Source organism: Lissotriton helveticus, chromosome 7 (genome assembly GCF_964261635.1).
Source record: "Lissotriton helveticus chromosome 7, aLisHel1.1, whole genome shotgun sequence".
Classification (NCBI taxonomy): Eukaryota; Metazoa; Chordata; class Amphibia; order Caudata; family Salamandridae; genus Lissotriton; species Lissotriton helveticus.
In genome coordinates, this window is record NC_136068.1 from 1,132,827,217 (window position 1) to 1,132,971,395 (window position 144,179).

Sequence of the window (144,179 nt, forward strand, 5' to 3'; positions counted from 1 at the left end):
AAACGCGGTAGTCCACACACGCTCTCAAGTCACCATTGGCCTTAGCGATAAAGAAGAGAGGAGAAGCGGCCGGAGAGCGGGATGGCCTGATGAACCCCAGACGTGAATAATGCTCTATGTACTCCTTTAAATGGGCTGTCTCAGGCACTGACAAAGCATACACTCGGCAAGACGGTATCGTTGCCCCCTCTACTAGGTCTATACGGCAGTCATATTCCCTGTGAGGGGGTAGTACTTCTGCCTTTGCTTCACTGAATACGTCACCATAACCGGAGTATTCAACTGGTAGTGCGACGTTTGTTTCCGCGGCGGTTGCGGCCAAAAAGGGGCTGGCTAGCGTAGTGACATTGGCAGATACACACGGCACTAAATGCTCGTAACAGTACGCAGGAAGAAAATGAAAAGTTTTTGTCTGCCAATCCACCACCGGATTGTGTTTCCTTAACCAAGGCATACCCAGGATTATTTCATACTGAGGTGCTGCTATGATGTTCAAGGACAACACCTCTGTGTGCACCATGCCTTGTATCACTACAGACAACCCTACTTCGCTGGTTCTTTCTGTGATCTGACCCGACTTTAAAGGTTGCCCGTCGACCGCCAATACCTCCTCAGGCTTCTCCCTAGAGACTCGAGGTAAGGCCAAACGTCTTACCAGTCCCTCATCCACGAAATTACCCGTGGCTCCAGAATCCACCATGACCATGACTTGGTATCTTTCTAGGTTACACTCCAATGTCATAACTATAACCAGATGAGGTTCTGTTTCATCGTCCCCCTTGGAAGACAAAGAAGTGAGTTTCCAAGGTGGCCCTCTCTCTTCGCTAGTTATGTTGTCACCCTTCAGCTCGCCTTCCGGCACCATATTAGACACAGCGACCTTCTTGAACCGGCTACTATTGCCGGAGGACTTAGGTTTGGAAGGACATTCCCGGACATAGTGTCCCTTTCTTCCGCAGTACATACACAGGCCCTGTACTCTTCTGGTCTCTCTTTCCTCCCTAGACAGAGGGGCTCTAAGGGCTCCTATCTCCATAGGTTCAGGAGGGTTTTCGGTTCCCCCAGCTACCTTACGCTGGTTTCCCCCGCCGCTGTAAACCCCTTTGTCCCATCTCCTTCGATTACTCCCCCTGTCTGACATACGAGCATCCAACCTCAACACCAGGTTCACCATGTCAACAAAGGTTGTAGGTTGAGGATCCACCTGTGCCACCAAATCCTTCAAATCATCATGTAAACCCTGATAAAACAGAGTCGTTCGTTTTTCTTCCGGCCATTCCGTTTCAGCCACTAAACGATTGAATGCTGTTAAATAAGTAAACAATTCTCCTCTGCCTAGTCTCAACGTTAGCAATTCTCTATCCGCACTGAACGTGGTCGCTCTGCGGTCAAAAACCCTCTCGAACTCTTTCCTAAATGCTGACCAGTCCGATAGGATGGCATCATCTCTTTTCACTAAGGGTACCGCCCATTCAGCCGCATCCCCCACCAAATAAGAAATCAAAAATGCCACTCTAGAATGGTTAGTGGGGAATGAAGACGGCTTACACGAAAAATGCAAAAGGATTTGAGTCATGAAAACATGCACCTTACGGGGGTCTCCAGAGAACCTTTCGGGAGTGGCCAAAGGGATGGGGGGTGGCACAGTAACCTGAACAGCAGAGGACGGGGCTGAAGCATTAAATGGGTTGCTACTCAAACGCTCCACTTTGTCTCTTAAGGCTGCAGTCTCGGTCTTGGACGAGGCCAATTCCTGCTGTACTAACACTAAAGCATGCAACACATCCTCCATAGACGCCATTGTTGCTACAAGTTGACCGGGCGGAGCGAAAATTCGTGGGTTTGCGATTCTGTCAGGTTCGCGCTCCGCAGGATCAGCATGCAGCAACAATGCTCCACCTCCAGACCCTCCGACCACCCTGAAGTAATATACACAGGGTGGTCAGACGATACGGTGAGGGAAAAAACCCCATAAAAGGGGAAAAACCCAAAAGAAAAGAGAAGAAGGGACGGGCAGCAGGGAAAAAGAAACTGGAAAACAAAAAGGGAATGATTAGTAACACCTCAATAACTACACTCATGTAATTCTCACTATAGCGCAGCCTAGCATTCACCTGTAAGCTTTGTACACCGGCACAATACCGCAGTTTCTCCAACCATCCTTCAGTCCTATTCAACACAAGAAAACATATTACACATGTGCCTCCTATACACAGTCACCTATTTAGAAAATGCATATATGCAACCTACCCTATAGCCTCCTTCACAACTCTAGAAGTTGTTTCACTAGAATCCAGTAAGGTACACCACCAAAAGGTAATCAGGAAACAGTCACTCAGGAAACATAAAAGAAGCCCAAAAGAATCTTTGTTGAAGGCACAAAAAACTCCTTAGTTTCGCTAGTGTAAATGACTCCTTTACACTGTAAGTAAGTACATGACAAATGTCAATAACCAATCCAAACACGGTATGACGTAGGATTAACCACTGACATCCGCTTTGGTAATTACAATCCCTTCCAAAGATAGAGTGGCCAACCAAAGGTACTTCATGCCGGTAGTGCGGAGGTCCTCATCCCCCCCTGCACTCCGCCACTTGCACATAAATGAGAACGATGAAGTCCTCCGCACAATGCAGTAAAGAAGTCGACAGCCTGGCAAGTATCTGAGGTCACACAATACGACTTGCTTTCAAAAGCAGCTGCGAGGTAAACAAACAACTCGGCAGCCCGCTCCCCGTTAGCAGTCACGGGAAACAGGGGAAATTAACTAGCACACTAGCCAGCGTGAACGCTCACAAGGCAAGCAAAACAGCAGTCTCAAACCTCAATGAACGAGGTTCCCGAAAATCCAGAAACAGCACCAGAGCGCCGGGCTCGAGGAGGAGCAGGCGCGTCCTCATCTCAATCAGAATCGCAAGCCTCGAGCGCCAATCTCCGCCCAAGGATATCGTGCTCAGCGCCAAGGATGCTGGGAAACGTAATTCAACCCCTGGTGTTGCTGGGGACTGTAGTTCTTGGTAGGCGCGCTATCTACAACCTGACAACAAGCAGACTACGGAATTGAAGATTAAAAAGCTGCTTAACAGGGACAAAGGAAAGCCTTTGGAGGCTCATTTGGTGCTTGTTGCAAAGCTGAAAATATGGAAAGGATAAGTGGAGATGTTTAAATTGTTACACAAGTAGCTCCTGCAAAAGAAGGGTCCAAGGAGGAGGAATGCGAGCTGTCTAAGAGGCCCAGAGTGCCAATAACAATTGAAAATTCGACAGCAGCATTTTTTATCTATGCTAGCGTTTACTGAAAAAAGTTACGGGAGTGTTGCTCTGCTAAAATGTATGGATGTGATACAGAATGCCCAGATAACTTACGGAGGTATACATGGGCATAGTATGATGATGAGTTTAGGGTTTGGGAGATTTATTCTAATTTGGGGCAGCACAATATAGGGCCTTTCAAGTATGGAAAAAAACATTTTTACTGCCAGGGGGTTACCCATAGTATATAGTGCCTGCAAAAAATTAAGGGAGCATGTCAGGGGCATTTTGGGATTTCAATAAAGGAATATGCGCCAAAGAGTACTGTAAGATCAGCCATGGGTGCCCATGGTGTGCAGGGAAACATGCGCTCATATTCTGTGGTGGGGCAGCGGGAGGAGCTCATGGAGGACACACTGTGCAGTGGCAACAGAAGTGGTGGGGACACTTGGCTCAGAATCCCTCACAGTCACAGGTCACAGAGGGGGTGGGGGCCCAGGGCTTTACTGGAAAGGGCTCATACATCAGTTAGCTTGGACAGGCTGGAGTACTGGCTGTAGTTTATGATCAAGGGGACAATACCAGGATACTGCAGTAGGGGTTTTGTTTGGGGTTTATGCTGGGATACGATGATCCACAGCTGAGAAAATAGACAGAACATCTGAAATCAGTGCAACCACATCAACAAGTGGTACATGAGAAACTACTGAAGGAAGTACGAGAGGAAAGAATGGCAAGCCCGTTTGACACTTGACCCATAGACAATAAGATTGTATCGCTGATAGACTTGAGCCTTTTTGCAGGGTTATCCTCAAACTTTTTGCTTCCTCCTCCTATTTTTTTCCTGACCTGATGTTGTTGATTTAGGACTCTGGGCACTTCACCACTGCCAATCACTGCTAAAACGCATATGTTCTCTGTGTAAATTGTTATCATGGATTGATGTTTCCCTGATTGGCATATTGGATTTACCAATAAGTCCCTAGTAAAGTGCACTGAAGTGTGCCAGGGCCTGTAAATCAAATGGTACTAGTGGGCCTGCAGCACTGATTGTGCCACCCACATGAGTAGCTCTGAAAAGGTAACTCAGGCCTGCCACTGCAGTGTCTATGTGCAGTTGTTAACTGCCATGTCGACTTGGCAAGGGCACCCACTTGCCAGGCCTTAACCTTCCCTTTTTCTACATGTAAGGCACCCCTATGGTAGGCCCAAGGTACTTCCCTGGGCAGGGTGCAGTGTATGTGAAAGGTAGGACATGGACTGGTGTGTGTGACATATCCTGATAGTGAAATACTGCCAATTTTGTTTTTCACTATTGAAAGCCTGTCTTGCCCCATAGGCTAAAATGGGAGTTTATTGATTACATTTTATAAATATAATTTCCCATTGGGACAAGAGTGAGAAATAAAGTTTAGGTTCTCTGAACTCAGAATTTAAATACATATCTTTTATTACAGATGGTTTTTAAATTGTGTGTTTGAAAATGCCACTTTTAGAAAGTAGGCAATTTCTTGTTTAACCATTCTGTGTGCCTCTGCCTGTTTGTGTATTGACTGTCTGGTTTTGGAGTGGCTGGGGATGTGCATTCACTGTAGACAGCCACGGGGGTGTTGAGGTGTGCCTGGCCCTTCCTGGATGACTCAGAGCTGTGCTGAATGGACCCTGGCTGAATTTAGAGTAGTGGGAGGAGATTTCCTTGTACTTGAATAGGGCCTGTCTTCCTTGCACAATGCTGTCTCCATCCTCTGAGGTCATACTGCACCGGTAAGGAAAGAACTGGTTTGCACTGGGCTCAGAGACCCTTGCACAAAGAGAGCAAAGACATTTTCGGGTATAAGAATCAGACCTAAAATCTGTAAACTTTAGACTACCTCTGGAATCAAGAGGAACCTTTGCAAGGAGAAGAGCTGGAGAAACTGGAGGAGTACTGCCCCTTTGCTGTGTGCTGCCTGGGGCTGGTCTGCAGTAGCTGTTTCTGCAAAGGAAAGGGTAAGGATGTTTTCTGTGTGCTGTGTCCCCCTTGCTTGAGGAAGATCTCCAACGGCTTGAGTAGAGCTTGCCTTCTGATCTGAAGTCTCAGGAACACAAACATTTCACCCCCAGCTCCCCTGAACTTGTTTGCTGGGAGTTCTGACCTGCCAAGAGGTGCCTGTGACTGTGTTGGGCCTCTGGAGGTAGTTCCTGCTGTTGGGAGCTGGAAAAACAACACAACTATAAGAAAATTAAAGCATCTTTTTTCTTGCTGCAGTTTTCCCAATGAAGCACTGCGGTGCATGAAGAATCGGCATGCACCGCTGCAGGACTGCCGTATCCAACGCTGCGCCTGTCGCCTCTGCAAGAACCAATGCATTGAGGGATTGCAGCTGAAGAAACCGATGCAGCGCTGCTTGTTGCCACTGCATCGACCGCCGACGCATCCCTGATTTCCATGCAGCATACCTGTGTGGCAAGTTTTCCCAAAGCATCAGCCGCAGACCAGAAATGTCCCGGAAGCGACGCATCACTTCCCCCTACTGACCAGATTTGACGCATCACTTCTCCTGCATGCCGCAGAACTGTTGCATCACCTCCCCATGGTCTCAGGAACTGATGCATCTCTTTGTTTTCGACACTTCCCTTCTCTGCTGCTGTTTGTCCTTGTGAATTGTGTCGCAACTACAGGTACTTTTAGAGAAATCACACATCCATAGTTTTCTATGTATCCAGTTGCCTAAACATTTTAAAGTCATATTCCTAATACTTGTATATTGGATTTTTGTTATTTTGGTCTTGTTGAATTTAGATAAAGATACTTTATTTTTCTAAACTGGTGTGGTGTCCATTTGTCGTGTTATCACTGTATTACTGTTTGTTTTGAGTACAAATACTTTACACATTGCCTTTGGGATAGGCCTGTCTGCTCATGCGAAGGTCCCCAGGGGGTGAGCAGGGCACATCTAAAGTGTGTATCACCCTTACCCTGACTAGACGCAAGGGTCACTATTTGGACAACGGTACCTACCTCTGCCAACTAGAGACCCCCATTTCTAACATTCGCCCATAGAGGTGGTCCCTAAGAAGAGGAAAGGACAATTTTGATTAATCCAGCATTTCTCCTGGCCTGAAGGGTGTTCAGTGAATGATTTTATATCAAGGGAACTTGTATCAGTATCTTACTCATCAGTAGATGTAGCAATGGCAGTGGTGGAGAGAGTGGGCTGTGGAGTGGAAATGGCTCAGTGTGACATTAAGTCAGATTTTTGCCTGCTGTGGTTTATCTGGAGGATATCCAACGGCTAGGAATTCAGTTTAATGGACAGTAGTATGTGGACAAAGCATTGCCTATGTGGTGCGCGATATTGTAAGTCTTATTTGAGAGTTTTGTTCTTTCTTGCAGTGGTTATTCACCTGGTAAATGGGGATGTGGATATGACACATTACTTGGACATTTTGTTTTTCAGCAGTCAACCTGGCTTGGCAACCTGTCAGAGGCTGCTGGTAAGTTTCCAAGAGCTCAGAGTAGACATTAGGGTCCCGCTGGCTACAGATAAGACAGTGGGACCTAGTACTGTTATGACATTTCTTGGGATTGAAATTGATTCAGTGGCTATGTAGGAATGTCTTTCAATAGCTAAAAAGTTGACAAGTCAGTTGTTGCTGGATACCATTCTGGTGAAGAACAAAGTACGAGTGAAAGAGGTGCAGGTGCTGCTGGTTTATTTGAAATCTGCTTGTAGAGTGGTGAGGCAGGACTTTTGGTAGGTGGCTGGGTCTGTCATTGTCAGATCTGTCCTTACCCATCTCCATTTATGTTTGTCAGCTGGGATGAAGGAGGATCTTTGGATGTGGCATTCACTTGTTCAGTATGAGGGGTCTAGTGTGGAATGCGCAGATTTTCTCGGATGCTGCAGGTGGCAAGGGTTATTTGTTATTGGCAGGAACATTGATGTTGCGGAGGAGTGGCCAGTGGAGTTCAAAAATGGCAGCAGAAGTATTGCCTTTCTAGAGCTTTATCTGCTTGTAGTAGCTATCACTCTGGGGCATTTATGGTGTGTGAATTGTTGAAGGGAAGAGGGTGTGCCGGGGCGATGTGTTAAAATGTGGGGCACAGTGGGAAGTTTGGTTGCCAGGGTCAAAGACAGATTAGGACAGCAGGCCGGAGGGTTACCTTGAGGTCTTACCCAATTGAGAGGTTTTGCCTGATGTCCTAGTGGGATGGGTTATTGGCCCTGGGGGACAGGAGTAGTGGAAGGATATTTAGACACAGCGTTGGCCTGTGTGAGTCGGTGTTCCAGCTGCTCTGGGTTTTGCAGAACGCTTTAGTGCTGATTGGGGAATCGGTGTGGGAATCACACTTTTCAGGTTGGGGTTGCAACAGAGGTGGGTAGGAGGGGCTGGTCCCGGCTGAACGTAATGCAGTTGGAGCAGTGGTCCTCTGACTGTTACAAGAGGTATGTGAGAATGGCCGATGATTGACGCTGAGATCTGGGTTTCAAGATGTTACTTGTTTTACTGTTTTTGTTTTGTGACAGGTTTGGTTATGGTTCCAGAATGTGAGGACCTTGCTACTTGGATTGTTGGCCATTCTTTTGTTTAGTGGGTAGAGAGACAAGCAGCAATGAGAGAACACAGGGTAATTTGGGGTTTCGGTTCCCCATCGTTTCCAATTCATTGACATGGCACCGGGGGTGAGCAGTTAAAATTGTTGTTAACTTGTTTGAACAAGATGCTAAAGGGGAAGTGGTCTCCAGATATGCTGGTCATTCATCTCTGGGACATGATTTGATAGGGTAAAAGGTTTGTTATTGAGAGCCATGAAGACAGATTTGAGAGAGATTGCACAGCAGCAGGTATGTTGTTTTGTAATGTGGACGGAGTTTGTTCATAGGCGAATTTGGCAGGGAGCTCAAAGGCCGGCCACCATTGACAAAACAAGGAGCAAGATTAATAGGGAAATCAGGACTTTTTGTAGGGAGAAAGGTTTTGGCGGTATTAAGCATGTAGATCTCAGGTACAAAAATGTTGCCTTTTTTGGAGGGCGGGGGAGGGAGTGCATATTTTCCAGTACGGGATCGATCTGTGCCTGCTGAAGGTGAGGGAGGTCTTGGCAAAGGGTTTGAACATAATGTTATTTATAAAAAAAGAAGAAACACTTATGGGGGCAGGGTGAATCTGGGGCTAGGCCTTTTCCTGAGTGGCGGTTGACCAAGAAGTTTTCATGGGTTTAGATAAGTTTATTGTTATTGCCATCGGTGAACCGGGCCAAAAGGGATGCTATGGACAAGCTCACATCTGGATGGGGCAGGAAATGAAAGATTACAGTGCAAGAAATCAGTTTAGTTATTGATTAATAGATGCAGGTATGAGCAGTAGGAGAGGTTAAAGGTCACAATTCCAGAGTTTCAGCAGGTATGATAGGGTTATGGATAGTTAGTGGGCTAGGTTATGTGGGGGGGAAGATATTTAGGAGTGAGGCAGGTAAACATATAGGTAAAGTTTTGTATAGTGATGCATTAGTTTTGTAAGGCAGAATGCCTAGCAAAATGTGTGATGTGCAACTCTTTCAATAAAAGTGGACTTTTCTACACAGACCTTGGTAAATGGACTGTATTGTGCCTCTCTTACCCAAGTGAATTGTGCATTTGTGCTGCATCCAATTTTTCTTGCTTACATTACATACACCTGTCTGCATGCCTCATCAGAAAGCTGGTCTCTTCAGCGAGTCATTTTAAATCCTCTTGCACATTTACTAGGTACATTCATTGGCGCTGGCGCTGGAATTTACGTTCCCTGCTATTCCAACATTTGTGATAACACCAGGGCCACAGTGCTTTTTAGGCATTGGCCGAGGCCTTTTGTTTTTTCAATTTATTTTTTAAAGTACATATATATTCATACATAAAGAGATGGCTTCCAGTTGTTCTACTCCATCCATTGGTCTGTTGTACTGTCATTCACGTTTAGCTTCCGCCCACCCCAGCACACAGTATAGGGAAGGGGATCAGCCTACTTCAGCAACTATCGCACTTCAGTGTGAGTGACGCATTTTGCCCCTGCACAATGTGACCATCTGCAAAAAACGTAGTCCCCTTCACCCACACAACAGCCATGTACAGTGTCAACCTAGATGAGTAAATGCATGCTGCCCATTTACTGAATGCATGGACTCCCCAGTGATCACTGAAGAGGCTTTTGTATGGTGAAGGGACACTGCATTGCGACGTTGCAGAAAATAGTAACTTTAGGTAGCATTTAAACTGCTCAGTGCCATGCGACTTCTGAGGCACCCTTCATCCCTGTACACTACACAGGCTCCTCTGACCTCACTGGCAGCCTCTCTCCTTTCATATTTTATTAGAGGTGCTGAGGAATTACAGTTCATCGGCAGCAGTTCACATTGACGCTGTCCCACCTTTACCTTTATCTTTGTTTTATTTCTTTAGTTTATCATTTATCTTTTTTTGCTGAAACAACACAGTGAAATGGTGGCACAAAAGAGGATGGTCACTGTGCCCTTGGCTTCCGGGTCGTTGTGCCCTTGGCTTACACAAGTCGTGGGTAGCTCGGCCTGACAGGCTGCAAATCAGTAATTTCACAGCCTCTCGGTTTCAACACATTATTACTTTCAAATAGCTGAATAGAAGGCAAACAATCAATCTCACATCCAGGTAGTTTTAATAGTGTAGAGCCCTAGGCCCTCATGCATAAATGATGGTCACACATACACCATTAGTTACTGGGTAGATCTGGCCCAGGGCACATGCACCTGGCCCCTTTTATTGTCAGGGTCACATGTCCTGTGACACCTGTGGTTGATGGGTGTGGGTGGGGTATAAGCCAGTCCTTGGGGAGTGGCTGGTGACAGAACACTAGAACAGTGACCAGCAAGTCACTACGTCTCTCCAAAACTTTATTCAAACTGGAATAACAAAGTCCAACCTGTGGGAGAGAATAAAGCAATAGATAGGAACTTCCACTGAGTCTGTTCAGCTGCTTGCAGAAACACGATGATGGTACACCTGCAGCTAGGATCACCAGTTCTGCTTGGCACAGTCCTCCAGGTCCGATCCTCCTTGGACTTAAGATGTGGAAGTTGACACCAGGTCTCTATATGTACAGTTCTCTGTGGCGGTGCAGGTCGAGTGATGGTGAATCTGGTGGATGTCATGTTTTCACCAATCTGTCCTGGTTGTTGTGGCATCTTCACAAATGCAGCATTGCTGCTCTCTACAGAATGGCAGAGTAGTTGCAAACATCCCTCTCTCAACAGGATGCACCTCCCATGGGTGTTCCCCTATCAAGGGATGGCCTGGTGGCCCTCATCACCAGGCTTCCACTGGACTGGGTGTACTTCGCTTGTCACTCCATCACCACCCTCTAGGTACATGGAAGAAGCGTTACTAGTCCCACCTTCAAGTCCTTTGCTCCACCTGAAGGGTAGTTGTTTCCTAATAGGATTACTCCTGCCACCTAGCATGAGATCTTCGTCTTCCTGGCACCTTCGGGGGAGCGGCTGTAGACTCATCTCTCGTGGTGGGACCCGCTCTCACCGGCGTCCCTGAGGCCTTTGCGCCTGGGTCGCCATGTTCTGGTGTAGAGTGGTTGGATCCTCTTCTTCAGGACTTACGAACAGTCACATCGTCCAGTCTGCCACGCAACCTCAAAGGTGGATGTTCCCAATGGTCCAGATTGCTCGCTTCTGCAGTCACCAGGTTTTCTTGGTGTTAAAAAGACTCCTGGACAGCTAGATTCTCCTGGTGTCACTGATGTTACCAAGTTACTGTTCTCTGTTCCTGATGTTCTTGAACTCAGTCATCTTTTCCCTCTAGTGTGTGAGTTGCCTGATCACACACTCCTCTTCTTTTCTCTTCATCTTGAGATTTCTCCTGCATTGGCGTCCTGCCACACAATTTCCTCTTTCTGGTTCTTTCACTTTGTGACGTGGTCTAGTCCCATCAGTTCTTGCACTTATTCTCAGACCAGGCCTCCCCATGTGACGTGCACTTCACACGGGTCTCCTTGGTCCTGTCCTACCCCTAAGACAGTGTATTATCTTCGTCCTGTGACCAGACCTGCCATTGCGACCTTCTTCCTGTCTTAACTCATCCTCGGTCCTCATTGTTTGATTTCAGGTCTTTGTTCTTTGACCTCTCCTCGGTCATCTCCTCTGACCTCTTCTCAGGTCACCGCATCATCCACCTATTCTCAGGTCACCGCTTTGCCGACCTCTTCTCCGTGACTTTCTGGCAGGTCATCTTCTCCGTGACCTTCTGGCAGGTCATCTTCTCCATAACCTTCTGACAGGTCCTTTTCTCTTTGACCTTTCGGCAGGTCATCTTCTCCTTGACCTTCTGGCAGGTCATCTTCTCCTTGGCCTATTGGCAGGTCATCTTCTCTCTGACAGTCTCCAGCCCTTACAGTCATCGTCTCGGGCACCATCTTCTGTGCCCTTCTCTCTTTCCAGTCTACTTCCTTCATCTGACTGTACTCGTGCATTGGGTGGCTTGTGCACTGACTGCTTCCACTTGCAGTGGCATCATTTTACCACTGGGTGTGCAATGGGTGCCCATTCTTCTGTTCTTCAGGGGCTTGCTGCCTACGGTTGTTGCCCTGTACCCTGCATGTCATCCGGGTGCACTAACCACTGGTATCTTTAAAGCTGCAGTGACCACCCATGGCCACTAGGTGTCTCTGCATTCCTGCTCACAGACCCTGACATCCTTTTTTTCGGTGGTTCCCTTCTTGTGTTGCTTGACACCCCTATGTGTCTCCTTCTGTTGCACTTGCTGAGTGGGATTTGCTTCCTTCCTTCACACAATGGCATGACAAAGTCTTGCGGGGGGAAGGGGGTTGCCTGTCACTTCAATCAAATACTGTGCGCATTCCTCACCATCAACTTTGGGCTGCAGCAGCTGTCCCTGAGCTGCATTTATATCATCTTGGTGCACCGTCACCTTCCTTCACATTCATCTCATTTTGCCTTTAATTTCGTCTTTTATTCATTGCACCAGTGTTTATCTATCCTCAGTGTACCTGTGCTTCTCTACTCCTCTTTCCTTGATTTTTTTTCTTGGAGGCACTCACTGAGCGCGATACCGCAGACTGGCAACTAGATGGCACTGTTGCAGTAGTCCTGTGCCCCAGTAGCTTTCTTATTGCTGCTTGCCTCTCTGCTTACTGTCTCGGAGTTTTCTTTAGCCTCCGAGGCAATGTCAACCCCTCGACTGGCTGCCACCAAAAGCACATTCAGGCCCAGTGCAGGCCACTTGTCCTCGCACCCACGTGGCCCAGCAGCAAGTATTCCCCCAGCGACAGCACTGCCTCACAACTAGTGGTGGAAGTGGGGGAAAAAAGTAGGGGAACTCTGGGTGGAGAATCAGGGGGCGGGAATAAACAGAGGCTTGAATTAGTGGGCGGAGTCAGAGGTGTGGCTAGAAATAGCAAAACATACCAATTTTTTTAACGTTTGGCATTTCACTGACCAGTTACAGTGTTGTAGTTCTATCTAGGACCCTAATTCGATATTCCTGATTTATGCCCTTATGTGGTTATAATAGATAATATCCTTATAAAGGCATAAGTATCATATCCATATTTAGTCATAGCCCATGCAGTCCAAATTAAGCAAGGCTACTTCCCCCGGCTCCTAGAGAGTACAACGAGTTCTCTAAACAAACCAAACCTCCAGCAAACTGGGAATTCCCCATGGCTTTTGTTTTGATTTGTCCTAGAACTCCTGTGAGCACTGTAAGAACGGCCAGTTCTTAGTGACATCTTTATTGACGATGCCTTAAGCCAACACACGGTGGTTTGGAGCAGAGCGGCTATCTACTTGCCCAAGAGCCCAGCTGATGCGGAGAGCCCACGGACGCCGCCCCTCCCTTTTGACGCACTGAGAGAGACGCTGTCTTTTCTCCTGCCGAGAAATCCAGCTCCGGTGTTCTCAACTGCCCTTGCGGGTTGCTGGGATATCGAGTCCTGAGAAAGAGATACCAGACCTCCTGCTTTCGATTACCCAGGTACGGAGCTGACTAAACCCTTAAAGAGAATTCTTGACTCAGATTCTTGGCAAACCCAACTTAACTTAAACTGCTACTTACTTACTCCTTCCCACGTATTAGGCTTAGGTCAGGTACACCGGGGTAGGCGTATTTAGAAGCACCAGTTGAGTACGTTAGTCAATGTATATTTGTATGTATATATTTTATCTATTTTAAAGTATCATAGGGCTAAGAACCCATATCAATGCTTTTACAGTATTATTTCATAATACTCCTTTTACTGTACGCACTTTACTTTATGCTAAGTATTGCATGAGAAAGAAGACTGCTCAATAAATAACACCTTTTATTGAAAACGCCCGTCTCTCTATTCTCTGCACTCTGGTGAAACTAAGTATACATGGTTGACTGAGTAAAATAGCTGTCTATTGTTTTCACACGACTCTAGAGATACACTCTTATTCTGAGGGAGCAAAGTTGTCATGTTTTATGGTTGTCAGAAGCTAATCCCTTCTTGTCTATCCAGGGAAGTTAAACTCCTCCTTGTTTATTCGAGAAAGTTTCTAGTGACCTCTGAGCTAGCTGGCAAAACTAATTAAGTCTAATATAGTCAGTAGAGACCTAGTCGACCTCAGTCCTACGTCTACACTGCTGTTTATATTATTCCAATGCGCAGAGCCTATTGGAAATATAGAAACTACACTACAACAGCTTATAACGTTATTTAGTTCGAAAAATCGATAAACATGTTTATTTGAGGTTTATTATATAAGTTGTTTATATTTAATTCATTTACAACGTGGGACATGTTTCCAATCACAGAATTTTCCAAAATACGCTTATAAGTGCAATCATAAGTCATTTGTCTCCGAGCCATGCAGTATCTTTCATTGGCACTTCTCCTCCCTTTTTCTAACCATTTCTGCTCTCCATTGGCAAATAGATAGCATATGTTTTGGAGCTCTTCCTGCAATCATATAATCTGCCATGCTGCCAACGATAGTAACAACACAACTTCGACAAAAAAACTATTTGGACAATTCCAGGCCCCCAAAGCTATAAGAATGGGCTGGGTGGAGGAAATAGTATTTTTTAGTGTATAGTGACTTAATATTCATCTGTTGTTTTAATCATCTTTAAATTAGCCAGACGGCACCATCTTGTGGCAAATTGTCACAAGTGTTGGTGTTGACAATTAAGTGCTGGTTCAGAGCACCGTAAACAACCTGCTCAAATTAAGCACTGAAGCACAGAATACAAGTGTCCCGATTTATAGAAATCCGATATCTGATTATTATCTTTCATTATTTAGTGAGCCTCGCTGGCAAACTACATCCTGACTCACACTGTTGCAGGGAACATTCCCTGGCCCTGCCTTCTAAGTGCATAGGCACCTTGCACACTGGTTGGAAGTTTGTGGTACATCTTTATACTATGAAGTAGTTATGCATTTCAACAGTCAGCCCTGTGAGTAGTACTTGCCAGTTCTGTCCCTTTGGTAATTTCACTCAGACTGATTTAACCAAGATCTTTATCACAAGATATTAGCAGGAAGGTGATAACATGTGGGTAGTGGCCTTTCCAGCAAACAATAAGCCAGGGAAGGGTATGTGGTTAACTCCCTAGTTTGAAGGGTTTCTCTGTCTCCTCTTCCACATCCACAAGTTTGTTCCAGTACAAAGGATTGCTGCTCTGCCCTGGAAGAGCCCTGGAATACACATCTGCTGTCTGGCTTCGCTCCATCCCTTCATCTTAGATACCACTTGTAGCAAATACTAAATGGATTCCAGCATGGCTGGGAGCACCTGTATCATAAACGACCCATACAAAAATATACTCTATACAAGCAGAAAGAAGCATCATACAGCATTCATGTCCCGCATGGATGGTTGAAGGACCCGGTTGCCGGGGACCGGCAGGCCAATTTACAGTGAGGTGCGAGAGGCAATAGGTCACTTTAGTTGGTGATGGATATTAATTCTGTTCTTAATTTTTCATTTTATGATGTTTTTATCTTACTGTAATCTGTGCAATATATATATATACTCATTTTTAATGTAGGTTGTAATTTTTTGGTCGCTTTGATTGACAGACTAAAGATTTTATGATGATTGTAAATTTTGCCAAAACATGGGGTGGGTTAAGTAAGACCTCTTCTACTGTGTGCTACAGCACGGCATGGTACAGTGCGGTCTCTGATGTTTGTGAAGCAGATAATTCTGTGTACAGAGGCCTCGGTTCCTTCTAACGTCCCACTCTGTAAAAACACAAACCCCAAGTACAGGTATTATCTGATTCCCCTGATAAGTGTATGGCCAGTGCATGCCTATGCTTTTTTTAAAAATTTCAAATGATTTTATTCGGAAAAGTTTTTTAGCATAGTAAGTACAGAAAGAAAGAAGGCAATACTGGTCATTTTATAACGCCGTTGGGGTTACAATTGGCGTACATTATATATGGCTAGGCGTTAACACGTTGGGTAGGCAAGACTGGTCAGTGTATAACGCCGTTGGGGTTACAATTGCGTACATTATATATGGCTTGGCATTTACACGTTGGGTTACACTCTGAGAGAAACTGCAAGGCTCAGTATTTTTTGCGATCAATTAAAGTTTTTGTGAAGCTGATATGTCCCAAAGAATGCTACTGGGATATGGCACATAGATGGGTCACTCACTGTGCACAGCCATGAGCTTGGTTTCTATACTGGCAGGGAAAGAGTAGAACTTATTCAATTTGCAGGCTAAGCCAATGAGCATGTGCTGTAGGGCCAAAAGTGATCAAACTCAAATAGTCAAAGGTCAGTCAGACCTCCAAACGTTACCAAATAGAGGTACTGATGAAGAAATCGGATACAGGAAACTGGAAACAGTATGCCATCTGAGCTTGTACCTTCATATCATCAATCTAGAAATATCCTATCTGTATAACATGAAAAACTAGTGCCAAGTAAATTACTGGATTACTAACTGTATTTATTTGCATGGAGAAGACAAGTAGTCAGCACTGAACAGCACAGTAACAAACAATACCAAACAAGCATTAATAATAAAAATGCAATAGGTCTTGCCTTTCATTAAGTTAAAGCCCTTTGCTTTGCTATACAATATCATTAGCAAAGCAAATGGCTTAAACTTAATCAAAGACGAGATCTATTGCATTTTCAATGCTTGTTCAGTTCTGGCTGGCTGGAAAGCAGATTTACAGCAATCCACAAAGTCCTCAGTGAAGCTATTTTCTTCTTTCCAGGTGGCGTCAAGGGCTGTGCCACCAAAGTATTCTGATGCTCACAGTGGGGGCAGGCAGGCATTCTCCTCACTAAATGAGGTGTGAATCACGGGCTCAAGGCAGGGCCATCAGAGGCAGCCATTTTTATGCCAATGCTAAGACTGGTGGCCCGTTCAGTGTCACTTTGCAGGCCCCTAGACACAGAGGGGAAGGGGAGGAGGCCAGGCGCACTGCAGAGGCCTTCTTCGATATGCACGGTGCACCAAACAGGCTGACAAATAAAGCTGTACTTTTAAAGTAGGGCTAATCCTGCAGTCCCGGTACGCTTTTTAGAACAAAGAAGTAGGGGAACGGACTAACATAATTTTTTGAAAGCAGGGGCACGCCGTGCCCTTCCGATCCCGCCCGCTTCTAAAACTGCTCTCAACTCCCTGTGCTGCCTGTAACACCCCTCAGCGCTCCTCCTTGTGGGTGGGGCACATTCTCTGACAGCCACCCCTCGAATACACTCTGCAGGACTCATGCTATGTAGCAGGACTTCCTCTCCTTTGCGGTAAGTCCTTTCTACCTTTTTTCCAATTGTGAGCGGGCCCTCGCTGCATCATACTCCACGGCAGCCCTTCAGCTCACTTCAGCTTCCTACGGCCATGCACGCAGCACTCCAGTGTAGCGCCACCGCAGGCACCCTCGCACCATAGTGCAAGGGTGTCTGCGTTCAGGGGAAAGATTCATTATGTACAGGAAGGTCCCTCTTTCTGTACATAAACAATCTTTAAATGCCATTTTGTTACTTCTATGTGTGCTGCTTAATGCAGCACAGATGGAAAAAGCAAAAACGAGGAGAAATAACGCATTTCTCCTCATTTCGCTAACTTAAGACCAGGAATTCCCTGGTGCTAATTTTGGTGCTGCCCCTATTTATGCTACCCTTGTAAATAGGGGGCAGCGTCAAAATCAATGGGTGTTGCGGTGGAACACCCACCACAACACCGACTGCCTATCCCTTTCACGCTAAGCATAGCGTGACAGGGTGCCTTATTTACAGGACAGCGTTAAGCCATGTTAAGTGGCTTAACACGACCTTGTAAATAAGTTGAAGCCCCTATCACCACGGGAATGTGGCAAAAAGTGACGTTCCCATGGAGGTAGAGGCTTGTACATATGCCCCTGAGTGTCTATCAATGGTATTGCCAAACTATCCCTGTTGTAAAGGAAAGTCCCCTGGTGGACTTCAAACTACTCCTCAGATGTAACTGTTACTATAAGTGAAGTTCCTAAACAGCTGGTCCACAAACGGACTAAGATCATATGTATGAAGCACTATTTACCCCTCACTACTTGTTACAGATGAGAACACTCGAATCTGCCTTACCTCTCTCCATTTATTGCTTTACCATTCACCCCTTCACTCGGTTGCCTTTTCTCTCCATTTTAATTTCTCATCTTCCTCTTTTCTTTGTCTCCATCCACTCCTTTAGCTTTTTACCAAAGACGTAATGTATTTATTTATTTATTTAAAAGGTTTTATATAGCGCTGCTGGACCCAAGAGTATCAGAGCGCTTTACATAGCATGCTAAAATACAGAATACAATTGTCAATGAGCAGAAAAATTAAAACAAGATAAAAACATTGTGTTAAATGGCTGAGGGGGCAAAGGAACAGAAGGATAGTAGAAGGGACAAGGGGAGTTAAAAATTAGAGAGTGAGCGGGGGGTGAAGTGAGGGAGAGTGAGTGGAAAAGGGGGAGAGGGGTTAGGTAATAATAGCAAATCTGAGCAGAGAGGTAGAGAGCGGGGACAAAAGTCAGTAACATTAAGAACCCCAATATTTGTTGAGGAGGAGAACTTCGAGTCTTGTTTTGAAGAGAGGGTAAGAGGGGTTGCAGCGAAGATCTTTGGGGAGTGAATTCCAGATCGTAGGAGCGTTACCAGAGAATGCACGAGATTGGGTCTTATTGCATTTTAATCTGGGAGGGATAAGGACAAGGGAGTTTGTGCTCCTCAGGGACCTGGAGCACCCTGCCTTTTGTAGTTTGCTTGAAAGGTAGGAAGGGGTGTTTTGGTGAAGAGCTTTGTGCGTGATGCAGGCTATCTTGTAGGTGGATCGACCTTCAATTGGGAGCCAGTTTAGGTTTTTAAGGACAGGAGAGATATGGTCAAATTTTTTACAGTCAGAAATAAGTCTGGCAGCTAGATTGAGAACAGATTTAATCGGTGCTAGTTGGACTTTAGGGGTGCCAGCAAGAGTGGCGTTACCATAGTCAATCCCGGAAAGGACAAGAGATTGGACCACGATTTTGAAATCATCTGCTGGAATGAAGGGATTGATTTTTTTGAGGTGGTGAAGAGAAAAAAAAACACTTTTTGCTGCATTTTTAATGTGGGGGATGTGAGTAAGATTATGATCGATGCTGATACCTAGGGATTTGATAGAGTTAGAGGTGGAGAGGGAGCAATTAAGTGCTTTGATATCATTGATCCATAGTTGAATGGGAAGGGAATTGTTTTTGGGAGTGAAAAGGATGATTTCGTTTTTTTAGGATTAAGTTTGAGATGATTATGATGGAACCATAATTGGACTTTAATCAGCGTGTCATCAATGTGGAGGATGTCATTGTGGGATTTGATCCTATAGTATAGTTGAGTATCGTCGGCATAGAGGTGGTAACTGATTTTGGCTTCTTTGAGAATGAGGGTGAGTGGTTCTATAAAAAGATTGAATAGGGTTGGTGAAAGGATAGACCCTTGCGGGACATCGAGTGAAACAGGTTGAGGTTTGGAGAGGCAATGACTGAGCTTAATTTGTTGTGATCTATTTTGAAGGAACGAGGAGAACCATTTGAGTACAGTGCCTTCAAAGGCAAAGCGATCTTTGAGGGTGTTAAGAAGGGTGAGATGGTGGACAGTATCGAAAGCAGCTGAGAGATCGAGGAGGATTAGTAGTGAGGATTCGCCTTTGTCTAAAGAGCAATGAATGTCATCTGTAATATTGAGCATAGCAGTTTCGGTGCTGCACCCCTTTCTAAAACCAGATTGGAAAACATCAAGGAGATTGAAGAAGATGATATGGTCATCTAATTGGGATAGAACACATTTTTCAAGGGCTTTAGAGAGGAGAGGAACATTTGAGATAGGGCGTAGATTGTTCAGGTCATTAAGGTCAGCAGTGGGGTTTTTAAGAATGGGGGAGATTTGACCTAGCTGAAGGGAGGCAGGAACACAGCCAGTGGACAGTGAGGAGTTGATGATATCGGTCCATAATGGGGCAATGATGTATTTGAGTTCTTGAACTAAATGGGCAGGGAGGGGGTCTTTGGAGTGAGAGGATTGTTTGAGTTTGGAGATGATGTTAATGATGATGGTTTCTGATATTGGGCTAAATTCGTTCCATAAGGCTTTGTTTTTGGAAAGGAGATCAGTCCGAGATGAGTCAGGATGGGGTATAGCAGGGAGGGGTTGAGATGAGTCGAGATGGGGGGAGAGGAGGCCAAAAGTGGATTAAGAATGTTCGGGAGGGGGTTTTGGTTGAGGGGAGGTTGGAGACAGAGAGGGGGGAGAGAAAGATAGTTCGATGTTGTTGACTTTATTCGCAAAGAAGCTGGCAATTTCTTCGCACCTTTCCACAGAGGCTGCTAATTTAGGAGGGCCAGAGGAAGTTTGTTTTTTAACGATGTTAAACAATTCTCGGGGGCGGTTTATGGCCTGGTCAAGTTGTGAGCGGAGAAAGGAGGCCTTTTTGTTGAAGATATGTTTTTTGTAATGGGCTCTGGTGGTTCTCAGGAGAGCCAGTTTGTCAGCGGAGGGATGACTCCTCCAAGCACGTTCTGATTGTCTGAGGACCCGTCTTTCATTATTGAGTTCGGCGCTGAACCAGGACTTGGGAGGGATGTTTTTTAGTTTTTGTTAGTTTAATTGGGGCAATTAGGTCAAGGGCACTAAGAATAGAATTGTTGTAATGGTCAGTAAGGTTGTTAGTGCTATGAGAGGGGGGGGGGGAGTAAGCGAGTTTTAATTGCTGATTCCAATTTGCCAGGTGGGATAAGGTGAAGATTGCGAGTGGGTTTCATAGGTAAAGTACTAATTGGGGCGGGGCGAGTGATGGGGAGACTCAGGGTGAAAAGGATGAGGTGGTGATCAGACCAGTCCACAGGAAGAATATTAGAGAGAGAGGCCAGATCCTTGCTCGTCAAAATAGCATCGAGGGTGGCACCTTTGGTGTGAGTCGGTGCATGGCAGAGTTGGGTCAGGTCAGTGATGTCTAAGGTTTCTTTAAATAGGATGACAGTAGGGTCATCAGTTTTGTTCCAGTGGATGCTGAAATCACCAAGGAAGAGATTCTTGGAGTGGGAGAGCGATGCTTGAATAATAAGATTGGTCCTCTCTTCGGTGAAGGAGAGACCATTTCCAGGGGGGTGGTAAATGGTGTGCAGTCGAGTGGTGGGAAAGCCCGGAAAGGAGAGGTCGGCGCAAAGGTATTCAAAGGACGAGGGGTCTTGGAGTTGGACAAGTGAGATGTCGAGTTCATCCTTAAAGATAAAGGCAAGGCCTCCTCCTGTTTGCTCGATTCTATCTTTCTTAATGATAGAATAGCCTGGTGGGATGAGCAAGTCGAGGATAGGAGTGGAGTGGGTGGTGACCCAAGTTTCAGTTAGGAATGCAATGTCTATGTTTTCACTGAGAATGGTTTCCGCAATCTCAGTTGCGTGGCAGGAGGCGGATCTGCAATTTATCAACATGCAGCAGAGGGGGGAGGGTACAGGTAATGGTATGGGGGCATGAGGGGATAGGTCTGAGTAGTTGGGGAGGTCTAGGAGATGTCGGGAGAGGGGGGAGTCGGTTCGTTCCTAAGAGAACTGGGATAGAAGATTGACAGATAGAGGGGGTAGTGTGCAAGGTAGAAGAGGTAGAGACAGGGTAGTTCCTAGAAAAGTTAGCTCCTGAGATTGTAGGGCAAGTAACTTGTTGAGGGGGGCAGGTTGTGTTAGTATTGCAGGGTGGGACGCTTAGGGAGGGATCTGTGTGTTTGGATCGGGTAGTGTAGTTACCGGGGAGAGGAGGAATTTCAGTGTTGGTAACAACAATAGGTGGTCTGTTTGTGGGTGGATTGAGATGAGTGTCGATGTGTGACGGTAAGCTGCATTGTGGGTCGATTGTTGTGTGGTCAGGATCTGGGGGTGGGTTATTAGAAGGAGTGAGATGTCGCTTCTGAGTGAGGAGAGTTCTAACATGAGGGCTGAAAGGAGAAGTTCAACTTTAAGGAGTGTTTGAGTAGGAAAAGAGGAGTGAAGTGCATCGGTTATTTTAAGGAGATTGGTAGGGTTAGAGTTAACAGGGGGGTATAGCCGGTAGTTGGAGGGGCGGATAAGCATGGGCGGATTTTGCGAATTGGCAATCCACGAAATTGCGTATTTACGGATTCGCAATCCGCAAAATCCGCAAACTCTCGCGAATTTGCGGATTTTTAAATTTTTTTTGTGTTCGCAAGGATTTCTGCCAGTTCGCGAGGATTTTGTACCAGTTCGCAAATGCGAACTTAATTTTCGGGTAGCAACGGTCGCGAACATGTTGTTTCTACATCTGGTTCATCACAGCACCCTCTGTTTCACCACTCCCACCCTCTGTTTCACCACTGCCACCCTCTGGCTCACCCATGCCACCCTCTGGCTTACCCATGCCACCCTCTAGTTCATCACTGTAGATTATGGGTGGAAAAGCACACCTGCCCTGCCTCAACTGACATAAATGAATTAGGGGCTGATTAATGTGTTACTGAATTTGAACTTCCTGGCTGGAACCTGCTTCCTTATCTGTAATTGCTTTCTCTGAGCCTGCTGTGAGGGTCAGAGCAGGGTCATAGAATAGTTGCAAGTCGGCAACTGAACTCTGAAGGGGCCCCTCAGGAAGCACAACAGGGAATGGTTACTAATGATAAGATTGACCTTTTGCACCTGCTCAGTGCTTTCAGTTTTGCAAAAATCCAAATATCCAGCAGCATCCACAAAAAGTCATCCTTCCAGGCACTACAGGGAATGGTTACTAATGATAAGATTGAACTTTTGCACCTGCTGAGTGCTTCCAGGTCAAGATCCAAATCAAAGTGACCAGCACATGAAGAAAGCACTGAGAGGAGCCTGCTGGACAGGAACAGGAAGTTGGAGACTGTGGGGCACTTCCTTAGTCCCACCCCCCCCCCCCAAATGGACTCCTTGCAAAAAAAAGTGCAGGCAAATGTCAACCTGAGGAGTTATTCTGATGAAAATCATAATTTTCAAGGTTTATGCTGCCTGCTGGTGGATTTCTTGTGCGAAATTGCAAATTTTGCAATCTCGCAATTGCGAGATTGTCGCTGCCCGCCGCATCTACGTTTTCGCAAGTGTTTACTCCCGCGAAATTGTATAGTATTCTAGTTGGCAAGTGCGACCAAGCAAAAAAATCCGCTTCGCACAGATTTACGAATTTTCGGTAAGTTCGCGAGAGTTCGCGGATTGCGAATTTACCGAAAATCCGCAAAATCCGCGAGCGGAACGGATTTTACGCTCATGCTTAGGGGCGGAAAGCCTGGAGGAGGGGGGTATATAATGAGGGGGAGGAGCATTTTTCGTAGGGGGTATACAGGAGGTAGACGAAGGAGAGGCATTCCATTTAGGAGGCCAGATAGGTGAATGTGGTGGAAAGCCAGTGAGGGTTGGTGTACCTGGTGTGTTGTGGATTGTTGGAGGGAACAAGGGAGAGTGAAAGGGGGTATCAGTGGAGGGTAAGGGGGAGCTGATGTATTGTGGGTTGTGGGCTGCAGACCTAGTGTATTGTGGAATATTAGAGGGAACAAGGGAGAGTGAGAGGGGGGTATCGGTGGAGGAGCTGATGGGGGTGTGTGAGATGGTAAAGCGAGGGGGGAGAGGAAGTAGAGCATCAGAGGGTGAGGTGGTGTGGGAGTGGCAGTCAGAGGGAGGGAGGAGGATAGGAGAGAGAGAATTATTAGAATGGGGGATATCAGGTGGTAAGTAGGTAAAGCTGGAGGAGTCACTGAGGCTTTGGATAGGGTAGAGGATGATGGGGGATTATTCAAGAAGTGGTCAAAAGGAGGGGAGTGAGTGGCGGAGCATCGGGAAGTCGGGGTTAGAGAGGGAGCCTGAGTAGGTGTGAGGGTATCAGGGGAATTGGGCAGTTTAGGGGAGTCATGAGGGGGTGTGGGAGAGTCATATGTTGAGGGAGATGGAAGGGGGGAAGTACATAGGAGGGTGGGAGACAATAGGGGACTGGGAGATATTAGGAGACAGGGAGACAAGGGTGTCGTAGCAGGTTATAATGTTGAGGGCGAGGGTGTTAAGTAAAGATTGAGAATAATCTGTTACTTTGTATATTTTTACAACGCATACCATTACAACGCATGTACGCATGTGCATGTGCATACAATGCATGTACGCATGTGCATTTCACTGCACTACATAGCAGTCACCACACAGTGCCTGCCACGTAGTGCTGCGAAATGTAGGGGGTACCCCAGTGCACCTTTACCTCCCCCAAACACAAGGGGGGCCCTCAACGGGCCCCGTCACAAATCCCCACCAGCTGTTCCAAGGTGGCATTACCGCCATGGAAATGCCAGCTGTAACCAGCATCATGATTTGGTCATACGGTGCATGCTAGGCACCGCCACAATTTCTGGCTACAGGGACCATCTGCCAGGCAATCTGTAAGATTGCTTTTGGTGGACACATGGCGGACGGTCTTTGCATCTGCCACAGTCCGAGCGCGATTCCTTCCGCCATCGTAATGTGGTGGGGGAAATCGCGGTATGATTGTGGAAGTACCACCACCGCATGGCTGGCGGTGAAGGGCCTTCCGCAATCGTAATCGCCCCTACCTCCTTAACCACCTTACTTGCTTGTTTTGACAAAGAATTCCCCTAATTCAATTGGCACTTATCCATTTTTTTAAAAAATTATAACTAAAAAGTTGTGCTTCTTACCTTTAGGTGTCTTCTTTTTTCAACGCTTGTACTTATGTACAATCCAACATTTCACCAAGAGTCTTGAGAAGTATTTTTAAACCATTAAAAATAATCCATAATCCGTGATATAAGCCATGACCCGAGTTAAACTAACCAAAATGGACACAGTTTGGCAAAGTCATATTTTAATAGCAAGAATTGTGCTGTAAACTGTACTGTGAATACCTACAAAACAACGCACCCACATTTTGTTCCTGAAAACAAAGACTTGTTTGGCAAAAAACACAACAAGATACCATTGATGCAATCCTCTCTCGCTTGCATTCAAGTTAAAAAAAAAACATCAAAAAGTAAAAACATTTCTAAAAAAATCACTTTAAAAAAAATCCATTGTTGCAATCCTCTCTTGACCAAAGATCAGCATAACTCCCAAAAACCATATGGCAATGGTTTAAAAATGTCCCAACAAGTATTTTTTCAATCCACGAAGTCTTTGTCCATATTCCTTTGTCCTATCCAGAAAACGCTGTGACACAATAAAAACATTTCTAAAAACCCGTTGCATCAAAAAAATTACCAAAAAGATTACTTTCATGACACAATTGTTTAACAGAAAAAAATTAGCAATCTTTTAAAGTAATCCTATTAAACGAAAAGTGTTATGAAAGCAATCAACCCAACGTGGGCCTCCAACTGCTACTGTTTTGGTATACAGTTTTCAATTAAAACATACAATAATATCAAAATACAACTTCCCTTGTTCTTATTATCTCCCTCCTCTCTCCTTACATTAAACTATACCACCCTTAATCTATTTATAATAATTTAAATTTGCCTTACCTGGATGCAGCTCTCCCTTGCTTCTGATCCGGACTATGACGAACCTCGCAATGACGAAACTTATGTAGAAGTGGCAACGACATCTCTCTCTGTAAAAAGGAAAAAAGACAATTTCTCCCATTGACTTCAATGGGAAACCATGGAAAAACCTACAAAGAAAATAAAAAATATATGTTACAATACATACAAAAATCTATGTTTATTTTATAAAAATGATACCACTAATAAAATATTTTTTACCACGTTTTATATTGTTTTTTTATTCTGTTTTATATTTCTAGTAAATATAATAAAAATATTTACAATACTTTTGTGTATTTTTTTGGTTAACTTGTTTTTTAAACATTTTTGCTTTTATACATTTTATATGTCTATTTATGCATACTCATGTTATACATTTATGCTCTCTTCAATTTTTTAAATATACTAATTAACTTTCAAAAGATTATTAATTTGATATATTTAAATTAAAATTAATATACATTTACAAATAAAAAACGTATACATTAAGTAATAAATAATACTCATGTATTAAAAGTAATACCTGAGTATTAATACAACTCCCCATGCAAAACCCCTTTTTCCCTTGTAGCCCGCCCCAGAGGAGAGGTGTGAAAGCCTTTTTTAATATTTAATATTATCACACATTTTTAAAAATAAATATCTATCAGCAAAACTATATATCAAATAATTTTCTAGAATTTAATACAAATAACTGAGTACTAATACACTCTCGCACCCAAAACACCTGTTTCCCAAATTATGGAGGCAAAAGCCTTTTTATTACTTTAAATAAACATTATTTTAAAAATTATCTAACTGTAAAACTAAATGTCTATTAATTCTCAAGTATTAAAATTAATACCTGAGTATTAATACAACCCACCACTCAAAGCCCATGTTTCACATGCATTAATTCCCAAATTATAGATGCGTAACCATTTTTCAAATATTTTAAATAAATTAATATACAATATTTCTATCACTATAAATAAAAAATGAATTAATTATTAAGTTTTACAAATATTACCTGAGTGTTAGTACACTCCCGAACCCAAAATCCCATCCCAGAGGGGATGTGCCTAAGACTTTTGTATTAATTAAAAAAAGTTTTTTCATTTACTATGACTAAAACTAAATATTATTTAATTCTCAAGTATTAAAATTAATACCTGAGTATTAATACACTTCCCCACCCAAAACCCCTATTTCCCATACATCCCATCCCTGGGCAAAAGTGCATAGCACATTTATTATATTTTAAATTAATATATTAAATTATAGAAATATATATATTTTTAAAATAAACTAACAATGAATCAAATTTGGTTTTAAACACAAGTATTTTGAAATAACATGTGAGTATTAATATAATACCCAAACAAAATCTATGTATTTTAATTATATTTTATGAAATATATTTGTTTAAACAAATACATTTTTTTAAGGTAATACTATTATTATTAACTGTTACTTTCCTAAAAAACAAAATATAAATAATAATCAAAAAAAACAACTTACCTCACTTACATCCATTACTTACTTTACTATGCATTGTAATGGCATTTGTTGTAATGACATGCATTGCAATGGCACATGCATTGTAAAGGCACGCGATGTAATGTCACCTTTATTGTAAAACTTGTGTTGTAGAGGCATTACCATGTAATGCCTGCGCTGTAATTCTATTTTCCCCATCAGCTGATTTTCCTTAATGTTAATGCCTATGAATTAGGCATACCTTTTCTGTGTTCATAGAGATTGCTAGTTGTACGAGTGCATCAATCGTCTTAGGCACAAGCCCCCTTTCTTTATAAATTATCAGTCATGCATTGCTAGCTAAAAAGGCAATGATAGCTTCTATTTAGAGCAAGCACAGGCTGCAGCATTGGAAATCCCTCAATGATAACCTTGCTAAATCTAATTTCAGTACTGTCTTTTAAGCGCTGAATAAATACTTATCCAGAGCTTTCAGTAAGATATTTACTTTGAAAAGGGCCCCCTTTAGGATGTGTATTTATGTCCTTAACTGTAACAGATAAAAAGCTGATCAATGCCTCAACAAATGACTGTAAAAACCCTAAATGTAGTGATGCAGTGCCTGTTTTCATTTTACATGTGTACTTCAGTCAGCATATTTGCTTTCCCCCCCAGATATTGTGTTTATGAAGTTGTTTTTCATGCAACATATAGCACATTTTGTAGCCTCTATAGTGCACACTGGAAAATTAGTCGTATGTGGATGTTTTGTAAATTCAGGTTCTGGATTAATGTGTATGACGGTGCACACTTGAGAGCACTAGAGCAGAGGCTTGAGGCTGTGCAGATTTCTCCTACTGGCCTGTCAGTGGGTCATGCAGGTGTTCAGACTACATGGGCATCCAATCCTTGGACTCTCTGCAGAGTTCACAGTATGTTTGTCACATAAGACTAACTGTAGTTGTGATTTGATGAGAAAATGTGCAAAGGAGGGCAGTGACTAATAGAGGTAGAGAAAAAAAGTGGTCTGACGGGGAGAATGGAAGCGACTGAGACACTTCAAAGACCACTTTCCTGTCCACATGCCTTATGGGCATTTATTTCACAGTTGTGCACCTTAGGGATAAAAACATTTTCAATCTTAATAATAAAATTAGTGTTGTTACTCATTCGTTGGATACTGCTGGCAAGCATTCTTAAAGCCAATAGGTCCATTGTTGGACCTGGCCCTTCTTTTTGTTGGCTTTAGGACTCTGGGTAATTGTGCTGTCTCCCCTAAATATGGTATGATTGGTTTGCACCTGTTTGGCATATTTGATTTACTTGTAAGATTCTTGTAATGTGGTATCATCTATACCCAGAGACTGTAAATTAAATGCTACTAGTGGGCCTGCAGCACTGCTTGTGCCACCCACAGAAGTAGCCTTTCGAACCTGTCTGAAGCCGGCCACTGCAGGGCCTGTGCACACAGTTTACTGCCAATACATCTTGGCATTTAAAACTACTTGCTAAGCCTTCACCTACCCTGTTACTACACATTAGCCACCCCTAAGGGAGGCCTTAGGCATCCCTATGGGCAGGGTGCTATGTAAGTAAGAGGTAGGACATGTACCTTTATGTTTGACATGCCCTGGTACTGACAAATACCCTATTTAGTTTTTCACTGCTGTGAGGCCTACTCCTCTCATAAACTAACATTGGGAATTCCGGTATACACTTATAAGTGGTAATTCCTGATAAGAAAGAACTGGTGTTGCCATGTATGTTTAGTATAGAAGTGATAAATCCTACTTACTGTTGTTAGTTGGATTTCACATTACTATTTTAGAAATGCCACTTTTAGAAAGTGTTGACGTGTTGGGCCGCCTCTACTTCAAAGTGAAGTTGAATACAGCCTCCTGACCGCGACGTGACGCTTATTCACGTTACGTGGCTGAAAGTGAAAGAAGGATTGTTGGACCCGTCGACCGGAATCGATTAAAACAAAGGAAAACAAGCAGTTAGAAAAACTGATTCCCACCGCTACAGGCAGGAGAGTAAACAGACGCCTGAAGCACGCTGGTAGGAACTAAAGAGGATGGAGATTAAAAGAACTCTACCCAGATTCACAACATAGTGAAAACGCAGATTATTTCTTTTGTAAAATCCGGAGACAGCGCTCCAGAAAATCCAAGCTAATTAACGCCTTACCACATAGGCAGATACATCGAAATGTGGATAAATAAGATGCCCTGATGAGAGCACACTAAAGTTTATGTGTGTCTTGAAACGCGTCGGCACAGCGAGAATACCGCTGAGTTGTACTGAGTTGTACTAGTGTACTGAGTGGCACTAGAAACATTTAAATTTGGTGTTAAATTTTTTTTTGTAGATTGGCAGTCCAATTGATTTAGCCTGACATATATACCTGCAGTGCAATTGATTTTCGTTTGCGGAGTTGAAAGTTGTGTAGACCTGCAGTACAATTTAATTTGTCTGCTGTAAATGATTCTTTATTCCACATTGCATTTTTTCGTAATCGTGAAAGTTATGTTGTGATTTGTAGAATTGAATTAATTAATTGTATGACTAAAGTGTTATTTGTATGTGAAATGTATTTGTAAATATTTGTTGACAAATTCTGTGTGCGTATCTGTGGAGAACAGTTGCCCCTCACATGTTAAATGAATGAATTTATATTCTGGGCAAAATAAATAAACCCAGCCACCAACAGAAAATAGTGTGGTTTTCTCCTTGAAAATAAATAGGAGGTTAAATTGATACAGGAACCAAAGTTCTTTTGTGGTGTATACTTTTAGAAAGTGGGCATTTTTTGGTTCTATGACTCTTTGTGCTTTGCCGCCCACCTCTAATACACATTTAGACTGGGTGACAGGTACATTGTGTGTATTTTCTCCATACAGCCACAACCACAACACAGGAATGGCTGAGTGCATTCATCTGCATACTGATAGTCTTCCTGGGCTGGGAGAGGTAAAGGTGTTCACACTTAACTTTGAATAGGTTGTGCCCTGCCCTCACACAAAGGGCTCATTTACACCCTATTGATAGTCTGGAGCCAGGGCTGTGTGAAAAGGAGCTTTGTGCACTTCTGAGTGCTCTTCTGAAGTCACCCCCTTCATCAAAGGCACTTTTGAGTATAAGTGCTGGGTGTCTGACTGCACTCTACTGGAACCAACGACATTCCACCAGGAAGAAGTAGTGCTGTGCTGCCAAGAGGGACTGTTACATTGCAACTGCATTGCTGTGTTGGCTTACTGCTTGCAGTGCGCTGTGCTATAAGTGGAACTGCCACTTTGCTACTTGCTTATCTGTGTTGGCCTGCGGCTTGCTGCTCCTTGCATGGCGTGAGAGGGGCTAAACCTATTTCTACATCCTGGAACCAAGATTCACCAAGGGCTTTTTGGATTGCCCCCTGTCCCCAAAGTCTCAGGTCTAAAAATTACTTCATGTGCACCAAGCAGGCTATTGTGCCTGTCCTCTCCGTCAGCTCAGCATGTGCTTAGCTGTTTGGGACGCATCAGGTGCCTTTGACTTTGTGCTGCACCAATCGGGCAGTCATGTCTGCCCTTACTAAGGGATTCTTGTGTACTCTGCGGCTTTGTTTACCTCAAGCACACCTGCCTTCATGGTGCACAGCGCCTGTTCCAGGCTGTGTCAAAAGTGTGCGTCAGTACCCCTTCCTACAACACAACCACCTCCGCGGTGCGCTGCTGGAGCGTGTAGTGTCATCTGCTAAGCATCAGACGGCTGTGGGTGCCATAACACTGACTGGAGGAGAAACCAGCCAGCACGAGTCCTAGAAAGGGAAGACATGCCAGCCCTTCCCATTGGGAGTGCTAGACCTCATGGACACTGCACACCTGGGAATGCCGCACCCGAGCTTCACTTTTTGAGTTGAGTGCCTCGCTGACATCCGCACGGCCATTGGAGCTGTTCCCTACAAACGCCTGCAAGCTTTGGATGCATCGGTCAGAGGGCTCCTGACCCGCCATAGGTTTGTAGGCATTCTTTGTTCTGTGTCACAGGTGGAGGACTCAGAGGGGACCGTGTATGCTGTGTACTGAGGTAGTTTTTTGCTTTGGGCATTTCGTGGCAGTACCATGTATGGTCTAATGCAGGGTCCTCTAAAGTCGCTCCTGGAGGGCCAGATTCATGCCAGATGTTTAGCAAATCCCCATTTAGATAAATGTAGTTATCTTAAAGATCTGTCATGGATCCCCCTCCAGGACTGACTTTGGAGTACACCGGTCCAATAGAAGTGTACTGTGTTTGGCAGAACAAAATTACCATATTACATGTAGTAGGTGCAAAGATGCTCCAGCGCCATACGTTTTATACCTGAAGGCAATCATTTCAACAGGGCTCATAGAAAAGTATAACGTGTAATAGTATGCCAGATGCATTGTGCCCTATGTTTTCACTGTGATTAATGTGATTTACCCTAACAAACCTGCATTATTAAATACTTATTGAATACATGTAATTCTGGTCTTTTGTGATTTACAATATAGAAAGCAATTTTTTTCTATAATTCTGTGTGTAGCCTCTTTTGTGGTAAATTCATTGTTACTGTGTGTGTTGAGCAGATGCTTTACATATTGCCTCTGATGATAAGCCTGCTTCTCTGTGCCCAGCACCAGATGGTGAGCACAAGTAATTTTGGTGTGTATCTGACATGCCCTGAGAAGAGTGGGGGGAGGGTCTGCGTGGCTTAGGTGCATCCATCCAGATGCAATAATAGAAACTCAGAATGGCACCCAAATACTGGTCATTTGGCATGCTGTGTGAAGCTCATAAATTTAGTTTACACACACACAAACACATTCCATAAAAAGACAAAAACTACAAATAAGTTATAGTTATACAATCTTTAGTTATTCTTTTCGTACAAATCATAATTAAACCACACAACCATTTGAAATTCACTAGATTAGCATACAGTGGAGTAGGGTACAGTGGTGTGGCATAGAGTGGAGTACAGTGCAGTGTGGTAAACTGATATACTATATAGTGCCTATTCTAATCATGGGTCCCACTCTGCAACTCTGGACAATAGCTTGCTTAATCTCCACAACGGCCCCAACAACGCTAGGATGCCTGGCTTCACCTTGGGGGTGCCCAGGAGTGGGCACTTCACAGGGAAAAGCCAGGAAGGGTTCCACAGCGGTATGCGTACAAGCGCCGAGATGCCTCATGCGTAATTTGTGCGCTATACAAGTACTACACATTTACATTTACAAACATAGGAGTGGCGTCCAATGGAATGGAGTAGAATGGAGTAGAATGAGGTATCATAGAGTGGTTTGATGTAAATTAGAGTGGTGTACAGTGGAGTGGCATATAGTAGAAGAGTGTAAAGTGCCGTGGTGTACAGTGGACTGGCATACAGTGGAATAGCATATGTTGAGAAGCAGGCATTGGAGTAGGGTACAGTAGATTGGAGTTGACTGGATTGCATCCAGTGTAGTGCATACAGTGGAGTTACATACATTAGAGTGGCAAATGCTGCAATGGCGTACCGTGGAATGGGGTGAAGTGGAATAGCACACAGTGGAGGGTCACAGAGTGGAGTGCTGTCCAAGGGAAAAGCGTAGAATGGAATAGGGTAGAATGGAAAAGTGTAGAGTGGAATGGCGTACAGTGGAGTGGCGTACAGTGGACATGCATATATTGGAGTACCATATAGTGAAATAGCATAGAATGGAGTGTCATAGAGTGGAGTGGCATATAGTGGAATAGCATACAGTGGAGTGACATAGGGTGGAACAGCGTACAGCGGAGTTGCCAACAGTGGAGTTGCATACAGCTAAGTGGCATACAGTGGAATAGCCTAAAATGTTGACTGGTGCATAGTGTATAGGACTGTAGATTATGATGTGCAGAGTAATGCAAGGCAGCGACTTCTGCTACATTGCACTTCTGCACATGTACCAAGCAAATCAGTGCGACTCATGGTGGCTTTGCATAGTTTTTTAAATGTTATCAATTGCAACAATCAGCATAATACAAAGGTAACACAATAGAATCCCAAATTTGTCCCTAGTAATATATTGTGCCACTGTATATTGAAGAAAGTTACTGGTATACATTGGTACATAGCAATGACAAGCTAGTGTATGATTGGCTAATGTCTGCCATTAAATTTAAAAGGCAGCCATAATCCTTTTAGTTGACTATTGGATTGTTGTGGCTTTGGGCCTTAAACATAGTTAAGTAGTAGGTTTTATGGTTGATCCCAACCTATTATCATTTTCTTAAAGTTGTAATAGGTATGCAAAACTTTTGTATAATTGTCTATATATTTATTGAACCAGTTTCCACACTACAGTAGTAATACCTTGATAAGCCTGCATAATGTAAATTTTTTTAGTAATTCTTGTAAAGTAATGAGGTAAATTTAAGGTATTACTGAAGTAAAAAAGGCCCTATGCTCGAACACCGGCAAAGTGGCCTAAAACAACATGGCTGCCTTCTATTTTTGTAAAGACAGTCAATATCCAATCAGATAACGGCTTGTCATTGCTATGTACCAAAGTAGTACCTTAAAAATAACTCAAAACTACCACACTAACAGATATCACTAAGTTTAAAATGCTAATAACTCAAAAATACTTACACTTTTAGATGCAACCACAAAAAGAATATTGAATTCTGACGAATTTCACTAAAATCCAATGGCCTGTTTTCACGCTATCTGAAATACAAAAGTCTATGTAAAATGAATTGCATTTCAAGTATTTTTTATGGGCCCCCATTTTTTTTGCACCCCCTTGAGCAATTGACACAAAACTTTCCATCTAATGACAATGTAATTGTTACAACAGGTCTGCAAACTTTTGTGGAGATTCATGAAACAAGAGCACAGTTATTAAGGACCTAAATTCAGAGAAATAGATATTTTTATATATAATAAAAATACCTACCAGTGGTTGCCGCTAAGGGGCCGATTCTGATCTCGGTCGGTCAACCCTCCGAGACGTGTCAGTAGCCTTACCTTACAACTAAACAGTACCAGGAGCGGGACCGTCCGGGCGAGGAAGTACGATGCGGACAAGTGCCAAATTCCTGACCGACACGCATGCTCCGATTCAGTCCACAATATGCATCCGAGCCTGACCCGGAATCACTTAATTCGCACCGCACGGCACCATAAACACAGCTACTTCTGGCCGGTCAAGTACAGTGCGCAGTTCCTACGTTCCGGATGGGTCGCCACGTACAGCACGTCTCAGCACCCGGAAGAGCTGCATATAAACACCGATTCGCGCCATTAACCCCTTCCACGGATTCGAAACGGAGCACCTAGCAACGGATCGAGACGAAGCATGAATCCAATCGCGCAGGTCATACCAATCCTGTACATATATGACAGGAACAGATGCAGACGGCGCAGATGGTAAGTCCGACACCCACCCGACAAACACACCCAGGGGGCCCACACCATGTCCACCAGTACCACGCTTCCTCGGGGAACCCATGGCCACCACTACTGCCACCCAACCCATATGTGTCATGTTGCCTGTCACTGATGCCACCCCACCCATAGGGGCATGTTACCTATCACTGATACCACCCCACCCATAGGGCCATGTTACCTATTACTAATGGCACCCCACCCATATGTGTCATATGCTCTATCACTGACGCCCCCCCAGCCATAGGGCCATGTTACCTATCACTGATGACACCCCACCCATAGGGTTACATTACCTAGCACTTATGCCACCCCACCCATAGGGGCATGTTACCTATCACTGATGCCACCCCACCCATAGGGCCATGTTACCTATCACTGATGGCACCCCACCCATATGTGTTGTGTGCTCTATCACTGATGCCACCCCACCCATATGTATCATGTTACCTATCACTGATGCCACCCCACCCATAGGGGCATGTTACCTATGAATACTGCCTCACCCACCCATAGGGGTCAGTGTGGCAGACAATATTGACACCCCACCCATAGGGAGGATGATGCGACACACATCCATCAAACATCAACCACAGGCATGTCAGCCAAATACATTTTACCACAACATCACGCTAACAGTGTGTAGTGCCTGACAAATACCCTCAACAGTGATTTTGATACATGACACACAAAGTAACTACCATCACATGTTTGAACAACACCAGAGTGTGGGCTACACAAGTCAAGCTTTGGAATAACACTGGGCCAATGTGTGATAACCCCCCATCAGTGTGTACATTCAATGTAAAATGTTTGGACACAAACTGCAGCTAAAGTTGAGCATTGTGACAAAGTGAAGAGGACATTACCACACATGGCACATAATTGTGCTGCATACAGTTGGGAATACATGTAGTCATCACAAAGCTAAAAGAGCTACACAGGTAGTGCACCCATATAAATCTGCATTTGTGCTGTAGGTCTGAGATGGCAACACTGGCTAGGAATTTAAGGCTAGCACTCCTGCACTACTGCAGCAGGGCACCTGTTCATCACATGTACCCACATAAATAGGTAGCTGAAAGTACTCAGCGCATATGCCTCACACTGCTGTGCACACTTCTATTACTTTTAGTCAGACAACTTGCAGAAAATGATAGGCAGTGGACTGCACACTCACCTCCTCCCCTGGTTTCCCATACAGCTTGCTGTACTCTGGGAGGAACCCATCCAGCAGGGCCTGGTTCTCATCCTCAGTGAATGCTGGGGCCCTCTCCAGTGTATGTGCCATTGCAGGATCCAGAGGAAGCATAGACAGCAGCATCAGTGGATTTGGGAAAGTGGTCCTGTAGCATTTAGTGCAGGCAAGTGAGCTCCCTGGGGGCCTGCCAGCCTTAAATCACTGCTGCAGAGGCAGATTCTGTGACATTGCCCCTCACTGATAGGCCAGACACGTTGCATTCTATGAATATGTCCAATCCATGGAAATGTAAGACTCCTACATGTCTTCCGCATCGTTCAAATCACTCACCTTCAGGGTACCCTAGTACTGCAACATTGCTGTACGCATCCAACTGAATTTCCAGCGCACGGCTCGAAAGTTTTTTGAATTTACGTCCGTCTCCATGACAGCTCATTGCCAATGAGTGGGCACGGCTCGGTAAACTGACTATCCGTCGCGTATTCTTTTAACAAGGCGCATCCATCTGGATACAATTCTATGGGCTATGCATGCGCACAGCTCGGTCCAGTCTGTACGACGCGTCTGCTTACAAGTCACCCGCGTCGGGTCACATTGCATACGCATCCAACATGCATGAACTGAGCCATGTGCACGCATTGCCCATTGGTATCAATGTGATCCGATGCGGGTCACTGTAATGTATACGCATCGTGCAGTCAATGGACAAGGTGTGAGCACTACTCGGTCCATGTATGTACGGCGCATCTGCATACAAGACAGCCACGTCGGATCACATTGGTGTGACTTGCTGGCGGTTAACATACAAATGTCAGTACCATGGCCAGACCTTCAACACCACAGCATGTCCCATACTGCATCCCTTTGGCATGTAAGTCTGCATCACCTGTGTGTGTATGGGGGCAACATTTCTAATGTAGAATGGCACTTAGGTAAAGCCACTCCCAGGCTGGGCAGGGGTTCATGGAGTCAGATTGGTTTTGGTGTGGTGCACCTCACAAATGTAATGTCCAAGTGTTGGCTTATGGGCATGAGTCATGGACACAGTACCAGTTTGGAGATGCGTATGACCTGTCACAGGCACCATGAGTACAGGGTTGCATGTCATGTACATCACAGCCAGACCCATGGCCACAATCAAGATGTACACACAAAGTCTGTGTACATGTTGTGTCTCTGATGTTTGTGGTTCCAGCTGCCCAATGTGAAACAGGGTCCACCAAGCGCCTTGTGTAGCCAAACTCTTGCTGTGTGTGTGTGTCTCAGGGTTGTCCATGTATTGCCTGCAGGGACCACAGGGGCCAAAAACTGTGGGACTCATGATTGGTTGTGGGATGTCCATGATACAACATGTCATTCCAGTGCACATGTGGCAATACAGGGACCATGGCTATTGCCCTGACATGAAGTTGTGATGCCTGTGGAACAGCAGTCCTCACTTGTCACTGTGTTGTGTGTTTTTCACATGACAGCAGTCTATGGCTACTGTGCCACAGCCCACTGATTTGCCATTGCACCACAGGAACTCATGCACACATGTGTCAATGATATGTGAGATGATGGGCATGAAGGTGACATATGTGTCCATAACCAATCGCACACACCCTAGTTAATTGTGAATAGCTATGATGTATAATGTGATTTTTTGCTAGGTGAGTGCCACATGGGTAGCTGAATGTATAATGTTACTTTACTCATCTCTGTACTGCAGGGCCCCAGCAGTCCATAGACCGTTCCCTGACCTCGAGACTAAGGAGAAACGCGACAGCATCCGACGGTACCGCTTCACCAGAAGCATGATCGATGAATTGGCGGAGCAGTTGGCACCAAATCTGCTACCTGGCCGCACATACCCGACAGCACTGACACCAAAGCTGAAGGTGATAGCAGACCTGCACTTCTTTAGTACCGGTACCTTCCAACACACTGTGGCTGGTGTTGGTGGTATGTCACAAACTATGTTCAGCCGTGTGCTACGAGATGTCTTGGAGGGGATGTTGATTCACCTGGACTCTTACATCAAGTTTACTATACCGGGTGAACTCGCAGAGATCAAGGATGCATTCTATGGACTGGGGAGGATGCCACAAGTGATAGGCTCAATCGATGGCACACATGTGGCCCTGATACCACACGGGCACAGGAACAGACATACCACAACCGCAAACCTTACCACTCAATCAATGCTCTTGTGGTATGTCTGGCGGACATGGTGATTACACATGTGTGTGTACGTTTCCCTGGTTCGGCTCACGATGCCTACATCTTGAGGAGGAGTCGCATACCGTTGATGATGTCACAGATGCCAAACCAGCATGCCTGGCTTGTTGGTGTGTACTGTTTACCATTGTATGTGTTTTGCAATGTTGTCTCCCACCCCCTTACAATACTCAACTAATGTGTGATTCTTTGTATGTAGGTGACTCTGGATACCCCAACATGCCATAATTGCTGACACCCCTGAGGAAACCCTGTGACAGCATCCAATATGAACTATAATCAGACACATGGCAGAACTAGGCGAGTCATCAAGCGTACTTTTGGTCTCCTGAAAAGCCGCTTCAGCTGCCTGGACAAGACCGGAGAGGCCCTCCCATATGAGCCTGCAAAGGTGTGTAAAATCATCATTGTCTCTTGCATGCTCCACAACATGGCAGTACGGAAGGAGGTGCCTTTCATCGAGGACGACAATGACCAACATCCACCACCTGTGTAGGATCCTGGCCTGGGCCACGAGGCCAGTGATGATGATGAGGGTGACGTCCGCACACAGCTCATCAACAACTTCTTCAGCTGAAGGTGAGTTCACAGGGTTGTCATGTCAATGTCCTGAGTGAGCCTGTGATTTGTTTGTGCAGCTCAGTTGCTGTTTGAGTTTGTCTGTGTGGTACTTGACTGGAAGTGAGCAGTGATGTGTCCTCTCAGATGGTCTGTAGTCCACAATGGTGTTGACATGCTAATTTATTAGGGTGCAGGTTTCTAGTGACATGTTTATTGCATTTCTATCCTGTTCTGGTGGGCTTCTGACTGTGTCTCATTTCTGTCCTTCCCAAGGTACTTTGCCATTTGCTGGTTCAAATCTGACACCGACAACCAGAATCCACCATTAAAGCGCCATTTGACGACACTTGGTGACCATGTGCCCACTGTTATGTGGATTGATTCACCTTGATACTGTTGTGTAATAAACTTGTTTCTGATTTGTAATGAACCTGTGCTTCACTTAGTAATGTGTGTTGTCTGTCTTCACACATCTGACTGACATTTGGTTACCTCACCTGTGGGCTTTTTGGCAGTGACTGTGGAAAGGTGTGGTGTCTGTGCATTTCACTGTATATCTGGCAACCATCATTGTAGGCAATGTGTCACATGTCCGTGGTGAGCATGTTTCGTGTTGCCCTATTGGTGTGTCTCCCTCATAGGTGTCACATCAACATGAGTCACATAATGGTAATGACATTGCTGTAGTAGTCGGCATGCACTGTGTGCATCAGCATTTTATCATCTCCATGACACATACCAAGTTTGAATCACAACATAGGCAAGTATAGTGTAATAGGGATTTTATTTACATACATGTGTTGAGATAGTGCTGTATATGAGGTTTAGAATCCAAATGTCACACATGAGTTTGAAGTATTGGTAGATGAAATGTCCAGAGTGAAGTCCACATTCATCTTCTACATTAGTACAACATGGACCCTCCATGTCATGTTGGGGACTTGTGTCATGTGCAACAAGGTGAACGCTTTGCACACAAAGACTTATATCCAAAACAGCTTCTGGGTTCCTGGGGGATGTGCAGGAACATCTGTGGCTCACTTGTCCTTCTTCGGACGACCCCTCCTCTTCTTCTGGGGAGGATCCTCAGGAGCAGGCGCCTACGTTGCATCGGACTCTCCACCAGATTCATCCTCCCTCCCTGTGGCATTTGCAGATGTTGTTGCTAGAGATGTTGTGCCTGCAAACACAACAATGATGGTCAGAATGTGGATCAATGTCACACATTCACCCCAGTCCAAAGATCTGGGCCCAAATCCATCGTTTTTCCACTCCACACCACCCTGGGTTAGACAATGGCGATATGCAAATCAGCGCTGACCCTGTGCCCCATGGGAACAGTCCAGTCCGAACTACAAAAGCAATGTCCTTCCCAGAACGGAAACAAGCATCCGAGGACCGGCCCGGTTTCGAGGTAACACCTCTCATCAGCCCGACTAGCTTGATTCCAGTGGTGTGGAGTGCCTGGGACTCACGTCTGAGCATCCCCAGTACACTTAGAGCGGTACCTGCAAACACAACAATGATGGACAGAATGTGGATCAATGTCACACATTCACCCCAGTCCAAAGATCTGGGCCCAAATCCATCGTTTTTCCACTCCACACCACCCTGGGTTAGACAATGGCGATATGCAAATCAGCGCTGACCCTGTGCCCCATGGGAACAGTCCAGTCCGAACTACAAAAGCCATGTCCTTCCCAGAACGGAAACAAGCATCCGAGGACCGGCCCGGTTTCGAGGTAACACCTCTCATCAGCCCGGCTAGCTTGATTCCAGTGGTGTGGAGTGCCTGGGACTCACGTCTGAGCATCCCCAGTACACTTAGAGCGGTACCTGCAAACACAACAATGATGGACAGAATGTGGATCAATGTCACACATTCACCCCAGTCCAAAGATCTGGGCCCAAATCCATCATTTTTCCACTCCACACCACCCTGGGTTAGACAATGGCGATATGCAAATCAGCGCTGACCCTGTGCCCAATGGGAACAGTCCAGTCTGAACTACAAAAGCCATGTCCTTCCCAGAATGGAAACAAGCATCCGAGGACCGGCCCGGTTTCGAGGTAACACCTCTCATCAGCCCGGCTAGCTTGATTCCAGTGGTGTGGAGTGCCTGGGACTCACGTCTGAGCATCCCCAGTACACTTAGAGCGGTACCTGCAAACACAACAATGATGGACAGAATGTGGATCAATGTCACACATTCACCCCAGTCCAAAGATCTGGGCCCAAATCCATCGTTTTTCCACTCCACACCACCCTGGGTTAGACAATGGCGATATGCAAATCAGCGCTGACCCTGTGCCCAATGGGAACAGTCCAGTCCGAACTACAAAAGCCATGTCCTTCTCAGAGCGGAAACAAGCATCCGAGGACCGGCCCGGTTTCGAGGTAACACCTCTCATCAGCCCGGCTAGCTTGATTCCAGTGGTGTGGAGTGCCTGGGACTCACGTCTGAGCATCCCCAGTACACTTAGAGCAGTACCTGCAAACACAACAATGATGGACAGAATGTGGATCAATGTCACACATTCACCCCAGTCCAAAGATCTGGCCCCAAATCCATCGTTTTTCCACTCCACACCACCCTGGGTTAGACAATGGCGATATGCAAATCAGCGCTGACCCTGTGCCCCATGGGAACAGTCCAGTCCGAACTACAAAAGCCATGTCCTTCCCAGAACGGAAACAAGCATCCGAGGACCGGCCCGGTTTCGAGGTAACACCTCTCATCAGCCCGGCTAGCTTGATTCCAGTGGTGTGGAGTGCCTGGGACTCACGTCTGAGCATCCCCAGTACACTTAGAGCGGTACCTGCAAACACAACAATGATGGACAGAATGTGGATCAATGTCACACATTCACCCCAGTCCAAAGATCTGGGCCCAAATCCATCGTTTTTCCACTCCACACCACCCTGGGTTAGATAATGGCGATATGCAAATCAGCGCTGACCCTGTGCCCCATGGGAACAGTCCAGTCCGAACTACAAAAGCCATGTCCTTCCCAGAACGGAAACAAGCATCCGAGGACCGGCCCGGTTTTGAGGTAACACCTCTCATCAGCCCGGCTAGCTTGATTCCAGTGGTGTGGAGTGCCTGGGACTCACGTCTGAGCATCCCCAGTACACTTAGAGCGGTACCTGCAAACACAACAATGATGGACAGAATGTGGATCAATGTCACACATTCACCCCAGTCCAAAGATCTGGGCCCAAATCCATTGTTTTTCCACTCCACACCACCCTGGGTTAGACAATGGCGATATGCAAATCAGCGCTGACCCTGTGCCCCATGGGAACAGTCCAGTCCGAACTACAAAAGCCATGTCCTTCCCAGAGCGGAAACAAGCATCCGAGGACCGGCCCGGTTTCGAGGTAACACCTCTCATCAGCCCGGCTAGCTTGATTCCAGTGGTGTGGAGTGCCTGGGACTCACGTCTGAGCATCCCCAGTACACTTAGAGCGGTACCTGCAAACACAACAATGATGGACAGAATGTGGATCAATGTCACACATTCACCCCAGTCCAAAGATCTGGGCCCAAATCCATCGTTTTTCCACTCCACACCACCCTGGGTTAGACAATGGCGATATGCAAATCAGCGCTGACCCTGTGCCCCATGGGAACAGTCCAGTCCGAACTACAAAAGCCATGTCCTTCCCAGAACGGAAACAAGAATCCGAGGACCGGCCCGGTTTCGAGGTAACACCTCTCATCAGCCCGGCTAGCTTGATTCCAGTGGTGTGGAGTGCCTGGGACTCACGTCTGAGCATCCCCAGTACACTTAGAGCGGTACCTGCAAACACAACAATGATGGACAGAATGTGGATCAATGTCACACATTCACCCCAGTCCAAAGATCTGGGCCCAAATCCATCGTTTTTCCACTCCACACCACCCTGGGTTAGACAATGGCGATATGCAAATCAGCGCTGACCCTGTGCCCCATGGGAACAGTCCAGTCCGAACTACAAAAGCAATGTCCTTCCCAGAACGGAAACAAGCATCCGAGGACCGGCCCGGTTTCGAGGTAACACCTCTCATCAGCCCGACTAGCTTGATTCCAGTGGTGTGGAGTGCCTGGGACTCACGTCTGAGCATCCCCAGTACACTTAGAGCGGTACCTGCAAACACAACAATGATGGACAGAATGTGGATCAATGTCACACATTCACCCCAGTCCAAAGATCTGGGCCCAAATCCATCGTTTTTCCACTCCACACCACCCTGGGTTAGACAATGGCGATATGCAAATCAGCGCTGACCCTGTGCCCCATGGGAACAGTCCAGTCCGAACTACAAAAGCCATGTCCTTCCCAGAACGGAAACAAGCATCCGAGGACCGGCCCGGTTTCGAGGTAACACCTCTCATCAGCCCGGCTAGCTTGATTCCAGTGGTGTGGAGTGCCTGGGACTCACGTCTGAGCATCCCCAGTACACTTAGAGCGGTACCTGCAAACACAACAATGATGGACAGAATGTGGATCAATGTCACACATTCACCCCAGTCCAAAGATCTGGGCCCAAATCCATCATTTTTCCACTCCACACCACCCTGGGTTAGACAATGGCGATATGCAAATCAGCGCTGACCCTGTGCCCAATGGGAACAGTCCAGTCTGAACTACAAAAGCCATGTCCTTCCCAGAATGGAAACAAGCATCCGAGGACCGGCCCGGTTTCGAGGTAACACCTCTCATCAGCCCGGCTAGCTTGATTCCAGTGGTGTGGAGTGCCTGGGACTCACGTCTGAGCATCCCCAGTACACTTAGAGCGGTACCTGCAAACACAACAATGATGGACAGAATGTGGATCAATGTCACACATTCACCCCAGTCCAAAGATCTGGGCCCAAATCCATCGTTTTTCCACTCCACACCACCCTGGGTTAGACAATGGCGATATGCAAATCAGCGCTGACCCTGTGCCCAATGGGAACAGTCCAGTCCGAACTACAAAAGCCATGTCCTTCTCAGAGCGGAAACAAGCATCCGAGGACCGGCCCGGTTTCGAGGTAACACCTCTCATCAGCCCGGCTAGCTTGATTCCAGTGGTGTGGAGTGCCTGGGACTCACGTCTGAGCATCCCCAGTACACTTAGAGCAGTACCTGCAAACACAACAATGATGGACAGAATGTGGATCAATGTCACACATTCACCCCAGTCCAAAGATCTGGCCCCAAATCCATCGTTTTTCCACTCCACACCACCCTGGGTTAGACAATGGCGATATGCAAATCAGCGCTGACCCAGTGCCCCATGGGAACAGTCCAGTCCGAACTACAAAAGCCATGTCCTTCCCAGAACGGAAACAAGCATCCGAGGACCGGCCCGGTTTCGAGGTAACACCTCTCATCAGCCCGGCTAGCTTGATTCCAGTGGTGTGGAGTGCCTGGGACTCACGTCTGAGCATCCCCAGTACACTTAGAGCTGTACCTGCAAACACAACAATGATGGACAGAATGTGGATCAATGTCACACATTCACCCCAGTCCAAAGATCTGGGCCCAAATCCATCGTTTTTCCACTCCACACCACCCTGGGTTAGATAATGGCGATATGCAAATCAGCGCTGACCCTGTGCCCCATGGGAACAGTCCAGTCCGAACTACAAAAGCCATGTCCTTCCCAGAACGGAAACAAGCATCCGAGGACCGGCCCGGTTTCGAGGTAACACCTCTCATCAGCCCGGCTAGCTTGATTCCAGTGGTGTGGAGTGCCTGGGACTCACGTCTGAGCATCCCCAGTACACTTAGAGCGGTACCTGCAAACACAACAATGATGGACAGAATGTGGATCAATGTCACACATTCACCCCAGTCCAAAGATCTGGGCCCAAATCCATCGTTTTTCCACTCCACACCACCCTGGGTTAGACAATGGCGATATGCAAATCAGCGCTGACCCTGTGCCCCATGGGAACAGTCCAGTCCGAACTACAAAAGCCATGTCCTTCCCAGAGCGGAAACAAGCATCCGAGGACCGGCCCGGTTTCGAGGTAACACCTCTCATCAGCCCGGCTAGCTTGATTCCAGTGGTGTGGAGTGCCTGGGACTCACGTCTGAGCATCCCCAGTACACTTAGAGCGGTACCTGCAAACACAACAATGATGGACAGAATGTGGATCAATGTCACACATTCACCCCAGTTCGAAGATCTGGGCCCAAATCCATCGTTTTTCCACTCCACACCACCCTGGGTTAGACAATGGCGATATGCAAATCAGCGCTGACCCTGTGCCCCATGGGAACAGTCCAGTCCGAACTACAAAAGCCATGTCCTTCCCAGAACGGAAACAAGCATCCGAGGACCGGCCCGGTTTCGAGGTAACACCTCTCATCAGCCCGGCTAGCTTGATTCCAGTGGTGTGGAGTGCCTGGGACTCACGTCTGAGCATCCCCAGTACACTTAGAGCGGTACCTGCAAACACAACAATGATGGACAGATTGTGGATCAATGTCACACATTCACCCCAGTCCAAAGATCTGGGCCCAAATCCATCGTTTTTCCACTCCACACCACCCTGGGTTAGACAATGGCGATATGCAAATCAGCGCTGACCCTGTGCCCCATGGGAACAGTCCAGTCCGAACTACAAAAGCCATGTCCTTCCCAGAACGGAAACAAGCATCCGAGGACCGGCCCGGTTTCGAGGTAACACCTCTCATCAGCCCGGCTAGCTTGATTCCAGTGGTGTGGAGTGCCTGGGACTCACGTCTGAGCATCCCCAGTACACTTAGAGCGGTACCTGCAAACACAACAATGATGGACAGAATGTGGATCAATGTCACTCATTCACCCCAGTCCAAAGATCTGGGCCCAAATCCATCGTTTTTCCACTCCACACCACCCTGGGTTAGACAATGGCTATATGCAAATCAGCGCTGACCCTGTGCCCCATGGGAACAGTCCAGTCCGAACTACAAAAGCCATGTCTTTCCCAGAACGGAAACAAGCATCCGAGGACCGGACCGGTTTCGAGGTAACACCTCTCATCAGCCCGGCTAGCTTGATTCCAGTGGTGTGGAGTGCCTGGGACTCACGTCTGAGCATCCCCAGTACACTTAGAGCGGTACCTGCAAACACAACAATGATGGACAGAATGTGGATCAATGTCACACATTCACCCCAGTCCAAAGATCTGGGCCCAAATCCATCATTTTTCCACTCCACACCACCCTGGGTTAGACAATGGCGATATGCAAATCAGCGCTGACCCTGTGCCCCATGGGAACAGTCCAGTCCGAACTACAAAAGCCATGTACTTCCCAGAACGGAAACAAGCATCCGAGGACCGGCCCGGTTTCGAGGTAACACCTCTCATCAGCCCGGCTAGCTTGATTCCAGTGGTGTGGAGTGCCTGGGACTCACGTCTGAGCATCCCCAGTACACTTAGAGCGGTACCTGCAAACACAACAATGATGGACAGAATGTGGATCAATGTCACACATTCACCCCAGTCCAAAGATCTGGGCCCAAATCCATCGTTTTTCCACTCCACACCACCCTGGGTTAGACAATGGCGATATGCAAATCAGCGCTGACCCTGTGCCCAATGGGAACAGTCCAGTCCGAACTACAAAAGCCATGTCCTTCCCAGAGCGGAAACAAGCATCCGAGGACCGGCCCGGTTTCGAGGTAACACCTCTCATCAGCCCGGCTAGCTTGATTCCAGTGGTGTGGAGTGCCTGGGACTCACGTCTGAGCATCCCCAGTACACTTAGAGCGGTACCTGCAAACACAACAATGATGGACAGAATGTGGATCAATGTCACACATTCACCCCAGTCCAAAGATCTGGGCCCAAATCCATCGTTTTTCCACTCCACACCACCCTGGGTTAGACAATGGCGATATGCAAATCAGCGCTGACCCTGTGCCCCATGGGAACAGTCCAGTCCGAACTACAAAAGCCATGTCCTTCCCAGAACGGAAACAAGAATCCGAGGACCGGCCCGGTTTCGAGGTAACACCTCTCATCAGCCCGGCTAGCTTGATTCCAGTGGTGTGGAGTGCCTGGGACTCACGTCTGAGCATCCCCAGTACACTTAGAGCGGTACCTGCAAACACAACAATGATGGACAGAATGTGGATCAATGTCACACATTCACCCCAGTCCAAAGATCTGGGCCCAAATCCATCGTTTTTCCACTCCACACCACCCTGGGTTAGACAATGGCGATATGCAAATCAGCGCTGACCCTGTGCCCCATGGGAACAGTCCAGTCCGAACTACAAAAGCCATGTCCTTCCCAGAACGGAAACAAGCATCCGAGGACCGGCCCGGTTTCGAGGTAACACCTCTCATCAGCCCGGCTAGCTTGATTCCAGTGGTGTGGAGTGCCTGGGACTCACGTCTGAGCATCCCCAGTACACTTAGAGCGGTACCTGCAAACACAACAATGATGGACAGAATGTGGATCAATGTCACACATTCACCCCAGTCCAAAGATCTGGGCCCAAATCCATCGTTTTTCCACTCCACACCACCCTGGGTTAGACAATGGCGATATGCAAATCAGGGCTGACCCTGTGCCCCATGGGAACAGTCCAGTCCAAACTACAAAAGCCATGTCCTTCCCAGAATGGAAACAAGCATCCGAGGACCGGCCCGGTTTCAAGGTAACACCTCTCATCAGCCCGGCTAGCTTGATTCCAGTGGTGTGGAGTGCCTGGGACTCACGTCTGAGCATCCCCAGTACACTTAGAGCGGTACCTGCAAACACAACAATGATGGACAGAATGTGGATCAATGTCACACATTCACCCCAGTCCAAAGATCTGGGCCCAAATCCATCGTTTTTCCACTCCACACCACCCTGGGTTAGACAATGGCGATATGCAAATCAGCGCTGACCCTGTGCCCCATGGGAACAGTCCAGTCCGAACTACAAAAGCCATGTCCTTCCCAGAGCGGAAACAAGCATCCGAGGACCGGCCCGGTTTCGAGGTAACACCTCTCATCAGCCCGGCTAGCTTGATTCCAGTGGTGTGGAGTGCCTGGGACTCACGTCTGAGCATCCCCAGTACACTTAGAGCGGTACCTGCAAACACAACAATGATGGACAGAATGTGGATCAATGTCACACATTCACCCCAGTCCAAAGATCTGGGCCCAAATCCATCGTTTTTCCACTCCACACCACCCTGGGTTAGACAATGGCGATATGCAAATCAGCGCTGACCCTGTGCCCCATGGGAACAGTCCAGTCCGAACTACAAAAGCCATGTCCTTCCCAGAACGGAAACAAGCATCCGAGGACCGGCCCGGTTTCGAGGTAACACCTCTCATCAGCCCGGCTAGCTTGATTCCAGTGGTGTGGAGTGCCTGGGACTCACGTCTGAGCATCCCCAGTACACTTAGAGCGGTACCTGCAAACACAACAATGATGGACAGAATGTGGATCAATGTCACACATTCACCCCAGTCCAAAGATCTGGGCCCAAATCCATCGTTTTTCCACTCCACACCACCCTGGGTTAGACAATGGCGATATGCAAATCAGCGCTGACCCTGTGCCCCATGGGAACAGTCCAGTCCGAACTACAAAAGCCATGTCCTTCCCAGAACGGAAACAAGCATCCGAGGACCGGCCCGGTTTCGAGGTAACACCTCTCATCAGCCCGGCTAGCTTGATTCCAGTGGTGTGGAGTGCCTGGGACTCACGTCTGAGCATCCCCAGTACACTTAGAGCGGTACCTGCAAACACAACAATGATGGACAGGGGGGGAGGAGCCAAGCCGGCAACCGCAATGGCTGCTTAGTCCCTCGGCTCCGATCACCATCTCATCCTGAGACCACATCCTGTATGCACTACCGCAGCAAGACGGTGTGCGCGGGGACATGAAAGCGTCCGCTTCCCGAGGGTGAAGCCCCGAGGTCCGTGCCTGCTTCTGGAGGCGAGTTAGGGTCGGCGAAGTTTGCGGCCCGCGACGGCCCTGAGACCGGGGCCTCGGCTGGACTGAAGCGGGTCCCTGAGTGCATAACAGCGGCCGCCGGTGACCTGGAGGGACCGGTCAGCTCCGTGGTGGTGTGTAGCGGCTTTTTTTCTGGCGGGCCCATATTGGCGGACTGTGCGCAAGTGTGAGGACCATGCATATCATTCTGCCTCCATGTGGACGGATGGTGCGACACGGTCTTCGATAGTTCTCCGCCGAGAAGTGTTTTGTCCCGCTCATGGCGGGAGGCTCCCGAATTTCCAACGAGCCGCCGCTCAGCTGAACTAACCCCGGCGGTGCCTTTTAATTGCTCTTGGTTACACCGCTTGCCGCCTTGCTGCCTGTGCCGCGGCCCCGCTCCGGCCCTGCTCGGCCCCGTGCAACTATGGAGAAGGGGTACATGATACACGGGGGGCATGGACCGGATCTACATCTTGGCGATTTGATGGCTTCCATAGCTTCCCTTCGTGACACCTTGGTTCAGGGCGCCCGATTACTGGGGGGCAAGTTGGACGGGGTGGCCCTCGCGGTGGAACGAATGAGATCGGCTGACCCGTCAGCACATGGCGAGACGCCGTCTTCGGCACCCAGAAGCTTCAAGATGGCGCCCCTTACTGCAGCTGGAGGATCAGAACCACCGTGCCTCGTAACATTCCATGATCGTGCCCTTGGATGCACTGGACAGTTCAGAGGCGCTGGACTGCATTTGACTTATGGACCCTTTTCCTGCGACCTGCTGCCGGAGATCCTGGTGCTGCTCCTGTCGTTTTCGGACATTGCCATGTTGTTCTCCTGTGTTACCTCGTTGCATGATGTGTGGGAGGTCTGTTTTCAAGCTGGGTCTTGCCCGTCGCACTTGCTGGAGTTTGGTAATGTTGCTGGATCTGGTGATATACGTAAGACTGGACAGGGATGACTAACTCTCCTTCGGGTCCTCGTCTTTTGGGCTGGGGGCTGTGAGGGTTACGCGACACGTTGCCTTCCTTAATGCTGCGCTGGGTTGATTTTGTCCCTTGCGACTAGTATACTCTGATCTGACTTTTGCTGCTTTGGTTCCCATCCTGTGTGACTATAATGATTATGTGAGAAGAGGCCGAGGGTCTGCTGTAACTTTGCTTTTTATTTTAGTTTTTGGTTTATGCTGCATGGGGTACTGTTTTCATAACGTGGTTGTTATAGTGGATGTTGCTGATATGGGGGGCGGAATGTGCTGTTTTTTAGCCAATCCTGTACCATGCTTATTACTGCTTCCGTTCCGCTCGCAATAGTCCCGACTGTCTACATTTTGCTCAATGATGACCCCTTGTACGTTTAGGTTTTGATTGCCGGCTGGGGGCACTGAATGCCCGGGAGCGAGTATGTCTCTCTCCTCCTCCACTCTTTATATTTTTCCCTACTTGGGGCAGTTCCGGGGCGACAGGCACACTGTTAGTGGGTTTGGCCATAGCCATTACAGGGGTGCGGGATGTAGGGTGCGGGGGGGGGTTGTTATTTTAGTTTGCTTTGTTCTATGGTCTCTATCGCTCTTTTCCGGCTTTGGGAGGGTTCTTTCCTCTTTACTAGGGTTGGCTGTCTCTGGGTCGCACACCTTCTTCTTTTCTGTGTCTTCACAAGCTTTTCTTTCCTGTTTTGGGGGTGGGCTCTCTGGGTTTACACCCAGAAATGTTGATTCTGTAAAACTGCTTGTTGTCCAGTCTTACCGTTGCGGCTGCTCAAATTCTATACTTGCCGAACTGATAGCCTATCTCTGATGGTAAATGGGGTGGTTCCCCCTTGTTTCTACTGTATCTCCTTATGTATGGTGTGTAGTCCTTGTTGTTGCAGCCCCCTCTCTTCTTCTAAATTTAAAATGAAACCCTCATATCCTGTGTAGCGCACCCCGCAATCACGTCTGGTGTATTTTGTATTGTCCTGAGTGTAGATTCATCTACGGTTATCCTGTTTTTATTAACTGTCTTTGTGGCCGGCCACGATGGTTGTAGGCTTACGCATGTATCTCCTACTTTTCACAATAAAGGTTTTAAAAAAAATAAATAAAAAAAAACAATGATGGACAGAATGTGGATCAATGTCACACATTCACCCCAGTCCAAAGATCTGGGCCCAAATCCATCGTTTTTCCACTCCACACCACCCTGGGTTAGACAATGGCGATATGCTAATCAGCGCTGACCCTGTGCCCCATGGGAACAGTCCAGTCCGAACTACAAAAGCCATGTCCTTCCCAGAACGGAAACAAGCATCCGAGGATCGGCCCGGTTTCGAGGTAACACCTCTCATCAGCCCGGCTAGCTTGATTCCAGTGGTGTGGAGTGCCTGGGACTCACGTCTGAGCATCCCCAGTACACTTAGAGCGGTACCTGCAAACACAACAATGATGGACAGAATGTGGATCAATGTCACACATTCACCCCAGTCTAAAGATCTGGGCCCAAATCCATCGTTTTTCCACTCCACACCACCCTGGGTTAGACTATGGCGATATGCAAATCAGCGCTGACCCTGTGCCCCATGGGAACAGTCCAGTCCGAACTACAAAAGCCATGTCCTTCCCAGAACGGAAACAAGCATCCGAGGACCGGCCCGGTTTCGAGGTAACACCTCTCATCAGCCCGGCTAGCTTGATTCCAGTGGTGTGGAGTGCCTGGGACTCACGTCTGAGCATCCCCAGTACACTTAGAGCGGTACCTGCAAACACAACAATGATGGACAGAATGTGGATCAATGTCACACATTCACCCCAGTCCAAAGATCTGGGCCCAAATCCATTGTTTTTCCACTCCACACCACCCTGGGTTAGACAATGGCGATATGCAAATCAGCGCTGACCCTGTGCCCCATGGGAACAGTCCAGTCCGAACTACAAAAGCCATGTCCTGTTCATCATTGTTGTGTTTGCAGGTACCGCTCTAAGTGTACTGGGGATGCTCAGACGTGAGTCCCAGGCACTCCACACCACTGGAATCAAGCTAGCCGGGCTGATGAGAGGTGTTACCTCGAAACCGGGCCGGTCCTCGGATTCTTGTTTCCGTTCTGGGAAGGACATGGCTTTTGTAGTTCGGACTGGACTGTTCCCATGGGGCACAGGGTCAGCGCTGATTTGCATATCGCCATTGTCTAACCCAGGGTGGTGTGGAGTGGAAAAACGATGGATTTGGGCCCAGATCTTTGGACTGGGGTGAATGTGTGACATTGATCCACATTCTGTCCATCATTGTTGTGTTTGCAGGTACCGCTCTAAGTGTACTGGGGATGCTCAGACGTGAGTCCCAGGCACTCCACACCACTGGAATCAAGCTAGCCGGGCTGATGAGAGGTGTTACCTCGAAACCGGGCCGGTCCTCGGATGCTTGTTTCCGTTCTGGGAAGGACATGGCTTTTGTAGTTCGGACTGGACTGTTCCCATGGGGCACAGGGTCAGCGCTGATTTGCATATCGCCATTGTCTAACCCAGGGTGGTGTGGAGTGGAAAAACGATGGATTTGGGCCCAGATCTTTGGACTGGGGTGAATGTGTGACATTGATCCACATTCTGTCCATCATTGTTGTGTTTGCAGAGATGTTGTGGGCACACAGGGAGGTGTGGACATATTTCTGCTGATATGGTGGAGACAGGTCAATATGTATATATGCACCGCAGTAATTTTGTCCCATTTGGCCTCCATGCATGCATGATGGCCAGCTTGCTCCTGTTGCATGTCCTTGAAAACCCCCACTACCTGGCTGAATCCTCCTGTGCTATCCTGGTAAGCATCTATGATGTGTACCAGTTGGGGGTCATCAGGCAGTCCAGGCCCCTCTTCAGACCTTGACCTCTGCCTAACAACACTCCCACCACCCCTAGACACACGGGCTGTACCTGTGGGGGCCCTACTGGTGTCATTGTTCGTAGCATCCTGGGCGGCCGGGGCCCCTGTGCTGTATGAACTTGGTCTCCTAGGTCTGTCCGTGTTGGCAGGGGTGTTAGGTCTGTGGCCAGATGGTGTTGACATGGCTGCAGGGGGTGCAGGTGTTTCTGATGGTGGGGCTGCCTGATGACTCACACCCGAAGTGCCAGGTTGATCGTCGTCATCCGAAGGGGATAGAGCCAGATCCACACCAGAGAGCTCATCCTCCACCAGAGTCTGGGTCAGGGACTCATCTTCACTTGCTGCTGTTTCCCCCGTAGCACCTGTGTTTGGAAGAGACAGACATTGTCAGTTATGTTACTACAGACATCAATGGTTGAACTAAGTATATTGCAACAGGGGGGGAAGAGGTACTGATACATTCATCTTGCAACGGGTAGTAGTAACAATGAAGGAGGGGGCAAGGGATCATTCATCCTGTGCAGCCATAGTATGTACATGATTTCATTCCTTAGTAAATTCCCTCCTATACGTATACAGGAATGGGGCCGTGCTTCTTGGATTGCCTCCTCAGTGTACTGTAGCTGCATTTACTTTGGTTCACCTTTACTGCAAATATGATGTGTCTCCACCTGGAGGTAGACTGGTTCCTTTCCCAGTAGTGCCCAAAGGAGATAGTAGGTCTAGCATCACATGGGGCTGCTACATGTTGACCAACAGTGACCAACCCTGGTGCGGTGGATCAGTGGCTGGATCCACACACACAACACCGTTGTTTGTAACTTCATACATCACAATGTTCAACATTTTTCCTTTGCCGTTGGGTGTTGTGTGTGTTTTTGACTCACAGCACTTGAGCACAAACACACACTCTCAGTTTTCTCCTCTGGGCACTACTGGGGAACCAGCCAGGTTATCTCCAGGTAGAGGCACAACATATTTGCAACAAGGGTGAGCCAATGATGCTGCTGCTACAGTACACTAATGCAGAAAAACATGATATCACGCACTACGCATGTGTACATATGTGAGGCTTTCAATGGAGGCAACACAATCAGTAATGAGCCGGGTTGCACAGGAGGAGTAGACCATTCACCCCTCCTTGATCTTTGTAACAGTGTTTGATATATGACATTTGCAACGTGACGTCAGGATGCATGCCTGAACACTGCATTGTCTTAAGTCATCACAGAGATTGATGTTGTGCTAGCACATTGTCCTGCCAACATGAAGCCTTTCTATGTGCATTTAGATGTGTGTGCACACCCAGCTCATGAATGGATTTTGATGTACATGGTCATTGGTACTCAAGGGCCATCAGGTGGCTGACACAGGAGTGTAATCCCTGTTATCATTTGACTCTGCTTCCCTGTGAGGGGGTGTGCCTGTGCTGTCAAGATGGCAGACAATGTAGTTCTGTTGTTTGGTGGTGGCCAATTCCCAGCAGGGCCTTGCGCTGCCCACAACAGAGCCCAGTCCCAGAGTACTTGCCAGCCCATTTCCAGCCCCTCTGAGGTGAGCATGGTGCAGTGTTGGCTTGCTTGGCCATGTAGGCGGCTAAGGTTTGGTAGCGACTGCAAGTCCCAGCATGCTCTGGGCTACACCCCTCTTCCTAGCATGCCCTCACTTCCCTCCTTCTGACTCTGCTTCCCTGTGAGGGGGTATGCCTGTGCTGACAAGATGGCAGACAGTGGAGTTCTGGTGTTTGATGGTGGCCAATTCCCATCAGGGTCTTGTGCTTCCCACAGCAGAGCCCAGTCCCAGGGTACCTGCCAGCCCATTTCCATCCCCTGTGAGGTGAGCATGGTGCAGTGTGGGCTTGCTTGGCCATGTAGGTGGCTGAGGTTTGGTAGTGACTGCAAGTCCCAGCATGCTCTGGGCTACACCCCCCAGCATGCCCTCACTTCCCTCCTTCTGCTTCCCTGTGAGGGTGTGTGCCTGTGCTGAAAATATGGCTGACACTGGCTTGCTCTATTTGTTGGTAGGTTTCTACGTGTCATGACACAGTTACAAATCACTATGTTGTGGCCATTATTGTGTTTGTCTGACTAGCATATACTTCTTGGGCTGATTGACTTTTGTTTCCTATGCCTTTGCTATCAGTGCATGGTTTCACTGTCCCCTTAACGGTGATGTGTGTGTATTGCGACACAATATTGTGCATATTGGTTGTGTACTCACCAGGCTCTGGTATATCAGGTAGGCCATGGATGCCCTCTGATGGTAGGATGTCCCGCACCTTCTCCTCCCAGGACCTGAAGTAGACTGGTTTGGCAGGAGGGCCATTGCCAGTGATCTGGCTCAGGGCGTGTTCCTTCTGGAGGAGCTTCTTGACTCTCCTGCGTACGTCATACCACCTGTTTTGGATGTTGGTCTTTGTGCGATACGCTGGTGCTTGTGCGTTCACCTTGTCCACGATCCTGTCCCACATCTTGGTTTTCTGTGACATGTGGGTCCTTTGTACCACTGTGCCAAACAAATGTGGCTCCACTCTGAGGATCTCATCTACCAATATTTCTAACTCCGTGTCTGTGAACTGTGGATTCTTCTTAGGGGGCATGGTGATGGGTGGTGGTGAGGAGTGATGTGAGTGGGTGTGTGTGTGGGTGCAAGCGAGGGTGGGTGGGTGTCTGTTTTGGTAGGTGTATGTGTGAGAGCTTTTGGAGGGGTGCTGATGGTGTGTGGGTTGTGGGATGGGTTAGTTGTGTGTCTGTGGTTGGTGTCTCAAGTTGTTCTGTGCTGGCTGCTCTGTTGTATTTGCAAAGGATCATGGTAATGTATTTTTGGCTTTTTATAGGTGGAGTTGTGGGTGTGTCTTCGTGCCAATTTTTAAAATGTTTTTATTTATTGACTTTGTCATAGCTTGACAGGTCCTTTTTTGTGTTTTTGCCATTTTCTTTTCTGGGCATGTAGGAGACGTTCTTCTGACCAAGTCTGATGCTCATGTTGGCTTGTGTGGGCTGCTCCGTGCCTTTCACGCAGATTTGGTTCTGTGTTGCATGGAAAATTCATCGCGGTGGTCTCTGTCGCTTCAGGTACGTTTTCGGGCCGTGTCAGTGGTGCGGCTTTTGCTCCGTGCGAATCGGTGGGTTTTCATGCTTTTTGCACCGTACTGTGCGTGTCGGACGTCGCGGGTATGTATCGATCGGTTTCAGTCCGGGTTCCTGTTGGTCGGTGGGGCTTTTGTCCATTTTTCGGCCGGATAGCTGTATTTTGTACGGCTCGGTCGTACGGCTTGTTTTCCGTACGGCTCGGTCGTAGATCACAGGCTTTGCATCGCACTGCACGGGTCATAGGGTACCGGTAGGTGTCGGACGTACTCCGTTCCCGGTACGAGTCGGTTGGGCCAATTTCTTACCCGAATCGGAATCGGCCCCTAAGTAGTTATAGTTAGGATCATGTTTCCATAGGAACAGTGTTTTTGAACTGCTTATACTTTTTACGCTGTTTGATGAATCTCCACGAAACTTTCCAAAAGTGCCCCAGTGATTCTTGCTGTGCATTCAAAGTTTTGGGTTGATCCGCCAAGCAGGGGCTGGGAAAAAGAGGGGGTCAAGAAAATTGTGCTTTCCAGGTTAATTCCACTAGATTGTATAGACATGCCTGCAGCCCAAACCTCTGGATGGAATTACATCGAATTAGGCAGAAAAGTATATATTTAGTTTGCAGATTACGCTTTTTGTTATTTGGAGTCAATCCATTCAGTAGTTTGTGAGAAATTAAAGGAAATCCAAATTTGTATGTCTACGGTCCTGAAGCATTCACAAATAATAACAAACTTGTGCAGAGAACTGCAGAGATCTAATTGGCTGCCAACACTTTAACCAGGAAGTGTTTGCAGTCATCTTGGGCTTCAGCAGAGTCCCATAAAAAGCAAAAAAAGAAGAGGGGCCATGCCATATACAGTTGCACTACCCCCCAGTGCCGGCTCGTGCACAAGAACAGCAAGCTGCTACATGGCCCTCCTCCTGGAGCCAAATGCGCCCCCTGGGTAATGGCTCCTGCTATGTCCAAGGATACCTACCCCCGGGGCATAGCTGTTTGCTTTTGCTTGACTGGAGCTGTGACAGCTCCCACCAAGCAAAACCAAACGCTCTGCTCCCAGCAAGCGTGATCTGTCAAACAGCTAATTGTGATTAATTTTATTCTTCTTTGCAGTGTTGCCGATTGCTATCGTTTTGGCATGTTAATGGGACATAGCCTATTTTTATTATTTTTTGTGCTTTCAACCTCCTTCCAATTAGTGGTAGAAATTGGTGTGAAACCAATAGTGGATCCTGGGAAACTATACATTTCTGAAAAGGAGACCAAGTTCTGAATTCAGAAGGGGTAATTTGTGTAGGTACTTCAAGGTTTTTCAATAGAAAGTAACAGTTGAAATAAACAAATATTGAAAACAGTCATTTGTGCCTACATTTTCACCTGTAACTTCTTCTAAATATGGCATATGTTTAAAAGCAATATACTGCTATGTCCACTGGACCCTTCTGGTTGTGGGGATATATAGGACTTGTAGGTTCACCAAGAACATGAGGTGCAAAGAGCCAGTAACTGAGCTGCACCGTGCAATGGTTTTTCATTGTGTACCTGGTATACAGCAATTCACTTTCTAAAATATAAAGATTGAAAAATAGGTATCAAGAAATACTATGTGTTTCCGAAATGAGAACAACATGTGGAGTTTAGAAGCAGTGGTTATTTACACAATTCCGAATATGTGGGTACCTATACTTGCAGGTGAATTAGAGGGCATTTTTGAAAAATGATTTATTTTTTTACACACTGTTTTACATTTGGAAAGCAGAAATGCATAGAAAGTCAATAGGTAATAACACTTGTGCTACTGTTCTGTGTTCCCATAAGACTCCCAATAAAAATGGTACCTCACTTGTGTGGGTAGGCCTAGTGGCCGTAACAGGAAATGGCCCAAAACTCAATGCGGATGCATCACATTTTTTTCCAGTGAAAACACCCTTTTTTCAAAAAGCGCCTCAGTGTGGATTTTGGACCCGAGTGCAGCAGCTTCACGTAAGGAAACCTAGCAACCTAAGCATTTTTTAAAACTAGACACCCTGGAAAATTCAGGATGGGGTGCCTTGGGTGGCGTTCACAGGTTTCTGTTACCAGAATCCCTTGCAAACCTCAAACATAGTAAAACAAAACGCACATTTTCTTCAAAGTTTAGTGATGGAAAGTTCTGAAAACTGTGGGCAACCCCAAACTTCTACCTACCCAGCATTCCCCTAAGTCTCCTGATACAAATGGTACCTCACTTGTGTGGGTAGGCCTAGTGCCCGTGACAGGAAACGGCTCAAAACGCAACATGGGCAAATTTTCCAGTGAAAACTGACCCTTTTTTTGCAATGTGCCTAGCTGTGGTTTTTGGAACCTAGTTCAGCTGGCACCTAAGGAAACCTAACAAACCTGTAAATTGTTTATTTAAACTAGACGGTCAGGTGACTTATGTGGCTCTCATCATGCTCTGTTACCCAGAATCCCTCTCACACTTCCAACTTTGTCGAAAAACACACATTTTCCTCCCATTTCTGTGAAGGAAAGGTATAGAACTTAAGGGGAGCCACAAACTTCCACCCACACAACATTACCCTAAGTCTCTCAATAAAAATGGTACCCTATTTGTGTGGGTAGGCCTAGTGCCTGTGACAGAAAATGGCCGAAGACTCAATGTGTATATATATGAAAAAAGTGGTCCTAGATACACAATTTAAACGCAATTAATGATATGAATATTATTTCTTCCCAGTCAAAAAAACACAAAATCAGACTAAATCTGAACATACAAACACAAGGAGATGTATTATTGGCTTAATTCAGCTAAAAAAACAGAAGAACCCAACACAACAATGTATACGGCAATTTCTACTGCAATTTATTTACAAATTCATAAAATTTCAGCAAGGAAAAAAGGAAAGGAAACAAAGTTGGTGCTCAAGTGAAGGAAAAAGAATTTCAAAGTAATTTAGTGCAACAGAGAATTTATATGTACATTGCACATGTAAAGCCTACCCATTTACAATCTATATACAATAATATACAAGGGGACAGGAAGGGGCAGGTGTAGGCTTAAGGGGGTAACTGGGGGGATCGTCGACGTTTCGACCCTGGCGCAATAAGGGAAGGTCACGACCTCTGCTGCGGGTCTTCTTCAGGACGGTTGTAGGGAAGGGGGGGGACAGGGAAGCACCTGTAACGGTAAGTGTAAATATTTTAACCATTTATAATAGATAATCTAATCAGAAGGGATTAATTAAAAGAAGTGTTGGGTACATTACCAAATAAAATTAGAAGGTGTCGCAATTCCAGATCAGTTGGGCGATGCACCTATCAAAGGTAAAGACAGACCGGAAAACTGTTAGCCCATCTCCAAAGGCAGTTGAGATCAATCATGCCTAGTCCCATCCACGGTGAGCATGGTACTGATGTTCAAGGGAATTAATTTAATTTCAAGCGTATCTGTATAGAAAGGATAGGGTATCAAGCCCATGTTATAATTTGCCCATTCAGTCACTAAGCAAATTGATCAGAATTACGTGTTACATATAGATGGATATATATGTTACATCAGAATTACGCAAATTGATCAAATTAACACGTAATTCTGATCAATTTGCTTAGTGACTGAATGGGCAAATTATAACATGGGCTTGATCTCAACTGCCCATCGTGTACCAACTAGTTTTGGAGTGATTCTTCACCCTGAGCAGATAATTCTCTTCTTGAGGTGAGTCATAAAGTGTGGAACACCTCTTTCTTGACAAACTTGAGAGGACTGTGCCTTTGGAGATGGGCTAACAGTTTTCCGGTCTGTCTTTACCTTTGATAGGTGCATCGCCCAACTGATCTGGAATTGCGACACCTTCTAATTTTATTTGGTAATGTACCCAACACTTCTTTTAATTAATCCCTTCTGATTAGATTATCTATTATAAATGGTTAAAATATTTACACTTACCGTTACAGGTGCTTCCCTGTCCCCCCCCTTCCCTACAACCGTCCTGAAGAAGACCCGCAGCAGAGGTCGTGACCTTCCCTTATTGCGCCAGGGTCGAAACGTCGACGATCCCCCCAGTTACCCCCTTAAGCCTACACCTGCCCCTTCCTGTCCCCTTGTATATTATTGTATATAGATTGTAAATGGGTAGGCTTTACATGTGCAATGTACATATAAATTCTCTGTTGCACTAAATTACTTTGAAATTCTTTTTCCTTCACTTGAGCACCAACTTTGTTTCCTTTCCTTTTTTCCTTGCTGAAATTTTATGAATTTGTAAATAAATTGCAGTAGAAATTGCCGTATACATTGTTGTGTTGGGTTCTTCTGTTTTTTGAGCTGAATTAAGCCAATAATACATCTCCTTGTGTTTGTATGTTCAGATTTAGTCTGATTTTGTGTTTTTTTGACTGGGAAGAAATAATATTCATATCATTAATTGCGTTTAAATTGTGTATCTAGGACCACTTTTTTCATATATATATACAGTCACCCAGGTCCTATTGATTTTTTGGGTCTACCCCATTGTTATCAATGACGAAGACTCAATGTGGGCACATCACATTTTCCCGGTGAATAACGAACCCTTTTTTTTCAATGTGCCTAGGTGCGGTTTTTGGAACCTAGCTCTGCTGGCTCCTCAGGAAACCTAGCAAACCTGTAAAAAATTTTAAACTAAACATCCAGGGAAATCCCTGATGGAGTGACTTCTGCGGCTCTCACCAGATTCTGTTTCCCAAAATCCCTTGCAAACCTCAAACTTTGTTAAAAAAAAAACCTTTTCCCTCACATTTCTGTGACGGAAAGTTCTTGAAACTGCAGGGAGCCACAAGCTTCCACCCACCAAGCATCCCCCAAGTCTCCAGATAAAAATTATACCTCACTTGTGTGGGTGACCTTGTGCCCACGACAGGAAACGGGCTAAAACGTACTGTGGAGACTTCAAAACTATTGAATACAAAGACCTTGTTTTGCTAGGGAGTCACCTGCGTTTTTGATCCTGGGATTGACAGCCATCTAGAGAAACCTACCAGTCCCAGACATTTCTGAAAAATAGGCACCTGTGGGAGTCCACAGAGTATGACTTGTGTGTATCCCCTAAAGTTTTCATACGCAGCATCCCCGGCAAACCTCAAATTTAGCTGAAAAAAATCAAATGCTTCTCACATTTCTGTATAAGAAAGTTGGGTATTACCGACCTGACACAAATTTCTTAGCACCCAGCATTTCCCCAGGTCTCCTGATAAAAATGGCACCTCACTTGTGTGCATAGGCCAAGTCTTCACTACAGGCAGGGGTCCAAAACCTATTGTGGAGACATCAAAATTATCACAAAATAATCAAAATTATCACAAAACAACCTGGTTTTGCATGGGATCACCTGTATTTTTGGTCCCGGGCTCCCCCCAATAAGCCTGGGCAAAGCACTGCGCTACGCTCACGTAGTTTGGGAAGTTTGCGCTACTTTGCACTACGCGAATTGCATGTAGCACAGTGCGACTGCGAGCAAGCAAAATGACATCCCGGGGAGACTTTTTCCTCGTTCGCGATCAGCAACATGAAGTTGCCAATTGCGAGCGTGGAAAATAAACCTCCCGTCAAGCTTCTCAATGCTGGGAGGTCAGGTTTCTCATTGCGAGAGGTCATGTATTCTCGCGACTGCTCGCAATGAGAAACTACCAGTCCGCGTTGAGAAAGCTGCCCCTCGAGTAAAAACCTACTCGAGTAAAAGACAGATCGCACTGTGCAAGATGCCGATTTCAATGATTGCACAGTGGGGACAAACATCCAGCACTGTGCAATCATTGCGAACAGTGCACTACGCAGTTCGCAAAGTGGTAGGCATAGCTTACAAAGTGCACTTCTTGTAGCTATGTGTAGCGCTACTTCACGAACTACGCCTAGCGTTACTCCGCGGCCATCAAGGGGAATAAACCAAACCCACATATTTCTGAAAACTATACACCTGAGGAAGTCCAGAGAAGTGTGGCTTGTGTGGGTCCTCCAATGTTTTCCTACCAAGAATCCTCATCAAACTGTAAATTTAGCTGAAAAAATCTAAGTTTTCTCACATTTCTTAGTATGAAAGTTGTGGGATCACTAGTTTGACACAAATTACCTCTCACCCAGTGTTCTCCCAGGTCTCCCAATAAAAATGGTACCTCACTTGTATGGGTGGGCCAACTACCTGCGACAGGCAAGGGACAAAAACGTATTGTAAAGACATAAAAATAATCTCCCACAAAACGACCTGGTTTTTGTAAGGGTGTGCATCTGTGGTTTTGGTCCCGAGCTTGGTGGCCATCTATAGAAACTTATCAAACCCAGACATTTCTGAAAACTAGACACCTGGAGGAGCCCAGGGAGGTGTCCACGTTGCGATTTGGGCTATTTCCTCTCACGGGCGCTAGGCTTACCCACGCAAGTGAGGAACCATTTTTATTGAGAGGAGACTTGGGACAATGCTGGGTGGGTTTAAATTTGTGGCTCCCAGCAGATTCCATAACTTCCGATCAAAGAAACGTGAAGATGATGTGTTTTATTTTTACAAAGTTTTAGGTTTGCAAGGGATTCTGGGTAACAGAACCTCATTGGAGCAATGCAAGTCACCCCATCTTGGATTCCCCTGGGTGTCTATGTTTCAAGTACAGACATGTTTGCTAGGTTGCCCACGGTGCTGGCTGCGCTAGGGTCCAAAATCCACAGCTAGGCACATTGCAAAAGAAAATACAGTGCCAAGCGGGCTTTCTGCCACCCTGGGGGGGGGGGGTCAAATCGAGGGTTATTTCCCAAATATGCCCCCATGTGTTGGGGTGATAAGGGCATTGGCATGCCCATCTGTGGGCAGCCCCCCACCCCAACAGATAAAATAAAAGCATAATCCCTGGTGCTTAGTGGAATTTCTGCCCCATTAGGGGCTATTGCTCCATCTGCCTCCTGGGGGGACAGAAAGACTGTCATATATTTTGTGGGGTGGGGGCATTGTCATGCCCATTTTAGGCAGCATCCACCCCTATAAACATAAATGAAAATAATCCCTGGGGCCGTGTGCTTTCTGCCCCCCCCCCGAAGGCAGATTTGGGATTATTGCCCCATCCCCCTCCCAGGGGGTGGGGGGGCAGAGAGACTGAAATTTTCCAAAATTGGTAGTTGCTGCTCCCCCCCCTAGTGCCTAGTGGGTGGATCCCTGCTTGGGAATCGCCCCCTGCGGTGATCTTCAAGCAGCAGTCCACTAGGGCAGGGAAACATCGGAAAGGGGGGATTCTCCCCTTTCCAATGATACCTCTCCCGTCTGTCTATATGCTCGGGGGCTGAGATAGCCCCCTCAGCATGTAGGCAGTAAAACTGAAATGAGCCGATCAGCTCATTTCAGTTTTGGTTTCAGTGAAATGACGATCAGCGCAACATGTGCGTTGATCGTCATTTCACTGAAAACATCAGAACCGCCTCAGGAGCTGGGAAATCCCAGTTCCGAGGCTGTTTTGATGCAAAGGAAATCCCTCTGGTGCCCGCACCAGAGGGATTTCCAGTGCAGTGTCATTGGATGCATGGGAGCCATCCAATGCACATGAGCACTTTTGCGTCAGAGGGCTCCCGCGCGTCTGACGCATCAAACAGGTTAAGGCGTGTGTTGGTGAGTACGCTGCACACCATCGTGTATATTCTCTTTCCCCAGCGTACTCGCCAACACACCCCTTAAACTCGATATCAGATATTGTCAACACCGCAAAGAAACCACAAATAAACACAGCTACATGAAGAATAGTTGAGTTGATAGACATGCACTAGAATTTTAAACATCACATTATGATAATCCAGAATCAGGAACACAATAACGCTTAACATTGGGACATCACATAAAGATCATGTTCTTCTGATATTCGGGATGGAAATAAAACCAGTTTTAAGGATTGATCCAATGAACAATATCACAGGAAAGACAGCCCTGAGGAAGTTGTGTGGTACACCCTGACCCGACGAAACACGTGTTGCTGGCTAAAGAGAAAATAAAGAAAGCAAGAAATGAACAAAAGCTGTTTCTCTAAAATTGTGTTCATAATATAATTGACAACTGAGTATGTGCTTGGGGGATTGACACAATTATTTCTAGATAAAGATGCACCAGGAACAATCACATTGCCAAAATACACACAAGATTACTGGTGACATTTCCCCGTGCTCCATTAGGCAGCTGTAGTGTAAAATACATATTGGACATTTACCGAATGAGGTAGCACTTAGTAATAAACCAAAAGAAATGACTCCATTTTGGTATATATTTTGTGCAAATCTGTGAACTCTTGTTGGATGAAGTCACTGTGTGGTTCCTTTGTGGCCAAGTACCTTACACAGCTACAGACACACCCACACAGACTTTCAGAGATCCACTCACATTCTTAGGCACTCACACACCCACTGACATATCATCTCAGACACTGATACACCCACTCACAGAACCACTCAGATATTCATGCACCCACTCACATATCCCCTCACTCACCCACACACAGAGCTAATCAAGCACTCTCACACACACACTCATAGAAGTACTCAGATACTAATGCATCAATTTGCAGATGTACTCAGACACTGTCACACCCAATCATGTACCTACTCAGGCACTCATGCACCCACTCACAGACCCACTGAAAGACACATGCACCCACTCACAGACCCACTCAGACACTCATGCACTCACTCACAGACAGACTCATACACTCATCAAGGTACTTGCAAAGCTATTCAATACCCACAGACAGACACACTCAGAAACTCTCATACCTACTCAAAGACCTACTGAGATACTCATGCACTCACTCACACACACTCTCAAACGCTAAACGTTACAGTTAGGAAAACAAATTGAAAAAGCAAAGGTTACAGGGATGTTATTGATAGGAAATATATATATTTTTAAATTAGATATTCCACAGTTTTGCAGAGAGCCACCAGAGAGCGCCAGAGAGCTAACAGAGACGCCGGCCAGCAACGGCTGATCACCATTTCGGTTCGGACGCCGGGAAGGCTGCCGGGGGCTGCCAAGAGCTGCAAAACGCTGAGAACTGCTCCTAACACGGCGAGCACGGCGAAAACGGGTGCTGCGGGGAGGCACAACAGCGGTGGCCGCGCACCTTCCCTGTTCCCTGTTCCCTGTTCCCTGACACCGGACTCTCACCAGAGACAGCAAGGTCCCGCGCCCGTACCGGCAATCAAGCAGGGAGGCTTTACAGAGGTAAACCTGAACCCGTATCTGCCTGCACCTGTACTCGTCTGTTTTTTCAGTGTCTGCGCCCACCCTTACACACCTATACCTTTGATCTGGGTTGAGTCCCACATACAGGATCTGACGCATATTTCTATCTCTCAGCACCGTGATTGTACCTGCTTGCTTGCTTGCACTCTCACACACTCGCCCCAACCCCCTGACCCTGACCCGGACCGACCCGGACTAAACCTGTACCGGAGCCGTGGGGGAGCCGTGGGTGGCATGAGTGTTGTGCACCAAAGCTGCGGCCAAAGCTGAGGCCACTGAGGCTGAGGCTGCGGCGCCCTTCAGCTGCCAAGGAAACTCAGGCACTAACTGGCAGAAAAGAGGCAAGGCAAGGTCAAGGACAGGGATCAAGGCGAGGAAAGGAAGCTGTCCAAGCTGTCCAAGCAACTGACTGCGCGCTGCTCTGATACAGCACCGAAGGATCCTGAAGAGGGGGGAAGCTGTGAGCGCGGCAGCCGATAGAGGCGGTCGCGAAGTAAGAGCCCCAGGGGTTGGCTGATGGGCAGTCTGACCAGGTCTGACTGACTAGGGTGCCCCCCCGGCGCGCTCCGCTCACAGGTGATCTAGGCCCCCAGTGATATAATCGCAACCCTCCACCAGACTCCTCCTACTCCTGAACTGAACTGCTCCAGCTATAATCACCAATCATCACCGATCACTCCATCGATCGATCAGTAATTGCAGAGGGGATCACGGTGAGAGTCTCAGAGAGCAGACTGAGAGAGCAAAATGAGGTCTGGAAATATCAGGGGTTCACCGGAGCTAACCTCAAGTAACAAAGCAAGAAAGCAAAGACAAAAAAGGGGAATAAGAATAAGAAAATTGCCACCGACGGACCAACATCCCTCGGAATGGAGCAGGATCTTCTCTCCCTAATTGAGTCACCACTGGATCTGGACAGCACCGTGGCGAAACAGGCGCACTCAAAGGACCTGCTCCAAGTGTCGCCCCAAGAGTCGCCAGCTACTGAGTCCCTCAATAGGAAAAAGCTCCACCAGCCTAAAATTTACACTAAGTTTGAGTTCCTAAAGGACGCAGGCTCAGCCATCTTTTCAAGCAACAAGCACCTCCAGGGTTTGCAATCCCCATTTTCACCCGTACCGCTGCTGGGCAAAGGTGCACCACTGCACGACACTACCACACGTGCTAAAAGCACCCTGCCCCAGGGTACTTTCACGGTCATGGCTGATTTCCATCAAAACGGTACTCCAAACCACAGGTCAATAAGTGCAAGTGCACTATTTGAGCCTCTAGAGACCTCACCTGTGTTTGGGAAGTCCCCGGACTCTACCTCCAAACAGCAGTCAACACCTGCCCACCTGGCCAGCTGTACTCCAAAACGACCATCGGAGGGGACCATTGCAAACCTGAAATCCACCTTAGAGGCACAAGAAGTAGGAAAACCTAAAATCCCGGACCCTCTATACAGACGCTTGAGTGCGGGCGAAGTAGGGCCTGGACTACAGACTCTAACAGCGGTAAAGACACAAACTCTGGCCACTCCCAAGGATACTCAACTAGACCAGGGCGGACACCTCAGGAGCCCCAACCACAGTATCCTCACCAAAGCCCACCTGGCTGGTACAGGCTCCTCACCACACACAGAACCGGGCAATTATGCCTCAACATCAAGTCTCCCGTGCAGCGCAGCACTCAGCACGGAATACAGCCAACACAAGCCCAACCAGCACAACTCCAGTTGGGATGCCGAACGAAGGGCCAGACCGTCTTACCAGAACGCACAGGGGCGAGAGGACATGCTAACATCCAACAACCTAGACAACTTAGATTACAATAACCTGCTTTCCCTCAACTACTCTTTGGCTGACAAAAATACCAACAACACTGCCCCAATTGCGAATTCTCAACTGGCAAATGAGAGAGAGCAGGAAAAAGATCACAATATCGGAGCAATCGACAGAGACCAGGGAAAAGACCACAATACCGAAGCCTGGACCTCCCTCCTAAATACAATCCAGCTAGCTGTGGAAGCTATGCAATATCAATCGGACAAAATGGATCTGCAACTCAATCTCCTCAACACACTGGCAGTCTTTACTGCGGGGATTGACGAAAAGTTAGGTAACCTGAACACCCTGATACAAAGAGCACAAACAAAAACATATTTAAGCTGTAACTGCAATCAGGCAGTAGACAAACTTGCTACACTGCCTTCAATGTTAACAGATCTAATAGCGGACATAAAATCGCTTCACAAAGGCAAAAACCCCAAAGAAACGGGCTCCACTAACTTCGCAGAAAGTAACACCAGCAGCAATTCACATGACAAAATCTCAACCAACCACAAATCCCCTGCGAACGAGGAATTTGCCCAGAAGAAATCTGAGTCCCCAAAAAAACTTAATGCAAAACAACGACGACAACAAAAAAGAAAAGGTCGTAAACAAAATCTGTCGCCAACCTCAACAAAACTCTTTCCTATATTCTCTGGCCTTACCAGGACTCGAATGGAGCCTTCAAATACGGGCAACCACCCTGCAGGGGAAACCCCAGCAGCTATCAGTCTAACCCAGCAGCAAAACTCAACTAGCAGCCTTTTGCATCAGGAAGGACCGGGTCCCCAAGCCCGAACGGCGGCCAACTTACCTGGACTCCTAGATACACACACAACAACTGCGACAAGCACTAGCCAGCACACACAGTCCATAGTGTCTCGCGCAAAGCAGGAGCCACTCACTGAACGACAATTGGCAGCCTTGACATCGCCTACCAGGGAAGCCTCTTATCGAACGGCCAATCCCTCCGAGTGCTTCAACCAGATCCACCAATCCTCAGCAGCAACAAAACCACCTAACCCACCGACCATCAGGGAGGGGGTTAGGGAAAGACCAACAGGCCATACGTCATGCCAATCGCAAGACGATCAAACCAGGGCTACATTTACGACAACCGTAACTATCCACTCTACCGACAGCCAATCCGAACAGTCAAAGACAATCTGGCCACAAGAGATGCAAACAGCACTGAAGCAACCAACGCCAATCAAAGCACCAATCAAAGCACCAACCCACAGCTCCAAATCGCCAGGTGACGGTAGAAATCCAGTAGCGTATACTACTCCATCTGATCTTGGCGTTGCAGCACTCCCTCATGCTGCAAACGTAAAATTGAAGGAACTTGGTAACAAAATGCCTCTAACTGAGATCCTTGTCTTCCACCCGGAATATACATCGAAAGGGCAGCAGGACATGTTGAACAGAGGCAACATTCTCAAATTGATGAAATGTGTCCCCACCTTGGGGGACATAAACTCCAAAGATTTACTTTTGGTTGAATTCTTGCCCGCTCCGAATACAAGCAGCCAGGAGGTGACTAGGACGACTTGGTCCTCCAGCGATGTCGTTGACCTAATTGCATCAGAAGCAGCCCAATTTAAGAACTGGGGTATTAAGCTCGTTCCTTTACAAAGACCAGCATACCCTTCGCCACTCCGCAGAAGTAACAGTGCTGCACCAGCGATGCAACAGACCAACCCCTGCAGCGTACTAAGGGGTGCGCTGGGAAGATCACCGATAAAAAGGGATAACAGCGCTTGGCAGCAACCACTGGACAGGCTGACAACAAAAACTGGCTCGGAGTCAGTGCTCACAACAGGGTGGCGTAAATCAGCCCCAAGGAACCATCAGCCTCGTATATCCCCCACCGCCAACTCCAAGGGAAACAGCTCGGGGGAATGGGCAGAAGTATGCACAAAGAAAGCAACTGACTCAAACCACGCACTACTAAGAGGAACACTGTCCCAAACGATTTTCACATGTCCCGAAGAGGTATGACGCCCTCATCAACTGGGAGAAGACACCAGAGGAAGGGCACCAGTCTTTGGCATCTGTTCTTGGAACATACATGGCCTAGCCTAAAAAATAGATGACCCGGACTTCATTAAGTACATCTCACAATTTGACATTATAATGCTGCAGGAAACCTGGCTCTCGAGCACAAAACACATCCCGGGTTTCACTTGCTTCTCAACAGCCGCGGCCAAAACCAACAAATATGGACATCGGTCAGGAGGTTTGGCAACATATGTATCCACCATAACAATACCTTCGGCAGTTCATCTGGCCTCATCGACATCTTCAACCTTATCCGTAAAGATCAAGTTACAGTTGGGCTCCAAAGAAGAAGAAGTCTGCTTTGTTAATATATATGTTCAACCTACAAACAGAGCCAAAGACTCAAGAATCATCTGGAACCAACTGGCAGAGCACGCCACCCAGCTGGAGAATCCACTCCTCTTCGTGTCGGGGGACTTTAACCAAAACCTACTTGGCTCGTCACAAGGCGAAGATGCCTTCTCACTCAACAAAATCTACAGCATACCAGCTCAAAGCTCCTTTCCAAACCGGAGAAAGCGCCAAAATAATGCTCTTCTACAGGATTTAGAACATCAAAATCTCCGGGCACTAAATGGCAGATTTCCGACGGACTCCCCCCCAGTAGCTTCTTTCTACTCCCACAGTACCAGCTCCATTCTGGACTACACTTTTGCCAGTCTGGCACTATTCCCATACATCTGGGAATTTAGAATGGGGGATCAGGGGGAAAGTGATCATCGTCCTCAGGAAAGCCATCTGACAGCAAGGACGCAAACGGCAATTAGGCCAGACAACACACTGGGGGAGATGTACACAATCAATCTAAGAAAAATCAAATGTTCGCCAACTAATATAACCACCTTGGCTGAAACTGCACTCCAACTATACAAAACAGATACATCAGACGCAGCTGGGCATATTTCCCACTGGGAGCAATACACAGACTTACTGGTAAACAAACTGGCAAGAAAGGCAGCTCCTAAAGACAACCACAAAACAGAGCATAGCAGAAGCAGCATAAAGAAGGGTCAACGAACACAATTACGCTCACAAAAAAGTGCTGTAAATTTATCCTTACGGAGGCTTAGAGCAGCGCCCCAAAATGAACAACTTTGAGTCACATTGAAAAAACAAAGGGCGGAGCTCAAACATACAAAATGGGAAATAAAGAAAGACGCAGAAAGCGAAGGCTGGGCTAAACTCTTATATGACTCCAAAAGCAACAATAGCGCCCGTTTTTGGCAATCAGTAAATAAGATCTTACGCCCAGATCATAAGGACCTCGGTTCGCACATTGGGGAAGAACAGTGGATTAACTACCTTGGCAGCCACTTCAATGATCCCTTGGGACAGACAGGGGTACAAAGCAGTACCAATGGTGAGCAAGCACTCGCAATGACCATGTCAACACCGTCAAACCGGGGAGATCAACCCCAACCCGGCGACACTCTGGCACCATCAGTAGCCCAGCAAATAGCCCTAATAAAAAAACAGATCAGCAAGGGCAGGAAAGAAGGCACTCCAGGTCCTAATGGCATCCCGCCAGCCCTGTTCAAGGCGAAAGACACAGAATGGGCAACAATACTACAACCTTTGTTCACAGAAGTCAGACTCCTAAACAGAATTCCAGACTCCTGGAGAGGGTCGACGATTGTCCCCATACACAAAAAGGAGACAAAACAACCCCCGACAACTATCGATTAATAGCCCTCATTGACAACGAGGCGAAATTCTTTGCTGGAGCAATTCTGGAGGAGATCATGACATGGGCGGACTCAAAGCGGATTATACCATGGAACCAGACGGGTTTCCGAAAAAAAAACGGAACAACAACTAACATCTTGCCAATCTCGCTGATTATTGACGGAGCTAAAACAAAAAAACTGCCGTTGCATTTGTGCTACATCGATTTCTCCGCAGCCTTTGATAACATCGAGAGAGGCATTCTGTGGCAGAAACTTGCACAATGGGGAATACCTCAACCACTTCTCAACATGCTGAAGTTACTACACCATGACACCTGGGTGCAGGTGAAGCTGGGAAGTGGGACTCATCTGTCTTCCAAAGTTTGTCCGACCAAAGGGCTAAAACAAGGGTGCGTGTTGGCCCCGACCTTGTTCAACCTGTTTATGGCAGATTTATCTGGCCGACTCAACCCCTGCAACTCCCACTCTCCAAGGCTCTGAGGTAAAACCCTAAGCAATCTTTTATGCGCGGACGACGTGGTGCTTCTAAGCCACACATACATCGGCCTCCAGAATCTGCTGATCGAAATGCACAGTTACGCAACGGAAAACAACTTAAAAATCAACTTAAGCAAAACGCGTACGATGTCCATCAATACCAGGAATAAACACCAGAAGCCCTGGACTCTGGGGGGCCAAAAAATAGAGTCTTCACGCGAATATAAATACTTGGGACTTATCTTCGACACAGAAGGCTCATTTGTCCGGCAGATGGAGGAAATCAAAAGAAGAGGGGCCTTGATCGCTATCACACTGAAAAACTTAGCAAACCAACTAGCTGGACCGACTCTAACACCATACTTAAAAGTCATCCAGGCTAAATTGCTCCCTTCAATTTCCTACGGTAGCGAGGCACTACGAGGAAGAGACTCCAAGAACCTAGACAACATCCAGGTAAAAGCATATAGAACTCTGTTCTCACTCCCGTCCTACACCTCGCCTGCCCAAATAAGGCTTGAGTTTGGCTTAAAAAAACAAGCCCTCGCAAGACAAGGAGCTTTCATTATCTGCTGCCACAAACTTCGCTGAGCCTCTAAAGATACCTTAAACGCAACGCTGTGGCAAGACATACAAAGCAGGGACGAATCTCAGGCACGCTCCTACTTGAAGGCAGCCTTGGAGGCTGTCAAGGCATCCGCACTCTGGGACATGCAAATGGGGCATAACCCTTTCAAAAAAGTGGTTTGGAAAAACGTAAAAACTATATCCCTAATAGAGGATAAGGCCGCTTTTGCAAAAAGAAACCATGCGTGGATGACATTAAACACATACAAATCCTTGACACCACAACCTTACTTCAGCCAGGGCTACCCAAAAACAACAAAACTGAAGTTTTTGAAATATAGACTAGGGATCCTGCCCAGCAGAGAGCACCAACCACCATGGCTCAGGAGCAACGGCCATGAAGTTTGTCCGCACTGCAAATCAGCAATCGGAGACATATTACATATGACTTGCCTCTGCGAGGAGTTCCGACAAGCTCGTCGATTGCTATTAAGGGTCCAGTTCAAGCAGATAGGGACCAGCACGCGAAGGCAGGCTGTGCTTGCATGCTTAAACCCTGCAAATACAAAACGGAACTGCAGATATGTCAAATTTCTGACCACGATAGAGCAAAGTCTGCAAAATCTACAACTGGCAGCAACTTCTGGCTCTGGGACCTAAAGGACGAACTCTGGGCCACAAAAGACTAGCCTGCCCTGGCTCAGTAAATACTGTCCGACAGTTCCTACTGCATGCCTTTTTTAAGACGATTACACAGACCATATTGTCATCATATTTTAAGAAATTGTTTTAAATGTAACAAATGTACTGGTTTTAATTACCTATACATAATAAATTTACTTACTTACTTACTTAAATTAGATATTCACTGAAAAACCAAAGGTTACAGGGGCATTATAGTTAGGAAATAAGATTTTTAAAACCTTACAAATTCACACAAAAAAAACTAAAGTTAAAGGGACGTTATAGTTAGGCTCAGATGTTACTCATAAAAAACATTGAAATTTAATAGTTACAGTTTACTTAGCTAACTATAACGTATGCCCCTACAATGCACTGCTTATGACTTCACATATTACATCATGTATGACATCGTCTGTGACACCACTGATGACATCACTGATGAAATTTGAAATGACATCACTGATTACATCATCTACAGAATCCCTAACAAGCCCTCTCATACCCCTATACAACCTCTCATCCACCCACTCAAACACCCACACAACCTGTCATATACCCATTCACAGACCCATACAAGCACTCACACAACCATTCACTACTTCTTAGAGCCACTCACACACCCACTTACTTACTCATACAGCCACTCACACACCCAGTCACCTACTCAGACAACCAGTCACTCACCCATACAGCCACACACTTACCCATACAGCAACGCACACACATACCTATTCACCTATGCAGCCATTTACTCACCTATATAGCCTCTCAACACAACCACTCTCTTGACCATACAAGCACTCACACAACTACATACATACCCTTTAACACATTAAAACCAGCACTCACACAGACACTCACTCTCCAATACAGCTACTCACATACTAACTCACCTAACTAAACACCCACTCAAAAAGTCTTTCACGTATTGATACACACACTTACACACCCAGACACTCACTCATACAGCCATTCAGACACCCACTCTCTCACACAAAAGTCACTCACAAATCCACTCATCTATCCATGCAGCCACTGATATAACCACTCGCACATTCATACAGCCACTCAAATACCTACTCACCTATACATCCACTCACATAGCCACACATTCACCAACACAGCTACTCACACAACCGCTCACATACCCATAGAGCCACCCACTGACACACCTCTACACACACCCATCTACAGTGATAGTCAGAAACCTACTCACTCACCCATACAGCCACTCATGCACACACTCATACACTGATACATTCACACCGCCACTCAGATCACATATGTTAGAAATAGTATCACTCATTAGTAGTACAACAGGTATACTAATCTAACTTTTGTAGCAGGTTAGTATTAGGCCAGAGCAGAGCTCATGGAGTTGCACAGTGCAAAACTCTGTGGAGTGGCTAAACAACTCCACTGAGATACATCGAATTCCTTTGGTGGGTGGAATGTTCTGGCTCATCTATTCACATTGCAAAACGCAACATGGAGTGTGACTATGCATTCCAACTGCACATGAACGGCACCACTGGGTTTGCATGGGTGGGGCCTTCTTGTTTTTCTACTTTGGTTTTGGTGTTAGGCCTAATTTTCAATCGCTCTTTAATCTCTTTAATCCTCCTCTGTCAAACTTCTCTACCCCTCATTTTTTATTTATTATATTATTGCGTGTCTTTGTGTTTGTGTATTAAACATTTATTGTAATTACTGTGGTGTTTTTCAGGACTTTTTGTATTTTGTTTATTTTTCCCACCATCTTCTTCTTTCTTCTTTACTTCCCTTCCTTTTCCAGTTTCTTTCTATTCTAATCTTTCCTTACCCCACCCAGCGTTATGGCAAAGGGTCACCTACCTTGAGTGCCACATTCCTACCCAGGTGTACAGCCTCAGATGATCATCAGCAAGGAGGAGGTGGCAGTACTAGATTTTTTTGTGCAGCACCACCTTCCCTCTAGGCTGGCAGCAGGCGGCAGGCCTGTCAATGAATACCCCCTGCCGGATCATCTGCAGCACTTGGGGAGGGTGCACCAGCCAGGTTTTGTTCACCATCCAGCAGCTGGCACACCACTGGGCAGATATTCTTGACTGGGAGCAGGACCTGACCAACCTGCTCAGTGTCGAAAATCCGGGAATCAGTGAGTATTAATTTAGTTGTGTTTATATGCTGGGTCTTGCGGCTCAGTGGACTAATGCATCCACTGCAGAGGCCTGTGTTTGACCTCATGGTCACAGGTTTAAATCCCGGCGGTTTCACTCACTTTTATTCATCTGAGGTAGATAAAATGAGCACCATTGAATTGGGTAACAATAAACATCTGTTATTCAGCTCCAAGATACCCCGTTGGGGTGAATGTGCACTTTATAAATACACGTGTTATGTTATGTTTATACAATGCTAACATTTTGTTCTGGATTACAGCTCACACTTAGAGGTGAGTTATGTTTAGTTTATGTTAAGAATATTAATATTATGTAATTCAGTTTCTAGTTTATGCTCGGCAGGTGCTCAGCGCTACCTAATCGTATTCATCATTGGCACTTGTTTTGGCTGATTAGTTAAGAAGCCATTGCAGACTGTCCTTCTTTCACCATAGTGAATCTGTGATAGCAAGGAGTTAGCATTCTCTCAGTGACTTTGTTTATGTAGTTTGTACAGTTCCAAGCTATTTCACAGTGATGTGCAGTATTCACCTATCCATTGCAAAAACAGGGAGACCGAGTTGGTCCATCAAGGGGTTGAGAAATGAGAAAAAATTCAGAGATCATTCACTGCAATGCATTAGTTCAAAATATCGTTTTTGTTAAGGAAATTTAGAATAGGGATTTTAGGAATTGTATGAACCACTCAACGATACTCGATAGACTCTAAACTAATTCTATCGGCGATCTATTTTAGAGAAGTACAAGGTGACTGCATTTGCCGGTCATAATACCTTTGTGGAGATTAACTGAAGCACTAATCTATTTTTTTTTATCTTCTTCACTTCTTCGTGAATCAGCACCCAAGGGCATGAAGAGGGACGTTGTAGAGACGGGTCCAGGAATAGCTGGGGAGGTAGTGATGACCACAAGCTGCTGGACACTACAGAGAGCCAGCTCATCAGGATGGAGCAGAGCTACACACATAAATACAGCAGCATTTCACAAATCAATGCACTTCTCTCAATTCCACATAGCTGTGTACTAGGCCTCAGACTCATGGTTTACCTTTGAAGTCGATAACTGCTTGCTTCTTGCTGTTGATGAGGAAGTCCCATGGCTCCCACCCTGAGTTCTTCCATCCTCCTCCTGACTCCAAGTAACTCCATCAAAGACTCATCATGGCCTGAGCAAGATAGACATGTAGTGCACTGCTGTTGAAGAACAAGTAGAGAAACAACATTGCAGTATTTTGTATAGGTTTTTTATTTTTTACTTTATATTTATTGGTATTTTAGACAAGGATACAAACAGTAGCATTTCTTAAGCATGATGCGTTACATACAAATCTGTCGGGTAGCATTTGGGAATTTGCAACTTATGTGACATATCAATGATACTCCTCTACAAGCGTTGTTGAGCATAGTACAGTTCTAAAATGTATTTAATTTACTGCGCAATTATACATCTAATCGTAACTGAACAGAGAATAGTCTTCAGGCATGGCTGTCTCGTGCACATCGTGAACGAAGATCGCCCCGTGTGATCCAGTTCACTTCGGAGCATTCAGCGCTGTCATGTTTTACTGCTAGGTTTCTTCAATTTCTGCAGACCTCAGCTAGCTCACAAATGGGTCCCATATATCTGTAGGGCGCATACGCCCCAGCCTTAGCTCCCAGTACTCCGCTAGTTGGGTCCTACAATAAGCCACATCCCGGACCTATTTCTTCACTTTCGGGGGGTGGACAACCCCCCAGTGAAGGGCCACCTGTCTCTTAGCCATCAGTAATAGTATGGCAGGTAGTTTCCTCAAATTTGTTGGTATCTTAGGGATGATTCCCAGTAGCGCCACCATTGGGGTGCAAGGCAAGGTTTGTCCCATTATATTTCTAACATAGTGTAGTATTTGAGACAAGAAAGTGGCTATTGGCCTGCACTGCCATCCCAAGTATACGAAGTATGCTTGGGAAGCCCCACACCTCCAACAGTTATCGTCAGAACGCAGTCCCATCCGCCTAAGTTGCATAGAGTTCTGTATAGTCGGTGAACGTACTTAAAATGTATTAGTCTAAGACGATAGTTTGGGGTCATCTGTTCCAATTGTCTACAGCTAAAGTCCCATTGCTGATCTGTTAAGTTCTCCCCAGATGCACCACCCATCTCGCACGAGCGGTCGGCACGGTAATCGGGTGATCTTTTTGTGCTGTAAAGTCGTGTGATCAATTTGCATCCACATTCTATGGTGAGTATATTTTCAAATGTAGACAACTGTGGGGGGCTTCGGAAATGTTCCAGAGTTACATTTACAAGCCGCCCACAGCTGGAAATAGAGCAGCATATCTAGTGCTGATGGGGCGTAGGCCCGCACATCTGTTGCAGTGTGAGAAAGTTATCTCCTGGTTATATGTCCTGAACAGTCTTTATGTGTTGTACCCAAGCTTGCACCTGCGCCTTATTGTCCACGAATGGGGGAATTAGCGGGTTATCCGCCAAGGGCATGGAGGGAGCATAGGGTGTGTCTACGTTGGCGCGTTAACAGAGCCCTCCCCAAGCCCATCACAGCGCCTATACAGTGTCCACTTTGTTGCGTGGGCACTTGAATGGTTTATAAATGGAGGTGTTAATCGGGAGGGGGCAGCTCTGTCCAGCTCTACAGTGACATGAGGTTGAGATGGAGTGTGGTGTACCCGATAGTGCAAGAATTGAGCCTGCGCGCAGTATGCGTAAATGGCAAAGTCTGGGGCTGCCAGCCTGCCCTGTGCCTGAGGGAGTGTGAGTACCTCCCATGAGATCCTTGGCTGTCTACCCACCCAGACCAATTCAATCATTAAGCAACAGAGTTTTTTGAAAAATTACATTGTGAGGGGGATAGGGACATTTACAAACAAATACATCAGGTTTGGCAGGATGATCATTTTGGCCACCGCCATGCGACCTATCAGAGAAAGAGGGAGAGTCTTCTACCGCCACACTCTGTCCTCAATCCAGTCCATTGCCCTTCCATAATTTGTCATCCAAAGCTCTTGCAAGTCACTGTTTATCCAGATGCCCAGATATTGTGTCGGCCCAGTCGCCCGGACTATAGGGTAATCTGTGTCAAAGGGCTGTGTCTCAGATGTCAGAGGGATTATGCCAGATTTGTTCCAGTTCATCTCTACTCCCGAGAATACCCCGTAGCGCACTACCTCACGTGTTATGGACGAGAAGTTGTCGTTTGGATCCACCATATGCAGGGTGATATCATCTGCGTACATAGACACAGTGAGTGCCCATGTAGTGAACCCGATTCCTTTGTTTGTGTGGTGCTGCCTAATTCTGGCAGCCAGTGGCTCGGTGGCTATTGCAAAGAATAATAATGGCATATAGGGGATTCTTGTCTAGTGCCCCCTTGTAATAGATAGGGGACATGAGACCAGGCCATCCACCCGCAAGTGAGACGTAGGCATGATGTAGAGTAGCTGTATTTGTTTATTAAACAACTGACTTATGCCCAGTCTGTGTAGAAGCGGGAAGAGAAACCCCCACTCCAGGGAATCAAACGCCTTAGTGGCGTCCAAAAGAGCTGCGATCGCAGGCCCATGGGGGGCAAGGTAGTGGAGGAGCGTGAACAGTCTTATCAGGTTGTGAGCTGTTGACCTCCCCGGTATGAAACAGGACTGATCCGCTCTGACTATCAGGGGCAGCAGTGGCTGGAGACGGGCAGTCAGTAATTTAGCAAAAATCTTTGTAGTGTAGAAATTTGGTCTCTCAGTCTGCCTCCTCTTGGTACTCAGTCTGTTTTGCATGGATGTCAGCAAGGGTCGTGGGAGTGGGCAAATGAAAGTACTGTGCCTCTAGTATTTGTATCTCTGATTCCAATCTGCTCAAGCGTCCCCGAATGTCGTGGAGCACTCCTGACTGTTCAGCTATGCAAAACCCCTGTATCACTACTTTAAACACCTCCCACAGTGTACCCATTGTGTCCACCAAGCCAGTGTTTTGCCTGAAATATTCAGTGATTTGTGTTCTAAGGTTCTCCCTAAATGCTGTGTCTGAAAGTGCATTGGGAGGAAGCCGCCACGCGAATGGCTGTATATATGGTTTCGGCACCGAGAGAGTCAGCGTCACCGGGGCGTGATCTGATAGTGTACGGGGATTGATGTGTTGCATCGGTAACCCATGCATGTAGGTCTTTAGTCGCTAGCCAGAAGTCTAACCTGGAACACGCTTGATACTGCTGTGTTATGCACATGCCTTCACGAGCCGTGGGGTGGGGCGTGTGCCATGAGTCAACCAAGTGGTGGTCCTGTAATATTCCCTGCAAAACCAAAGTAGCCCATGGGTGGTGTTTACGAGACGCTCCCTCCCTGTCTCTAGAGTGCGAAAGAACAATATTTAAATCTCCCCCCCACAGTAGTGCAGTATTACCCAGTGACAGTATCTGCTGCCATACTTGTTGAAAGAAAGATGGGTCATCTGTGTTAGGCCCATATGTGTTGGTTATTATGACCGGTTGGTTGTATAATGACCCCATCTTATGTTGGTTAGCCTTGCCCGGGCATTCTCTTTCAGGTGGGTCTCTTGTAGGAGACATATGTCTGTTAAATGTCTGACTAGATATGCCTGTACCTGTCTCGCCTTTCGGTGGTCATTAAGACACCAGACGTTCCTGATGATGCATGTTAATTTGGACATTTGGAAGTATAATGTGTCTGTTCTATATGCACAGGTGGATCCCATTCTCGGAGCGTCCTAACCTTAGTTCCTGCTCCCTGCATGCCAGTCAGTATATTTCTGCGAGTTGTCTTGTTTGTGTTTTGTAAGTGTGTTGTGTTGCACAACTTGGAAATTCTTACCAACAGATCTGAAACATGATGTATTTACCATCCCAAAACAGGAACAACCCCTACCCACCCCCCACCCACACCAACCTCCCAATCAGGTTGTGTATCCCTCAATAACACACCCACTTCAAACATTAACCAGTGTAACATAGGGTTGATGGGATTCAACCCGAGGGGGCATGGAGTAGCCAGAATACTGCCCCCTCTCTACTGCTACGGGGTGGCCGAGCATTGTAACTACTTAAGGAACATTTCAAAGCAAACCAGGAGTTCCAACTGGACTGTGACACTCTTATTGCGCCCCTGAGCGTGTTGCCTCTGGCTGTACACCACACACCCAAAGGCCAGACTCTTCTGAACCAGCTATCAGTCATTGTAACTTAGTTGGCTACTTGGGGACCCTGCAGTCATGGCATCCTTGCTGTGCTGCTTTCTTGCCGTCTGCTTGGCGAACTTCAGCGTCGCACTGGCTTTGGTGAATAGCATAGGTTTGCCCCCAGTTTGCACTCTCAGCTTCGCCGGGTGTAGCAATAAGCCTGGGCGTTAAATTCCACTCCTTTTGTGGAATTTAGGCAATTTTGTGTTTTTGAAAGAACGCGGAATTGCTGAAAATTACACGATCTGCGGCGTAGTGGAATTATTTTCTATTTCGCATTTTAAAAAATGTTTTCTAGCGCGCGCAATAGCGACTTACCAGGATTCCTGTGTTCCCCAATGAGGTTCCCTATCCATTCGCGTGCGCCACAACATTTTGGTAGCCGGCCGCGTGATCCCGCAGGAGTATGCGGTTGCGAACATGTCATCTACTGCACCATCGGAAACCGCAAGAGTTTGCGATCGTGAACACGTCATTCGCCGCGCCATAGTGCACCGCTAGAGAGATTGAGATCGCGAAGACCACATTCGGACGCGTCATAAGACATCCGGCAGAATGTTGGTGAAGTACGCAATACCGAACCCACAACATTTTCAATCTGGAGAATAATAATATCTCGAGCAGCATAAAACCTTCTATAAAATGATGATTTGGATGAAAAAAAACTCCTCAGATTGCCATTTAACTGTCCTTTTTTGTGCAAGGAGTGCTTTAAAAAAAGAAAAATTGGGGAGAGGGATGAAGTGCCACAGAGTCTCCAACTTCCTTTTCCTGTCCAGCAGGCTCCTCCCAGGGCTTTGTCCATCTCCTGTTTATTTTTCATTTGGATTTTGAGCCAGAAAAATCACTCTTTGTGTCTGCTGCATCATTATCATTGGATTTAAGGACTTTTGGATTTGAGATTTTACAAGTAAGTTGGTGTTGTTGTTTGATTGGGGCATTGCAGTTGCTGCACCTACAATTTTGGTACTTTCCATCATTTAAAAAAATAAATTTTGTGGGTAGTCAGTATGCCCAGAGCTAGTCATGGGTGGGTGCATGATGAAACAACTGGCTCTGTATGTTCTGTTGAATTTAAACATCATTGAGGGTATGGATGGTATTGGATTGAATAGCAAAACGTGTTTTTTTGGGTGTATTTCAATTTTTGGGTGTGTGTTAATTAAATGCCTTTGTTGTGTGTGGTGTGTTGTGTACCTTGCAGACCTTGTTTAGCCTTGTGGATTTTTGTTTTTGCATTTTATTGCATTACAGGCAAAGCCGTGCGGTTTTGCATGCAGCCTTTACCGGGCTATTATTGGCCTGTTTTCAGTACATTGTTTTCCAGGCCTGCTAGTTGCTTGTGATTTGTGAGTGTCCATGGGGCTGGTGGCCATTTCTGGTGGGAGTTATTAGTGTGCTTTTGCCATATAGGTCTGCATGTGTTTCCTTTGTGGCTAGGCTTCTTGCTGTTGTGGGCCTGACCATGAGGCTGGTGGCCGTTTTGAAGACAGGCAATGTGCTTTTTGTCATAGGTCTGCATTGTCTGTCTCCAATTTCTTGTTGTTGTGGGCCTGGCCATGAGGCTGATGGCCATTTTGAAACCAAGCAGTGTGCTTTTTGCCATAGGCCTGCAAGCTTTTGGCCTAGTCTGCCAACAGGCCTTTCATCCAGTAGACTCAGAGGTAGTCAGGGGTGCATGAAACACCTGTTTCTGTGTGTTCTGTTGGAATTAAACATCATTTAGGGCATGGATGGCATTATATTGAATTGCAAAATGCTTATTTTTGGGTGTATTTCAGTTTTTGGGTGTGTGTTAAATAAATGCATTTGTTGTGTGGGGTGTGTTGTGTACCTTGCAGACCTTGTTTAGCCCTGTGGATTTTTGTTTTTGTATTTTATTGCATTACAGGCAAAGCAGTGTGGTTTAGCATGCAACCTTTGCCTGGCTATTATTGGCCTGTTTTCAGTACTTTGTTTTCCAGGCCTCCTGCTTGTTGCTTGTGATTTGTGAGTGTCAATGTGGCTGATGGCAATTTCTGGTGGGAGTTATAAGTGTGCTGCTTTTGCCATTTAGGCCTGCATGGTTTTCCTCTTGTGCTTACTGCTTTCATCCATCCCCTTCGCCAGCTGCAGCTCCCTGAATGATGTGATGAGCAAATCATTTAATGCCAAACAGGGTACACTTCCATTACATTTGTATTTTTGTAGTTGTTCCTCTTCTTTCCTATCCTTCCTGAAAGTGTACACAGCATACCATGAAAGCCCTTGTTAACAAAGTCTCACAAGTGGCTACACTAAGTTATACATTTTATTTGTTCGTTTGTACTGGTAGTAATTGAACCACAACAACAAATGCAACATTTCGCTGATGTTCTTCTCCTGGCTTCTTTGCTTTTAGGTGCACAAAATGATAGAAGAGGAGGTGTCATCATCACCCGTTGAACTGCCAGACAAAAGTCCTGCTGCATGCCAGATCACGTCCACGTGTGCCCACAGACATCTCTGCAACTTGTGCACCTGCGTCCTGCTGACATCCAAAGAAGATGACCCCAAAGAAAGGTACCAGGTCCTCCAGTACCAGGAAAGTTGCCAGTGAGAAGAAGAAGGAACAGAAGAAGGAAGTGGCACTTGCCAAGACTGGTGTGCCGCCCAAGTTGTTTTTTGGGGAAAAAACTTACACCTTCAGCAGCGGTGTCCAGCAGGGACCAAGCTGGGAGCAGCACTTCCACATCAGAGGGCCCACCCCACCAAGCTAGGCCCAAGCCCATGAGTGTGGCAGAGATAGCCAGTCTACTAACGAGCAGTGATATTGAAATGTCATTATCGCAAAGTAGTACCCAATCAACGCACTCGCAGGTGGAAACTCATCAGATAAGTGGGCAACAAAAGCCGCAACAACAGTCGCAACAATAGCAGCAACAACAACCGCAACAACAGCCTCAACAACAGCCGGAACAACAGCCGCAACCACAGCTGGAACCACAGCCACACCAACAGCTGCACAATAGTAGTTATTCCTCTTGAAGTAAGGGCAGTTCAGGAAATCAAGCTTTTTGCAGACGAAAAGGAGCAAGCTACTGTTTCAGAAGATCCATTGTCTTCCAGACCCCCAGCAAGGAAAAGGTGAGTTAGTCCATCAACTTCTTCAAGCCCTGCTTCTGATGATCGAAATGCCACTTGGAAGCCAACAGCTCAGTCTAAGAGTGATGCACATCACAAGACAAGGCTAGTGAAAAGGAAGTCTCCAAAAAGGTCTAGAGTTATGGAGGTAGATGTACAAGAGGGGGATGATGATAATGACTAGCTAGTCATCTTGAACATCACTCCCGGCCCGGAGGAGATGGTGACCAGCATTATTACAGAATCCAAAATCGCTGCACGGGATGTAGCACGGATACCCCCTACACCATACTACCTTGTTTCCAAAGTGTCTATTCTGGCCTCGTGCTTATCCACTTTTTGCTAGACCTGGTCCATTCTCAGCACCAGGGAGTCCAGCTTGCCGTCTATTGCTCTGAGGCTAACCTTTACCTCACAGAGCATAGATTTTATATCGTCCTCTTGCTCTGGTTCCAACTGCGTTTCAGGCACTACCATTATCTGAGTGGAGTTGATGTCTTGCATTCAAGAGGAACGTTTCTCGAAGGTGGTTTTAACCTGTTTGTTATCCATTTTCCCCATTGCTGCTCTTCTCCTGTAGCGCCTGTCTAGAGCGTGTCGAGAAACGAACCCTTGCCCTGCCAGGGCGTCATGCATCTGAGTTCTTCCAGGGAGTTACTCCGCAAGTCAAGGAAGAGGTTCTGAACCTAAGGGTCAGCTGTTTTTTATTGGTCAGTGTTCTTATCTTGCATTATGGAAGTGCCTCGCCACCCGGGGGATTAGACTCAGGTTGTCTTGCTGCGCAATGTTGGTGTGTGCCTGAGTTCAGATAAGTCTGCCACAGTGTGCTCCGTCGTCTTAGATCTTCTCAATTTAGGTGGGGTTTAGGGCCCATGCCATGGGGCCGCAGCCTCGAGGGGGTGACGGCAGCATGCATTCAGCACCCAGTCCCCTCACTTTGGGGCTGTGCAATTTATATGTTGCGGTGTACACTCGGCACGTGGTGTTCGTACCTGGGGGTGCTGTTGCTGCAGTAACAGGAGGCCTTCTCTTCACAGCGCCTTGCTTCTAACTATGTACAGATCATGCAGTCAGTGAGACTCTCCCGCCTGATAGTCCTGCTGCCAGTGCCCACTGCGGTGCCAGGTTCAACCTCTGTCCCGGCGGAGCTTTGTTACTGCCAGACCTTTGTTAATGCCGTTCTTCTTCTTTTTTGGAGCTATGGCCTGCACAATTTATTGCACACGTTGTTGGCTGTTGTGCTATCTCGTGGGCAGCACCTGCTAACTTTGCCTGATGCTGTGCTCGCGCGTGGGCATTATCTTTCTCCACACTATTTGTCTTGTCTATTGTGTTGCCCTTTGAACGTTCTGCCCACGCCTGCTTCTTTCACCTCCGTGGGAGGTCCGCTTTACGGGTGCCTGTTGTGTGTTCATTATGGCGGGCATAGGTGCTGGCTGAACCCTTCTCCCCCTCACTGCTGCCTCACAGGGGCTACAGGCCGTTGTTCAATGCCACATCCAATCCCATGGGCTCTCAGGCTTGCTTATGGTGTGGAAGCGGGGGTCACCCTCACCTCGCTGCGGGGGCTTGTTTTCGCGTGCTACTGCAGGCCACCGCAGATTCCCCAAGGACCGCCAGGGAGCACGGGCAGGCCTCACAACAGACGCACACTCACCTGAACTCCGTCTGCAGGATCGGTGCACAGCTCTGGTTTCCAGCCGATCCGTCGGGCTTCTTCGCCAGCCACCGCCGGTGTGTTTATCCTGCCCCGTGATCAGTGGTGGATGTCCGCCCCACCAGTCATGGGGAGTACAGCTCTGTTGTGCCTTTACATGTACAGCAACATCTTGATTTCACGGCCTGGGGCCCGCTCACTAGCTCCGCCTCAAGTTTTCTCCGTAGGCCCGAGTTCCCAGCAGTTTAAATTCAAGCTATCTGCTCCGCATCTGTTGCAGCAACTTTCTGTTTGCTTTTGGGCTGCGGATGGATGGTTGAGCTCAGGATATTTGGCGGATATTGTGCTCGGTCAGCAAAGCCACACTAACGAGCAGCCATCTTGCAGCTCGGCTCGGCCACGTCCCTCTAGGGTATTGTTTGTTAACTAAATGAAGGTTCTGGTATCTGAAGAACCAGAAAAATCAGAAGGGTCATAGTGTGGGACCATACAGGATAATTTTTGCTAAGTAAGCTTGTAAAGGCCAATCACCTCAAGGGAAACAATTATTGTCCATCATTCAGGTCCCAAACATTGCAAATCATCTCAAGCAAATTACCAAATTACAGTTCAACACCCTTCCTTGCTGTCTACTACCACATGAATCATCAGTCATAACTCAAACAAACACTCACTGACTGTTGCAATAGTTATAATTACCTCTTCCAATCCAAGCACGGGTAGGTTAGGTGGTAGGTACACATTTCATCTTTGATGCAGGCAACACATCAGAATTTGGTATTGGTACTCTTGACAATCTTCCGGTGGCAGTCCTGCTATTGCTAAGTAATGCAATAAAGTATAGGCATGTGAGGGGGCAGGCATTGTCTCTAATGTCATGAAGGAATTGCTCAGGAATTCTTCAGTGCACACTGGTCCAAATGCAATATGGTAATATATGTGACAAAAAATGGTGGGGTAGCAAACATCTGACACAAAAATAATAATGTTGCATCAGCTACTTTTTTGTGTGCAAACATAGAAGTTCAGCAATAAATAATTAAAAAGGTCTATTTGGGCACTGGCATAATCAGTCTGAAAAGTAGAGTTCATCCTCAAACTCAGGTGGTTCACCTAGAAGTTGGTCAGCCAACACACTTGATTCTGACTAATCCTCGTCCTCCTGTGCTGTTTCAGGTACAGTGAAATTGTGTGGTATGAAATGTTGGTTCATTTTGATCAAATTCAATCTCTATATGTTTTGAGGTGAGAGACTGGTCCTTTTCACTGTAATAATTGCACTAGCCACACTCAACACATGCTCAGCAGACACACTTGCTACAGGGCAAGACAGACACTTTATTGCCAACCTGCTGAGCTCTGGTCATTGGCACATCCTCCCCTACGAATACAGCAATAGCTTTTGATTTACATAGACCTCTTTTAGATCATCCAGATGCTCCTGAAATATCCTGCGGATGGTCATTGGTGCTGCCACTAGCTCAGCCTCTTTTGCCATTGCCTCAGCGCTGGAATTAAGACCTGCTGATTGAAACCAATACAATGCAGATGTTGGGTCCGGTCCTTCATTTGCTGTTGTTGCTAGTGTTCTGGCTGATGGTGCTGTTGGCTACTATGAAACAAGACTGCCCCCTCTGGAAGTTGAAGGCGGCACCCCAGAACTGCAGGATGGGACTCTAAGTTCCAGCAGTTCTTGTTTCAGGTCTCCGGCTTGCTCAACACTCCACCTCTTGTATTTTGAAACATCCCCTTCAGAAATAAGGAATGAAAGTGGACAGAATTTGTTTCTACTGTGAATCAAGTTGTGTGACACAGATTTACTGTTTGGATGAGATGATGTAATTTTGCAGCCTTCCATTATAAGCCAAACGAGAAGAGTAAGCTCTCAACCAAGCCAGGCACTACTGTGTTTTCATCCACACCTGTAGGGATGAACCTTTCAGATGCTTTTTTTACCTGGTCTTGTAGCAGATGCAACAACAGGATATCTTGGCCAATCATACTGTCCTCCTTTCAAAATTTCCATGTGAGAACCTCAAAAAGGAATAGCATCTGTGTCAGGCATTTGACTATGCCTCATGTGTCTGCATCCATGTTGTGGGAGTGCTGCTCTTAGCTTACTCCCTAGAGGCCAGTGCGGCAGGCACTTAAGTTGGTGTTCCTAAAAATATTTGGGGCGACAAGCCACTGGTGGGTGGCTGCTTCTTCTCACTGACCACTTTCTTGAAAGCATCTTTTTGGGTACATCTTAATGCTCTCATTTGGCATTGCACTAAGCTGCACAAGCGAAAGAGAGTGGAGGACTGACATGTGACTGCACAGGCCTTCTGTTTGGTAGTTCTGAGGGTGATGTCTCCTCTCTTGTGCACCCAAAAACAATCAAGTAAGAAAAACATTTAGTGTGAAAGCATCATGCGGCATTGTTTGCAGTTTCAATCAGTACAGACAAAGGCAATATTAGTGTAGTTGTTTACTAAGGAAATAAATAATAACCACTTTAAAGTCAAACCACACAACCATACCATCCATCAGAATAGCACACAATAAACAGAATGATAGAGCTCTTTCCTATATATATATATATTTAAAAGGAGACACCTGTGACACTCAAGGAACTGCATGGGTAAATGGAATAGTAATCTTTTAAGAAGCAGAGGTTAGTGTGTGCCAATAACAGGCAATGACGTCCAGGGGAAATGAAATAATCATCATTTCACAGATGGATGATGGATGCTGATGTTTCTAAAGTGCACGGCAACTAGGTTGTCTAGGAAGAAATGGAATTATATATCTAAAAAACTGAAAGTTGTTGCTCTGCTGTGCTCATATTGCGGATGGATGGATGGATGATTGATTGACAAAGGCAAAATGGGGGGAAGGAAATTAAAAGACAAAAATGTAAAATAAAAAATGTGCATTTAAAAAAATCAAAATGTAAAAAAAACTGAAAAAATTGAAACCAAAAAATTCAAAATAAAAGAAATATGGATTTTTTTTTAATATAAAAAGTTGGGAAAATTAAAATTAAAATAACAAAATAAAAAATGTAACAACAATGTTCAAAATAAATTACTGACATTAAAACATAATTTAAATTAAAAATTAATAAAGATAAAATAAAAATTATAATTAAAAAAAAATCAGAAATTGCCGATGTTTCTATGGAAGGATGAGAAGAAACCTCCTGTAGGTGCAAAATAAAAAAATAAAAGAAATGCCTGACATTTATATACATATATATATGCACTGTTCATCAAATTCTTATTATTAATATATACACTGCAATGATCCTTAAGCATATTAATAAACTGATATTTCATTCAACTATGCAGGCCTATGGCAAAGGCATACTGGCTGGATGCAAAAAATGGCTGCAATCCTGTGCCACATGATCACAACAACAACAACAACAACTAGCAAGTAGGCCAATGGCAAAAGCACAAAATGGCCACTAGCCACATGGTCAAACAACAACAGCCAGCAAGGAGGCATGGCCTCAACAAAGAACACATGGAGGACTATGGCAAAAGCACACTGGCTGCCTACACAAAATCGCCACAAGGTCAAACAACAACAGCCAGGAAGGAGACATGGCCGCAACAAAGAACACATGCGGGCCTATGGCAAAAGCACACTGGCTTACTACACAAAATGTTCACCCGCCACATGGTCAAACAACCAGCAGGAGACATGGAAAACAAAGAACACATGCTGGCCTATGGCAAAAACACACTCCCTGCCTACCCAAAATGGCCAACAGCCACATGCTAAAACAACAACAGCCAGCAAGATGGCATGGCCTCAACAAAGACCACATGCAGGCCTGTGGCAAAATCACACTGGCTATGTACACAAAATGGACACCAGCCACATGGTCAAACAAGAAGCAGGAGATGTGGAAATCAAAGAACATATGCAGGACTATGGCAAAAGGACACTGGCTACTTACCCAAAAGGGGCAACAACCAAATGGTCAAACAACAAGTAGGAGGCATGGAAAAACAAAGAACATATGCAGGGCTAAGGGCACTGGCTATACAAAAAATGGCACCTAGCCACATGGCATGGGGAACAGATGCAAATGTTGCCTAAGGCAAACACACTCACACACTGGCCAGACAAATGAGGCATGGTAACACAGGAAAAAACAGCATGAATTCAGCAGTACCAAAAACGAACATTAACTGGGCTAAAAACAAGACACCTCCTCCAAATGCATCCAATATATTACCCTTGACACTGTTTGCAAAAAAAAGTGAAATACCCCAAAAAACTAATTTAGTAATTTAATCTAAGGCCATCCATGGCCTAAATGATGCTTCGTTTCAGCAGACACCACACAAACAGTTGTTTCATGCACCCATGACTAGCACTGGACCTAATGGCTAGAAGGCTCATTGGCAGACTAGGCAACATGCTGAATTAAATGAATATTGCAAATGTATTAATAAACATGGACAAAATTACTAAACTGTGCAACATTTATTTTTCCTTTACAAAAGAAGAAAAATGACATGTAAAAAAAAATACTAGGCCCCTAATGACATTGGAGACCACCCACCACAATAAATGTAAAAAATCAAATAAAAGTACAAATAAATCCTGGTGCATGACCCCAGTCAAACAAACAACATCTTTATACAAGAGTTTTTTAACATACCTGCGAAATCTCAAATACAAAGTCCTTAAAAACAATGTTATATATGCAGCAGACAACGAGAATGATTCTTCCAAGTCCAAATTCAATGGACAAAGCACTGTGAGGAGCCTGCTGGACAGGAACAGGTAGTTGGAGTCTCTGGGGCACTTACTTCCGTTTGCAAAAAAAAGTTTTAAAAAGCATCTCGTACAAAAAAAACAGCTCCAACAGCCTGATGGAGAAGAAAATCCACTCTAAATGCCTCTCAGCTGCTTCTCGAGCACAGAAGCTGCTTGAGCAGAGCATTCATAATCGGTGTTCCATTGGCACCATCGCAGTCGGAAGCCGTGTGATCAAGTGCAAAGTATTGTGCAAGCTCGCTAGCTGCCTGAGAATGCCATGGGGATTGATCAGGCGCGGCAAAGAAAAGCTTGAGCACATGAATGGATAAAAACTCCACTTCATGCCCAGGAAGGTGGAATTCATGAACTCTGGAGGAGAGCGGAGTGCCTGAATTCTGCAAACTCCGCAAGTTAGTATATATGTTTAACACTTCATAAACAGTTAGAAAACACGTACACACACTTGATGTCATCAGTGATGTCATTTGAGATGTCATCAATGCTGTCACTGACCATGTCATGAGTGATGTAATATGTGAGGTCATAAGCAGTTCATTGCGGCTACATAACTTATAGTTTTCTCAAGTAAGTATAACTGCTGAATTTCAATGGTTTTGTATGAGTGAAATCTGGGCATAACTATAACATCCCTTTAACCTTTATATTTTTCAGTGACTATATGTTATAGTCATATAGTTAGGTCGGCTGTTCCATATGAAAAGTGTTGTTTGTGTCACTTATTACTTTGGCACAATTTGACGAATATGCACAAAACTTTCCAAAAAGGTGCTTCTTTTTGACAAGTATGTGCATGGAAAATGTTGGGCTGAGAAAAAATGGGTGTCCCCATGCATTTTCCATTTAGTTCATTAAGACAGGCTATTGCAAACACTGCTGAATAGAATTGCACCAACATCTTTGTCTACAGATTGTACTGTTTGTGATTTGGTGAAACTCCATTTGGTATTTTTTGAGAAATTAAGGATCAATAATAATTGTATATTTGGATGGTTGGGTCTATGAGAGGCTCTAATGACTATTCCTAGAGCTCCAACTTGAAAATGGAATGTATCTGCCCTCCTAATTCCGGGAACTGCCACCCCCGGGGCTTTAATAAAATATGCGGGGGGCCTCGCGGGCCACCCAAGCCCCAGGGACCACCACCTCCCCGGTAATTTGAAAATAGAGGGAAGGCAGCTGTGCTGCCCCCCTGCTAGTACCCTTGATGGCCCTGCGGACCGCCACCCCCCAGGCTTCCCCATGCAATGACCCGGGGTACCCACCCCCGGGACCTTGTTGTTTGCTATGGCAGGACGGGAGCATGGCTCCCGTCCTGTCATAGTAAACCCTGCTTTACTTCATTGAAGAGAGAGCAGGAAAACCTGCTCTCATTTCAATGAAGCAAAGCAGGATTGCAGGTTAGCAGCTCCCCTTGCCCAAAATCAATGCTGGTTCCTGCAGGAGGCGGGGAGCCGGCGGGACCGTGGGGGCATTGGGGCTCCCCCCACGGTCCCCAATGAAGAGGCCAGGCTCCAGAGGATGGGGTCCCCGGGGCCAGAACTGTACAAGGGAAGGGGGACCACGCAGTCCCCCTTCCTAATGATTAATAAAAACATTCAAGAATTGGGCATGCCCCAGAGGATGGGGTCCTCGTGCGAATATAAATGAATGGAAGGGTACCATTTTTTAGAAAAGTTTGGAGTTGTGATCCTAACACGGCGCTCAGCACAGCCGCCTAGTGTGAACTCGCTGGGTGTGTGGCTGTCAGCACGACTCCCTAGTGTGAATGCACTGGGTGCGCGGCTCTCAGCTCGTCCCCTATTATGAATGTGCTGGGTGCACGGCTCTCAGCACGGCACCCAAGTACTTCATAGGTCTTTTAAAAGACCATTTACCTGTTAATGAGACTTTGTTATTTTTTCACCCCTTCTTAGAGCCCCTGAATCTCCACTCTGCCTATGACTGATAGAATTACCCCCCAAAATTTTTATCAGCCTCATCCAAAATTTAGCTCTAGTTGCGCCTCTGACTGCTTTACGCTGGCTCTGCCCACTCCGCTTATTATTTTCAAAATTCTTTAGATTCTATCCTCCCTATGTCAATGATCCAGCTGTGGGACTGGGAATATCGTGCAGACAGGATTCTGGGCCTTTTATTACCAGTTCTCCACAGACCCAGCAGCTCGCTTTAGGGGATCCAGTGGAAGGGACTCTGGGGAACCAACAGTCAGAATTTCTTGATCCAGAGATCAACAACCTGGGAGGGTATCCACTGAATGAGAATGCAGTATACCACAATGAGAATTCCAAGCTCCTGGATTTGGTATTCCAGGCATCCGTGCGGTATTCCCGCTAGCCAGTGGGCCAGATTTTAGTGGGCGGGAACCCAGGGTACTAGAGCAAAGGCTGTGAGGATCCCGTAGCAAAGAAGGCGGGTGCTTCAGGAACCGGCCCAGTGTCTACTCACACTCCATGCATAGTGTCGGCTCTCCCAAGGCTTGGTTTGCAATCCTGATGCTCCGCCGGGGTTGCCACTGGTTGGCAGCCAATTAAAGCCAAGCTTGTGCTTGGGGTTAGGCTCCGCCAACATATGTACTTATCCAATCACTTTGCCGAACCCGAATTCACCATACACTCTCCTTGCAGTACTCCAATCATCCAGTCTCTACCCATGTACTCATAGAATGACTCAGACAAAGTTACATAACCGAGGTCTTCCCCACTGCGAGAGGTAACATTGTTGCGTGCACATTCAACAGTACAATATAATGTGGTAGGGCCCAGGGCCATCATGCAAACATAATGAAGACACAGACACAGTTAGATAGCTAGTGGAACTGGCTATGGGCACATGTGTTCGGCCTCTTTTTATTACCAGGGTCACATGTCCAGTGACCTCTGTGCTGGATGCGTGTGGGGTGAGGGTAAGCCAGCCTTCAGGGAATGGTTGGTGCTGGAAACAACTATAACAGTGATCTTTGGATCACACACCGAGATTCAAGCATAAAGGATCCAGGACTTGTGGTGAGCTAAGGTAGGGGCACCAGATCTGAAATAACAAACAAAAAATCTATCGTAAAGGGTCCATGACTTGTGGTGCGCTGAGGTTGGGGCAGCAGATCGAAAATCATACACAAAAGATTCTATCATAAAGGGTCCATGAGTTGTGGTACACTGAGGTAGTGGCACCAAATGTGAGCGAGATGATGTGAAGAAATTGTAAATGTCCTTTCAGAATATTCCTGCTGCATGAGGTGACATTGTTGTACCCGGTGTCTACAGCATGAATCATAAATGGTCCATGAGTTGTTATGTACAAAGTTAGTGGCACCTGAAGAGCTCAGAATGTGCGCAGCCAGCAATGATAGCATGTCCTTGCAGGACAGGAATGGATTGGATATGTTTGAGACCTGCTGACCACTGTGTAGGCCGGAGGCAGCGATAAGCAAGGGCCCACAACCACATGGTGTTGAGTTGTGGTGCACTTAGTTAGTGGCAACAGTGGTGCTTAGTGTGTGCACTGCTAGCTATGATACGTGATTTGGGCGGGCCGCACTGGGAGCAATGTCTTATCCCGAATATATTCTGCCATAATAAGGCCACGTGGTGGTGACTTGTAGTGCACTGAGTTAGTGGCATCAGAAGCATTCAGCGTGTGCGCAGCCAGCGATGATGCGTGGTGCAAGCGGGCCGCACTGGGAGCAATGTCTGTTGCCTACTGGACTGTGTCATCTGCAATCGCGACTCGATCTGTATTGTGAGCCCTGCTGTCCGCAGTGTTGATCGAAGGCAGTAGTCAGCACAGACATTGAGGAATGCTTTTTGTCACTTCCTCTTGACAAAATCCGAGGATACAGAGTACTATTCACTCTGCAATGAATAAATCCAAGACTGAATTTGAATTGTAAGCTTGATGACCACAGTGTAGGCGTATGGAACAAAACATGAACTATGTATGGAATACATTGTCGAAATATGTAGGTTTCAGGAACGTTATAGTTAGTTGCCTACTGGACTCTGAAATTAATGAATCAAGACTGAATTTAAATTGTGAGCCCTGCTGACCACAGTGTAGGCTGGAGGCAGTGGTCAGCAATGGCCCACATTCACGTGGTATTCAGTTGAGCTATACAGTAAGTGGCACCTGAAGCATTCAACATGTGCACAGCCAGCAATGATGTGTGGTCTGGCCGGGCCGCACTGGTAGCAATGTCTGTTGCCTAGTGGACTCTGCAATGAATCAATCACGACTCAATTTTAATTGTGAGGCCTGATGTCCGCAGTGTAGTCTGGAGGCAGAGGTTAGCAAGGGCGCACAGCCACGTGGCATTGACTTTAGCTGCACAGATTTAGTGGCACCTGAAGCACTCAGTGTGTGCCCAGTCAGCGATGATGTGTCGTCCGGACGGGCTACACTGGATGCAATGTCTCTTACCTACTGGAATGTGCAATTAATGAATCAAGACTGAATTTGAATTGTGAGCCCTGCTGACCGCAGTGTAGGCCAGAGGCAGTGGTCAGCAAGTGCCGACAGCTAGGTGACGTTGACTTGAGCTGCACAGATTGGGAGCATTTGGTCTTCATAACCGATTATACAATCTTACACCTTTTGCATCAGCACTAATCTTCAATTGTGAGCCCTGCTGACCGCAGTGTAGGCCGGAGGCAGTGGTCAGCAAGGTCTCACAGCCATGTGGCATTGACTTGAGCTGCACAGAGTTAGTGGTACATGAAGCACTCAGCGTGTGCACAGCCAGCGATCATGCGTGGTCTGGGCCGGCCGCACTGGAAGCAATGTCTGTTGCCTACTGGACTGCATCATCTGCAATCGCGGCTCGATCTGAATTGTCAGCCCTGCTGACCACAGTGTAGGCTGGAGGCAGCGCTCAGCAAGGGCCAACAGCCACCTCGCGTTCAGTGAGCTGTACATAGTGCAAAGTTTGTATCAGCTTGATACACCTGCATGTTCACTTCGCAGGAACAGCTGGAGACCAAGCAAGGTAACCACGCCATAGCAGGCTTCCTGCACGTGTTGGGGGCAATTGACTGCACACATGTACTACTTGTGCCCCCTGCCGACACTGCATACAATCACTGCAACAGAAACCACCTTCATTCCAACAGTGTGCAGGCAAAACTGGACCACCGGAGCCTGTACACTAATGTTGTTGCAAACTTCTCAGGCAGTGTGCATGAGTCCTACATCTTTCGCAGGCATCCCAGGCCTAGTCCCAGACCAGCCTGCCGCCCAGCGATGACTGACTGACCCTACGCACCCAGACCTCAATGCTCACCTGCCGTCGCTGGCGTGTCTCCATGAGGGCCCACCACGTGCCGGAGCAACCTGCTCAGCCATCGCTGGATTCCGCGGCACAGGCCCTAGCACATCCTGTCCCACCCCGTCAAGGAGTCATGTCTGTACAGCAAGCTGCCTTTGGTGTACACGCGGTCCAGCCGAGCACACAATTCAAATTTGAGGCCTACGCATCATCGCAGGCTGCACCCCCGATCAGCTCTGGAGGCATTAACTCAGTGCATCTCAAGTCATCGCCACATGGTGGGAGGCCCGTGTCGGCCAGCAAAGTGCTTCGGCTGCCATCAACTCTGTGCACCTCAAAACATCACCACATGGCGGGAGGCCCTTCTCAGCCAAAATGCCTTTGATGCCACCAACTCTGAGCATCTCAAGTCATCACCACATGCCAGGAGGCCAGTGTCCGGCAAAGTGCCTCAGCTGCCACCAACTCTGTGCACCTCAAGTGATGGTCCCTTTATGATTGAATATCATGGTGCGGACGTCATCATGTCACCTCCGGCAGTGGGGAATGTGATGTGGTAGGTCCCTAGGCCCTCATGTTTACATAATAACCACACAGACACACCCAGAAAGAGAAGTGAAATGGCCTCGAGCACATGCGCCTGCCCCTTTTTATTGGCAGGGTCACATGCCCTGTGACAGCTGTGCTGCATGTGTGTGGTGTGGGTGTAAACCAGCCATGAGGGAGTGGCTGTGGCATGTTGACAACTAGATCGGTGATCAGCAGATCACTACAGGGAAGACCTGGGACATTTAGCATTGTAGTTCCCTCCCTGTAAGCGTAAGAGTAGTGGGCTGGCTGAAACGCACATCCTTCACAACTTTACCAATATGGCGGTTTGAATACGCACACCCACCAAGATAGGTACACGATGGGTGTGTGACTTCACTTTTTCAACAAAAAAAAAAATATATATATTAATATTTAAGAAAACAAAAGACATTATATTATTTTAATAACAAACAAAACCAATTACAAAAACAATTTTTAGGATATTAAAGTTGCAAAATATCACTAAAGAAATGTCAAAATTAATGAAAAAGCCACAGGTTTAATGAACATTATAATTCAAAATTAGCTTTTAAAAAATCTTTGAAATTCACTGAAAAAACTGTAAGTTTCAGGGATATTATAGTTAGAAATTAGCATTTAAAAAACCTTCGAAATTCACTGAAAAAACCACAGGTTTCACAGACGTTATTAGTTAGTTGGACATTTCACTCGTACAAAACCAGAGAAATTCGGCCGTTATAGTTAGTTCAGCTAACTATAACTCACGCCCCCTCAATGCACTGCTGATGACGTTACATATTACATCATTCATAACATGGTCAGTGACATCACTGATGACATCACTGATGACATCTCAACTTACATCACTGATGACATCATCCATGTGATAATCTGATGCACCTCCTCCTACCCTTTGATACACCCACTCTAAAATACAGACTACAATTTTCGAAACCATAGACACGCAAATACCAGTTAGTACATACCCACTCACTAATTCCTATGTCTACACACACATTCACTCATTTACCCATACAGTCACTCATACATGCAGTCAACCATCACTACTGCACTATTATATGCACTCACATATCTATACAGACACTCACACACAGCCACTCATCCATAGAGTTACTCACACACCTAGTCTGTCATGCAAAGAATCAATCACACTCCCATTTACTCACCTATACAGTTATACACACACCACCTCACTTATTCAAACATATACTAAAACATACTTACACTCTTATACAATAACTAATACAAGCACACACTCATCCATACAGCCACTCTCACAATCACTCACTCTCACATATAGTCATTTATATACTCCAATACTCACATATACTACCTTTTACATGTGCAGTTACTCACACATGTACCACTGAGGCATCCATTCACTCACCAACACACCCATACACATACTCACCCACCCATACAGCCCTTCACAGAAGCACTTTTGAACCCATACACCCAGTGATTCACCCACTCACACATCTATGCACAGAGTCACACCCCACCCCCAACACAGACACGCAGGGACCCATACAGATACTCTAGAGAACCCATCAATTACCCATATAGACCCTCATTCAGCTACTCACCACCAACCTATGCAACTGACTTACACACAAACTGACAAACTAAACTGTGTGAATGTCTGTATCAGTTACTAACCCATACATTCAGTAAGACATATTTAATCACTTATACAGTCAGGCATGCACCTACTAAATCATCCAATCAGACACTTATACACCTACTCATTCTACAATACACCTTGTTCTATATATGTATAAAACATATTTAAACTTTACAGAAACACACAGACACTGGATGATGTCATCAGTGATGTCATCTGAGATGTCATTAGTGATTTCATTGACCATGTCATGAATAATGTAATATGTGACATCATCAGCAGTGCATTGTGGGGGCGCGAGTTGTAGTTAGCTGAACTAACTATAATGGCAGAATTTCTCTGGGTTTTCTACGAGTGAAATGTCCAACTAACTATAACGTCCCTGAAACCTGTATTTTTTTTCAGTGAATATATATATACATATTCACTAAAAAAAACACAGGTTTCCGAATGTCCTAGTTAGGAATCAGCATTAAAAATACCTTAGATATTCACAGAAAAAACACAGGTGTCAGGTACATTATAGTAAGGCTGACTTTTCACTCAAACTAAACCAGAAAAATTCAGCCGTTATTGTTAGCTGAGCTAACTATAACTCGCACTTCCGTAATGCACCGCAGATGATGTCACATATTACATCTCTCATGACATGGTCAGTGAAATCACTGATGACATCAGTGATGACATCTCAAATGACATCACTGATGACATCATCCAGTGACAGTGTTTCTAAAAAGTTTAAGAATGCTGTGTGTGTGTGTATATATATATATATATATATATATATATATATATATATATATATATACATACATGAGTTGCCTCCAACAGAGATTGCCACACCCGGTAAGTTATAATCCTTTATTCAGAGAGGCACAGCAGCAGCGCAACCAGCGTCTTCACAGCACTAAATGTTGAAGCCAAACGCGTTTCGGGCGTACACTCGCCCTTGATCACTGGCAGAAGGAGGGAGCGGTTTTAGGCAAATCACGTGCAATGTAATGTCTCCCGCCCCAGTGGGCGTATGCACGCAATGTATCCTGGTATTTGTGGTTTGCCAAAAGTCTATACACGCCCCAGTGGGCTCCGCTCTCCCTCCACGAATAAAACAATATAAACCCAAGTGGGCATGCTTGGAGCAGTCTGTGTTGCATGCCGTGTCAATACAACTTCTCCGACCGGCTTACCGTTCTTGCAGCAACCTGAATGGTGGGCGCTGCAGACCCGCTCTTTACAGCAGTGGGGCTTTCTCACGGCCAGCGCCCACCATTCAGGTTGCTGCAAGAACGGTAAGCCGGTCGGAGAAGTTGTATTGACACGGCATGCAACACAGACTGCTCCAAGCATGCCCACTTGGGTTTATATTGTTTTATTCGTGGAGGGAGAGCGGAGCCCACTGGGGCGTGTATAGATTTTTGGCAAACCACAAATACCAGGATACATTGCGTGCATACGCCCACTGGGGCGGGAGACATTACATTGCACGTGATTTGCCTAAAACCGCTCCCTCCTTCTGCCAGTGATCAAGGGCGAGTGTACGCCCGAAACGCGTTTGGCTTCAACATTTAGTGCTGTGAAGACGCTGGTTGCGCTGCTGCTGTGCCTCTCTGAATAAAGGATTATAACTTACCGGGTGTGGCAATCTCTGTTGGAGGCAACTCATATATATATATATATATATATACATATATGCAACCACATGAGAGAAAAAACGGGACGAACTCGCATACTCCTTTGTTTTGCACTTTTTTTATTGCAATCCTTCAGTTGTTGGGATATTTGGTATATTGAGAATACTACAAAACACACCATGCCAAGAGACATATCTGCTAATAACAATGGATGTCATATCCCTTTACACTACCATAGGGAATGACTTTGGCTTAGAGGCATGTGACTTTTTTCTACAAGAGTGGAACATTGAATATAAATAACATAACAACATGCTCAGACAAATGATTGAAATCTGTCTAAATAAAAACATTTTCTTTTTTGGGGAGAAAGTGTATCGACAAAGGAATGGCACTGCGATGGGGTTTTCTTTTAGCCCCAGCTACGCCTGTCTGTCCATGGGATACTGGGAAAAAGAAGTGGCTTGGATGGCAGAAAATGACATATTTGGAAGTGATTTATTGATGATCTGTTGTAATTTGGGACGGAACAGCAGAGGATTTCCAAGAATATTTTGAAGTGCTGAACAACAGTGTAACACAACTAAAATGTACTTATGAAATAAGTAAAGAACGTGTGGTGTTCTTGGACACAGAAATCTACATTAAGAACAATCAGATTCACACAACTCTACACAGGAAGAGTACTGCTACCAACGCAACCTTGGAGGCTACCAGCTTCCATCAGGATTCCCTTATCTCAAGTATCCCATACGGGGAATTCCTGAGGATCAGGCAGGTATGTAGCGAAGAAACAAAATGGATGAAACATGGGGCGCATACAGCTGAATGCTTCAAAAAAGAAAATACAACATGAAAACAGTGCTGAAATGTTGGGAGAGAACCAACAACAAACCAAGAGAGGAATGTTTGACTGCGAAACAGAAGGATAAATTGACGGAAAAAGAACCAATTTGTCTGATAAAAGATCATCTGATTCACAGTCATTTCAAACCCAAGAAGAAGGAAGGAACATGGCTCAATACGAAAGGCTTTGTGAAATGCCATAAGTGCAAAGCCTGCCAAATTGCCAAATAAACAAAGGAGATTAAGATGAATGATAACAGAGTTTGGGAAATCCATCAACTGATAATGTGTAAAACACATATACAGCATATATAGTGGCGTGTCCTTGTCCACTAAAGTTTGTGAGAAGTACCATCTTTGAACTAAAAAAACAAATTTTGGAAAATGTAAGAGCCACAATACACAAAGATCGAGCTAATGCTGTGGCAAAGCACATGGGAGACTTGAAACAACTGAGGTTTTACGGAATTGACACGATCCCAAAAAAGGGACGAGGTGGGGATCGAGAGAGACAGTTGCGCCAAAAAGAATCACGTTACATCCTGAAACTAAGAACACTGCATCCTTTTGGTCTTAGCCAATCAGAAGAACTTCATATTCACTTATAACAATAGAGCTTAAGTACAATGAAAGTGATATCCAGTGAGGAAAAAGAAATCAGGGAAAATAAACAACCTACATAAGAATGAACAAAAAAAGGAAGAACAGAGGGAGAACATAAGAAGCAGAAAACAAAACTGAAGAAAAACAACACAAAAAAAGTAACAATAGACAATGAAGAGAGAGGAGAAACCGATATATATTCAAGAAGGAAACGGAAGTAGTTGGACCCTACCCACTAGAGGGTACCGTGAAGTAGAGAATTTCTGTTGAAGGAAAACATTATGGATAAAGAATAAAATAAGATTTTACCGGTATCTGGAAAACAATCTGGTAAATGATTGACCACCCACCGGAGGGTAAAACCAAAATGCTGATGAATTAATAATGAACTGACAATGAAATAAAATAAAAAGAACATCGGACATCTCCCCTTGAGAAGAATCATGAAGTGAACACGTTAAATTTTCAAAAAAAACAAACTGAACTGAAATGAGCACAATATGTAAAATAAGGACATATGAGATAAGGTTGATTGTCACTTTTATTTTGTTCCTCACGGTGAAAAACTTTTTTCGTTGACATAAGGTTGAAAAAACTACATCTTCCAGAAGGCTCAGGGCCATGCAGACAGCAACCAGGAAATGATGTAATTACCAGTTTGAATATATTTGTGTTTGTGCCCTGTGGTCAGGTTGATCGTGAGCAAGGGATAAGTTATCCCGAAACACGCAGATCTGCTTCTGCCTTCCCAAATATCCCAACAACTGAATGATTAAAATAGAAAAAGTGCAAAACAAAGGAGTACGCGAGCTTGTCCCATTTTTTCTCTCTGAAAAGAGAGAATGTGGTTGTATTAAAAGCAGCATTGCCTGGCAACGAGGGACCGAGTGAAAGTGATATATATATATATATATATATATATATATATATATATATATATATATACAGATATATCGCTTCGCGTGTAGGTCCTCCGACCCGACCACTCGTTACAATTTTATCGCGGCTTCGGTCGATCTCGGCAATCCAGGGGGTGGCTCCGAAATTTCCACCACAAAACAGACAACAAAGTAGGTTTGAAGGCAGCCGCCAAACTTTCGGGGAAGGGGTCCGTTGCAGGAGCAAACCAACTTCTGCTACGATAATGAAATCAACTCCTTGCAGTTTCCGCTTTGCGCAGCCACAGCAGCACGCCAGCTCGAAGGAGACGGACCAACCAGGTACAGCAAGATGGAAAGATTTATTATTCACAGAGGAAACAGCTACGCGTTTCGGGCCAACTTGCCCTTGTTCACACTGTAATTTTACTGAATAACAATTGCGTTTTTTGTATGCTTTTAGAAAATAACCACACCTTCAGTGATGATGTCACAGGTCACATGATCATAGACATAAACAAAAGCAAAGAGCATTTATATGTTTACTCTTTCTACTCGTTTTCAAACCATTATAAATTGCTATATAACGGATTATTTTCTGTTGGTCATTTTTTAGCCAAGCGCCCAATCTTGTATTATGAACATAACAAAGTTATTTTAAAACTCATTGAATGGTGTCTTTATAACAATTTCTTTCTTTTTGGCAAAGATGTTTTCAAACAACTACAAGGTGTTGCTATGAGGGCCTTTTTCTCCCCCAGCTACGCGTGTTTACACGTTGGCTGGTGGGAGGAACAGGTCCTCGCAACTAAACACTATAAATGGATGCATGATCATATCAGATGTTACTTGAGATACATTGATGATGTTTTTATCTTATGGGAAGGAAGTAGTGAGCAAGCTAACGATTTTATTACAGAGATCAATACCAACTCTCTAAACTTGAATTTCACAGCTCATATTCATGCTACTAAAATGCAATTTTTAGATGTAGAGATGTATGTATCTGATTTATCCATTCAACTACCCTACACAGAAAATCTACCGCTGGTAATACCACCTTACACGCGAGTAGCATGCATCCCAGACACACTATTTTCAGTATCCCTTATGGAGAAATCTTGAGACTAAAAAGGATATGTAGCACCAATACTGATTTTGAAACTTGCCTAAGTGAAATGATTGTCCGTTTTAAAGCACGTGGATACACTGACGACATGCTTAAATTGGCCATTGACAAATCGAACCCTCGAACCAGAGAAAGTTTATTCATATCTAATGAACCAGAAAGTGATTCCCAAGCTATCTCTGCCAAACATACCTCTAAATCCAGCTGTCCACGCTTGATAACTACCTTTAGTAAAGAGGATAGACAGCTCAAAGCGATTGTAAAAAAGAATTGGCCCATAATATTAAGTGACAACATCTTAGGGCCCATGCTTCCTCTATCCCCTACAATTACTTTTAGAAGAGCTCAAAATATGGGATCATCCTTGGACAAGGCAGCTCCTGAGCTAAAAAAGAAGAAAATATGGCTTCAACCAGCTAGAGGTTTTCGTAAATGCTCTAGCTGTCGAGCATGTAAATTTGGAGCTAATACCTCTCGCTATTCGACCCCTTTCTGTCCCGAAGGTAAGCTTATCAATGGCAATTATAATTGTAAAACGGACCATGCTGTATATGTCCTGACCTGCGGCTTAAACTACGTTGGTAGTACCAGGCTGCAGGTGCATGTCAGGTTATTGCAGCACCTGAGAGCCATCATCCATAGTGATCCGGCTTACCCGGTGGCCCACCACTTCAAGACTGTCCACAATAAGGATGTGTCATGTCTTAAGTACTTTGTGGTGGGAGCTATTCCATTACTAAGAAGAGGAGGGGATCGTGATCTCATGCTTAGACAGTTGGAAACTAGGATGATCTTAGAATTCGATAGCAGATGGCCTAACGGTTTAAATACCACGGAAGAGATGCATCATTACATATGAATTCTCCGTACATTTTTGATTCTTTGCTCACTCCCATGTCACTCATATTTAATATAGCCACATCTCACTCAATAGTTAGGATCCCTATTGTTGAGTGTAATACTATTCTCAGTGGCTATATGCATGACACTTCTATGTATCTTTTATATATCATAATAACTGTTCCTCATTTCAATCATATTTGATATATATGATAAAACGTATGATGTATATATATAGAGAAAGATTGTAAATACTTTTTGATATGGAGATATTTATCTATTTATTTATGTATATATATTGATTCAGCTTTTTAACCTTTACACAATCAATTTGTATTTCTCTTCTCTATTTTCAGATATTGATATCTTCATTCAAATTGAACATTTCTACTACCTTTTCTACTTAGATTATTTATGCATTGTTAGATACATGTATATTTATTTATAGGTGCATGATGATGATCCTTCTTTTCTTTGTTATTTATGTCAACACATGTTTCGATGCGTAGTTTGCTGAGATTCATGGTTTTCGTACACATGCACATGGTTTTACTGCTTTTTAAGGATGTTTTAGTATATTCTAATACTATTATCTCAGGGACCTGAGATTATGGAGTTGTAGATATAGAATAACTTCTTGACTATGCAGTTTGCACTTTTTGCTTCCTTTGCACAGTTTTCCTTGCACATTCCTACATGCACTTTATCTCAATTGCTGCTTTCTTAATTGTCGCACCAGTCACTTTATGGACATGACAATGGAATATATTCGTTGAAAATCTATTTGTACCATTTATTATGTGCATGTATTTATACAGAAATACTTCCGTTAATTATTAATGTTATTAATTTTCGAAGTTTTCATGGATTTAATCTGTTATTACAAATTATAATGGTTTGAAAACGAGTAGAAAGAGTAAACATATAAATGCTCTTTGCTTTTGTTTATGTCTATGATCATGTGACCTGTGACATCATCACTAGAGGTGTGGTTATTTTCTAAAAGCATACAAAAAACGCAATTGTTATTCAGTAAAATTACAGTGTGAATAAGGGCAAGTTGGCCCGAAACGCATAGCTGTTTCCTCTGTGAATAATAAATCTTTCCATCTTGCTGTACCTGGTTGGTCCGTCTCCTTCGTTGCTGGCGTGCTGCTGTGGCTGCGCAAAGCGGAAACTGCAAGGAGTTGATTTCATATATATATATATATATATATATATATATATATATATATATATATATACACAACATTCACCCATGCATTCACTAAGACACGTTTAATCAATCACTCACTCAATCAGCTCAGCTAACTATAACAGCTGAATATCTCTGGTTTCGTACAAGTGAAATGTCAACCTAACTATAACATCCCTGAAACCTGTGGTTTTTTTCATTGAATATCTAAGGTGTTTAAAATGCAAATTCCTAACTATAACGTCCCTGGAACCTGTGTTTTTTTCAGTGAATTTCTAAGGTTTTTTAATTTCTAATCCCTAACTATAATGTCCCTGAAACCTGTGTTTTTTTCAGTGAATTTCAAAGATTTTTTAAATATTAATTTCTGACTGTGCCTACATAGGTAGAAACTATACAGAATGGGAAAGAAAGGTGCATAAAGAAGAAAGAGAAGTACAGAAAGAGGGAAGAGAGGTGCAGAAAGAGGAAGAAAGGTACAGAAAGAAGCAATACAAATGCAGAAAGAGAAAACAGAAGTCCAGAAAGAGGATGAAACTTGGAGAAAGAAGTAAGAGAAGTACAGAAAGTAGCATCAGAGGTGCAGAAAGAGGCCTACATTCACTGTACCTTTTCACAGACTCATACAAAGTAGCCTAATCACTAATCCTTCTCCCAAGATATCTTAAACCTCACTTTTCTCTTGAAGGTTCTCTATTCATCGACTTCTCCGAATGTTAGGCCTACCAAATGTAAACAGCAATCCTAACCATACCGCTGTTTTAAGTCTGACCAAGTTTCTGAAGGTATGCATGTGTGTGTCTCTGCTTTTACCTAGTGACATGTTACTTGAAAATAAATATACAAATACTTTAACACCTGTGTTTCAACCAGCATACTCTGTAAATTTGTGAACAAAAAGGTGCATGTATTTCTGTCTGCTCATAATGCAGGGCACATGGCTATTCAATAGGTTAATTGAGGGGCTCTATAACACCTAGATACATAAGACATATCTGCCTGTTCAACCGAATGACAGGGCATAACTAAGAAGATTTGCCAACCTTTAGGAGAAGCTACCCACTTTTTAAGCTACCATCTTCAGATGCATGACACTTGTGAGAATACATGTACAAGTAGACATACACCTCAGTCATGAGAGCACACAGACCTTTAAACTTGACAGCTTGCACTTCCCATTTGAATACAGAAAAGGGTGAGAGAAGTACAGAAAGAAGCAAGACAATTGCAGAAAAAAACAAGAGAGGTGTAGAAACAGTAAGAAACGTGCCGAAAGAGGCCAGAGAAGTGCAGAAAGAGGGAAGAGAATTGTAGAGAGAGGCAAGAGAAGTGCCGAAAGAGGCAATAGAAGAACAGAGAGAGGCAAGAGAGGTGCAGAAAAAGGGAAGAGGGGTGCAGAAAGAGGCAAGAGGGATGCCAAAAGAAGCAAGAGAGGTGCAGAAAAAAGCAAAATAGGTGCAGAAAAAGGGAAGAGTGGTGCAGAAAGAGGCAACAGGGTTGGCGAAATAGGCAAGGGAGGTGCAGAAATAAGTAAGTAAAGTGCAGAAAGAAGCAACAGAAGTGCATAAAGGTGCAAGAGACCTGCCGAAAGAGGCACGAGAGGTGCAGAAAGAGAGAAGAGGGGTGAAGAAAGAGGCAAGTGGGGTGCAGAAAGAGGAAGAGGGCTGCAGAAAGAGGCAAGAAGGGTACAGAAAGAAGCAAGAAAGGTATAGAAAGAAGCAAGTGAAGTGCAGAATGAAGGAACAGAGGTGCAGAAAGAGGCAAGAGAAGTACAGAAAGATGCAAGAGAGGTACAGTAAGAGGCAAGAGAAGTGCAGAAAGAAGCAACAGAAATGTAGAAAGAGGCAAGAGAAGAGCAGAAGAAGCAACAGATATGCAAAAGGAAGCAAGAGAAGTGCAGAAAGAAGCAACAGAAGTGCAGAAAGAGGCAACAGAAGTGCAGAAAGAGGCAAGAGAGGTGCACAAAGAGACAAGAGAGGTGCAGAAATAGGGAAGACGAGTGTAGAAAGAGACAACAGGGGTGCAGAAAGAAGCAGGAGAGGGGCAGACAAAAACAAGAGAACAGCCGAAAGAAGCAATACAGGTGCATAAAGAGGCAGGAGAAGTGCATAAAGAGGCAACAGAGGTGCAGCAATAAATAAGAGCATTGCAGAAAGAGGCGAGATGTGCAGAAAGAGGCAAGTGAGGTGCAGAAAAAGACAAGAGGTGTGCAGAAAAAAGTAAGAGAAGGGCAGAAAGAAGCAACAGAGGTGCAGAAAGGGGCAAGAGAATTGCAGAAAGAGGCAAGAGCAGTGCAGAAACAGGCTGGTGAGGTACAGAAAGAGAGAACAGGGGTGCAGAAAGAGGCAAGAGAGGTGAAAAAAGAGAGAAGAAGGGTACAGAAGGAGGCAAGGGGGTACAGAAAGAAGCAAGTTATGTGCAGAACGAGGCACGTTTGCAGAGTGTTGTAAAAATGAGTGCTGCCTCGGACCACCTCTCAGCAATCCCACTGTGTGGGGCTTACTAGAGCTATCTGGTGGGCTAGTTGGCCTCTATGGACCCACAGTAGCAATAGGTATATCATTCCTGAACCCAGAGCACGCCAGGAGGCTCTTTCGCAGAGTAGTGCAGGGGGGCGGGGCCTCCGGCGAGATGCCAGATTCTCTTTTCTTTCTTGTTTTTTTATGCAGGGGGGCTGTGTGGACCCCCTTCCCTAATACTTTTTGGGCTCTGGGGACCCCATCCCCCAGGGCTTGACCCATATATTTTTTTACAAAAAAAAAAACGGGAAGGGGGCCTTTCTTCATAATAATTTTTTCAAAGGGGACGGTGGCCATGCGGCCCTCCTCCCCAGGCCGATGTGGCCCTGGGGACCCCATCCCCCTGGGGCATGGGCACTTCACTTTTAATTTCTTAAATATTTTAAAGAGTGGGGCCATGTGGCCCCCCTCCTGAGGTCAATTTCTGCCCTGGGACAACCAACTCCCCTGTGCTATGCAAAAAGATTTGCACTTGAAATAGTAAATACATCATAGTAATACATTTACTATAAAGTGTAAGAGTAAACTTAGATATCTAGATTTACTCCAGAATAATTTACATTTGTGACTAGCCCCTAAGAAACCAGTTATCATTTTGCAATCCAGAAGCACAATTGAAATAAAAAATAAAAACTTAAATATTATGACTTTATTTTGTAATAACTGAACAACAAAGACATCTTTGTATGGTAGAATTTTACCGCACAACAGATTCCTTAACTGCCTATCTTTAGAGTTAGAAAGGACTTGTTACCACTCATTCTACATACTACCTAGACCTTTGCCCATGGCCTACCTTCTTATGCCTATCTGGGCTAAAGGCTGAACCAAGACAAGCGGAGTAGTAATGAAGGTGTAACCAACATAATTCCACAAATGTAAAATGTTGGTCACATACATGGAGATAATCCAAATCTAAGGACCTGGACAACTATGTTTTACAAACAGAGCAGAGTAGATCCCAAAAGACTGTTCATTTATGCAGTTTGCATCAAAAGGCATAAAAGGAATTTTCTATGAGCTATTGTTGTCTCGTTGCAGACACTGGCTGGAACAGAGGATTTAAATTCTTTACAACATGTTAACTATTTTCTGAAACACTTTGCTTATTGTTTTTCTATTCCAACATGACGCTATTAACTAAAATAGAAAGTACCAAATTATATTCATTGGCAAAACAAACAGTGTTGCATTTTAAACATGTAAGATAAAGCTGTGGAAGTTTTCTGCCCCTTGTCGCTGTAGTGCTTTTAGAATTGAGTTTCACACAGCTACTTCATGAGATACATCTTCTAGGAAGATTGCCAACATGCCAGCGGGCTGAACAGTATCTGTCATTGGCTCACTGCAGAATAATTACCAAAGAAGCAGGATTGAGTAACAAGGAGTGCTCAATAATTACATATACTGGACACTGTAGAAGACAGTTTTACATGTCTCGAGAAAGACAATCCATGCCATGCCTGAGCAAAGCTATCACCCATTTATTCCATGATAAATTTAAACCAATTCTGCTTGATTGCTACATCTGCTTGAATCCTGTAATGTGGAATTTAAGTCACAAATGAGTGTGCGAGTGAGTGATTAGTTAGTTAATTAATGTGCAGTGCACAACCATGCCACCATGGTGGCTGCAGGTGGCTTAAAGCAATGCTCGAGAACAGGTTTAAATGTAAATCCAATTCATTTGCCAATTTAACTTGCATTGTCTAAATGGGGAGTGGATCTGGAAAGGTGTTGCACAACTAAGGCTGGAATTTTCAAAAATGGGTTATATCTGTTACTTTTTAATAAGGATAGTTATGTTCATAAAATCTCTGCATTTGGGAGAAAATGTAAATTTAAAGAGTTTGTCCACTAGTTATTTTCTACTGCAAAATCCAATGGTTTTGTTGTCTAAGCAAATGTTTTTAATCAAGCCTTTTGGCAGTTGGGAACCATCACCCCTTCCCTTAAATCGGAAAAAGAAATAAATATATGCTATGAATACCACTTAACAAATGTATTTTGGTAAATGACACTCGTGAAAGAAACAATGTAGGAAAACCATATTTTCACTTTGTTTTCGCTAAATATATTTTTGTTTGTTTCTGACAATTTTGATCCTTGGAGAGTTTGGGCCTATTGTAAAGGTACACGCCGGCATACGTCATACCCAAAACATGAAAGTCTTGTTTACTATTAAATTGATATACTTGGCATTTGTTTTGGTTAGTAAAACATAAAGTGCACACTAATGTTGGACTAATGGTGCAGTTTGTATAAATGTCATATTTCAAATGCGTGCTTGCAGGAAAGTTTTCTACCATACATTTGGAGTAAATCAGAATAGAGTAGGTCAAGAAAAGATAGGTAGTGCACCAAGAAAGGTCTAGGTGTAAGGATAAAAAACTGGACTGTTTTTACATTGAAAATACCAGGTTTAACACTGTTTCTCAGCTGTAACTGTGCCTGGCAAAATTTGGTCTAATTCTAAAGCTGAAATGCAACTGTGCATCCACTTATGTTTAAAACAGGTTATGTGAGCTAAGATGTTGTGTAACAGGAGAGCAGCTGAATAGTAAAAAAGATATGCAGCCTTAATGCAACTTGTTTTTCACTATCTCCAGTTTTTGAGAGAGAAAACTCTGTTTATTTAGACCATAGTCTTTAAAACCAAATCGAGTAAAATTCAGGGTATTATACATAATTAATTATTAGTAAAACAATATACAGCTTTTGTTAAAATATTTAAAAGGTATAAAAACTTACAAAACATTCTACTTAAAATCTGAATCGTCTTGGACTTTTAAACTTAAGGGTATTCATTATCTTCAGCAGTCCACCATTGCAGTAAGGAGATTTAAAAGACATTAAAACCCATAGGACTTGTCCCGCCTAAGTTACTCTTCTTCTTTTATTTTATACAGAGTAAATGGTGTTTATCACTACACTTCTTTGAGCATTCCCCATACCATTTGAGTTATTTATTTATTTCAGGTAGTAACCCAGAGCTATAGCTATTTCTAGATATTCCATTCTTAGTATTAAATTGATTGCTTGGGCTCTCACTCTTGTGCCATATTTTATGAATATGGGTCGCAGAATCTGTTTTCTCACTTCAACACACATGAGACAATCAAGAAGGATGTGCATTATCTCACACTTAGTCCCCATACCGCATTTGCATAAACCATCTTGGTACATCATTTCTGCCGTGACTTTCTCCTCCACTCGCCAGGGGATAATGCCAATTCTCATTTTTAAAATATCCCACCTAAATCCATAGTTCAGGAGCGCTTCTAGGTATGGCTATCCTGTATCGGTTTCCCATACTTCTATCATGTTTTTTACCGATTTTTTGTTTCTTAGATAACCTAGGTCCTGCATTCTCGAGTGCTCCCTTCCTTGTGCTCTAAGTGTCACTTTTGTAAAGACTACTGCTAAGGGGTTTTGGGTTGTACCCACATCTAGGCAACAAATTGTCTCTTTTATCTTCTTTTTTGCCTCCGCTGCCCATCTTAGGTTGCTGTGTTGTATTTCCTCACTACACCAATGTGACACCTTTTGAGCTTCTTCTAGAGATTGACGTTGCCAAAATCTAGCCACCGCCATTCTGGCCTGGGTATTCCACCCTATCAATCCTGTTTCGAGTCTAATTGCTTTTAGCATGGCAGACTTTGGTAAGGACAGTAGCATTTTTAGAGCTTTACCTTCCTCCCGATTCCAATCCCCTTTACCACTAAGGAATAGGACCTCTGCCCCATATAGTACTTGTGGGGGGACCAGGGCTGAGAAAGCTTTTATCATGGGTTTTTGTGACATATCTCCGTAGGTTTTATTGAATTTTTTCAAACCACAAATGGAGGAAGAAGCTTTGGCATTTTGGTTTTCTACATGTTTGTTCCATTATAAGGATGATTCAAACCATAGGCCCAGATATTTATATTCTTTTACTGTTTCTAATTTAGTTTTATCTAGATACCAGCAAAAGCTCTTTGGCCTTTTACCAAAGCACATAACCTTTGTTTTGTCCATATTTACTATTAGCAGTTTACTCTTACAGTATTCATTAAAAGCATTTCATTTCCTCTGTAGCCCCAACTCTGTCTGGTCACTAATGACAAGATCGTCTGCATACAATAAGCATGATACTTTCTTGCCACTCATTCTGGGGCTAGCACTCTTCTCCACCTCCAATACTACCGGCAAGTCTGCTAGGAAGATTGAAAAGAGTAGAGGAGCTAGCACGCAGCCCTGTCGGAGTCCATTGTCTATAGCTATTTTCCTTGTGAGTGCCCCCTGTGTATCTTTTACTACTTGGGCCCAGTTTCCTCTATGTAGATCTGTTAATATCGCTAATAGGTCAGTTGGGATATTATATTTAATCAGGCACTCCCAAAGTTTCCGGAAGTCGACAAAGCAACAGAACAAGTTTCCCCTTTGCTCTATCGACTTCCGGAACAACGCCCAAAGTGCATAGCAGTGGTCCATTGTGGAATGGCCTTCCTTAAATCCTCCCTGTTCCACTGGGATAATTAGGTTTGCTTCTACCCAGTTTTTTAATTCGCCTAACACTATTTTGGCAAAGATCTTCTCCCCAATATCAAGTAAATTGATTAGTCTATAGTTTTTAGGACTATACATATCCCCTTTCTTATGTATGGGCCGTATTATGGCCTCTTTCCAAGTATCGGGGATTCTCCCGGTGTCGAGGATTATTTGAAACATATCCGCGAAGAATTTTGCCCACCAGTCTGGCTGTGTTTTGATTATCAGTGCCGGGAGGTTATCAGGGCCTGCCGCTCTCGTAAGGTCCAAACTCTTTATAGTTTTTCTTACCTCATCGACAGAAAACTCAGGTTTCATACCTACTACCAGACCGCTCCAGTCTGTGTACAGGTTCTCTTCCTGATCTGTTTTTGCGCTATACAGGTCCTGTAAATATTCCTCCCAGGCCGCCTCCTCAACAACGCAGTTCATTGCCCCTTTGTGGCCTTCTGCTGCTGAGTTCACTAGTTGCCAGAACTGGCGTAGGTTCCTTGTTTCAATCGTCTCTAGAAGTTTTAACCAGCATCCTTCTTTGAATTCTCTTTTTACCCTCCTTGTTAACATGGTATACTCTTTTTTTAGGGCCACCAAAGCCTTTCCACTGGTCTGATTCCCATTTCGGGCAAATCGGCGAGCCATTCTCCTGACTTATCTCCAGTTAGTAATTAGGAAGAAACGTTGCTTGCTTGGCATATAGATGATGAATCAAATTTATTGCATGATTACTAAAAACCTTTGCAATCAAACACGCATAAACAGTTAGCATGATATCTGGCTTGAGTGAGAAAACAAATTCATAATAAAATCCTATAACGTTTCTATGCGCTGATATATATAAAAAAAAGTATATAGTCCGTTGAAAGACAATATTATTTCATGTTAAAACATTACCTGGTTACAATGTTGTCTGCAAAGTGGTAAAGCGCCTGGGAGGAAACTATAGGGGACTGGGGTGAGGAAGAAGCATAGTCTGAAATTCACGTAACAGGATAAAACAAATAATAGCGTAAGAATTTTTGCAAGCATTAAAATGACTCTTTTTCCCAAATAGTGATGTGGCATTGATTCAATTGATATTTTCCTTTTGAATCAGCATATGCAAATAATCTGACATAAGTTTCACCAGCCTGACATTCAAAACGTATTCAGTGGGTTCAGGGCTGCTGTGAAGAACTACAGGACAATAGATTCTGGAGGTTAAATTACTGGTGTAGCAAGGTCAATGGGGTTCTAATAATGAGAGACACAAACGTAAAACATGTAAGAGGGAGTCTCACTGTACAGCCTGCATTTCACCTCTGCTTGCTTGGGGTATAGCTAAGTAACACATATGTGCTTTAGGTCTTAATCCCTTTCCTGCAGTTGTGACCTCTGTGGTTACCAGGTAATTATGGCCATTCACATTGTATCTGTTCATAAGACAGAAGTACACAAGTCGCTGAAGAAAGCCTTCAATGCAAAATACCTTACTGCCCTTCATTTCCCTGCTGGAAGTAAGCCAACTTTGAGGAAAGGAATGGGCATGTGGTGTTGCAAAAGATATGAGAAAAAAGTGGTTAAACTATAGATTTACTTACTGAAATTTGCCAAACACAGTTGAGTACATGGTGTAAGAAATGCTGCAACTGTGTTCAAGGCAGAGAGGTGCTTCAGTCAAAAGAAGAGACATGAAGACTACTTTCCAGAAGAATCCCTTCTGTCTGGTGAAGGGCCGAGGCATGAAAGCATTTTCACTGGTTGTGTCTGCTTATTAAAGAACCCTGTTTGTTTCCTAAGAAAGAAATAGTGTGCACCATCCAAAAACAGGGGTGATGACTTTGGTTGTGAATGTTTTTAGAACCAGGAATAAACCTTTTTCACACTTGAAACCATTGTCTAATATCCAAGTAAACGTTCCTGGAAACATTTGGAGAACAAAACAAAAATGTTAAATGTATTTGACAAAAGTTGGGACGCTGAACATTTTATATCTGGAGGGTCAGGCAAAGACCCAAGTATACCAGAAAAAGATGCAATATTCGAAGGCCAGCCTTCATGATTTATCCTGCTCTGAGCTGTTTGATGTAAGATCTGAGACTCTAATGCTATTTTGACAACATACTATCCAATCTTTTGAAGCTCAGCTCAGTTGCATCTTTCAGATTTGTCCAAATAAAGGACTTTTTTCCTCAAGAGAATATTCAAATTTCCACAGCAAATACAAGAAAGGGGGCTTCCCCAAAGTGTGCTTGATTAAGGTTCCACCTCAGCAGCTATTATTTCCAGTGGTGTCCCACGCACAGCATTCTACAACAAAGTTTGACCCTCCAGTATGAGCCATAATGTATGCAGCACTGGGGACCCTTGCTCAGCGACAGCTCTTTGCCTTTCCTCAACTGAATAAATGTGCCTTTTTGTCAGCGTGCAAAAGGATAATCCTTGACAACTTTGCTCATTGCCAGTTGTCTGCCAAAGGTACCTAAGTTCCAGCCCATATTAAATCTTGACCAAAATTAACCAACAAACTCTTTCTAACCATGCTGCATCACTAGGCAGCTTTTGGCGATTCCTAGTGACCAAAGAACCAACCAACCCCCATTCTTTTTTATCTATTTCCTCTTCATGGATTTTGATAATTATCGAACTCCAGATCCCTACAACATATTTTAGCTGCGTGGATGTCATTCTAAACATTGCATTTTATTCTTCATACTTGAACTGGTTTGGGATCTTTGAACTGTTTTTAAACTATAATGTTCTTTTGCTCTCACTGTTCATGTATTTTCTGCAATATCCACTAAGGAAGGTCAGTGCTTAATTAGAGCTGGTGGTTTCCGGTGCTCAGCACAGGCACTTAATTGTCAACATTGGTACTTATGAGAGTCTACCACATGATGGCCCTGTTTGTCTAAATTAAAGATAAGCACATAACAGTTGTTTATTGATTAACATAAACATTTAAGAAGACTAATGCCTGCTGGCCAAGCCATCTTTATAGCTTTGGGGGGCATGGAATAGTCTATGTTAGAAATGAGGGTCTCTAGTTGGCAGAGGTAGATACCTTTGCTCAAATAGGCACCCTTGCTTCTAGACAGGGTTATGGGGATACACACATTAGAAAACCCCTGCTCACCCCCTGGGTAGCTTGGCATGAGCAGATAGACTTATCCCAAAGTCAATGCACAAACCGGGAGAGGCACACAGAATGGTTAGAAAATGCCTGCTTTCTAAAAGTGGCATTTTCAAACACACAATTTTAAAACCATGTTTACTAAATGATGTGTTATTAAATTCTGAGTTTAGAGAGACTAAAACCTTATTTCTCCATCTTGTCCCAATGGGAAGTTAGGCTTGTAAGATGTTACAAAGTATTTATTTATTTATTTATTTATTATGCATCTTGTATTGCGCGAACTAAACCCGAAGGTGTCAAGGCGCCTAACAAAAAGGATAGAAATAGAGGGTACGTCTACTCATACGCTTGTGCAAAAAGACGTGTTTTAAGGGCAGCTCTAAAAGTCTGGAGAGAGGGGAGGGACCTTAGCTCCAATGGAAGATCATTCCACCATTTGGGAGCCAGATGGGAGAAAGCCCTACCGCCCCATCTGGTTTTCCGAATGCGTGGGACGCAGAGAAGAAGATGATTAGAGGAGCGGAGGTTTCTGCCAGGGTTGTAGTAGGACAGGATGGATCCAATGCCTGTAGAGCTTCTTTTCGCCAGAGCCTTGTAGACCATACACATGGACTTAAAAACTATCCGCTCCTTAATCGGAAGCCAGTGAAGCTGCTTCCTGGCCAGCGTGGCCGAAGAGCGACGAGGAAGATCAAGGACAAATCTGTCTGCCGCATTCTGGACTACCTGCAAGCGCTGCAGCTGACTCATATTCAGTCCAGCATACAGCGCATTGCAGTAGTCCAGGCGAGAACCCAAAAGAGCGACAGCCAGTTGCCTTCTTGCCTGCAAGGAAAGGTAGTTCCTAATTTTCCTCAGGATGTGGATTATGCCCCAACAGGTAGATATCGTCCTGTTGACCTGTAGGCACATACCAAGGGTGGGGTCAATCATGACCCCGAGATTTTTAGCCGAGGAGGTAGGTTTAGGGCAGGCACCCAATGAGTCAGGCCACCACTCAATAGACCAAATGTCTTCCTTTCCGCCGAACACCATCACCTCGGTCTTCTCCCCATTCAATTTCAGTGAGTTGTAAATCATCCACTGGCTGACAGCCTCCATGCAAGATCTAAAACTGGAGGCTGTCAGCTCGGCTGACTGGGAGAAGGACACGAGGATCTGGGTGTCATCCGCGTAGGAGACTACCTCCATCCCAAAAGATCTAATAAGTCTGGCAAGGGGGGTCACATAGATGTTAAAAAGGGTGGGACTAAGCGCCGACCCCTGAGGGACCCCACATTGCACAGACAGGGATGGAGATAGAAATTTTCCCAGCATTACCCTCTGCTCTCTATGATCGAGAAAAGAGGAGAGCAACCCCAGGGCTGCCCCCCGGACCCCAATCTCACCCAGTCGGGATGTTAGGACACGGGGAGACAGGGTATCGAAGGCAGCTGTGAGGTCCAGAAGGATCAGGAGGGATGTCCGACCCCCATCCACGCTCATACGGATGGAATCGAGCACCAGGGTGAGGGCGGACTCTGTGCTATGTTCCCTCCTGAAACCATGCTGGGAAAGATCCAGGCAGCCCGAGTTCTCCACGAATGCAGCAAGATGCCCATTTAAATGGGGCTCAAGCATCTTCGCGGGGGCCGGGAGCAGTGAGATGGGGCGGAAGTTCTTTAATACCCCTGGATCTAGAGAGGGTTTCTTAAGCAGAGGTTTTACCACCGCATTTTTCCACTGCTGTGGAAAGACACCCTCCCTCATTACCCCATTCATGATGTCAAGCAAAGGGGGTAAGAGAGATCCTCTACACTGCTTCAGGATCTTAAGAGGGCAAGCGTCCAGCGGAGACCCTGACTTCGTTTTGTCAAGCAACGTCTCAAGATCTTGTAGAGACAGCGGAGGAAAGAATTCCAGACGGCCGGCCGGAGGAAGCTCAGCCGAGGCAACATCCAGGGCCACTGTGGCCAGTGACTCAGCAATTGATAACCTCTGTGACTCCAAGGAAGTATGGATGTCCGATATTTTGGACTGGAAGAAGAGAGCTATGTCATTGCAGAGCTCCTGAGATGAAGTAACAGGATCGGGGACCTGGAGAGATGTAAGAGAGTCCACGATCCTGAAGAGCTCTTTGGGAGATGACAGGGAAGAAGTCAGGGCCGTAAAGTAGTCTTGTTTGGTCCCAATAACTTCCACCTTATATCTTTTGAGCAGGGCTTTATGGGCTTCCCTGTCTTTTAGATCCCAACTGGCATGCCATCGACGCTCCTGCCTCCTTACTTCCTGTCTAAGGAGTCTTAGTTGTTCCGAAAACCAGGGAGCTGAAGGTCTTTTCCTGGCAGAATAACAAGACCGAGCCGGTGCCAATTCGTCCAGGGCCTCTGTAAGAGTTTTCTCATAATGCGGCACCGCCAGAGAAAGATCCATCTCCCGAATAGAGGACAGACTAGACTAAGTACCTCCCATTCTATCCTATGGGACAAATAGCTTTTCAATAGTGAAAAACTAAATTGGCAGTATTTCAGTATCAGGACATGTCGCACGTACAAATACGTCCCATACCTTTCACATACACTGCACCCTGCCCATGGGGGGTACCTTGGGCTTACCATAGGGGTGTCCTACATGTAAGAAAATGGAAGGTTAGGGCCTGGCAAGTGGGTGTACTTGCCAGGTCAACATGGCAGATTAAAACCACGCACAGACACTGAAGGCAGGTCTAAAATTCATTTACAGGCTTCTCGTGTGGGTGGCACAATCAGTGCTGCAGACCCACTATTAGGGACTTACTAATAAATCAAATATGCCAATCATGGATACACCAATCCATAAGCACAATTTACCCAGAGAGCATATGCACTTTAGCAGTGATCGGTAGTTGTAAAGTGCCCAGAGTGCTATAGCCAACAAAAACAGGTCAGGAAAAAATAGGAAGAAGAAGCAAAATGTTTGGAAATAACCCTGCAAAAAGGGCCATGTCCAAAAATCTGAATTGTTAATCTTGTAGGAGTGTGAAGGTTAGCAGTTGTATTGGTATATGATTTACAGGGCTGGCAGGGATAATGGTTGGTGCAAGCTGCCGTCACCTCCTGAGGAGCGTCCTGGCACTTCTTCTTTGACAAATTAAGCACTGAGGAAGATGTTGCTGATCGAGCCATGTTGCCAAAAGGTAATCCTCATAGAGACCTATTTGAAACTAGATTTTAAAACCAGAGTTCATATCAAGGCTGATGCCTCTTGATATCATAGTTCTAAATATATCTTGCTGTAGAATCTTCTGAATTTCTCAAAATTCTCTGCAGGGGTATAGGTTCATGTGGGAGCACCCCTTTCCCTGTGGTACAAAGGTACAAGGCAGCAACAAAAGTGCCATCTGAGATGTAGAAGATTGAATGGTGAGGGCATAGCAGCTGATGGAGAAATCACTGGTGATTTCAAGAAAGAAGTCATATGGACAAACATGGGGAGAGTTTCAGAAAAGAGACAGAACAAAAAGTGGCTTAGTAAGCAAGAATAACAATATGATGAGTTTTGTGTTGAGCCAGATTGCTAGTGGCAATAACTGGGAAACTGGCAGGGATTGCCTTCTATGTAAAGTGCCTCTGAGCCTAGGATCTGTGTAAAGGGGAATTGATGCACTGGTTACTAGTATGATGGACTAGAGAAAAAGGAACAAGAATTGGCATAGCCAATAGGTCTCATCTATGGCTTTGCAATATGTTTTAGCTATGGTCATTCAACAATTTTGTTGGGATGATATCTTTGCACAGAGAAAGAGGTGGAGACATCCTGACATATATTCTGGGCATCCCTGAATTGAACGACTTGCTGTTGCTGCCCTCTCCAAAATCAGCCCCAGTGCAGAGGCAGAGCAGAAATAGTTGGGACCCAGCTCTGGCCATCTACAGGACACGGAGAGCAGTGGTGGCACCAGAAGCAGCTGTCTGCATAACAAAATAAAGGTGCACAGCCTCATGAAGCAACTGCCATGTTTAAAGGTGAAACTTATCAGACTGAGTTGTTTTTGCACTCTATCATTCATTTTGCAAACCTCCGTAAATGGAGCGTAATGTTTTTTTAAAAAAGGAAAGAAAGCAGTGAGGGAGATGGAGCACTTGAACCCCATTCAGCTCTCTACTCAATATTCAGTCAAGATTTGCCTGCCTGGCACTATCATAGCTATAGTACTTCTGTGCTTTTTGGGGTATTCTTGTGATAGACTTGCAGTGGGGGGGAGAAGAGTTGAATCAAGAATGAAACCCAGAATTGTGGGGAGCTGCATTTTAGAGGTAGGCTTTGACACACACTCACGTCCACCTCCTTCCACATGCACACTACTCAGTTGCTAACAATGTGAGAGCCACACGTTGGCACATGCAGGAGGATGCTGTTCCAGTCACTGCTTCAACATGACAGAAACACTAAGAGCCTAGCACAGGATATAAACAGGCTAAAACACAGAGAGCCCCCGGTTGGTGCAATGCATACAGATGTGACTCTGGGGAAATCCCAACACCCACTTCACATATGATTGGTACAGAGGGGATAGATAGGAGCAACATATGACCCCAGGAGAGCATGCATAAATTACTGTATGTCTCAATAGTTGGTAGCTGTACCACGGAGGTTTGAGGATGATTGAGGAGTCTCAGTTTCACTGCTTAATGATCATTGCATGCCCACTGGGCCCAGTAGGTTGCTGCAGTAGACGAAGTACAATCACCCGCTTCACGGGAGCCATGCTGGTCAAGGGGAATGCCAGAATTCTTGTATTAAGTGATCTTTTAGAATAAAAAAGGTCCCTGAGCTAGTAATGAAAATAGGACAAGAGGAAGGCCACACGTAATGGAGGCTGTTCCATGTGAGGGAACAAACAATGTAAAGGAGGCGCAAATAGGAACAAATAACCACTTGGAAGCAATGATTTTTAACTCCCTGTGTGCACGTGATGGCCTGGAGCCATCATGCGTCTCGGTGGGCTTGTGCGGAGGATGGCCCTCGGACGTCCGAACCCCACTCACTCTATTTTCCCAGGACCGTGGCGGAATTTACGCTGTGGTCAAGGGGTAAAAGGACACTGAAACAAGCAAATGAAAAGCTGTAGGCAGGCTGTAAGCCCACAAAGTATATACAGCAAGTCTTGGAGAGAATGTGCAAGTGCTGTCTAGGCTTAAACTAAACAAGCATTTGCAATGCAATTGGTCTCACATTTACGCGAGTTTAAGCTATTTGCATTGTAAATGACAATGCCTTTTATTTATGTTTAAAAACCAAAAACAAAAATAAAAGGCATTGTCATTTGTAATGTCAATAGCTCAAACTCGCATAAATTTGAGACCGATTGCATTGCAAATGCTTATTTTTTATTGTATTGCTCATTATGTTTATCCTGCTTGTGGATTTGCTGGGAATTTCTGATCTAACCGCGCTCTGAAGGATCCATGTGTGAAAATGGCTGGTGTTCAGCCAGGTGTCCACGCGTTGCAGCTCAAACATGTCAGCATCCCTGAGAGCCTGAAAAAAGGCACCAAATGCATGAAATGGGATGATGTAAGTAGGTGCTCTGCGGCTGTGAGTGGGTGTGAATGTGCAGACTGTGGTGCAGGGGCGGCCCAAGGACCCGGGCGTCTCTTGTGCAATCCATCCCGGTCCTGGCATTGAATGAGCTCGCCTCCCGGCACCTCAGAGATAGGGTCCCCGCTGCGCTGCTGCCAGCCTGGGTGCACGGGCTGGACCTGATGTAGGCACTAGCGGGTGCCAGCAGGGAGGCATCCTGAGGCTATTTCTTGGCTGCCCTCGCCTAAAATTTCCAATCAGGGACAGATGCAGAACAGTCCTGTTGACAGGCATCCAGAGTATGTTTTACGTAGACATTGCAAGAACTTATGTGCATGTGGGTATATCATTAGCTTGCCATTTGGGAATGGTGCGAATTATGTGCAATTCTTGGCATACTTGAGGTGCACTGCATAGGGAACTTCCAGGGAAGGGGCATTCACTCAGCAAAGCCAGTAGCCATGTGCTGTGTATGTGGCGATCCTGACACTTCCCCTGCCCGACATTCAGGGCAATGGGAGACACGCTGTAATTCCGCTCTGTTAAATGAAAGGGTTTTGCACCCTGGCGTCTATTACTCATGACTTGAATGGGCTCCAGTGCTACCTGCTGTGTTGCTATGCCAAGACGCACATGAGCTGGGGCAGGGTCACTGACAGCGCACTCGAGCTGTCACGCTGCTGGTAATGCCAGCGCCGCTGAGAGTGAGGATTCAGGACCTATGTGGGAGACTTAAAGTTTAGCGCTCGAGGTCTGCTGCAGGTGTGTGTGCACGGGGACAGCAGAGCGAGGAGGGGACGAGCAGGGGCCGGAGGGGAAGGTCAAGTGCATTCACGCCGAGCAGCCTGCAGAGAGAGTGGGCACTTGCACCACTAGAGTGACGGCCTCAATGTGACACACTACCCACTTATCTGTGGTGATTTGTTTAGTTGCACCTGTGTATGGCTATAAATGTATGAATTCTAGACAGTGGTCGAAGCGGGCGGGATCGGCAGGGCAAGGCGTGTCTCTACTTCTTTTATTAAAAAGATTCCGTTCCCCTACTTTTTCTTTTCAAAACTGTGTCCCAGGATGGCGGAAATTGCAAAGACATTCAGATAAGGCGCGGCTTGCTTTCGTGGACGTTCGGGGATGGGCAGAGAAGGAAAAGGACTCTGTCTCTTCCTTACTGCCTAGAGAAGACACGGACAATGTCCTCTCTTTCTGTCTTGCTCCTCTCTTACTGAAAACCGTGACTTGAAGAAACGGTTTGCAGCCTCTCTTTCATTCTTTCATTTAGTAGCTTCCCAGAGAAATGGTTCCAAAAAAGACAAGGGTGCGCACCTCGCACTGATGAGGAGAGGAAGAGGCAGCAGGGGGAGGGGAGAGAGGAGGGGGCCAGCAGCTGTTTCCCTTGCAGGAGCCAGCTTAAAACCATCTGTTAATTACTAATAGAAGGTTTTAAAGCTCGCTCCTGCAAGGGTATCGCCAAACCCGTACGCGTTGCCATTAAAAACAATGCATCACGTGTACGTTTTTGCCTGAAAAAGGGAATCCATGGCTAAAGGTATTTTTCCTATGCAGCGAATGCGTGCTGCGTAGGCGAGACCTAAAAGGGGAGAAATAAAAAGAAGTCCAATTACAGTGGATCTTTTGAACTTAGTTGTGAGGCAGGCTAGAGTCATGTGTGCTTCCACCTGAAAGTTCAGACTATATTTGCTCTGATGATTTTCAGGACACCGAAGTGGTGGGGGCGAGGTAATATGCAGGGCTGAAGGTAAAAGACGTGCTTGTGAAGAAAAGGAAATATGGAGTAGAGTGCAGACAACCAAAATGGATCAAAGGCAGTGGGCAGAGTGGTCAAGTTGAAGTAATCCTAATTGAGAGTGATATACCTAGTGAGGGTAATTCAAAGTAGATAAGGCAAAATAATCGGCAACAGGGTGTGCTTTTCATTTTTGCAAATTAGAAAAAGGTAACAGTGAGGCAGGTGCTGGGGTGTTAAGAATATGCTTCACCAAAAGAGGATGGGAGGAGAAACCTTTTAACACGCTCTAATTAAAGACATGTGTAGCCACTGAAACCTATGAACTGAGAATGAAGGAAAGAATGTAGAGGAAGAGGTAGGGCAAATGGAGGAGTGACTGTATGAGGAGTTATGTGCAGCTATAAGGGCCGTGGGGCAGGAGAAAATTTAAGTGGCTCCTCTCATTACAATGGCCTATAGCGGTAAGTGGGCCTGAGGAGATTTGGTTTAGGTGCCTGTAAGACATTGGATTATTAGTTTATAGGGATGTGAGTCCTTCTCAGGTAATACTATTGCGAGTTTCTCTTTACTGATAGCCAAGTATCCCTTTGTAGCATTTGACTGTCTCATGGTAATGAAGCAGAGCAGTCCAAGGCCTATTCAGGGTTAGTGGTGCAGGCTAGTAACCCCAGCTCACTGGCACACAACAACAGCTATCAATAAATTATTGTCCTATTAGTGCCTTTCTTACAAATAGGAAAAGTTACTTTTTTACAGGAACACTGGTAAATGCATACACTCAGGTAGATGAAAATACCTTTGGTGACACCCTTAGAACTTATTAAACTCCTAGTGGATCCTAATTAAACTCTATAACCACAATACCCCCATTTATACTAGATGCAATATCGCATTATGTTTTTTTTAATTATCAGTAAGACAGTCCTACTGGCTGATGTCATGACATCAGTAAATGCAGCACCTTTATACTTCACCATTGTAACACTATTGAAATCAATGGGGATAGTACTATTCAATACTATTCATTATAATGTCAAATCTTGCATTGTCAGCCATAAACATTATAAACAAAGGATTACATTGAATACCATGTTTCCCAAACTCTTATTTCTGTCTTTACTATACTGCTACTGCAGCGTTAGAATCAACTGACATCTCCCCCACATTCCAGAGCTAATGAGTAAAATGTTCCAGCTTCAGTATTGTTTGAAACAATGTGAAGCTTATAGGACCTTCCCCTGCCCCGGGGAGCATCTATTTGGTGAGTGGTTTCACCACAATTAGCGATTTCCCTTTGTTTGAATTTTGGCATTGCGTTACATTTTGTATTTGGCTATAGGTGCCCCTATTAGACCTGTCATCCTTAGGGTGGTCTTCCCCACACTTGTTGGCTTTGCCTCCCATTTTTCCTGATTCGTTTGTTGTCCTTAGGACCAATGATAACCAGTGCTAAAGTGCATGTCCTTCTCCCCTAAATAATGATGGCATTAGTGTAGACCTAATTAACATATTTGTTGTAATGGTAATTCCCCTGTAAAGTGGTATACCATATACCGGGGGCCTGTACTTCAGACTCTACTTGTGGGCTGTAGCACTGATTGTGCAACCCCCAACAGTAGCCTTTCAAACCTGTCTCAGGCCTGCCACTGCAGTGCCTGTGTGTACAGTTTACTGCCACTTCGACTTGCCATTTAAAATTACTTGCCAGGGTTTAAACTCCTCTTTTATTACATAGAAGTCACCCTAAGGTAGGCCCTATGTAACCCTAAGGGCAAGGTGCCATGTAAGTAAAAGCTAGGACATGCATGTTTATGTTTTACACATTCTGGTAGTGACAAACAGCCTATTTCATTTTCACTACAGTGAGGCCTACCCCTCTCATAGGCCATCAGCGGGAATGCCTCAATACATGTTTAATCTGTAATTCCTGATCAGAGCGGAGTAGGGTCTTGATGTTTCATATCTTTGGAATGGTAATGATAAATCCCCCTTACGGATGAAATTGGATTTAATACTGCTGTTTTAGAAATGCAATGTTTAGAAAGTGGACGTTTCTCTAAACTTACTGCTTGGTGCCTTACCGCCTGTCTCCAATATAAAGCCGGGGTTGGATGACCGCTACACTTTTTCCATTCTCTCTATACAGCCACAAGCACAGGAAGGTGAGGCTAATCTGCATTCTAAGCACTCATCTGCATTCATCTGCATTCCGATGGGTCTTACTGGGCAGGGAGGAATGGGAGGGGCTGATACACTTAATTAGGTAGTGTCCTGTCCACACACAAAGCACTGATTTACCCCCCCCAAAAAAAAAATAGACTGGCAGACAGGACTGGGCAGAAAGGAATCCTTGTGCACTTCACAGAGTTGCTTTGTAGTCACCTCCTACATCAATGACACTTGTGCATCTCGAACTGAATCTCTGTCAGAAGGACTGCTGTGCTGCTTAAAAGTAACCCCGGGCGGAGACATGCGCTCCCCCGCGGAGTGTGCAGATATTTGCCTTCTCCACGTTCCGCGGAAAATGCGTAGAAGGCAATTCTCCGCACACTCCGCAGCGGAGCAGAGTTGTCCAGCCCCTGCCTCCACCCCTAATATTACAAGCTAGTTGACATTAAGTTAAAATATACGTAAATCCACTTACCTATGTACCGCAGCATCCCTGGTCTGCAGTCGTCATCTTCCTTGCCATGTGGGTAATGCTGTTAAAAATTGCGCATACACACGCGCCCATGCATGTGCATTTCTTTCAGTTTTCAACAGCATTACCCATACGTCAGGAAGATGACGACTGCCCAGGGACGCCGTGGTATGTAGGTAAGTGAATTTAAATATATTTTAACTTAATGTTAAGTTACTTGTAATAGTGGGGGGTGGAGGCGGGTGCATAGCGGAGCTCCACAGAGTTCCACAGAGTTTATTTTCAACTCTGTGGCCCTCCGCATAGTCCCACTATGCACACTACCCCTGGGGTTACTTAAAGTCTCAACTGAACTGCTTTTAGGGAAGGACTGCTTTTCTGCTTGTTGTCCTGCTTCTCCCCCATGCTTTTTCTGAAGCACAGCTGACTCTGACTTCCCTCTAAGTGATCTCCAAGGGCTTGATGGCTTGCCTCCAGTTTTCTGAAGTATCAGGGACAAAAAAGACTTTCTGCAATTCTGCTGGTACTGCTGTACTCTGCCTTCTATGAGTCCTACCCTTGCCTCTGGTGGTCTCTCTATGTTCTGGCCCCTAAAGGGGGTTCTGCAGCTGTATTGTTCAAAACCACTGCATTTCAACGGTTGCGCTGATCGGAACTGATGCACCGCCTTTCAGTGCCGATGCAGAGGTTTTTCAATGATAGTGGTTCTACAGAATGTTCAACCTAAAGACAACACTCTGTGTGGCTTGAGAATGATGCATTCCTTTCACCTCAGAACAGCTCAACGACGACACATTGACCCTACTGCGTGGAAAACATTAACGTATTATGCCCTCAGCATCAACACTTTCCTCCATCCAGGGTACTTTCACAGCGGGCCCTGCGTCCTTCCTGTAGTTGGACTGCCCTCCATCGCGGTTGGCCTGAGCCTTGGATTTGCACCGGTCCCTTGCGACCTCATGTAACATTTTGACCACTCGTGACTTCTAAGTACTGTTTTTGCCTTTAATCTTTAAAAATTCATATCTCTAATTCTACTGATTGGATTTTTGCAATTTTCATCTTTTGTTGCTCAGATACATATTCTCTATTTCTCTAAACCTCTCTAGAGTCTTTTTGGGGTGTATTCATTTTGTTACTGAGTGTGTGTGTGTGTGTGTGTGTGTGTGTGTGTGTGTGTGTGTGTGTGTGGGTGTGTGTGTGTGTTGCACAAATGCTTTAGACAGTGCCTCTTTAGATAAGCCTGACTGTCCTATGCTAAGCTACATGAGGGTGAGCAAAGGTCATCTTTTAGTGTGTATCTAGCTTATCCTGGGTAGAATGGTGGTTCCTGTCTGGCCTTGGTGGATACCTCAGTCAACCAGTCAGCCATTTCTAACAGCCCCGGTCCAACCCAGAGCGCCAACAGTAATCTTTATTTAATATTTCATTTTTGTTTTAGTTTTTAAATGTTACATTTCAACGTACATTTTCTCCTGTGGCTTTACACTTTTTTTAGTAAATGAACATGTGTTCATGTGTTTGTGTGTGTTTGTATTCTACTTCAACAATGGAAGAATACTGCAAACCTTAATACCCCACTGTAATATAAACCAGCAATAACGTTTGTTGTTGAGGAAGGCTTTGAGCTGGCGAGCTAATGTGTAAAATGAGGGTCTTAAGTACACATCCCAATACAATTACCAAAGCATGCAAGATTAGTTTGTATAAGGCATCTATCCTTTTCCATTGAATCCGCCTTCAAGGAATTGTGTTACTTCTTTTAGGTATTTGAACTTTCTCTCTTCTGGGAAGGTTGCCAATATGCCAGAGGTCACTGTTAATGGGTATTGTTGCCAGGTGAAGAATTACCACTCCACTGGTATTGGGTAACACACAGTGCTTTTTTAAACACCATCTTAGAGTACAGGATTAAAGTGTTATGTCACTATTGAATATCCTGGTGACTTAATGTTGGCAGACCGATTCTCTTATTCAAAAATAAAGAATTGATGAGTCCGCCTTCCAAGTAGAAAGTCATTGTAATTAAATTAAAAAATTAAACACGTTTTCACGTATTTATTGAGTTGAATTAGAAGCAGGTGCTGGCGTAATGTAGCTGGTGCAATCTAAACGGCCATCTTTAACGCAACTCTAATTCAAATAAATCAACAATAATGATTGACTACATGTAAATAAATGTTTTTGATTTTGCTAAAGCTAGCAAGGTTTTGGCGTCAGAGCTAAAACACGTAGCAAAATATGTGCTGGGTTTTGCATTCTCAATAAGACAAAGAGAGGACGTTTAAAAGGATGTACAGCTTTGTGAACACTTGTTATCTCTTAAAAAACAAAAATTGTTTTTTAGAGTGTTTTAGAATTCAGAGCTGTTGTTGAACTTAGCCCTTATGGCAGGTTCACCCCTGAACTTTTTTCCTTGAACTATGACCTGATACTTGTAGTTTGTGGCCTCTGCACACTTTAGCACTGTGGCCCAGTACAAAGTGTGTGCGCTCTCTGAGTGTGTGTGGTGAGATTGGCCTGCCCTCCCAAAGGAATGCATGGGGGATATGAGTGTCCATGGTAATTCCTTATATGAGAGGAGTGCAGGGGAGAGTTTGGTATGTGCAAACTCATGAGAATAAATGCTGCGAGATGGTGTGTGCAGATTTATTGTGACGAGTGGAGAAGTGCCATTTTTAGAAGTTGGCATTTCTGTGTGCAGTGTATCTTCCTGCCTGATGTGAATTGCATGTCTGGCTTGTGATTGACACGGGCTAGCTGGTGTGGTTGGCTCCAGGAGCCAGGATGGGTCTGCCTGGTGGTGAATAGGGAGATCTGCATGTAGATGGGAGGGAGGAGTTGCACCTGGGACCTGAATAGGGCTGTGCCTTCCTAACACAATGCTGGCTCCACCTCTTGTGGTGCGTCTGATGTCCCTGGCCTGTCCTGTGATTAGAAGGGGAGCTGAGCAAAACAAAGTGCTCCTGAGCCAGTTGTATCTGATTCTCCCCTTGCCCCACAGTTGTAGACAAAGAAAAATGTGATATAAATATAGGGGCTGTGACCCCATGATGTTGTTCTCTTTTGGATCCTGACAGAGGGGGGATTTCTGCTGGTGGGGCCCAGGAGGGACCGCCATGGGGGCTGCCTCCTTGCTGGAGTGCCCTGTGTGCTGGCCCCTGGGCCCTACATTGCCCCCCTGATGCCTCCAGGGCTTCTTGGACCTCATGCTCTTGATATTGACCTTGCAAGACTCTCAGCAGCCTTCCTGCGCTTTATTTTGAGACTGGACAAGCTTTGATTTAATTTCCCTAGGAGAGCTGCAGCCCTTGCTAAGGGAATCTCCCTCGTAGGGATTCCTTCCTCCTTGTGGGCATTGGGGGGTGCCCACCCCGCTTATTCCTCTTTAGTTAAGCAGGTGCCCACCCTTCATCGTAGCGTGTTATTTTACTTGATGCACGGGTTCCCACCACGCGACTTTGCTTGGTTAATTGAGCGGGTGCCCACCCCACTGTATATTTTAAATCTGAGGGAGCCTACCCCTCGTTTTGGCGCTGCAGCCCGGACCAGAAGTCAGACACTCCTGCCCGTGATGTGGGCTGGGCCTGAAACCTGGCCGGAAGAGAAGATGGCAGCCTGGAGCCTCGCTGAATCCACACAAAAGTCCGGGGGACTGGGTGAAGTATGGTGCAGAGGTGAGGCGGGTCTCCCGTAAGGAGGGAGAACCCTGCAGGTGCCAGAGGTCGAGTAGAGAGTCCCGCGGTGTGAAGGTTGCGGCGCTGGGGACCGAAGCACATTGTTGGTGCTGGCCCCCACCGCGTATCGGAGACCACGCCAGGAGCCCGGTAAGAGGAGGGCTCGGGGTTGTCCCTGTTTGTTTCTCGAGCAGCCCCACTTGGCAGCAGACCTCTCCAACGGGGATGGCATGTTCATTTTAAGAGCCAGATGGCTCCAAAGATTGGCCCCAGTATTTTAGAGCCTACGTGGCTCCAACCTGGGGCATATTTGTTTTCAGAGCCCCGGAGGCTCCAACGTCGCATTAGTTCATTACCAAGCCCCGTGTGGCTCTAACACTTGGGCTTAGTTACTTTTAACGCGTCAGTGCGCTCCACATTTTGGGGGTAAGTTTATTCTCTTTATTTGTGGCCTAATTATGTCAGGAGGACATATAACGAAGGGGAGTGACTCAATTAGGAAAGCCAGAAGCTGGAATTACTATATTAACAAATTCATAAACAAATATACCTCTGGTACCATTGATCACACTGTTTGTTTTAGCCACAAAATTCCTTTTTATTGACTTGGGGCATCAACTCATATTTGTTATTTACTTCAGAAACTTTTTCATTTGAGAACTTCTTTCATCAAATATATTTACACATCTCCTATGTTCATATCAACACATAAAAGATTTATATACAATAAGTATTCTGTATATATATTTTCTGTTCAATGAGTTTAAAGTCTGTCTAAGAACCATATAATTGTATATATGTCTTGTATATAAATTGTTTTTGTATATAAATGTTTTATGTGTTGATACGAACATGGGAGATGTGTAAATATATTCGATGAAGGAAATTCTCAAATGAAAAAGTTTCTGAAGTAAAGAACAAATATGAGTTGATGCCCTAAGTCAATAAAAAGGACTTTCGTGGCTAAAAGAAACAGAGTGATCAACGGTACCAGAGGTATTTTTGTTTATGAATTTGCTAATTATTTCAGGAGCCAGTGTGCTCAAGGGGACATGATCATTTCTAGAGCCCGTGCTTGCCTCCAACGTTTTGTATATTGTTTCCAGGGCCATTGAGAGCCCAGGCCGCATTGTTAACTTTCACAGCTGCCCAGCAAGTAGTGGGCAGCTGCACCGTTTAGTCCTTGCTTTATTTCAGGGGACATATTGAGGTAGGAGTGAGGTGCACTCCTTCGCCACCATCTTTTCCTGCACGGCTGCGCAGCACTTAGTGCCAGCTGCTACGCTTAGGCCTTCATTTCAGATTCACAGCTGCCCAGCAAGTAGTGGGCAGCTGCAACGTTTAGGTCTGCGCAAAGTGCGCACCCTTGACTTTCGCTGCTTTGGCAGCACGCCCTGACATTGTGGACATAGGGCATTTGAGCCCCCTTTTTGGATGGCCAGTTGGCCAGGGGGACGGTTAGATTTATAGGGCGCCAGGCCCTAATTTGATTTATGTGCTTAATATGATTTTGGTGCTAGGAAATGCAATGTGTGTAGTATGTTTTACGCACCCTGTTTGATACCTCTAAATATGGTTTATGCTTATGAGGTTGTTCTGCACATCATGGTTTATGCTAGTGAGATTATGTTTCACTCTGTGATTTATGCCCCTAATGTGAGTTATACCTAGGAGGTGAAGAGTCTAATGTATTTAGACTTGTGTGATACTGTGCATAATGTAGTTTATTGCACAGACTGATGCTAAGTAGAGTGATTACCAGTGTTTACTGGTTGTACGTTTATGATCTGTTTTACTTTTACCCAGTTTGCTTTGTGATGGTTCTGACAGTGATGCATGTGGCCTGGTCAGGTGTAAATAATTCCCTTGTAAATATTGCCCAGTGCCAGTTGGCACAGTGTATATAATGTGTTACTATTCTAATGTGTTTTGAGAATACAAAGGCTATTTTTGATATAACCTTGTGTGGAGTTCCTTTTGTAGTGTGCCTGGGATGTTGTTGCTGTTGTGTGCGTGTGCAAATGCTTTACATATGGCCTCCGAGATAAGCTTGACTGCTCATGCCCAGCTACCAAGGGGGTGAGCAGGGGTTTTCTTTGGCGTGTAACTCCCCAGCCCTGACTAGACTGGTGGTCTCTGCCTGGCTTTGGCGCAAGCCTTAGCCAACGAGAGATCCCATTTCTAATAGCTGTCAATTTAGTTCATGTATGTTGTACAGACAAATGCAAGAATAACACTTGATGAATAGAATGCTGAACATTGTCATACATTCACCCTAGTACAGAGGTCTGGGACTAATTCCATCATTCATTTGCATCCCATTCCATTCCAGAATAGACGAGCCATATGCAAATCAGACTTGACCCCAGTCCAAACTGCCAACCCAGGTTCTCCCTGGACTGGAAACAAGCATCCATACATTCACCCCTCATCAGCCAGGCTAGTTTGACTCTAGTGGCATGGAGAGCACGGGACCCACCTCTGGGAATACCCATCCCACTTGGGGTGACAAATGCAAAAAGAACAATTGATGGACAGAATGCTGAACTTTGTCATATATTAACCCCAGTACAGAGATCTGGGCCTAAATCCATTGTTTTTTTTGCTCCCCAAACCATTCCAGTTTAGACCCAGCCATATGCAAATCAGTCTTAACCTTGTTCCCCATGGGAACATTACAGCCCGAACTGCCAAGACAGGTCCTCCATGGACTGGAGACAAGCATACTAGGACCAGTTACAGGGTTTCACCCCTCATATGCCACGCTAGCTTGACAACAGTGGCATGGAGAGCACGTGACCCACGTCTGGGCATACCCGTCCCACTCGAGGCGACAAATGCAAAAAGATCAATTTATTGACAGAATGCTGAACGTTGTCATACATTCACCCCGGTACAATGATCTGGGCCTAAATCCATTGTTTATTTGCTCCCCATGCCATTCCAGTTTAGGCCAAGCCATATGCAAATCAGTCTTGACCCTGTTCCCCATGGGAACATTCCAGTCTGAACTGCCAAGGCAGGTTCTCCCTGGACTCAAAACAAGCATCCTAGGGTTGGTGTCTGGGTTTAACCCCTCATCAGCCAGGCTAGCTTGACTCCAGTGGCATGGAGAGCACAGGACCCACATCTGGGCATACCCGTCCCACTTCAGGTGACAAATGCAAAAAAGAACAATTGATGGACAGAATGCTGAACGTTGTCATACATTCACCCCAGTACAGAGAACTAGGCCTAAATCCATGTTTTTTTTGTTCCCCATTACATTCTAGTTTAGACCCAGCCATATGCAAATCAATCTTGACCCTGTTCCTCATGGCAACAGCAAAGCTCGAATTGCAAAGCCAGGTCCTCCCTGAACTGGAAACAAGCATCCTAGAGCCGGTTTCAGGGTTTCACCTCTCATCAGCCAGGCTAGCTTGACTGCAGTGGCATGGAGAGCATAGGACCCATGTCTGGGTATACCCGTCCCACTCGGGGTGGCAAATGCAAAAAGAACAATTGATGGACCGAATGCTGAATGTCATCATACATTCCCCAGTACAGAGATCTGGGCCTAAATCCATAATTTTTTTACTCCCCCTCATTTGACTATGGCTGGGTCTAAACAGAGGTGGCATGGTGGGAAAAAGAGCAATGAACTTAACCCAGATCTCTTGACTGAGGGTGAATATTAACCCTGGGCGTAGTTCGCGTAGTAGTTCTACTCATAGCTACGCGAAATGCACTTCGCACTACCCAAGCTACACGTAGCTACGCAAGCTGCGTAGTGCTGTAGGGAGAATGCTGTTTGCACTGATTGCACAGTGCCGGAATGCTTATCCGCACTGTGCAATCATTGCAAACGGCATCTTGCACAGTGCAAGTGGTCGTTTTCTGCCGCTCGAGTAGATTTGTACTCGAGCTGCAGCTTTCTCAACACGGACTGTTAGTTTCTCATCACGAGCGGTCGCGAGCATACGCGACCACTCGCAATTAGAAACCTGACCTCCCCACATTGAGAATCTCGACGGGAGGTTTATTTTCCACGCTCGCAATCAGCAACTTGATGTTGCTGATCGCGAACAAGGAAAAAGTCTCACCGGCATGGTGATTTTGCTCGCTCGCGATCGCCAACTTGGAGTTGAGAACTGCGAGCAAGCAAAAAATGCCCGCTACACTATGCGCTTTTGCACTGTGCTACGTGCAATTTGTGTAGTGCGTAGTTGCGTAAACTACGCACACTCTGCGAGCGTAGCGTAGTGTTCCACCCAGGGTTAGTGAATATATTATTAATTCAGCATTCCTTCCATCATTTCTTTGCGTAACACTTTTTGTCCTATGTGAGATGGGTGTGCCCAAACGTGGGTTCTTTGCTCACTGTGCCACTGGATTCAAGCTAGCCTAGCTGATGAGGTGTAATACCCCGAAACCGGTCCCAGGATGCTTGTTTCCGGTTCAGGGAGGACCTGGCCTGGCAGATCAGGTTGAACTTTTCCCATGAGGAACAGATTCAAGACTGATTTGCAGAGGGCAGGGTCTAAACTGGGGTGGCATGCACAGCAAAAGAACAATGGATTTAACCTAGATTTCTTGACTGGGGTTTAATGTATGATTTATTCATCATTCTGCCCATCATTTGTTTGCATAGCACTTTTTGCCCTAAGTGGTTTGGATGTGCTCAAATGTGGGTCCCTTGCTCACTTTGCCACTGGATTCAAGCTAGCATGGCTGATATGGGGTGATACCCTGAAACCGATCCCAGGATGCTTGTTTCTAGTCCAGGGAGTACCTGGCTTGGCAGTTTAGGCTGGACTGTTCCCATAGGGAAGAGGGTGGAGACTTATTTGCATATGGCTGCGTCTAAACTGGGGTGTCATGGTGAGCAAAAGAACAATGGGTTTAACCCTGATCTCTTGATTGGAGGTGAATGCATGATTTATTCAGCATTTCGTCCATCTTTTGGTTGTGTAGCACTTTTTGCCCTAAGTGGGATGGGTGTGAACAGACGTGGGTCTCTTGCTCACTGTGCCACTGGATTCAAGCTAGCCTGGCTAATGATGGGTAATACCCGGAACCCGGTCACAGGATGCTTGTCTCGGATCCAGGGAGGACCTGGCTTGGCAGTTTGGGCTGGACTGTTCCCATAAGGAACACGGTCAAGACTGATATGCATATGACTGGGTCTAAACTGGGGTGGCATGGCAAGCAAACAAATGAGGGATTTAACCCAGATCTCTTGACTGGGGGTGAATGTATGGTTTAGTCAGCATTCCGTCTTGGGTAGGAGCCAAGTGGTTGCTGAGGGAAATCAAAAGGAATTATGTTTTAAGGGAGTTTAGCAACAGATGATTATGTGTTATTCACTCTTGCATTTTCCAAAGCGCCTCATTAAGAGTTTTTATATCGTCAGGAGAGAAGATCTTCAGATAAAGTTGCATATCATCAGTATACATATGGTATTGAATGTTGGATTCATTCAGAATATTGGAAAGAGGTTTCATAAAACGGTTGAACAGTGTGGGAGAGTGGACAGAACCTTGAGGTATTCCAACCTTGACCCGGGTACTGGCCGCAAGTGATTGGTTAACTTTGATTCTTTGGGTACGGTTATGTAAGAAAGAAGTAAACAAATTTAAGACAGGGCCTGATATCCCCATCCTGTGTTGAAGAATTGCAATCAGGTTTTCATGTTTAATAGTGTCAAATGCTGGCGACAAGTCAAGCAGGATCCGAAGACAGGGGACATTTTGATCAAGGGATCTCAAGGCTTCATAAACTACGTGGGTTAGACCTGTTTCAGTGCTGTTGCCTTCTCTGAAACCAGACTGGTAAAGGTCAAGGAGCTGAAATTTTTCGATGCGTTTGCAGAGCTGTGTGTGGACACATTTCTCGAGTAATTTCGCTAAAGTCATGATGCTAGTGATCGGGCGGGATTTAGTGGGATTCACTAAGTTCTTGCTAATGGTAGTTAGATTATTGAGGTTGATGTCTCTCAGATTGTGAACCAACTATTTGGTTTTAAGCTGTTGACCTTGTCTGAGCAAGACTTTTTCCAAAATGTGAAAGGAGATTATTGATGATCCGACCAATCACAAGGTATAATGTAATCAAGAAGAATAATCTTGTCTCAAGCTATGATAAGGTCCAGGGTGACACCTTTATTGTGGGGGGGACCATTTCAGGCCTGGATGAGGTGGAGGTCAGAGAGGAAAGTCTTAACACCTTGGCTGCGTCGAACGTTCAGCTCCAGTGCTGAACGTTCGATAAAACGGGTGGGGCACCATCGACCAACGGACGTTCGCAGCACTACCAAGGTAGTGCACGTGAAGACCGCTGCCCGACTGCAGCAGCCAAGGGGTTAAAAGAGCATACTAAGGGATCATTTGTGTAATTCCAGTGAACGATAAAATCCTCGAGGAAGAAATGGCTAGCGTGAAGGTTAGCACAAGAGGAAATGGACTCCATAATTTGCTCTAGGAAGAGCAGATTGTCACTAGGTGGATGATATATTGTGTGGAGCACACAAACAATCTTGCCATTGAGCCAAGATTCTGTAAGGATCATGATGTCCTACTGTTGAGAGATGATAAGTTCAGAGATATCAGCAGCATGTTTCACAGCTGATCTGCAGTTGAGAAGCATTGATTCGATGTGAGGAGAGGTAGTGAACGCTTCTGGGCGAGTCATGGTGATCTGAAGAAGGTTATCGCTATTCACACATCTAGGGTTAACACTAGGTTCTCTACCAGGCATGTGGATAGTTGGTATGTTGACTGGTGTGTCCGAGGAGCCTCGTCAAGAGCCAGTGTACGAAAGAAGAAGAGGGCGTGTGTCATCATCCGACAGCTGAAGTAATATCCTAAGGGGACTGGAGGGGCGGTTGGGAAGAGGCCTATTAATCCAGTGTGGGAAATTGAGAGAGGACCTATCCTCTCTGCAATGTTTAACATTGGTTGGGAGAGAAGGGCGGTCAAATACGCAATAGGGATAGAGTTTGCAAAAATTGTCAGTCTTCAAGGATAAGTGTAGGAGGGTCTGCAGGCTATTTCTGACAGTAAGGAGATTGTGCTTGAGGTCAGCCATTTTCTACTCAAAGAAGTGGATACTCACATAGTCAGTGACTGGCCTGGAGCAATAACATATATGGAGTCCCTTAGGTAGAGTGGAGTTGGATGATAAACACTCACCATCACCCAGATTGCAGGGGGATTCCATAGTTCAATAGAGTTCCGTCATATTAACCTCTAGGCGGTGGAGGATTAGCTTAGATGTCATCCGGGCTCTGTGAGGGAGGTTTAAGGGAGCATCATGGAGGCGAGTAAGTGTCAGGTATGGAAACTTTTCTTGAGTGATGGGGAAAGAAATATGAGAGGAGATAGGAAGGTGAGTGTTAGTATGTGATATAATGGCGTAAGACAATGAGTACAGGGTTGGGGAAGCACTAAGATTGGTGTTGTGGATGCTTAAAGAGGCATAATCAGGGCTAACAGGGTAGGGTTTGTGAGTAATATATTAGTTCACAGCAACAGGGGATGTCAACAGGGTGGAGCCTATTTGCAGACCAGTAGGAGCACTAAGGTTGTTGTTACAGGTGATTTGAATTGGATATTCCTGGCTGCTAGGGAGGAGTTTGAAAGAATTACCCTCATCCATTTTGTCTGGGGAATTATCAGATCAGAGCATAGAGAGTGAAGGGGGATTGGGAAGAAGCAATGATGGCGAGGGAAAGAGCTTCCGAAGTAGAGTGCAAGCTCATACCATGTAGATTAGATATCGAGTTATTCATTGAGATTTTAATGTCCATAAAGATAATGCCAAAGCGATTAATATTTGGGTCAGAGGCTTGAATAAGGACGTTGCCATTATTATAGAGAGAAATGGTCAGGTCAGCATTGAGTACTGGAGAAGGTAAAACGACTATTCTGAAGCTGTGAGTGATTTTGCATAGGGGTTTAGTATGAAGCGTAGAAGTTAGGGCTCTTCTCCACTGGGCTCTTCGGGAAGTGTAGAAAATACCTTCAGTAACCACTAAACCCTTTGACAAGCAGTAATAGGTATCAGAGATAAACGATTTGGGACAACGTTTGAGTAGATTGTGTTTAAAGGGCTTAGCTGCTTTCTTTGAGAGGTTGGAGGAGATAGACAATCTTGAACGCATTTAGGCCTACCAGGGTCAGGTGGTCCACAGCGCTCGTAGTAGGTAGAGCCTTGGTGAGGAATGGTTAAGCTACCAAAATCGATTTGCAGATAGACAGATTTTAAGTGTCTACAATTCCAATTCAGGATCCGAAAATGACAGGGCGAAGCAAAAGGATAAACTATTCGTTGAACAGATGACACCTGTGGCTTGTGAATTAAAACACTTCTAGGTAAAAGCTTAGCATAGTTACTTGTTGCAGCAGAAACTTTAAAGACACTATGAGGATGGTCGTTCTCCAGGAAGAGCAGAGTGCAAGTCCAATATTTATTTCTTTAGACCTTCCAAATGGAGACCAAACAACCTTGTCGCAGCCAGGCTATTCTATGATGGCCCCACCATGGTAAAACAGGAAAGAACTACCTTTGTTTCTCAAGCCCAATCCAGTAGAGAATCCTACCATTCATTCTCTGTTCCTATCATTTGGAGCACATAATAGCTTATTACAGCCAGACTGTTCCAAGATGGCTGACCCGTGCGAAGAACAGGTAAGTCCTATTTTTTTTTCTCTGTCCCCAAACAAATAGGATTCAAAACTTATTCTAGTGCAGGGAAAGGAAATTATCTTCAAAGAGATGTAAGTAATACCAATAATCCACATGAAAGGGGAGAAGTTACAAGACAAGAACAGAAGGGCTCCTCCCTGAGCGCCTGGCTGAAGACAAGCAGCCAGGCCTGGGGACTCCCCAGGGGGCGCAATGGTGCTTGAAGAGTGAAGTAGTCCAAGCTATCCCGACCTTTACTACAGATGGTGGTGATAGAGCACGCAGGTCACCCGACTATAATTTTTACCATTTGCACATTTGGGCCCATAAATTCAATTCACCATTTTTATTAATCGGGTAACCTTACACTCTACTACCAGTAACCCAGTTCCTTCGTATTTGTTACCAATGTACCCGACTTACCAATCCACGGTACGGGTACCTATGATCACAATGGATCAGGGAGCTAGCTGTAAAAGAAAGGCAGACACCAAAATACAAACACCATTTACTATATTTGCCCTCATATAATAACCACAGACTCAGGAAGTTTTAAAACCTTTATCTAGATTTCATCAGATTCAGAAAGCATAAGATTCACAGCAAGTAAACTGTCAATAACTAAGATTATAAAGAGCACATATCCATATAGGAAGTAAATAAGACCAACCATTTATAAGTCTAAAGGGAAAGTAAGAACAGGAACATACTAACAAGGATTTTCAGAGCTTGGTCTCAGTATGATGTCTAAAGGACGGGAGAAAAGGAACATACTATGAACTCACAGTTGAGTATTCCACAAAACTAAAGGAATTTGAATAACTATGTGGCTATAGGAAAGGTAAATACTTCAGATGTACCCACATTAAATCAACTAAAGGAATGGGTAAAGAAAAGGAACATCTATATTTCATGAACTGTATGTAAGAATGTACTAATAGGATGGGTAAAAATGGAACATGCTAGTATAATAACTACAATGTAGGACTTTATAATTTGTCAGTAAAAAGGGGGGTAAGAGAAGGAATCAATATGCAAATACGATTTTATTAAAAGCAAAGAAATAGAGAATGCGAAATAGGTTCCCTCAGATTTATATTTACCTAGAACAGTGTGGAGACCAACCCTGGCCACGGGTCAGTTAAGGACAGGAGAAACCCCAAGGAAATACGGTCGCCGGTAGGCCAGCAGGTGCAGAATGGAACCCCAGGACAGGAAACCAGATTAGGATCAGGACGGGACCACCAAGGTAAGACCAGCACCTGCAGTTCAGTTGCAACGCCTGCGCTACACCCCCTCTGCAGCTATCAGTCGGAACCCTGATTGGGTTATCGAATACCCCAGCAAAGTGCTCTGCCAGCACTTAAGGTTTCCAAAACCCCGATTGGGTCTCCGGAACTTACGGACAGAGTGCTCCGCAGCTCTCTGTATCAGTCACCTATAGAGTGCGTTGGGTCAGTGACAGGTCAGCTATTCGGACAAGTCGGACAATTTCTCTAGCTAAACCTAGGCTAGTTATACTGTTTTCGGGTCAGTGTACCACCCCCCAAATGTTGCAAGTGTAAGAATCCCCAATTTCGATTGGTCAAAAGAAAGGACAGGTCAGCACACCACCTAAAATGTAGACTTTCTCAGGCTTAACATTCAAATTTCGTATCCACCCCTTAAATTCTAGTTTCCCATGACACAAGATGTACAGTGAACAATAGAGTATACATCAGTTATTACAAATGTATCGAAATCAGGTAGAGTTCAGCTTCGCCGGCTGGGTCTTAGGTCGATTCCCAGGAGCATTTTAGCGGTGGCTGCCAGCTGGCTGAGTTCCACTGCTGCATGGGTTTCTTTCCCTCATCACGTAATAAGTACCATACGGGCTCTTCAAGATGGAGTAACAAGCGCTGCCCAGGCCCAAAGAATACGATACATGGAAAGCAAGCGAAAACAATTTAGAAATACAGAAAAAATTGATTACACTGTATACCATGAATGGCTACACTACACCCCTTACTTCATAATAACTATAGCATTAGGATAAGTGCAGAACAGACAGCTTTGCGAAAGCGGCAATGCAAGCTCGGAGCATATGAGAAACAAAGCAGCCATTTTAGCTGTTTGCGCGTGAGCAAACACTTTCCCACTAGAACTGCGAGTATGTCAAGTCACGTGAGTGTGACCGACGCATGCGCAGACTAAATTCCCGCTAAGCAGCGGCCATTTTAGAGGCAAGCGTATTATGGTTAGTAAACACATAAGCAAGCGTCACTGGGACACCCCGTGTAATGTAAAATGTGCAATATTAGTAACACAAACAGGTTATATTTTATTACCATTATTTGAGGTTCTTGATACAAGCAAGTCGCTTTACGTGTGAATCCTTGATCCAAATTAATGGAAGCAGATGCCAACTTTTCACATTTTCCCCAGTTCAATCTCTTCAAACATTCGGTTCAGCTTTTCTTTAGTCTCTTTATTAGTGTGAGAATTTTTCACCCTTTTATAAATCTGATTATTCAGTTCCTCTAATTAAAGTTCATCCACATTTCTCTTCACTCCTCTCCTGTTCACAGTGTATTTCTTTTGGTGTTTGCGACATTTGCAGCAGATTATTATGATAAATACAGCTATACTTATTCTCGCAATTGGCATCAGTACTTTACTCAAAAGACTTTTACCTAAGTTAGCAAACCAATGACTTACGGCGGAGAGACCATCAGTAAGTCTCTTCCAGGCACTGTCAACCTCAAGTGGTTTGAGTTCTTTTTCCAAATTTGTAATGTTCCTCACATACCCTTTGATTTCCACACTTTTGTCAGGTATGTAAGTGCAACGATGTTGCGCTTTCAGCATTCTGCAGACTCCGCCCTCTTTTGTCAATAATGTGTCAAGAGCAAGTCTATTCTCTAAAACCATTGATATCACCGCAACTAATTCGGCGTTGACCATCAGGAAACCGACAGCAGTGTCAGTAGATAACCGATCCACTACTGTTGACAATTTGCAAATTCTGTGTGTATTCAGAAACACTCCCACTGTAGGTATCAGTGCACTAAAAATATCTCCTACTATTTCACCAGCACTTTCTTTTTTAGTACGCGCTAATTCATTAGTTTTTTCAGTGCTTCCAGTGATTTTCCCCACATGGTATATCTTTGGGAAGACAATACCAAAATAACAACTCCCGTACCAATGGTCGGGCAATTTGTAAGCCTTATTTCCACATATAAAATAAATTCCAGGAAACACAGGCTCTGACCCATCTTTGAAACCCCAACCTCCAATTACCTTGTAATTATGTTCGCATTCACTGGAACCAATGAAAATATTGTTATAATAACTAGTTTTCTCTCTTTTAAGACAAAGTTTCCCTTTCTTTTCGAAATCCAGCAACATTGCAGTGTTAGCTCCACCTTTTGAGGTGCTCCCTATACTTTCTGCCCATTTGGGAATTTTCTGATTCTTGTCTTTAGCTTTCTTTTGGAAACATTCTCTTCTTTTCTCTACCATATTCAGAAACTCTTTCTCCTTCTCGTGTAAAGAACAGGTCAAGTTATTCTTGTGTGTGTCATCTATATCTATCTTCATACAAAAACGTATTGCACACCTTTTTATTCTCAATTTCTTCTTCCTTATGTTAAACCAATGTTTTTCTTATGCGTGCTCACCGTTGACATGCCAAGCCCACAAACACGTGTAGAATTCAACTCATCATAACTTGGGGTACCTTTTACCCCAACACCGGTGGCGACAGCGTTTACTGAATTGCAATTGCATCCATTTATAAACTCTTCCATTTTTATTCTCAAAACTTCTTTTTAATCCGTTTAAGCCTTTACTCTTTTTCAATTTCATTCATTTTACTCCTCCTGCAAGAATATGCGAATTTTCTGTGTTTCTCATGTTACAGTGGGCCAACCGAACCTCTTTCCAATAACACGTACTGAGGCAGTGTTCATTAAAATGCAGTTTATTTCACCCAATGCATTTCAGACCCCACGGGTCCTTCGTCAGGGGCAACTGTAAAATCAATCAAACATACTCATCAAAAATTATACAAGTGTATATACAAATTAGATATCAAAATTTCTTAGGCCAACATCATGTCTTGCACAAATCTCCGCATATTGTCAAAATATCATGATCGTAATTTACTTCCCTTTCTCTGTGGCAATATTATCTCCTAACCATCCTCCATTTTACCCACTATCCCGCCGTGAATCACCCTTCCTCCTTTTTCTAACCGTTCTCCCTTCACAACCAAGTTGCTGACACCCTGTCTCGGGAAATTTTCACCTCCCGCTGTGACAATTCTAATTAACCAAACAACACCCCCGCTCTCCACATTGGCTGTCAGTTTCCAAATCCCGCTCTCCCTCCTGCGCGTTTGCGCCAAATCGAACTTCCTCTATGCACTTCAAAACCCTCATCGCCAACACTCCCTTTCAATTGTCACATCGCCTACCTGCTACTCTGTCTTTCTTCTCACTTCCCCGGCATGGATCGTAACGTTCTTTGCCAACACCCGTGTTTTAACCCCTCCTTATTCCTTTACTTCCTGTTACCTCCCCCGCCAAAAAACTGCCTTCCGCCACCCAATATTTGCAGTGAGCACTCCAAATCCCATAGTGCATCATGTTTTTTTCACCAGTGCCAAGTACATTGGTCTGTAGTTTGTTTTTTCAACACTCGTAATTTCTTGAATATTCAACGCTCAGAAGTATGTAAATCCTCAGTTACCACTCCAAAGGAGGAAGGGAGGAAGGGTGATTCACGGCGGGATAGTGGGTAAAATGGAGGATGGTTAGGAGATAATATTGCCACAGAGAAAGGGAAGTAAATTACGATCATGATATTTTGACAATATGCGGAGATTTGTGCAAGACATGATGTTGGCCTAAGAAATTTTGATATCTAATTTGTATATACACTTGTATAATTTTTGATGAGTATGTTTGATTGATTTTACAGTTGCCCCTGACGAAGGACCCGTGGGGTCTGAAATGCATTGGGTGAAATAAACTGCATTTTAATGAACACTGCCTCAGTACGTGTTATTGGAAAGAGGTTCGGTTGGCCCACTGTAACATGAGAAACACAGAAAATTCGCATATTCTTGCAGGAGGAGTAAAATGAATGAAATTGAAAAAGAGTAAAGGCTTAAACGGATTAAAAAGAAGTTTTGAGAATAAAAATGGAAGAGTTTATAAATGGATGCAATTGCAATTCAGTAAACGCTGTCGCCACCGGTGTTGGGGTAAAAGGTACCCCAAGTTATGATGAGTTGAATTCTACACGTGTTTGTGGGCTTGGCATGTCAACGGTGAGCACGCATAAGAAAAACATTGGTTTAACATAAGGAAGAAGAAATTGAGAATAAAAAGGTGTGCAATACGTTTTTGTATGATGTTTAAAAATGTAGCCCTACCGCGTTGCACCCGCATGAACAAAAACATTGTGAAAACGGAAAAGATGTTCTACCTTCTCTTTGCAAGACGGAAGACTCTGGTTCATTGAGCATGTTTATTTTTAATGAGTCGAAACGGACATTGGAGTGGTAACTGAGGATTTACATACTTCTGAGCGTTGAATATTCAAGAAATTACGAGTGTTGAAAAAACAAACTACAGACCAATGTACTTGGCACTGGTGAAAAAAACATGATGCACTATGGGATTTGGAGTGCTCACTGCAAATATTGGGTGGCGGAAGGCAGTTTTTTGGCGGGGGAGGTAACAGGAAGTAAAGGAATAAGGAGGGGTTAAAACACGGGTGTTGGCAAAGAACGTTACGATCCATGCCGGGGAAGTGAGAAGAAAGACAGAGTAGCAGGTAGGCGATGTGACAATTGAAAGGGAGTGTTGGCGATGAGGGTTTTGAAGTGCATAGAGGAAGTTCGATTTGGCGCAAACGCGCAGGAGGGAGAGCGGGATTTGGAAACTGACAGCCAATGTGGAGAGCGGGGGTGTTGTTTGGTTAATTAGAATTGTCACAGCGGGAGGTGAAAATTTCCCGAGACAGGGTGTCAGCAACTTGGTTGTGAAGGGAGAACGGTTAGAAAAAGGAGGAAGGGTGATTCACGGCGGGATAGTGGGTAAAATGGAGGATGGTTAGGAGATAATATTGCCACAGAGAAAGGGAAGTAAATTACGATCATGATATTTTGACAATATGTGGAGATTTGTGCAAGACATGATGTTGGCCTAAGAAATTTTGATATCTAATTTGTATATACACTTGTATAATTTTTGATGAGTATGTTTGATTGATTTTACAGTTGCCCCTGACGAAGGACCCGTGGGGTCTGAAATGCATTGGGTGAAATAAACTGCATTTTAATGAACACTGCCTCAGTACGTGTTATTGGAAAGAGGTTCGGTTGGCCCACTGTAACATGAGAAACACAGAAAATTCGCATATTCTTGCAGGAGGAGTAAAATGAATGAAATTGAAAAAGAGTAAAGGCTTAAACGGATTAAAAAGAAGTTTTGAGAATAAAAATGGAAGAGTTTATAAATGGATGCAATTGCAATTCAGTAAACGCTGTCGCCACCGGTGTTGGGGTAAAAGGTACCCCAAGTTATGATGAGTTGAAATCTATATCTATCTTACCTACTGTTAGAAAATAACCACTCATGTATTCAGCTACATCTCTAGTTGTATGTACAGGGTTCAGGTTTCTTCGGACCAGAAGTTCAGAAAATGTTACATCAACATTTGAGTAATAATACTGTAAAGGTCCTCTTCTATAAAATAAACTAGTTAGTACACTACAGGCGATTCCATAGGTTAAGGGCAAGTGGTGGTAAGTCACACCTTCAGCTACTGAAGTGGGTAACTTCATGCAGACATAACAATCATCTATTTCCATAGCTTCTACATAATGTACTAATAGGTTTGCGAAAACATTTAAATGAGTTTTGTTCCTGATTTTGTTAAAGTTTAATCCTTCCTCCTCTGGTGCTTCTAAGTCTAGCTGTGTTTGTTTCAGGCTAAGTGGTTTGTCTAGTGCATCAACTCTTTGTGGTGTACTTTAGTGTGTGATTCTACAGGGTCATCAGGTAGGTTATTATTTGGGTACAGACTTGGGTTTTTACTCATCATAGAAGGAATAATTATTGTTAGTCCTATCCAAAGTATCAACACTATTGCTACACTACATAAACATACTTGGCAGCATGTTTTACAACAATTACGTCTAGATCTTCCATTCACAGTTGAATCAGACATTTTGGCATAAAAGACGTTTTTTTCACCCCTCTTTGTAACTTTGTACAAGTTGCTTACACAGTGCAACGTTCAGGTTGGTTCTACATCTTCGGCAGTCTGATCAGCAATCAATTCTTCATCACTTTCGTCACTTATATCAAGATTTTCAAATTCCTCCAACACCAAATAAGTCCATTCAGGACTCCGATATTTATTGTTCAGTCTTTTTATTCGGGCACTTCTTCTTTGGGCTTTTGTTTCAGACTGATCCAATTTTCTTTGGTTTTCCAGCTCAAGTTCTTCGTCAATTTTTAGTCTCAACCTCAGTCTTTTTACAAATCTAGGTGCTCTGTCTTTTCTCTTGAACCTTTTAACTGATACTGTGCTTTGGCCCTCTTCAAAGGCTCTTTTATTTTCGTTCAGTTGTGGCACATCTGCTTCAATGACTTCTTCTTCCCTTTCTGTCTGACTAGTTCCAGGTCTTATTTCAGTTTCTTCTGCCTGGTTACTAAACTGGCCTGGTTCAGGAGTGTGCTGTTCTTGACTTTTGGTTGTTTCAACTTCTATTTCCTGAACGCATTCATCTAGTTCTATCTGATCCTGTTCAAGCACTTCGAACTCTGTATCGTCTTCCGCTTGAACTTCTGCCCTAATTTCTAACTGTCCCTTTCCAGACTCAGGAGTCTTTGGAGGTGTATCAATAACTTGTTCTGTCCCTATTTGACCTTCCTCGTTATCAGATTTAATGTGAATTTCGATGATCTGATTATCTCCTTCTATTCCTGTCTCATCTTCACTATCCCACTCTCTATCTAAGTAGGTTCGTCTTCTGTTTCTTATTGGATCGAGTGTCAGGTCGATTATTGGGACCCAATCATCTTGACTGGTGCTCGGCTGTTCTTCTTCAGCTACTTCAGGATCCTCTTCGGGCGACCCCTCAGCTGTACAACCTTCAGCCCCAGTTAGTTCGTCTTCTGTCACCTTTTTCGTATGACTGGCATGGATCCACCGTGGCATACCTGCACACTTCACCGCTGTTGTGGTAACAAGAATCACTTGTCTTTTCTTTCCCCACTTCGGTGCAAGGAAACTCTTCCGAGTGTGTTTTTTAATTACAACCCAATCACCAGGTTGCAAACCATGGGCTGGAGCTGCTGGCCGGGTGACGGCGTCTTCCCCAATCTGGCGAGAGATAGAACGCACTTGGTCACCCAGTTGCTTGCATTACTCTAGCACCAACTCATCAGAAATGTTTATCAGTTTGTGTCCTGGCACCCATGCCTGCCGCATTACTCTTCCCATCAGTATCTTGTGGGGACTCAGGCATGTCTTCTGATCTGGAATACTTCTAAGTCCCATCAGGACAAGGGGCAAAGCATCTGGCCATTCCATTCCAGTAGATTCACACACCTTTCCCAATCTTGACTTGATAGTGCCATTCAGTTGTTCTACCACTTCAGAAGCCTCTGGGCGATATGCACAGTGTAGTTTTTGTAAAATTTTGAATGCTTCACAGATTTGGCCTATTATTTGGTTTTGAAAATGCCCACCTCTGTCTGATTCAATTGTGACTGGAAAACCGTACCTGGGTATCAGTTCCCTCAGTAAC